This window comes from Rhinoraja longicauda, chromosome 6 (assembly GCF_053455715.1).
Source record: "Rhinoraja longicauda isolate Sanriku21f chromosome 6, sRhiLon1.1, whole genome shotgun sequence".
NCBI lineage: Eukaryota > Metazoa > Chordata > Chondrichthyes > Rajiformes > Arhynchobatidae > Rhinoraja > Rhinoraja longicauda.
The window spans coordinates 75,844,969-75,949,505 of NC_135958.1; the positions used below are offsets into that span (position 1 = coordinate 75,844,969).

A 104,537-nucleotide genomic window follows, 5' to 3' on the forward strand; every position below is an offset into this window, starting at 1 on the left:
ATGGGGGGTGTGGGGACGGGCCCAACGGGCCCGCTTTGAACGGGCACACTTGTTCTAGTCTATCTATCTATCTATATACTATTAAAACTCAGATCTTGAATATATATATATATATTCCACTGATGTCGGCTGAATACGGCAATTCCGGCAAAACGGTGAACCGTAGCGCCACGATTTTTGTACCGCCTTAATCAGCATGCGGTTCGCTGCTGGAAAATGATATTTTTATTTAATTCGGACGCATATTTTTTAAGTTACAGAGGTTTAAAAGTGCTGCCCCCCCTGATTTATCGAAGTTTTGACAGAAGGGGGGCGCTGCGCTGCGGATTTATTCTTCATTGTGATGTCACAATGCCCCTGTGAGATGAACTCGAGCTGACCCCCCTTCCCCCCCCAGCGGTATTCAGCGTGTGACGTCACAATGCCCCTGTGCTACATTGTTGCGAAGAGCTGTCAAGTCAAGTCCATTTTATTTGTATAGCACATTTAAAAACAACCCACGTTGACCAAAGTGCTGTACATCTGATTAGGTACTAAGGAAAAAAATGAAACATACAGTGGCACACAAACAGTTCACAGCGCCTCCTCAATGAGCCTCAAACGCTAGGGAGTAGAAATAGGTTTTGAGCCTGGACTTAAAGGAGTCGATGGAGGGGGCAGTTCTGATGGGGAGAGGGATGCTCTTTCCACCCTCCCCCTCTCTCCCTCCCCCCTTTCCCCCCTCCCCCCCTTTCCACCCTCCCCTTCCCCCCCTCCCTCCCCTCCTCCCTCCTCCCTCCCTCCCCCTTCCCTCCCTCCCCTCCTCCCGGTTACAATGGAATCCCTACGAGGACGGGCCCAACGGGGAAAGTGGGGTACTGGGAAAAGGGGAGACCCCCCTTCCCCCTCCCTTCCCCCTACCCCCCTCCCCTCTCCCCCTCCCTCCCTCCCCCCTACCCCCTCACTCCCCCCTTCCCCGGAGGGGAACTGGGAAAAGGGGAGAGCCCCCTCCCTCCCCCTACCCCCTCTCCCCCTCCCTCCCCCCTTCCCCCTCCCATCCCCCCTCCCTCCCCCCTCCCTCCCCCTACCCCCCTCCCCTCCCTCCCCCTCCCCCTACCCCCTCACTCCCCCCCTTCCCCCCTCCCCTTCCCCCTCCCCCCTCCCTCCCCTCCTCCCTCCACACCTCCCTCCTCCCTTCCTCCCCCTTCCCTCCCTCCCCTCCTCCCGGTTACAATGGAAACCCTACGAGGACGGGCCCAACGGGGAAAGAGGGGTACTGGGAAAAGGGGAGGTCCCCCTCCCTCCCCCTTCCCCCCTCCCCCTCCCCTACCTCCCTCCCCCTCCCCCCCTTCCCTTCTCCCTCCCCCCTTTCCCCCTCCCCCCTTTCCCCCCTCCCCCCCTTTCTGCCCTCCCCTTCCCCCCCTCCCTCCCCTCCTCCCTCCCTCCCCTTCCCTCCCTCCCCTCCTCCCGGTTACAATGGAATCCCTACGAGGACGGGCCCAACGGGGAAAGAGGGGTACTGGGAAAAGGGGAGAGCCCCCTCCCTCCCATCCCCCCTACCCCCCCTCCCCTCTCCCCCTCCCTCCCCCTCCCTCCCCCCTTCCCCCTCCCATCCCCCCTCCCTCCCCCTACCCCCCCTCCCCTCTCCCCCTCCCTCCCCCTCCCCCCTCACTCCCCCTTCCCCCCTCCCCTCCCTCCCGCCCCTCCCCCTCCCTCCCCCTCCCCTCCTCCCTCCCTCCCCCTTCCTTCCCTCCCTCCCCTCCTCCCGGTTACAATGGAAACCCTACGAGGACGGGCCCAACGGGGAAAGAGGGGTACTGGGAAAAGGGGAGGTCCCCCTTCCCCCTCCCTCCCACCCCCCTCCCCCCTCCCCTCTCCCTCCCCTTCCCCCCCACCTCTGCCCCCTTCCTCTGCCCCCTTCCTCTCCCCCCTCCTCTCCCCACCTCTCCTCTACCCCCTCTCCTCTCCCCCTCTCCTCTCCCCCCTCTCCTCTCCCCCCCTCTCCTCTCCCCCTTCCCTCCCCCCTCCCTCTCCCTTCCCCCCCTCCCTTCCCCCCTCCCTTACACCCTCCCTCCCCCTCTCCTCCCCCCTCCCTCCCTCCCCACTCTCCTCTCCTCCCTACCTCATCCCTCCCTCCCTCCCTTCCCCGCAGCGCTGACCACCGGGAAGTGTAGTCGCCGTCGCCTCTCCCGCTGCTGCTCTATAGATAAGTTTAATTTCTTTTTCAACAAAGAATGCTGTTTATTTTAAAGTAAAATAGACCCCTCTCCTCTCTCCCCCCTCTCCTCTCCTCTCTCCCCCCCCCTCTCCTTTCCTCTCTCCCCTCTCCTCTCCCCCTCTCCTCTCCCCCCTCTCCTCCCCCCCTCTCCTCTCCCCCCTCTCCTCTCCCCCTCTCCTCTCCCCCCTCTCCTCTCCCCCTCTCCTCTCCCCCTCTCCCCTCTCCTCTCCCCCCTCTCCACTCCCCCCTCTCCCCTCTCCTCTCCCCCTCCCCTCTCTCCTCTCCCCCTCTCCCCCTCCCCTCCCTCCCTCCTCCCCCCCTCCCCCCCTCCCTCCTCCCCCCTCCCTCCTCCCCCTCCCCCCTCCCCCTCCCCCCCTTCCCTCCCCCTCCTCTCCCCCCCCTCTCCCCTCTCCTCTCCCCCTCCCCTCTCTCCTCTCCCCTCTCCTCTCCCCCTCTCCCCTCCTCCCCCTCCCCTCCCTCCTCCCCCCCTCCCTCCTCTCCCCCCCTCCTCTCCCCCCCCTCCTCTCCCCCCCCTCCTCTCCCCCCCTCCTCTCCCCCCCTCCTCTCCCCGAAGCGGAAGTGTAGTCGCCATCGCCTCTCCCGCTGTTTGATTTAATTTATAACAAAGACATTTATTTAAAATGAGGAATGTGATTTTCATTAAGTTTGATTTGATTTATTTTAAAAAAGCTGCTGCTCTATAGATAAGTTTATTTCCTTTTCAACAAAGAACGCTGTTTATTTTAAAGTAAAAACGCGGTTTTTTTCATTGGGTTTCACCCTCCCTGTTAGCGCCTGATTGGTTGGGTCTTTACGTGGTACCTCCCCTCCTCCCTCCACACCTCCCTCCCTCCCCCTTCCCTCCCTCCCCTCCTCCCGGTTACAATGGAAACCCTACGAGGACGGGCCCAACGGGGAAAGAGGGGTACTGGGAAAAGGGGAGTTCCCCCATCCTCCCCCCTTCCCGAAAAGGGGAGGTCCTCCTCCCTCCCCCCCTTCCCTCTCCCCTTCCCCCCTCCCCCTTCCCCCCTCCCCTCCCTCCCTCCCCCCTCCCCTCCCTCCCTCCCCCCTCCCTCCCCCCTACCCCCTCCCTCCCCTCTCCCTCCCCCCTCCCCTCCCCCCTCCCATCCCACAACGGGTAAAGAGGGGTACTGGGAAAACAGGTGGTCCCCCTCCCTCCCTCCCCCCTACCCGCCTCCCTCCCCTCTCCCTCTCCCCCTTCCCTCCTCCCTTCCCCCCTCCCCTCCCCCTCCCATCCCCCCTCTCCCCCCTCCCTCCCCCTACCCCCCTCCCTCCCCCTCCCCCCCTCCCCTCCCCCCCTCCCTCCCCTCCTCCCTCCCCCTTCCCTCCCCCAACCCTCCCCCTTTCCTCCCCTCCCGGTTACAATGGAAACCCTACGAGGACGGGCCCAACGGGCCCACTTGGTCTAGTATACTACTAAAACTCAGATCTTGTGTTATATATATATATAACACTGATGTCGGCTGAATACGGCAATTCCGGCAAAACGGTGAACCGTAGCGCCACGATTTTTGTACCGCCTTAATCAGCATGCGGTTCGCTGCTGGAAAATGATATTTTTATTTAATTCGGACGCATATTTTTTAAGTTACAGAGGTTTAAAAGTGCTGCCCCCCCTGATTTATCAAAGTTTTGACAGAAGGGGGGCGCTGCGGTGCGGATTGTGATGTCACAATGCCCCTGTGAGATGGACTCGAGCTGACCCCCCTTCCCCCCCCCAGCGGTATTCAGCGTGTGACGTCACAATGCCCCTGTGCTACATTGTTGCGAAGAGCTGTCAAGTCAAGTCCATTTTATTTGTATAGCACATTTAAAAACAACCCACGTTGACCAAAGTGCTGTACATCTGATTAGGTACTAAGGAAAAAAATGAAACATACAGTGGCACGCAAACAGTTCACAGCGCCTCCTCAATGAGCCTCAAACGCTAGGGAGTAGAAATAGGTTTTGAGCCTAGACTTAAAGGAGTCGATGGAGGGGGCAGTTCTGATGGGGAGAGGGATGCTCTTTCCACCCTCCCCCTCTCTCCCTCCCCCCTCCCCCCTTTCCCCCCTCCCCCCCTTTCCGCCCTCCCCTTCCCCTCCTCCCTCCTCCCTCCCTCCCCCTTCCCTCCCTCCCCTCCTCCCGGTTACAATGGAATCCCTACGAGGACGGGCCCAACGGGGAAAGTGGGGTACTGGGAAAAGGGGAGAGCCCCCTCCCTCCCCCCTTCCCCCTCCCTCCCCCCTCCCTCCCCCTCCCCCCTACCCCCCCTCCCCTCTCCCCCACCCTCCCCACCCCCTCCCCCTACCCCCTCACTCCCCCCTTCCCCCTCCCCTCCCCCCCTCCCTCCCCCTCCCCACCTCCCTCCTCCCTCCCTCCCCCTTCCCTCCCTCCCCTCCTCCCGGTTACAATGGAAACCCTACGAGGACGGGCCCAATGGGGAAAGAGGGGTACTGGGTAAAGGGGAGGTCCCCCTCCTCCCCCCTTCCCCCCTCCCCTCCCCCTCCCTCCCCCTACCCCCCTCCCTCCCTCCCCTCTCCCTCCCCCTACCCCATCCCCTCCCCCCTCCTTCCCCATCTCCCTCCACACCTCCCTCCTCCCTCCACACCTCCCTCCTCCCTCCCTCCCCCTTCCCTCCCTCCCGTCCTCCCGGTTACAATGGAAACCCTACGAGGACAGGCCCAATGGGGAAAGAGGGGAACTGGGAAAAGGGGAGGTCCCCCTCCTTCCCCCCTTCCCCCCTCCCCTCCCCTCCCAAACAGTTCACAGTACCTCCTCAATTAGCCTCAAAAGCTAGGGAGTAGAAATAGGTTTTGAGCCTGGACTTAAAGGAGTCGATGGAGGAGGCAGTTCTGATGGGGAGAGGGATGCTCTTTCAAACCTTCCCCTCTCTCCCTCCCCCCTCCCCCCCCTCCCCCCTCCCCCTCCTCCCCCCTTTCCGCCCTCCCCTTCCCCCCCTCCCTCCCCTCCTCCCTCCCTCCCTCCCTCCCCTCCTCCCGGTTACAATGGAAACCCTACAAGGACGGGCACAACGGGGAAAGAGGGGTACTGGGAAAAGGGGAGGTCCTCCTCCCTCCCCCCCTTCCCTCTCCCCTTCCCCCCTCCCCCTTCCCCCTCCCCTCCCTCCCTCCCCCCTCCCTCCCCCCTACCCCCTCCCTCCCCTCTCCCTCCCCCTCCCCTCCCCCCTCCCATCCCACAACGGGTAAAGAGGGGTACTGGGAAAACAGGTGGTCCCCCTCCCCCTCCCTCCCCGCCTCCCGGTTACAATGGAAACCCTACGAGGACGGGCCCAACGGGCCCACTCGGTCTAGTATACTACTAAAACTCAGATCTTGTATATATATATTTTTTGGGTTTGACCTGAATTATTTGATATATTTATTTGTTCGTATCAGCGATTGCGGCAAAACGGTGAACAGTAGCGCGACGGTTTTCGCACCGACTTAATCGCCAACCTCCCAAACGACCGGCCGTGATATTTTCATTTGATTTAGTCGCATGTTTTTTAAGTTACAGAGGTTTTAAAGCGCTGCCCCCCCCCCCCCCCCTTTTCAGGGGGGCGCTGCGGTGCGGATTTAGTCTTCAGCTTGTGATGTCACAATGCCCCTGTGAGATGAGCTCGAGCTGCCCCCCCCCTCCCCCCCCCTTCAGCGTGTGATGTCACAATGGACAAGCAGCTGCTATTGGATGTCTACTCTTTACAAATTTACATCTTTTTATTTTTAACCTTTTTTTCCAAGGTCTTCAGCTTGTGACGTCACAATGCTTGTGTGAGATGGGTTCTACATTGTTGCGAAAAGCAGCTGATTGTTTTTTAAAGTTGTGTTTTTTATTGCAAGTCACTTAACATACACAGATCAGCATGGGGCCCCTATGCTCTGGGCCACCGGGGCAAGTGTTTTGAAAAAAGAAAGGGGAGGTCCCCCTTCCCCCCTCAACCCCTTCCTCCCCACTCCATCCCACCTCCATCCCCACTCCCTCCCCCCCTCCTCCCCAACTCCCTCCCCATCCCTCCCCACCTCCCTCACCCCTCGGGGACGGGCCCAACGGGGAAAGAGGGGTACTGGGAAAAGGGGAGGTCCCCCTCCCTCCTTCCCCCCTCCCTCCCTCCACCTCCCCCCCTTCCCCCTCCCCTCCCACCCCTTCCCCCTCCCCTCCCCCCTCCACCCCCCTCCCATCCTCCCTCCCTCCCCCCTCCACCCCCCTCCCATCCTCCCTCCCTCCCCCCTCCCTCTCCGCCTCCCGGTTACAATGGAAACCCTACGAGGACGGACCCAACGGGGAAGGAGGGGTACTGGGAAAACGGGTGGTCCCGTTTTATTTCTGACCTTTTTTAAAAAAGTCTTCAGGTTGTGACATCACAATGCTTGTGTGAGATGGGTGCTACATTGTTTCGAAAAGCAATAAAAAGATCGCCGTGAGAAGCACTTAGTCACCGGGAATGTTGCCAAAAAAGCACTAATTGTTTTAAAGTAGTGTTTTTTTGTTATTGCAAGTCACTTAACATACACAGATCAGCATGGGGCCCCTATGCTCGTGGGCCACGGGGCAAGTGTTTCGAAAAAAGCACAGTGTGTGTCTGGGGGAGAGAGAGAATGGGGGGGGTCTGAGAATGGGGACTGGGAGGGGGACAACAGGGGTCGTTGCGGAGGGGGCTTGGTGGTGGGGGAAAGAGGGGTACTGGGAAAAGGGGAGGTCCCCCTTCCCCCCTCTACCCCTTCCTCCCCCCTCCTTCCCACCTCCATCCCCACTCCCTCCCCCCCTCCTCCCCAACTCCCTCCCCCCTCCGTCCCCACCTCCCTCACCCCTCCCCCCTAACTCCCCTCCCCCCCTAACTCCCCACCCTCCCTCCTTCCCTCCATCCCTAGCCCCCTCCCTCCACCCTTCCATCCCTCTCCCCCTCCCCCCTCCTTCCACCCTCCCTCCCCCCCTTCCGGTTACAATGGAAACCCTACGGGGATGGGCCCAACGGAGAAAGAGGGGTACTGGGAAAAGGGGAGGTCCCCCTCCCCCCTCCCTCCCCCTCCCTCCACCTCCACCCCCTTCCCCCTCCCCCCTTCCCCCTCCCCTCCCCCCCTCCCCCCCTCCCTCCCCCTCCCCTCCTCCATCCACACCTCCCCCCTCCCTCCCCGCCTCCCGGTTACAATGGAAACCCTACGAGGACGGGCCCAAAGGGGAAAGAGGGGTACTGGGAAAAGGGGAGTTCCCTCTCCCTCCCCCTTCCCCCCTCCTTCCCCCTCCCTCCCCTTCCCCCCTCCCTCCCCCTCCCCCCCACCCCCCTCCCTACCCTCTCCCTCCCCTCCCTCCCTCCCCCTACCCTCTCCCTACCCTCACCCTCCCCCCTTCCCCTCACCCCTCCCTCCCCCTCCCCTCCTCCCTCCCTCCCCCTTCCCTACCCCCCACTCCCCTCCCGGTTACAATGGAAACCCTACGTGGACGGGCCCAACGGGCACACTTGTGCTAGTGAACTATACAAATGCAAATTTTACATTGCTGTCAGTAAAGCCATTTTTCAGGTTGCTAAGCACTGTACTAAGTAGGATGGCCTTATCAAACAATGACAAGTATATATCCCAATGCAGAACAGATTGAGGGAAAGACTGCATCAGGTTTGCTGGCTGAATGCATAAGAGGTCTTCATGTCCTGGAGTTTTGTTTAGAGGATTTCCAAAACGTTTTAGCAGAATTAAAGAAATAGTGATCACGATCAGAGAATCGTAAGCATGGATGAGTTGGGCCATAACTACTTCATGTTAGAGTTTAATAAATCAGTCTGAAGAAGGGTCTTGACCCGAAACGTCACCCATTCCTTCCCTCCTGAGATGCTGCCTGACCTGCTGAGTTACTCCAGCATTTTGTATTATACCTTCATGTTAGAGTATGTGTGATCTGGTTCAAATCTCCATTCACTGGAAAATAGACACAAAGTTCCCTCCCTACAATCAGTCTGAAGAAATGTCCCAACCCGAAACATCACCTATCCATATTTTCCTTAGGTGCTGCTTGACCTGCTGAATTACTCCAGCACTCTGTGTCTTTTAAATGCTGTTGCCCACCTCAAATAACTCTCTGACAATTCCATATACCCACCGCCCTCGGACTGAAAAAGTTGTCCCTCAGGTTCCAATTAAATCTCACCCCTCTTACCTTAAGCCTAGGTCCTCTGGTTCTGGATTCCCAGACTCTGGATGAAAAACTATTCTCCTCATGATTTTACGTACGCTCCTACACTCCCAAAGACATACATTTGTAGGATAATTGCCTTTGGTAAGAATTGTAAATTTTTCCTAGTGTGTAGGATGGTGTTAGTGTACAGGGATTACTGGTCGATGTGGATGGTAAGCCAATGGGCCTGTTTCCATGCTGTATCCCTAAACTAAATAGTGATGGACACAAAGTGCTGGAGTAACTTAGCAGGTCAGGTAGCATCTTCAGAGAACATGGATAGATGACGCTTCAAGTTGAGATGCTTCTTGTCTATTTGGGTCGAGCCCCTTCTTCAATCTGAAGAAAGGTCCCGATCCGAAAGGTCACCTATCCATTTTGTCCAGAGATGTAGCCTGATTTGCTGAGTTAATCCAACACTTTGTGTCCTTTTGTGTATTAACCAGCATCTGCAGTTCCTTGTTTCTAAACAATGATGGATTCACTTTTAATATAAAAATACAATATACAATACAATATCCTTTATTGTCATTGTACAAGTACCACGAGATTTTGATTGTCGCTTCCATATCGATACTATCAAATCAAATATTTAAATAAATCACAGCGAGCATGTAAACAACAAGCGGGGGGGGGGGAAGGAAAAAAGAAAAGGGGGAACAAGGTAAAGTGCAAAAAAAGGTTCATGCAGGTGGTCAGTTGTGCCAGATGACCCTGGGGGCAGAGACAGATCATGTGAGGCTCTCAGCAGGACCGATTCAGAGCAGCTATAGCTCTGGGGATGAAGCTGTTCCTTAGTCTGGAGGTGCGGGCATAGAAGGCCTTGTACCGTCTGCCAGATGGAAGTAGTTCAAACAAACGGTGGCATGGGTGTGTGGAGCCCTTGCAGATGCTGGTGGCTTTCCTGAGGCAGCGTGCGTTGTAGATGTCCTCCAGGGTTGGCAGCTGTGTCCCAATGATCCTCTGCGCTCTGCAGACGACCCGCTGAAGAGCTTTCCTGTCCGCTGCCGTGCAGCTGCGATACCACGCGTATGTCAGTATGCTCTCTGTGGTGCCGCGGTAGAAGGTCATCAGAAGCTGTTGTGGCAGACCGACCTTTTTTAGTGTTTTCAGGAAGAACAACCATTGCTGTGTCTTTTTGACAAGCGCAGCGGTGTTGGTGGACCATGTGAGGTCCTGTGAAATGTGAGGTCCTGTGAAGTAACTGCAATTCCAGGCTATTGCTATTACTCATTTAATAAAGACGTGCAGGTTTGTAGGTTATTTGGCTTCTATAAATTGTCCCTAGTGTGTAGGATAGAACTAGTGTATGGGTGATGTATAGGAAGGAACTGCAGATACTGGTTTACACAGAAAATTTACTCTTTCGACCCGAAACGCCATCCATTCCTTCTCTCCATAGATGCGGCCTGCCCTGCTGAGTTACTCCAGCCTTTTGTGTCTATCTTTAGTTAATGGGTGATGATTGGTTGGGGTGGACTGGGTGGGTCGAAGGCCATAAGTGATAGGAGCAGAATTAGGCCATTCGGCCCATCAAGTCTACCCCGCCATTCAATCATGGCTGATCTATCTCTCCCTCCTAACCCCATTCTCCTGTCTTCTCCCCATAACTCCTGACACCCGTACTAATCAAAGAATTTCCATGCTGTATCTCTAAAAAAATAAAATAATACCTCTTTTAATAATCTAACTATTTCTGGTCAGCTTACAGCAATGTGACGATGCAATCTTGTGTGGTTCGTTTCAAGGATAGCGTATGAGATGATTGGTTTACTTTCACCAGTAACGTGATTTTGGCGCAATTGCAAGTTTGAATGTCTCTCTGTCCCTGGTGTTGCAGTTTGAAGTATCATATCATCATATCATATATATACAGCCGGAAACAGGCCTTTTCGGCCCACCAAGTCCGTGCCGCCCAGCGATCCCCGTACATTAACACTATCCTACACCCACTAGGGACAATTTTTTTTTTTTTTTAATAACATTTTTACCCAGCCAATTAGCCTACATACCTGTACGTCTTTGGAGTGTGGGAGGAAACCGAAGACCTCGGAGAAAACCCACGCAGGTCACGGGGAGAACGTACAAACTCCTTACAGTGCAGCACCCGTAGTCAGGATCGAACCCGAGTCTCCGGCGCTGCATTCGCTGTAAAGCAGCAACTCTACCGCTGCGCTACCGTGCCAATCCACGATTCTAATCGGCAAAGTTAGAGGATTAGCTATCAGCTGAGGAAGGCAAATAAAGGATCTTCAATTCTTATTTTACAATTTACTTGCCAACATTTCGGGTTTTTTTTTTAATTTAAAAGGGAAGAAACCTACCTCCTCTCAGGAAACCTTCTCCTGTGATCTTTAATCAAGTGGGGTTAAATTATTTTGTGCTTTTAACGATTTTATTTTCGTTTTATATTTTTCTCTTGGAAAAAATGAACTCTGTCGTTCCCTCCAGACGGTCTGTTGTCGTCTCCCAACAAAGTAAAGGGACAAATACAGGTAGGCAAAAAACACCATCATCTCTGACTGCTTTTGAACAATTAAGTCGTAGTTTAACTTCTCGCCGGCGGTGTATCCATGGTCAATAGAGAGCAGATGTGAAATAAATTCTGACCCCTCTTATTTCCTGCTTAAATTCTGCTTTCTCTCAGTAAGCGCGCCAAATTTTGAGCAAGTTCAGCTGAAGTAATTTATTCCTGAAGAAAGGGGTCTACGACCCGAAATGTCGCCCATTCCTTCTCTCCAGAGTGGAGATGCTGCTGCTGCTGCTGCTGCTGCCTGTCCCACTGAGTTACTCCAGCATTTTTGTGTCCACCTTTGAAAATAATTTATTCTACAAAATGCTGGAGTAACTCAGCGGGTCGGGCAGCATCTCCAGGAGAGAAGGAATGGGTGAAGTTTAACCCTTCTTCAGACTATTATTTCAAATTATTTATTGTTTTCCTCCTTTTTTTTAATTTTATAATTTGCAGATCATCTTCGGGCCGATGTTCTCGGGGAAAAGGTAAAAAAAAAAAAGGATTGATTTTTTTTTTGTTGAAGCATGTTTTAAATATTTAAGTGCCTTGTGTGTTGTCCTGCAAGCCATGGCGTGTCTCATCCAACAACTGACTGACTGACTGGTCTCCCCGCCCTAACTGATCTTCCCGCCTTCCCCTCCAACCGCTCATATTTTCGCTCCCTTTTTGGTTTTGGCCCCCAAAAAACTATTTTAACATCGTGTTTCCAGCGTTCCACTTGTAACTCAGACAGTGACAAGCTGCAAGTTTTAATTCCCCCCCTTTTTTTAAACCTCATGTTCACTTTCAGCTCTGAAACCTGTTCTGTAGAAGCAGATTCCAGAGAGTCATACAAAGTGTTTTTTTTATTTGTCTGAAGAAGGGTCTCGACCCGAAATGTCACCTATTCCTTTCACAAGTTCACACGTTTTATATGAGTGATAATAATAATAATAATACATTACATTTGTATAGCGCTTTTCTGGACACTCAAAGACGCTTTACATGGTAAATAAAACATAAAAATAAATAAATAAACGAACAGAAAAGGAAGAATAAGGTGAAGCGACGGTCAGTGGTTGAAGGCAGTGTTGAACAGGTGAGACTTCAGTGATGTTTTGAATGTGGTGAGTGAGGAGGAGTCTCTGATGGTTTGAGGTAGTGAGTTCCATAGGGTGGGAGCAGCGATGGAGAAAGCCCTGTCCCCCCAGGATCTGAGTTTGGTCCGGATGGGGGGGGGACAGGAGGTTGGCAGCAGCAGAGCGGAGGGTGCGGGTGGGAGTGTGTCTGTGGAGGAGGTCAGTCAGGTAGGATGGGGCCAGGTTATGGAGGGCTTTGTAGGTCATAGGAGTAAAATCATAGGAGTAGAATTAGGCCGTTCGGCCCGTCTAGCCTGGTCTACCCGAACGGTGGCGCAGCGGTAGAGTTGCAGCGCCGGAGACCCGGGTTCGATCCCGACTACAGGCGCTGTCACTATAGGGAGTTTGTACGTTCTCCCCGTGACCCGTGTGGGTTTTCTCTGAGATCTTCGGTTTCCTCCCACACTCCAAAGACGTGCAGTAACTATGTAGGTTAATTGCCTCGGTAAATGTAAAAAATGTCCCTAGTGTGTGTATAGGATAGTGTTAATCCTATCGTATTAGTCCTATAGTATTAATCCTATAGTATTAATAGTGGAAATTTGTCCGTCTGGACAAATCTTTCTTTTGTTTGTTTGTTTTTATGTCTTGTTTGCTCTGTAAAGCGTCTTTGAGCACCCTGAAAAGCACTATATAAATTAAATGTATTATTATTATTCATGTGCGGGGATCGCTGGTCGGTGCGGACCCGGTGGGCCGAGAGGGCCTGTTTCCGCGCTTTTTTTCTCTGAACTAAAATATTCCGCCATTCAATCATGGCTCAGTCATGATCACATTGAATGGCGGTGCTGGCTCGAAGGGCCGAATGGCTTACTCCTGCACCTATTGTCTATTGGCTGATCTCTGCCACCGAATCCCATTTTCCTGCCTTCTCCCCGTAACCCTTGACACCCATTCTAATCAAGAATTGGTCTATCTCTGCCTTAAAAATAGCCACTGACTTGACTTCCACAGCCCTCCTGTGCTGTGGCAATGAGTTCCACAGATTAACTACCCTCTAAGACTGAGATGCTGCATGTCCCGCTGAGTTACCATTTTGTGTCTCCGATGTAAATGAGTATCTGCAGTTCATTCCTATAGTGTTTTATTGTCATATGTCCCAGACAGAACAATGAAATTCTTACTTGCAGGAAGCCGCTGTGCTGATCAAATTTGATCAGTATTGCGTAATTATTTGCCAAATAAATATCGACCAATTTTTCAAATCGAGTGCTCTTTTTAAATTGTTTTATTTTCAAAACTTTCCAGGACCCAGCCCTACTGAGCTGTCTGCTCCTTTAATTCAAATGTGTTGCTCATCTTCAAGTTTAATCTCACCACTAATCGTTGCAGAGTTCAGCTTTACATTGCCAAACTCTGGAGTTTCCACCTTAAATCGTTCTGCTTTAAGACACTTTAAAGTCTGCTTTGATAAAACTTTTGATCACATCTGTCCTCAAGGTTCCTTGTGTGGATTAGTGTTATTATTTTGGTAACTTCTCAGTGTGGCACGGCCATTTTTATGCTATGTGGTTGTAGATTTTAATTAAAAAATTGGATTGCACTTTGAACAGTGGCGAGGATATGCTTGGGCAAAGATTTGGCATGCACAAATGGTGATATTGGGAAATACAGCCAAAGGGGTTGGTTGAACAAAGTGTCTTAGAAGTGGGTGTAACATTTTGAGGTGTGTAATCCAGAGCTAGTTTTAGACTTTGGAGATACAGCGTTGTAAGCAGGCCCTTCGGCCTACCGAATCCACGCCGACGAGCAGTCCACTAATAAATCAGCACTAGCCTACACACTTGGGGCAATTTACAATTTTTCCCAAAGCCAAGTAACCTACAAACCTGTACATCTTGGAGGGTAGGAGGAAAACTGGAGGAAATAGAAAGAATATCCAAACTCCATACAGACAGCACCCATAGTCAGAATTGAACCCGGGTTTCTGCTGCTGTAAGGCAGCCACTCTACTGCTGTGCCACTGTACTTATTTATTACTTTATTTATAATTATTACTAGATGGGCCATTGGGTCCAAACCTCTCCAGCGGGCCCAGCAACCCCCGTTGTGTCCAAACTTCTCCTGCGGGCCCGGCAACCCTCCCCCCAACTGACGACCCGTTGCCGGTCGGGGAAAGGGGAGAGGGAGCCACGGAGTTGCTTCAACACTTTGTGTCTATCTTCATTAGAAAATAGGCATTGACACTGATAAGACACGTGAACTAAAATCAACTTGGTCTGTGATGCTTTGATTAAACTCCAGTTCTCTTCCCACCGCAGTTCAGAACTGATGCGCCGGGTAAGAAGGTTTCGGGTCGCTCAATACCAGTGTCTTTTGATAAAGTATGCAAAAGATACTCGATACGCCGATGATGACATGGTGACACATGACAGGCAAGTATTGACGGTTGACTTATAACCAAGAATTGAAGTGAATTGTGCCTCAACTCTCTTCCGCCTTTCCTCCTGTTCCTAATATCTTCCTATTTGGAATAGATAGGATAGACACACGGTCTCTTGTCCAGATGAGGGAAATCAAGGACCATAGGACATAGGTTTAAGGTGTGGGGGGGGGGGGGGGGGGGGGGGAGATTTAATAGGAACCTGAGGGGTAACTTTTTCACACCAAGGGCAGTGAATGTATGGAACAAGCTACCAGAGGAGGTAGTTGAAGCAGCTACATCATTAGGAAGGGTTTAGAGTGATATGGGCCAAATGTAGTGTAGATGGGATATGTTGGCTGGTGTGGGCAAGTTGGGCCAAAGGGCCTGTTTCCACACTCTAAGACTCATTGGCTCTATTAAGGAAATAGATTACAGTGAACTACAGCTTATTTTGTATAGACAGTTCAGGATATAAAAATGAAATCAAAGCAAGCTTCTCCAAACTTGGTAGTTCCTTGAGTGCAAAGATCATTCTTGATGTTTCTGCTGTCATATCGGATAGTCTACACTTCCCTTGATGGGGCAGCACAGTTGGGCATGGGTAGAGTTGCTGCCAAACAGCGCCGGAGACTCTGGTTAGATCCTGACCACTGGTGCTGTTTGTACGTTCTCCCTGTGACCACGTTGGTTTTCTCTGGGTGCTACGGTTTCCTCCCACACTCCAAAGACGTCCAGGTTTGTCAGTTAAGTGGCTTCTGTAAGTTGTAAATTATCCCTAGTGTGTGGAGGAAAGTGTCAGTGTATGGGGTGGCTGCTCGTCGGCACGGACTTAGTGGGCTGAAGGGATTGCTTCCGTGCTGTATCTCTAAAGATAAGGAACAAGTCCTTCAACCCACAATGATTGTGTTTAATCTCATCTGCCTGCACATGATCCATATCCCTCCATTCCCTGCATATCCATGTGCCTATTTAAAAGCCTCTTAAACGTCACTATTGTATCTGCCTCCACCAACATCTCAGGCAGCAGGTTCCAGGCACCCACCACCCTGTGTGTAGGTTTATTTTATTTTTTAAACGCACATTCTTTTTAAATGTTGCCCCTCTTGCCCTTAGATCTATGCCCTCTAGTCATTGACATCCGTCTGGTTCTAACTGTTTATCCTATCCATGCCTCTACGTCTATCAGGTCTCTCCTCAATCTCCCTTATTCCTGAAATACTTGTGCGAGTTGGAAGTTTTAAAGCTCACCTTAAAGTAACCGACTTGAAACTAAATGAACTGAGAATTGTCGAAAACAACATTTCCATGTAACATCCCCATGCCTTTTACAACCACATTTAGTCTATCAGTGGTATCCAGTCAATATTTTCACAATGTCTAATGGGAAGTATTGCAGTAAAATGTTCCATGTAAAATTGACATATTGACTTCAGAGCCAAAGAAGCACTCACTGTTTCAGGAGCAATTGCTCTTTAACGCTAGCCATAGAAAGACGTATTGATCAAAGTGAAAAGGCATAGTGACATCCCTTTGTGATTGAAGAACTTGATATGATTACAAGTTGGGGAGAATGGCACAGAAGTACAGTGTGCCAGAGATGCTGCCTGACCCGCTGAGTTACTCCACTAGTTTTGTGTCTATCTTGAATAAGTTCATTTGTTTGAGAAAAGGCCAACATAAATGCTTTTCTTTTATGGATTGCCTTTCCTGCATTGTGTGGTACAGGACAATTCATGACTTGACACAGTGTGCATTCAGTAGAAACTACAAAGGCCAGCAGGTTGGTGAGCAAATAACCTGGTGACGAGAGGACGAGTGCTGCTTGCTTTTAAAAAGGAAAATGCAGAGTCGTAAAAAGACATTAATTAACAGGGCAGCTCTGTGGTACAGCTGGTAGAGCTACTGCCTCTCAGCACCAGAGACCGACCGGGGCTTCGATCCTGACCCAGGGTGCTGTCTCTGGAGTTTGCACGTTCTCCCCGTGACTTTGTGGGTTTCCTCTGGGTGCTCCAGTTTCAGTCTGACCTTCAGCCTTCATAGCGAGAGGATTTTAGTATAGGAGCAAGGAGGTCCTACTACAGCTGTACAGAGTCCTGGTGAGACCACACCTGGAGTATTGGGTGCAGTTTTGGTCGTCTAATTAGAGGAAGGACATTATTGCCATTGAGGGAGTGCAGCATAGGTTCTCCAGTTTAATTCCCGGGATGGTGGGACTGACACATGATGAAAGAATGGATCGAATGGATTTATATTCACTGGAATTTGGAAGGAAGAGAGGGGATCTTATAGAAACATATAAAATTCTTAAGGGATTGGACAGGCCAGATGCAAGAAAAATGTTTCTGATGTTGGGGGAGTCCAGAACCAAGGTTCAGAACTTCAAATCAGCCTTATAAAGGAGGAAACTGGCTAGAACTCCAATGATGTAGGGGGTCAGAGCTAGAAGTAGCTGTTCTGCTGAAGCCATGTAAGTGGCTTAAGAATAACGGCTAGGCCATTTAGGACTGAGATGAGGAAAAACCGTTTCACCCAGAGAGTTGTGAATCTATGGAATTCTCTGCCACTGAAGGCAGTGGAAGCCAATTCACTGGATGTTTTCAAGAGAGAGTTAGATATAGCTCTTTGGGCTAATGGAATCAAGGGATGTGGGGAGAAAGCAGGAATGAGGTACTGATTTTGGATGATTAGCCATGATCTTATTGAATGGCGGTGCTGGCCCAAAGGGCCTAATGGCCTACTCCTGCACCCATTTCCTATGCTTAAAAGGTGAAAATTGTGAAACCAGTGGAAGGAATATAGGTGGCGATTGGGGGGAGAATATCAACAATATGGAGTCAGAGTTGTACATCATCGAAACGGATCCGTTGAATTTTTAATAATTTCATATACTTTGTCCAAGTTCTCAGAAGGTTCGACATGGTAATCTTGCACCTTTTTTGATTCACTCTTTTTAGTCATCATTCAGTTTGCCCACCTTCAGCCCTTGGTTGGGGCTGTTATTGCAATGCCTCAGTGGTTTGAAACTGCTTCTTCTACATCACATTTGATGACCTTTTGTTCTCTTTTCCTATATAGATTCGCAATGCATGCAGTTCCTGCGACAAAGCTGAGCGAAGTTTATCACGAAGCTTTGAAATCTGCCGTTATTGGAATTGATGAAGGGCAGTTTGTAAGTACAGTCGACGGTACTCATTTTACTCACAACCTAAAATGTGCAGTGTATTTAAAAAGCCCAGTTATTCAAAATCGTTCCACTGAATCTTAGATCAAAGTATTTTCATTCTATTAAGCTTGGATTGAAAAAAAACCTTTCTATATTGAGCACTTCAGAAGGATAATGTAACTTGCAAAGGCTGTTTCATACACTTTAATAGTTCAACTCTTCTGCTTTCTTCCCCCAAGTGTGTACCATGCTGGGTTGCAAATTTGTGGCATTAGCCTAGAATCTGATCCTAATAATATCAGTCTGAAGAAGGGTCTCGACCCGAAACGTCACCCATTCCTTCTCTCCTGAGATGCTGCCTGACCTGTTGAGTTACTCCAGCATTTGTAAGTCAATTGGTTTCAGTAAAGATTGTAAATTGTCCCTCGTGTAGGATAATGCTCGTGTACAGGGAACTTGGATGGCATGGACTTGGTGGGCCGAAGGGCCTGTTTCTGCGCTAAACTAAACATTCCTGTTCTTGTGCTGTACTGTGCTATGTGGCAATGTGCTTAAATAACTCCCCTTCTCAAGTTTCCAGATTGTGTTGAATTCTGTGAGGAAATGGCCAACAACGGGAAGACAGTGATTGTAGCAGCTCTGGATGGAACCTTCCAGCGGAAAGTAAGTGGAGAATGAGAGGGGAGGCAAGTGAACTTTGAGTTGGAGAGTCCACTGGGGGTCACCTTATGCAACCTCAGCTGCCCTTTCAGTGCAATAGCCCTGCCTTTAACACCAGCCATGCTCCACTTGATTTGATGTTGCCTTGGGCAGGGTATTGATAGTTTTCATGAATTATCCTCGAAGATAAGTAAGGGTTTCTAACGAATTCCTGGAGGCTCACGGGACAATGGAGCGAAATGGGGAAACTGTTGGAGGGACTTGGCAGGTCCGGCAGCATCTGTGGAGGGATATCAGCTTAGTTTATGATTGTCATATGTAACGAGGTACAGTGAAAACCGTTTGTTTGCATGCTATCCAGTCAAAGAAAAGACTAGACGTGAAGACAATCAAGCTGTCCACAGTGCACAGATAAAGGATAACGGTTACAACATTTAGTGCAAGATATAACATTGAAGTCCAATTAAAGATGGTTCAAAGGTCCGCAATGAGGTAGATGGGAGGCCAGGATCACACTCTAGATGATGAGGGGACTGGTGACTCTGGGAAGAAACTCCTTGAATCTGGAGGTGCGTGTTTTCACACTTCTGTACCTCTTGCCTAATGGGAGAGGGGAGAAGAGGGAGTGACCGGAGTGAGACTGGTCTTTGATTAGGGTAACATTTCTGGTCAAGTTCTTTCATCTGGGCTTATAGAAGGGAAGTAGCCAGTAGAAAGCCACGGCGGTGGCTAGCTAGTGAGAGGGGGAGGGGGGGGGGGGGGGGGGGGTTGGCAGATAGCAATCAGATGGAGGCTGGAAAAGTTTAGTTTAGAGATACAGCGCAGAAACAGGCCCTTCGGTCCACACCAACCAGTGGTCCCCATACACTAGCACTATCCTACATACCAGGAACAATTTACAGAATCTATAAACCGGCACGTCTTTGGGAAGTGGGAGGAAACTGGAGCACCTGGGTAAAACGTACAAACTCTGTGCAGACAGCACCGGATCGAACCTGGGTCTCTGACGCTGTAAGGCAGCAACTTCTACCGCTGCGCCACCGTGCTGTGAAAGGTGGAGATGGCAACAGAGGCTGGGAGGGGGTAAATGGAGAACAAAAGGCTGCAGATTCTGGAATCTGCGAAAGTGAAGTGAAACTGATTGAGGAGGGTAGGTGTGAGCAGTAGCCAAGGTTGGAGGAGGTGTGAGCTGACCCGCTGTGTCCCTCCAGCAGTGTCCCTTCATGTGGTGATTTCCTGATCTGTCCATGTTGAGTGGAGACCAAGTACTTTCCCACAGACCCTGAGAGAGGTGGGAAACTTGGTGCTCCTGGCAATAAAGCTGCAGCCCCACCCCTCAGGCCAAAGAGTGCTGGTGTGTTGTGGACAGACATCCTAATTAAACAATTGGGGCTGATAGTAATGAGATGAAAATCCTGAGGTAGACCTCAATGGGTTTTCATTCCTGGTTACATCTGCAGGGGAGGGGGTGGTGGTATTAGATGGTTCTTGTTGTGGCTCGGGCCCAGTGAATGTAGTACGTGAGGGTGCCAAGATCCAGACATTGTTTTCTGTATGTGGTGTGGTTTATTTTAGGCAATTCTGTATCTTTCTAGGCTTTTGGCAACATTTTGAACCTGGTTCCACTGGCGGAGAGCGTGGTGAAACTGACCGCTGTTTGCATGAATTGTTACCGAGAGGCTGCCTTTACCAAGAGGTTGGGAGTCGAAAAGAAGGTTTGTCACTCTTTCTGCTCTGTCCGAGTTCGTCGCTTTGAGTTCCTCCTCTGCGGAAATCTCGGCTGCTGAGATCCACCCACCTTTGTGTCAATGGACCACTTGTCATCCGTGAGCTGAGCAACGTGTTGTGAATCAGGGCGAGGGAGGGATCAATGCCGAGGGTTTGTGGATCCGATCGGCATCCACGTCTGTCGTGGTGAGGTGCAGGAGGTGCTGGTGGAGTTGCTGCTATTCCATAGAATCGCACAACACGAGCAGAAAGCCAATGCTGCCCCTTGCGTGGAGTTCACCCCCTGCTCCCTTGACCAAGAGGCAACTCGGCTGAGATCTCGGTTCAGTAACAAGTGAAACTTAATAACATTGAGAGCGGTTTTGGGCCCAATATGTGAGGAAGGATGTGCTGGCGTTGGAGAGGGTCCAGAGGTGGTTTACGAAAATGATCCCAGTAAGGGGTTGGGTTAATGTATCATTAGCGTTTGGTGCCTGTACTCGCTGGAGTTTAGCAGGATGAGGGGGGGACCCTCATTGAAGCTTTACTCTTTCATTCAATCATGGCTGATCTATCTTTCCCTCTCAACCCCATTCTCCTGGCTTCTCCACATAACCCTTGACAACTTGTACTAATCAAGAATCTGTCAATCTCCACCTTAAAAATACCAGGATAGATAGTCAAGCGAGTAGAAACAGAAAGCAAAAGAAATAAAGGATAGAGATGAAAAGTTAAAAGATTGAAAGAAAAGAAGACAGTAAAGAAAAGAAAGATTAGGGGAGATCTACCTATCTCGTATTTTTGCCCATCCGTCACCCGGTTCTAAACCGTTTAATTTCTACGGTTATGTTATGTTATGTTATGTCTTTACTGTCTTCTTTTCTTTCAATCTTTTAACTTTTCATCTCTATCCTTTATTTCTTTTGCTTTCTGTTTCTACTCGCTTGACTATCTATTCCGACACTCTTTATTTCTTATTTCTTTCTTCTCTCACTGTTCTTTTACTATTAAATCAAAAGTATGAAGTTGTACAAGAATGGAAATATGTATTTATGTATTAGGTACTCAAGTACCACACTATTGTACTTACTTCTAACAAAAATTAAAAAAAATAAAATAAAATAAAAAAATAAAAAAAATACCAGGATAAAGGTTACAACATTTAGTGCAAGATATAACATTGAAGTCCAATTAAAGATGGTTCATGGTTCAAATGAGGTAGATGGGAGGCCAGGATCACACTCTAGATGATGAGGGGACTGGTGACATCTGGGAAGAAACTCCTTGAATCTGGAGGTGCGTGTTTTCACACTTCTGTACCTCTTGCCTAATGGGAGAGGGGAGAAGAGGGAATGACCGGAGTGAGGCCAAAGACGTACAGGTATATGGGTTAATTGACTGGGTAAAATGTAAAAATTGTCCCTAGTGTGTGTAGGATAGTGTTAATGTGCGGGGATCGTTGGGCGGCGCGGACTCGGTGGGCCGAAGGGCCTGTTTCAGCGCTGTATCTCTAAATCTAAATAAATCAAATGACATTGCCTCCAAAGCCATCTGTGGCAATGAACTCCACAGATTCACCACCCTCTAACTAAACAAGTCCCTCCTCATCTCCTTTTGAAAGGTGCGTCCTTTTATTCTGAGACTGTGCCCTCTGGTCCCAGACTCTCCCACTAGTGGAAACATCCTCTTCGCATCCACTCTATCCATGCCTTTCACTATTCGGTAAGTTTCAGTGAGGTCCTCCTTCATCCTTCTAAACTCCCTACGATTACAGGCTCAGTACCGGCAAATGCTCATCACACGTCCATTATTGGTGATACCGTTGTTGGTACATGTGACAATTAAACACTCTCTTCATGTTAACTCCTCTCTCTGTTCCTCCAGGTTGAGGTGATTGGAGGCATGGACATGTATCGGGCCACTTGCAGGCTCTGCTATATTGCAGAAGGTAACTTGTCCGCCCAGCAGGATGACAAGGAAAATGAGGTCTCTACTCGGCCAGCGAAGAACAGACACCTCTTGCCTTCAGATTGTTCCGCCTCTGGGGACATGGGCAGATTGACAAGGAAACTCTTTGAAAACCTGCAGCCTTCCACCGCGGTGGCCGACCCCTGTTTCTATTGGAACCTAATCAAATGTACAGCACTTTGGTCAACGTGGGTTGTTTTTAAATGTGCTATACAAATAAAATTGACTTGACTTGACTTGACTTGTTCCTGAAGTCTGCCTTGAGTGCCGCTTTTGCTTGCCCTTTCACTAGCTGCTTTCATTTCTTGGTTCGTTAGTTGCTTCAGCATCTACGTACTGGCGACGGAGTGACTAGGTCCAAAGCTCTCCATTGCAGTGAGTAGAGTCTCTGAAAACGACCCTGTTCTCAAAGTAGGTATCACAGACTGAAGAAGGGTCTCGACCCGAAACGTCACCCATTCCCTCTCTCCTATATGCTGCCTGACCTGCTGAGTTACTCCGGCATTTTGTGATACCTTCGATTTGTTCCAGCATCTGCAGTTATTTTCCTACACTACTGTTCTCAAAGTAGTTCTGCAGAAAGAACTAATTGTCAGTTTTTAATGAGAAAAAAGAGGATTAAGAATTTCACATTAATTATTACGCAGACTTGTTTTTCAATGTGGTCACATGAGGGATTTGCACCATATTTCTGTGGCCATAAGTCAAGTTAAATCAAGTCAAGTCAAGCACATTTAAAAACAACCCACGTTGACCAAAATGCTGTACATCAGTTCAGGTACTAAGAACGAACATACAATGGCACACAAACATAACAGCACATACATAAACACTTCACAGCACCCCCTCAGAGGGCCTCAAACGCTAGGGAGTAGAAATAGGTTTTGAGCCTGGACTTAAAGGAGTTGATGGAGGGGGCAGTTCTGATGGGGAGAGGGATGCTGTTTCACAGTCTAGGAGCTGCAACCGCAAAAGTGCGGTCACCCCTGAGCTTAAGCCTAGACTGCGGGATAGTGATTAGCCCCAAGTCGGCTGACCTGAGGGACCTGGAGATAGAGTGATGGGTTAGAAGATTTTTGATATGGGGGGGGGGGGGGGGGGCAAGCCCATTTAGGGCTTTGTATGTGAATAGGAGGAGCTTGAAGTTACCGTTTTGATGGAGTCGGGGTGGCCGAATAGGATGACCTCAGACTTGCTCTCGTTTAGTTGAAGGAAGTTCTGTGCCATCCAACATTTTATGTCCTCAAGGCAGTGCATGAGGCTGATTAAATTTGACCGGTTGTTGGGTTTCAGGGGGAGATAAAGCTGTGTGTCATCCGCATAGCAGTGGAAAGAAATGCCGTGCCTTTGAATGATTTGGCCGAGGGGGAGCATGTACAGAGAGAAGAGAATGGGGCCTAGGATGGAGCCTTGTGGAACCCTGCAGGAGAGGCTAGCTGGGGAAGAGGAATAATTGCCTATGTTGATGGAGAAACTCCTATTTTTTGAGGTAGGAAACGAACCAGCAGTGCCATCAACGCCAACCCCGTACCGGAGACGGTTAATAAGGATGGTGTGGTCCACTGTATCGAACACTGCGCTGAGGTCGAGAAGGAGCAAGATTGTCATTAATAATTAAAAAGTCATTAATAATTACCGAGCCTGTAACGGTCCTAAATCTTCCAGTCAAAAATGCATTTGAGGTTCCATTGTTAGTGTGATTGCATTTATGTGTGGTCATTTTCAACTTTACAGCCAGCCAACACTCGAGACCATTAATGATTCTGCAGAATAGGGCTGAGAGGAGGAAGAAAACACAATTTTCTAACTGGAGACATGGCTGCTATGCACAGTTTAAGATTTTATATTAAAGCTGTAAATATTTAAAGCAATGACTTCAAAGGTCGTGAATATATAATCCTTATTTGGCATGAGTGTGACTTCGGAATCAACTGGATGTCAGTGGTGTTGGTAGGCAGGAACGTGAAAATTAATTCCCATTCCATTTTTAATTCTTCCTGGAGAATATGTTACATCTAACAAGATGTCTCATCGCCACCCCCTGCTAAATCCCTCATTTCCAGCATCTGAAGTGGCTTATAATTGATCAATATATCAGCCACATGGGTCCAGAGGCTAAATAGCCTGTTGACAAGTGATATTTTTCCCAATCCAATTAATGCTACCATGCTGTAATAGTGTATTCTGTAATGTTATTTTTCTTTGTACTTGTGCATTGGCTTCATCGTACTCCTGTACAGTAACTGACTAGATACGTGCATGCAAATAATCACTGTTAGAAAGTTATTTTTAGTTTAGTGATACCGCTTGGAAACGGGTCCTTCGGCCTACCGAGTCTGCAGCGATCGCCCTGTACACTAGCAGTATCCTACACACTAGGGACAATTTATAATTTTTATCAAATCCAAATTAACTTACCAAACCTGTACGTCTTTGGGGTGTGGGAGGAAACCGAAGCAACCGGGGGAAACCCACGCAGTCACGGGGAGAACGTACAAATTCCGTACAGACAGCACCTGTACTCAGGATCATACCCGGTCTCTGGCACTGAAAGGCAGCAACTCTACCGCTGCGCCACCGTGCTGCCCTAATATTATATTAGGCAATGCTATATATATATATATATATATATATATATCTATATAAGTCAATGATCATGCCCTCAATCTCATTCCACAGGATGAGGAGAAAAAGTGAAACTGAAATTGTAGACGTGTAGCTCAATGGTTGCCTGTAGTTTTGGGCGGCACGGTGGCGCAGCGGTAAAGCTGCTGCCTTACAGCGTCAAAGACCCGGGTTGGAGCCCGACTATGGATGCTTGTCTGTACAGAGTGCACATTCTCCCTGTGACCGCACGGGTTTGCACCAGGAGCTCCGGTTTCCTCCCGCACTCCAAAGACGTGCCGGTTTGTAGGTTAATTGACCTTGGTAAAATTGTCAATTGTTCCTAGTGTGTGTAGGGTAGTGTTGGTGTGTGGGGATCGCTGCTCGGCACAGACTCTGGACCGAAGGGCCTGTTTCCATGTTGCATCTGTAAACAAAACTAAAGGCTCTTGATTTGAAGGCAGTGCAATGCAAGTGAATGTGTTAAGGCAACTGCAGTTTAATACCTGCTCATTTGGAATGCTTGCTGGCTGATTATTCCTGGTCTGTCGATGCATCAGACTGGCAGAGCTGAATATTCTGTTTCCATGCTGTATGACTAGGACTAGAATGGGGAGTCCAGGAAGCACACTTGTTCAAACAGCTAAGCCTAATGGGTCTTCGCAGTAATAGGCAAGAGATTGAACCAAAGGTTTGCTACGATTTTGTAATTAAATTATTACACTCAGCTTCTAGAATATAAAGTCAGTAACACCTGCCACCACTTTCAAAAAATGTGTTTATTAGTGCAGCAGGTTTGACTCGTTGATCAGTGACCAATTGTTTTGTGTGCCTCTGATGAAACAAAATGATTAGAATAATATATATTGCCATGTGAACTCAAATACAACTTCACAATGAACAGGCATCGGGACACAATGCATGCAAAGGTGTTGTAAAAAGATCTATGCCAGTTTATCAAACATTTTCAGAATTTAAATCTTTGGTTCAAACATTAATGAGGAAGAAATGTTTAGTTTAAATACAGCCCATGTGATTTTGATATAGATTTAAAAAAAATTAAACTAACAACCACTGCCCTTTGTCCACATTAACTCAGCAACTAACCAAGGGCATTAGAATGCAATGCTCCATCATACAGTGAATTAAAAGTACCTGTATAATTTTTATCTTAAAGCACCAACCCTGCCCAGTGTCATTGTGCAGGGTTGAGTCTAACTGTAGCCATGCACTTGTACTTTTCTATCACAAGTTGACCTGAGTAGTTTAGAGATACAGCCCACTGAATCCATGCCAACCAGCGATCCTGTACACTAGCACTATCCTACACACACTGGGGACAACTTGCAATCTTTACCGAAGCCAATTAACTACAAACCTGTACGTCTTTGGAGTGTGGGAGGAAACCGGAACCATCGGGGGAAATGTGCAGACTTTGTACAGTCAAACCCCGTAATCAGGATCGAACCTGGGTCTCTACCGCTGTGCTGCCCAAGCCCACAGCAAGTGGGTTTCTGGAAAGGCTTCAGAGGTGAAAGCTTGGGTCTACAAAACGTGAAGAGAAACCAGCAGAGGCTTCAGACTGCAAACCTAAAGGAGAGAGGCACTCACAAAACCCAGAAGGAAGCAGTCTTTCACCACTTGTTTTTTTTGTTGTTTTTTTGCATTGCTCAATAACAAGTCGGATATATAAGGCACGTGCACCATAGTGGTGACCAGACTGATTGAAGTGCAAATATTCAGCATTAGCTCAAGTGACAGTAGTGGAGGTCAACTCTGGCCATGGCACCGTGGATCCTCTGCTACACACTAAGGAATCTCATATATGCAACTGGCGGAAGATCATAGATTTTAGTTTAGAAAGAACATTTGGCACCACAGGATAATGCCAATCCATCCCACCCTATCACACACCACCTCAGTTCCAGCCAGGGATTCGACACAGCCAACAATTCGGCTGGAGAGGCACAAAATGCTGGAGTAACAGCGGGTCAGGCAGTTTCCCCAGAGAACGTGGATAGGTGATGCTTCAGGTCGGGACCCTTCAGACCGATACCTCCAGCCTGGCAACACTCCAACTTGTACTTTGTGACGAATATCTAACTCGTTGAACAAGTCCCCCCGTGCAATATGGTACAGTTTAATTATTTTTATACATTCAATCAGCATACACCACAGTAAAGCAAAAGCTAAATAACATTAGCCCACAATTTAAAGCCCCATTTCAGTAGTTCACGCAGCACGAAGAATACAAAACCATCCTTTTACAAAAAAGTGTGCGACCTTGGTTACTAACGCAATTGCAAATATAAAGTTGTACCCAAAAAAAAATTCTAACAAATGAAATAAGTAATCACCGTCCCATGACGGTCACACTGTGCAGATGGACATTTTGATGCCTGGACTATGTTTGTCTTTGCCCCTCCTCCCCACGGATCCACCAAGTCCAGAATAATGTTTGGCCGAGATTACTTTTGCACAAAAAAACATCCAAGGCAGAGATGAGAAACATGCAAGTCAAAATAGGAGGTGCAGGAAAACAGTGGGCAGCCTCTCTTCAACCAGTAGTGGTGCTTGCACGAAAGGACACACAGTGTTGGAGTAGCTCAGCAGGTCAGGCCGCATCTTTGGAGGACAAGTGACGTTTCAAGACCCATCTCCAATCTGAACCAAGATCTCGACTTCAAAGCGTCATTTCAATCTGAAGAAGGGTCTTGACCTCAACGACACCTATCCCCGTTCTCCAGAGATGCTGCCTGACCCGCTGAGTTACTCCAGCACTTTGTGTATCAACCAACATCTGCAATTCCTCGTTTCTACATCATGATGCTGGCACTTCCTGCTTTTTATGCAGAACACTACGAGGAACTTCTATTCTGAGTCGAAAATTCCGATCTATTTGTTAATCCATACCAGCCAGTGGACAGAAGATAGTCCTTCAGCCAGCTGGTGGACAGAAGATAGTTGATATTATTCACACAACAAAATGGGTGCAGCTTTTGCCCAGAACTGGCGGCTGGGGTGGAGAGGGGAAGGTGGAAACAGATGGCTTCATTCATGTGAGCCAACCTGATCCCAACACAGACCCAGATGGGGGGGGGGGGGGGGGGGTCACGTTCATCAGCCGACAAGTTCCACCACCGGTACTTTAGTGACTAGAAGACGGGGGTGTAACTGCGACTTCCAGCTGCCCATCCAGCCTGGGGCAGCAGGTCAAACAAAACAAATATCCAGAAGATCAGAGAGACCATTTACACAACTCTCTCCCAGACCACAGCAGCATCTCTGAAGACGCCTTGCCGTCAATGAAGTGTGGTTTGAAATGTTCTCAGTGGTATAGCGAGGATACCATTTTGTGCACGCAAGTTTCCACTTCAACAGTGGAACTGTGGTCAGGCTCAGTGTGAAGGAAGGAAGGAACCGCAGATAGACACAAAATGCAGGAGTGACTCAGCTGGACAGGCAGCATCTTCAGACTTCCGAAGAAGGGTCTTGACCTGAAAAGTCACACATTCCTTCTCTCCGAGATGCTGCCTGTCCCACTGAGTTTCTCCAGCACTTTGTGTCTATCTGTGGTCGACTCAGTATGTGTTGTTGATTGAAGAGGGAAGATAGGGTTATCTTGATCAGCCAATATTGGCTACGGAAGGGGTGTGAGGAGGCAGATAGAACAGAGATGGCACAACTCCAACTCTCACCACCTCCATTACAAAGAGAACCTATGAACTCCTTAAAATCTCCAGGACTTTTGAATAAAACCCATAGCTCCTTCTACACCATGCAACTAAAAGTTCATCTCTAACTAGATTCTCCACTGTGCACAGCCTTCATGTTACTTCAGTAGTTCCTAACCTCACCATAACATGATTTAACCCATTTCCCCATGCCATTTAAAGTGGACATACATAGAGTGTGGCCAGTGCTAGCCCAAGTTGTGATCCATGCCACATACCTACAACCAAAGAGTGCCCATACTCCAGAACCAAACCTAATGCAGGTGCCCACAAGTGCTCCAACGCTCCTGAAAATCTACAAAGAATCTCACAAAGGTGCGGTAAATACACACTCCGTGTTCACGATCCCCATTGCCATGTTAAAAAAAGCAAAATAAGCGAGCATACTTTTTTTATCCAAGCAGATTAAAAAAGATAAATAAAATACCAGAGGTGAAAGATTTAACTCCCACCCCTATCAGTGATGCATTCCCTCTTATTAAGAACACAACTGGTTTAGGATACAACAAACTGAACCATGACCGGTGGAGGTTCGACTGCTCAAAGCTTCCAGCAAAATAAAAGTTAAGTTCCCAAGGAAAACACAGCACAAAAGTGACGCACTGATCATTTCCCAAGCAATGTGCAACACATGGGGATCCAGACCCGCCACCTGCTGTGTTTGCCTTTTGATTTTATCATACACGTTTGCAATATTTGGCCTTTCCACATTGCTGCTTCATTTGGGATTCTTTTTAATCGAACACACAATTCATAGGATTAGTTATAAACCATAACAAAATTTGAATGATGGATGCGCTCAATTTCCTCAGGATTTTTCCAAATCACTTTGTACAAATTTTCATGGGGCAGAGACTTTAAAATTCAACAGAAACCTCAACTTCCTCACCAGATTTATTTGGCCGAATATTTCTTCACTTTAGCTCGTGAACTGTAGGGGTGAATGGAATCTCGTTTACACAGGCTGAAAGTGTTTATAAAAGAGGCACACATGCCTGCAATCTGTTACGATTTCTCTCAAATATCTATGGGAACTCTGGCATTAGTATTTCGGGGGAAAACGGGAGAACTTTATGAAGGCTGTTTTATCTCATTTCAACTATCCCATCGAGCTACAATGGAACATAAGGAAACGTGACAATAACTCCCATCTTTCAAAGCCTCAGCTGGAGAACAGGTAAATGGTGACAATTCAGGGTTGGTGTCTGCTTGGGCAGTATAATGATAAGCATTAGCAGTGCCAGGAGTGGAAGTGGTGACAATATTCCTCTGGAAATTCCCACCATGAGAACACATTAGAGTCCAACAGAAGCCGAGGAGATGAATTTCAAAACTCCCGGCTTGGTACAGATCCACCATCGATTTTCCTGCAACTTGTGGTCCGGCACCTCCTTAAATCCGGTCAAAATTGCGAGCGCACACTTGAAATCTCCCCCGGAAATGTGGCGCCTGGGCCGAGTGAGGCAGCCGATCGGTGGGTCAAATTTGCCCCTTGCCGCCGGGGCTCAGGAACTCCTGCCTGGCAGATCCGTTCCCATTGCCGACTTCAGAGGCTGACTTTGCGGGTTGGTATCTCAGCCCCCCCGCGGCCAATTCCCATATCGCTGGACTCCTCTCGCTGGACGCCATGACCTATCCGACAAAATGGAATATCCAGGAAAGATCTGGAACCAAGGGTGCCGGAAAATCAGTGGTGGACCTGTATCTCATGGCATGGTACCTAGAGGAGTGGGCTTGCTACTGCTAATAACACTGGGGCTTGGCTTGTTTACCTGGACAGCTGTCACTGACAGTGGAGAAACAAGGAGCTGCAGATGCCAGTTCACAAAAAAAAAAAGATACAAAGTGCTGGAGTCACTCAGCAGGTCAGACAACATCTCTGGATAAGACTGAAGAAGGGTCCCGACCCAACACGTCGCCTGTTCCATGTTCTCCAGAGATGCTGCCTGACCCGCTGAGTTACTCCAGAACTTTGTTCCTTTTTTAATTTTGTTACTGACAATGGCCCTGCTAAGTTCGGAGTGACAGGGCTTCGAAGTGGTGCGGAAACAGGGAAGCTTCGCGGAGATATGTGTCAACTTTCCTGACGTTTGAAAATCAGGGACAAAGTGGGAGTTGGGAGTCATGGATAGATACAGGCACCGATCTTAAACTTGGTCAATCAAAGGCTAAGAAAAGAGTGGCCATGAGTTCAAACGGTTCATTTTAATCTCGCCTTTATCAGGCATCCCTAATGATTGATACTAGATCACATTAAAACCACCTTCCACCAACAACACCCAAATCATGATCCAACACCATTCTTTCCCGTCTTGAGTCGGATTTACTCATTGGGGAGCAATTAGATGATAAATCACTGCTTGGAAAAGGTTATGTATTTGGGTGAACAAGACCTTGTATTGAAAGACTAGCATTGGGAAAGAGGTGGGAAGGGGATTAGGGAAACTTCCTGCATTGGCTCCATCCCACCCTCTCGTCCATTTACCTGCTGTAGAGAGAGGCCAGGCACAGCCCTGTCTTTCCCTTTCACATGAGGAGCAGGAGTGTTTACACAGGGAACCCCTCGGTGACCAGTGGTGTCAGAGGAATCTGAGTGGGGAAGGGAGAAGGAGGAGGGGGGGAAGGGAGGCAGGGGCTGAAAGGCCAACAGAAAAAAAAAAAATCAGGAAGCAACGCAGGGTTCGAAACAAAACAAAGAAAAGAATCGAAGGCAGACACAGAATGCCGGAGTAACTCAGCGGGACAGGCAGCATCTCTGGAGAGAAGGAATGGCTGACGTTTCGGGTCGAGACCGTTCTTCAGACTCAAAACTTCTTGACCCGAAAAGTCGCCCATTCCTTCTCTCTCCAGAGATGCTGCCTGTCCCGCTGAGTTACCCCAGCATCTTGTGCCTACCTTCGATTTAAACCAGCATCTGCAGTTCCTTCCTACGAAGGAAAGCGCCCCATCCCCGTAATTGGAAGAAGGCTTGGATTGTGGCAAAAGTGTCATTCCCTGCTCCTCGGTTGGACTCTCGTTCCAGGCGCGGCACTGGGAGGGGCATCCAGTGGGTTTAGTACGCGGGCGGGCGGTACTCGCTGGTGTCCGGCTGCGCGGCGGCGGTACCGAACGGCGGCTGCTGGTAGTTCTCGGCAACGTTGGGGTAGGGCGGGTAGTCGCTGGACGGGTCGGTGTACTTCTCGGTGAAGTCGGACACGCCAACCTGATACCTCTTGTAGGCAAACGCCAGCAGCAAGCCCTGCAACGGAAGGCAAGGAGCAGGGGGTAAGGTTCAGAACTCACCATCTGGGAGCACCGTAGAAAACAGCCCCGTGGGCAAGAGATGGACCTCAGTCCCAGTCACACAGGAGATGCTCCGGGTCAGGACTCCCCCGCCTGTCTGCAGAAGGGTCCTGACCCGAAACACCATCCATCCATGTCCCTCCACAAACACCACCAGACATCGAAAGCAGAATTAGGCCATTCAGCCCATCAAGTCTGCTCCACCATTCAATCATGGATGATCTATCTTTTCCTCTCAATCCCATTCTCCTGCCTTCTCCCTGTAACCTTTAATGCCCTTACTAATCAACTAGGCTTTCCACCACTATATCCAATTAACTCTTTTGTACGTTCCCTCCTGCCTTCTCCCCACAACCCCTGACACCCATATTGATCAGAATCTCTTCTCAGTCTTAAAAACACCCTTTGACTTGGCCTCCACAGCTGTCTGTGGCAATGGATTTCTCAGATTCACCACCCTCTCGTTAAAGAACGGTGTAATGTTATCCATCTCTGGAGAACATGGATAGGTGATGAAGTCTGAAGAAGGGTCTCGACCCAAACCGTCACCCATTCCTTCTCTCCCGAGATGCTGCCTGACCCGCTGGGTCACTCCAGCATTTTGTGTCTATCATGACCAGTCTAACAAATTCCCCAGGTCTGCTCCCGATCCATGATCTCCAGAGATGCTGCCTGACTTGTTAATGACTTCTCCAGAGATTGTTCCCTCCATCCCAGAGGAGGTTCTGTTTAGACTGGCGTGGAAGCTAATCTTCCGTTGCCGTTCCCCGGGGAGTCTCTGCGCTGGCTGAGGGCAGAGTTATCATCAGCCTGGAACCAAACACACATCCTCTCACTGCACTGGCACTTCCAACGGAGCCGGTCGCTGCCGACGGCCATGGATCAAACAGCCACAGACAGCAATAACTAGTGGTGCATTACTGATGATCAAAGATGGCGGGGGGAGGGAGAAGGGACTTGCGCTGCCAAAAGATACTTGGCGGGGGGGCCGTGGAGAACGAAGGGACCCAGTGAGGGGCCGCCGAGAGCAAAGGGGGGACCCAGCGGGGGAAAGAAGGGGGAACCCGGTTAGGGGTTTTCTAACAGCCCAGGCCAAAAAATTAAAACGCGAGTTTTTAATGGAGGATAAAAGGCGGCACAGTATTACGGCGCGGTGGCGCAGCGGTAGAGTTGCTGCCTCACAGCGCCAGAGACCCGGGTTCCGCCCTGACCACGGTTGCTGTCCAAGGACAATTCACAATTTTTACCAAGGTCAATTAAGCTAGAAACCTGCACGAGGGTGGGAGGAAACCAAAGCACACAGACCCATGTAAAAACTCCATACAGGCGGCACCTGTAGTGAGGATCGAACCCGGGCCTCTGGCGCCGTGTGGTCACAACTCCACCGCTGCACCACCATGTGGCCATGATTGGCATCATGTTCAGCACAGGCATTGTGGCCGAAGGGCCTGCTCCTAAGCTGAACTTTACTATGTGTAGGAAGGAACTGCAGATACTGGTTTAAACTGAAGATAGACACAAAAAGCTGGAGCAACTCAGCGGGACAGGCAGCATCTCTGGAGAAAAGGAAATGGTGATGTTTCGGGTCCAGCACCGCCATTCATTGCGATCATGGCTGATCATCTACAATCAATAACCTGTGCCTGCCTTCTCCCCAATTCCTTTGATTCCACTCTAGAGCTCTATCTAACTCTCTTTTAAATTCATCCAGTTAATTGGCCTCCACTGCCTTCTGCGGCCTGGAATTCCACAAATTCACAACTCTCTGGGTGAAAAAGTTTCTTCTCATCTCAGTCTAAGAATAAAGGGGAGGCCATTTAAAACTGTGGCCCCTGGTTCTGGACTCCGCCAAAATGGGGAACATTTTCCCTGCATCGAGCTTGTCTATTCCTTTTATGATTTTCTACGTCTCTACAAGATCCCCTCTCGTCCTTTTAAACTCCAGTGGGTACAAGCCTAGTTACACAAGATCGACAAGAGGCAGCCAGGTTAGACACATTTCCACTTACCCAGCTAAAGATGGAGAAGAAGCAGAAGGCAATGGTGGCGCGGGCACCATCTACCCCGATGATCGGCATTGACGTTGTGTTCACCCACTGGTTGGTGAGGAAGCAAAAGCCAATAAACCACAGCAAGGTCCAGAGAGCTGGGAACAAAAGAGAGCGCGTTAGATCCCCTGGATAATCAGTGCTGTCACTATAGGCAAGAGTCAAGAGTGCTTTATTGCCGTAGGTCCCAGATAGAACAATGACATTCTTACTTGCAGCAGCACAAGAGAATATGCAGTATAATACAGTATAATAAACGAGAAAAAAAAACCCCCAGAGTGTGTGTACTTATGCAGTAGATATATATACAAGGTAGACACAAAATGCTGGAGTAACTCAGCGGGACCGGCAGCATCTCTGGTGAGAAGGAATGGGTGACGTTTCGGGTCGAGACTCTTCTTCGGCCAGTCTGAAGAAGGGTCCCGACCCGAATCGTCACCCATTCCTTCTCTCCAGAGATGCTGCTTGTCCCAGTGTGTTACTCCAGCATTTTGTGTCTATCTTCGGTTTAAACCAGCATCTGCAGTTCTTTCCTATACACAATAGACAATAGGCGCAGGAGTAGGCCATTCGGCCCCTCGAGCCAGCACCACCATTCAATGTGATCATGGCTGATCATACACACGTACATACATACATATACACATGAAATCTTCCCATGGCATCTCACAGAATGGCCGATGGATCTTAATTTGGTCTCTGATGGTCACATGCACTAATCATTTTATGTTCATAAGTTATATGAGCAGAATGAGGCCATTGGCCCACCGAGTCTACTCTGCCATTCAATGATCGCAGATCCATCTTTCTCTCTCAACCCCATTCTCCTGCCTTCTCCCTGAAACCTTTGATGCCCTTACTAGTCAACTAGGTTTTCCACCACTATATCCAATTAACTCTTTTGTACATTCTCTCCTACCTTCTCCCCATTACCCGTGACACCCGTACTAATCAAGAATCTCTCAATCTCCGTCTTTAAAAATACCCATTGACGGCCTCCACAGCCTTCAGTGGCAAAGAATTCCACAGATTCACCACCCTCTGACTAAAGAAACTTCTCCTCATCTCCTTCCTAAAAAAACGTCCTTTAATTCCGAGGCTGTGACCTCTAGTCCTAGACTCTCCCACTAGTGGAAACATCCTCTCCACATCCACTCTATCCAAGCCTTTCACTATTCTGTGTGTTTCAATGAGGTCCACCCTCATTCTTCTAAACTCCAGCGAGTGCAGGCCCAGTGCTGACAAACACTCATCATAGGTTAACGTACTCATTCCTGGGATCATTCTTGTGAACCTCCTCTGGACCCTCTCCAGAGCCAGCACATCCTTCCTCAAATATGGTGCCCAAAATTGCTCGCGATATTCCAAATGCGGCCTGACCAGCGCCTTATAGAGCCTCAGCATTACATCCCTGTTTTTGTATACAAGCCCTCTTGAAATAAATGCTAGCATAACGTTTGCTTTTTTTACTACAGGGAGAATGTGTAAACCCCACACACACACACACACCACCAGAGGTCAGAGTCTAGCCCAGTTGTTGTCGGCAGAGACTGCCAGCATGGAGACAGAGGTTGGTGCAAAATGCGGGCTGGCAGCACAGAGGCACAGCGGTAGAGTTGCTGCCTCGCAGCGCCAGAGACCCGGGTTCGATCCTCACTACTGATGCTGTCTGCATGGAGTTTTTACATTCTCCCCGTGACCTGCGTGGGTTTTCTCCAAGATCTTCGGTTTCCACCCACACTCCAAAGACGTACAGGTTTGTAGGTTAATTGGCTTGGTATAAATGTAAATTGTGCGTGTGGGATAATGTTAATGTGTGGGGATCGCTGATCGACGTGGACTCAGTGGACCGAATGGCCTGTTTCCGTGCTATATCTCGAAACTAAATACTTCAGCATTTGACGCAGATCAAACTATTGAATAAGATTCAAGTTAATAGTGAAGATAGATAGAAAACGCTGGAGTAACTCAGCGGGACAGGCAGCATCTCTGGAGAGAAGAAATGGGCGACGTTTCGGGTCGAGACTCTTCATCAGACTGAGAGTCAGGGAAGAGGGAGAGGTAGGGATATGGAAGGTAAGGTGTGAAAATGCAGATCAAAGGGGATGTTGATTAAGGAAAGTGGATCAGATTCACTGTTGAATGATTCATTGTTGATTGATTTCATTGTTGGTTGATTGATTGATTCTTCATTGCTGAAGAATGATTCATTGTTGGATGGTGAAGGTGACTGACTACGTGGCACACAATCGGTAAAGTTTAATCAGGAGGACAGTGAAATTAGTCGGAGAACTAGGATGGGGGAGGGACGGAGCAAGAGGGAAAGCAAAGGTTACTTGAAGTTAGAGAAATCATTATCCATACCGCTGGGGTGTAAGCTGCCCAAGCGAAATATGAGGCGCTGTTCCTCCAATTTGCGTTTGGCCTTACTCTGACAGTGGAGGAGGCCCAGGACAGAAAGGTCAGTGTGGGAATGGGAAGGTGAGTTAACGTGTTTGGCAACCGGGAGATCGCGTAGGCCTAGGCGGTAATAGTGATGGCTTTGGTGAACCACTGTTTGCTGTGGAAATTTAATTGCACAGTAATTTGATATACCTGTGGCCTGAATCAGTCATTCGTGCTTCAGAAAATGGCCGTCAACATCTGGCCATTCAATGACTCAGCTGTAAAATCAGCTGTCAGCTCCAACATCTGCACAAACTACCACGGGGTGAGAGGAAGTGGGCAACTGAATATCTAAGCTGGAGAGAGTGCAGGGAAAATTTACGAGGATGTTGCCAAGACTTAAAGGCCTGATCTACAGGGAGAGGTTGGGCAGGCTAGGACTTTACACCTTGGAGTGCAGGAGGCTGAGGAACTGCAGGTGCTGGTTTAAACCGAAGATAGACACAAAAAGCTGGAGTAACTCAGCAGGACAGGCAGCATCTCTGGAGAGAAGGAATGTATTGGATCATGAGGGGAATAGATAGGGTGAACGCACAGAGTCTTTTACCCAGAGTAGGGGAATCAAGAACCAGAGGGCATACCGGGAAAAATTTAATAGGAACTTGAGGAACAACTTTTTCCACACAGTGCGTGGTGGGTATTTGGAACAAGTGCCCGAGGAGGTCATCGAGGTGGGTCCCAGAACAGCATTTAAAAGACAAAAGGACATAAAGTGCTGGAGTGTCTCAGTGGGTGCTGTCTGTACGGAATTTGTACGTTCTCCCGTGACCCCGTGGGTTTTCCCCGGGTGCTCTGGTTTCCTCCCACACTCTAAAGAAATACAGGTTTGTAGGTTAATTGGCTTCAGTAAAAATTGTGAGTTGTCTCTAGAGTCGTGCGGCGGATGCTAGTGCAACAGGGATCGCTGGTCGGCACGGACCAAAGGGCCTGTTTCTGCGCTATATCTCTAAACTAAACTAATCCCAAAGACGTGAGGGTTTATAGGTTAATTGGCCGCTGTAAAAACTGCCCCTGGTGTGTAGAAAGTGGATGAGAAGGTGGGATGAACGTGGAGCTGGATAATGAACAGGTGATCAGCTCGGAGCGGGTGATCGATGGCTGGCATGGACTCGGTGGGCCGAACGGTCTGTTTCCATGTTGCCATGTCCCTAAAGTAAACCAAAGTAGACACCCGTTACGTTATCTACCTGAAACTCCCAGGTCGGCCAGAACGATGTGCTTGCGTTGGTTGACGTTGCTGATCTGAGGGAAATACACATCAAGAGCAAAGAAGACGATGCAGATGAGAAAGGCAAGCACCCCAATGCCCACACCGTAATGGCAGGCGTCCACGTTCTGGTGGAAGATGCACTGCAAGTCTCCTGACTGTGGTTTATTCATGTAACCCTCGCTGGTGATGCAGGCAAACACAATGATCGAGAAGATCTACAAGAAAACACAGAACAGAAATAGAAAGGTCATATGGTCAAAGGGAATCGGAGTAGAATTAGGCCATTCGGCCCATCAAGTCTATTCCACCATTCAATCGTGGCTGATATATCGTGTAGGAAGGAACTGCAGGTGCTGGTTTAAACCAAAGATAGACACAAAAAGCTGGAGTAACTCAGCAGGACAGGCAGCATCTCTGGAGAGAAGGAATGGGTGACGTTTCGGGTCGAGACCCTTCTTCAGACTGGTTAGGGATCTATCTCTCCCTCCTAACCCCATTCTCCTTCCATCTCCCCATAACCTATGACACTCGTACTAATCAAGAATCTGTAGTGGGTGCGGTCACCGCGGTAATCAGGCCAGATGCCAGGTGAGTAGTTAATAACTTTATTACCTGGTGCACCAAACACCGCACTCAAGAACTCGTGAGTCGACACACCCAAAACCTTTTATAGTCCCAGACCACCTGACCCAAGGGGACTGACCCAGGAAGTCACCTAATCCCTCCCGTCCACTGAGTGCCGAGTGGAATGACCAAGGGAGTGGCCTAGCCCCCGGGTGCCGCCACAGGACCCCCCCCCCCCCCCCCCAAGAACACAAAAGGCCACAGAGTGCTGGAGGAGCTCAGCGGGTCAGGCAGCATCTCTGGAGAACATGGCTAGGCGACGCTTCTTGTTGGGACTTCTTCAGACTGAAAAAAGGGGTCCCGACCAGAAATATCACTTATCCATGTCAGGCAGCATCTCTGGAGAACGTGGAGACAACTTTAGGGTTAGGACCCTTCTTCAGACTGAAGTAGAGATCCAACCTGAATCGTCACCTATGCATGTTCTCCAGAGATGCTGTCTGACCCGCTGAGTTACTCCAGCACTCAGTGTCTTTAAATGCAATTTGTACATTTCTTTCTCTACCTGGGACTGCTACTTTTCTACTGTAAACTTCCAAGTCATTATCTGCAGGCAGACTGAATGGAGTACCTTAACAAATAAATGTACAACACATTCTTATACCGTACGTAGTAAACTAGACTACAGCAGTGCAAGCCATGGTAGGAGGGCAAGACCAATTAGCTACTGCATCTCCCACAGTACAACCGCGACCACACTTCTAAAGTCACCGATTACCTGGAGATCACTTTCGAACATAATGAAAGGCACCATAAAAATGCAGGTCTTTCAAATCTGATAGTTTGAGGTTTATTGAATTTTTTACTAAGATTTAATTTGACAAAAATGTAATCTTTTACTAAGATGACAGGCGGCAAAGTGGCGCAGCGGTAGAGTTGCTGCCTTACAGCGCCGGAGACCCGGGTTCGATCCTGACTGCGGGTGCTTGTCTGTGCGGAGTTTGCACGTTCTCCCCGTGACCTGCTTGGGTTTTCTCTGAGATATTTAGTTTCCTTCCCACACTCCAAAGACGTACAGGTTTGTAGGTTAATTGGCTTGGTATAAATGTAAATTGTGCGTGTGGGATAGTGTTAATGTGCGGGGATCGCTGATCGACGTGGACTCAGTGGACCGAATGGCCTGTTTCCGTGCTATATCTCTAAACTAAATACTTCAGCGTTTGACGCAGTTCAAACTATTGAATAAGATTCAAGTTAATAGTGAAGATAGATAGAAAACGCTGGAGTAACTTGGTATAAATGTAAATTGTCCCCATAGGATATTGTTAATGTGCGGGGATCGCTGGTCGGCGTGGACTTGGTGGGCCGAATGGCCTGTTTCCGCATTGTATCTCTAAACTAAACTAAGAGGTTTATTTCCCACTGAGAAGTTACTCCTTTGAATGTGCACAGTACCATCCACAAAATATTGTTTCAAAAGCTGAAAAGTACAGGCCTCTGATTATTATTACAATCACATGAAATACTCAGGATAATTAGACATGTCAGAATGGTTTACAAGGACTTTAAAAGTGGGACCTCACTGAAAGAATTAAAATGTCCTAATTGCCAAGTTATGACCACGATGATTCATTACCACGATATGATTCTATTATAACCAATTACAATTCATGGGATGACATCAAAGCCTAAATGAAAGAACTGTTAGCACGCTTTAAAGTTGAGAAAATAACGTCCATAATAAAAACTTACTGTCCAAGAGACTGTTTTTTTAACCGATGGTCCAAATACCATTAAACTCGAGCTTTCATGATGGTCTATAAGGCTACTCAAAATCCTAAAATGATCGTTATTAAGTTTAGGTTTATTATTGTCACATGTACCGAGGTACAGTGAAAAGCTTTGTTTTGTATGCTATCCTCACAGATCAGACATATCAAAGCTAAATACAATCAATGCGTAGGAAGGGACTGCAGATGCTGGTTTAACCCGGAGATAGACACAAAAAGCTGGAGTAACTCAGCGGGTCAGGTAGCATCTCTGGAGAAAAGGAAAAGGTGATGTTTCGGGTCGAGACCCTTCATCAGATTACCTTCAGGTCCATATGGGCCTACGTGATCTCCCGGTTTCCAAGCACTTTAACTCCCCCTCCCATTCCCACATTCACCTTTCTGTCCTGGGCCTACTCCACTATCAGAGTGAGGCCCAAAGCAAACAGCACCACATATTTCGCTTGAGCAGCTTACAACCCAGCGGCGTAAATTTGATTTCTCTAACTTCAAGTAACCCTTGCATCCCCTCTCTCTCCGCCCCTCCCCTGCCCTGGTCGATGCTCTAGCTTCAAAGTGGTTTTGTTGTGTCTCATTGCCTGTCGCTGGAATTTAGAAGACTGAGGGGGGATCTTATTGAAACATATAAAATTCTTAAGGGGTTGGAGAGGCTAGATGCGGGAAGATTGTTCCCGATGTTGGGGAAGTCCAGAACCAGGGGTCACAGCTTAAGGATAAGGGGGAAGTCTTTTAGGACCGAGATAAGAAAACATTTCTTCACACAGAGAGTGGCGAGTCTGTGGAATTCTCTGCCACAGAAGGTAGTTGAGGCCAGTTCATTGGCTATATTTAAGAGGGAGTTAGATGTGGCCCTTGTGGCTAAAGGGATCAGGGGGTATGGAGAGAAGGCAGGTATGGGTTACTGAGCTGGATGATCAGCCATGATCATATTGAATGGCGGTGCAGGCTCGAAGGGCCGAATGGCCTACTCCTGCACCTATTTTCTATGTTTCTATGTAACATGTTTTAACCTCGCTGCGAGTGAACAATGACCTGTTTCCTTTATCATCGTTAAGTTAAAAAAAATAAAAATTAAAAAATTTTTTTTTTCTTTGGAACGTGGGTGGAAACTGGAGCACCCGGAGAAAACCCATGCGGTCACAGGGAGAACGTACAAACTCTGTACAGACAGCACCTGTGGTCAGGATCGAACCTGGTTCTCTGGCGCTGTGAGGCAGCAACTCCACCGCTGTGCCACCGTATCTCAGCATCAGTCCTAAAGGGCAAATCGCCTTGCCCTGAGCAGGGCGGGGCCTGGAGGCTGATGCTCTGGTGGGAAGCTGAGGGAATGAATCACTTTACTCCGCTCTCTGACACTTCATGACATTGGTTGTACTGCACGAAAAATGTCAATTAAAAGAGGAACAACTTTTTTTAAAAGGCAATTATCTCCAAGAAAGGAACTGAGTTATGGATTGATTAAAAATAAGTGCTCTGGTAGCAGAAAGCAATGGTGCTGCCACTACTTGTACTGACTCCCAGCAACACAATGTTCCCTCTCTTGCTTTGTCAGACTAGAGAGTTCAACCTGACCCGAGTCAGAAGCAAGAGCGATGTTGGGAGGGGAGCTAACGTTACAGCAGAGGCAATAAGCTGTTCCCACCGATGGGTGAATGCACTGACATATTCACCATTGGAACAGGACTGAGTGAATGCTCTCCCTTTGGAAAAAGATCTCACAAGGCCCGCACGGTAGCGCAGCGGTAGAGTTGCTGCTTTACAGCGAATGCAGCGCCGGAGACTCAGGTTCGATCCTGACTACGGGTGCTGCCTGTATGGAGTTTGTACACTCTCCCCGTGACCTGCGTGGGTTTTCTCCGAGATCTTCGGTTTCCTCCCACACTCCAAAGACGTACAGGTATGTAGGTTAATTGGCTGGGTAAATGTAAAAATTGTCCCTAGTGGGTGTAGGATAGTGTTAATGTACGGGGATCACTGGGCGGCACGGACTTGGAGGGCCGAAAAGGCCTGTTTCCGGCTGTATATATATGATATGATAGTTGCTGCCTTACAACGCTTGCAGCGCCGTAGACCCGGGTTCGATCCCGACTACGGGTGCTGCCTGTATGGAGTTTGTACGTTCTCCCCGTGACTGCGTGGATTTTCTCCGGTTTCCTCCCACACTCCAAAGATGTACAGGTCTGTAGATTAATTGGCTTGGCAAAATTGTACATTGTCCATCGGATGGTGTTAGCGTGCGGGGATCGCTGGTCGGCGTGGGCTCAGTGGGCCGAAGGGCCTGCTTCGGCACTGTTTCTCTAAACTAAACCAAAAAAAATAAAAGAACTTGAAGAATGAGGAGGGGTGAATGGGGAAACTCGGTCGTCCCACGTTCACGTGAACAAGGCCTCGGCTTCGCATCTCAAAGAAAAACTACTGTGCAGCGGTTCCTCAGAGAGAGACACAAAATGGTGGAGCAACTCCGCGGGTCAGGCAGCATCTCTGGAGAGAAGGAATATGTGATGTTTCGGGTCGAGACCCTTCTTCAGACTGAGAGTCAGGGGAGAGGGAAACGAGAGGTAGGGAAGGATACGGTGTGAAGAGAGATCTAAGGGGGAAAAAGGTCAAGGAAAATGGAGAATAGATCATTGTTAGCTGGGGGAAGGTGACAACGAGGCGTACAATGTAAAAGTTAATCGGGAGGACAGTCAGACAGGTCGGAGAACTCGAATGGGCGAGGGATGGAGAGAGAGAGAGAGAGAGAGAGAGAAAGCAAGGGTTACTTGAAGTTAGAGAAGTCAATATTCATGCCGCTGGGTTGTAAGCTGCCCAAGCGAACACAAAATGCTGGAGTAACTCAGCGGGATCAGGCAGCATCTCTGGAGAAAAGGAATAGATGACATTTTGGGTCGAGACCCTTCTTCGGACTGAGAGTCAGGGGAAATGGAAACGAGGGAAATAGATGGCAATATAGAGAGATATTGAACAAGATAATATCTTTCAATCATTTGTTTTCTATCCCTCTTTCTCACTGCCTGACCCGTTGAGTTACTCCAGTTTTTTGGGTCATTACTGGAATCAAACGCTGCTCCACGACCATACAGAAGCACTGATCCCATGAAGCCGAAGTGCTAAAAGACCCTTCAAAATGCGAGCAACGCAACAAAAAAACAGAACACTCCAGTTGTTTATCAAAGAGACAGAAGTTTCTTGCAGAGCTGTGTCGAAAGACATTGGACAGGAAACGCTCTCTTCCTGTTCTCATCACAATTTCACCATGACACATTTGGTCTCAAAAGGTCGTCGAGCGCCACTTGTTTTTAACAATTCTTCAAGACTGTTAAGGAACTGCTCTCAGTGACGTTCGGGTTATTTGCTTCAGCTCAGGCTAGTTGTTGTGTCATAGAGTCACAGATGCCCGTGGGGGAATGTTGCCGACTGGCCCGCTCCAGACTGCAGGGACGCACTGAAGCTTGGTGCAGCCAACGCCAAGGCTCTGTGGGGGAGGACCACAGTCTGGGGTCCGTCCCCTGCTGGACACTGTGGGGACAGGGTGTGGTGGAGACGCCCCTCAAACGAGGGAAGGGATATCATAAGGTCACAAGCGGTACAAGCAGAATTAGGCCATTCGGCCCATCAAGTCTACTCCGCCATTCAATCATGGCTGATCTATCACGCCCTCCCAATCCCATTCTCCTGTCTTGTCCCCAGAACCTCTGACACCTGTACTAATCAAAAATCTATCTATCTCTGCCTTAGAAATATCCACTGACTTGGCCTCTTCAGCCGTCTGTGGCAATGAATTCCACAGATTCACCACCCTCTGACTAAAGAAATTCCTCCTCATCTCCTTCCTAAAACAACACTAACGAATGTATGTGCAGATGCAGAGAATGTTGGAGCAATATTGCACAGTTCTTGTTTGGTACATATTTTTTATCCTAGTTAAATAAAGATGATTTTGATTTTTTTTTAAAATACAGCACAGGAACAGGCCCTTCAGCCCAACTTGCCCACACCAGCAAACATGTCCCAGCTACATTAGTCTCACCAGCCAGCATTTGGTCCATATCCCTCTAAACCTGTCCTGTCCATGTACTTGTCTAACAGCTTCTTAAATGTTGGGATAGTCCCTGCCTCAACTACCTCCTCTGGCATCTTGTTCCATACACCCACCACCCTTTGCATGGAAAAAGTTATCCCTCAGATTTCTATTAAATCTTTTCCCCTTCACCTTAAACCTGTGTCCTCTGGTCCTCGATTCACCTACTCTGGGAAAGAGACTCTGTGCGTCTACCCGATCTATTCCTCCCATGATTTTGTACACCTCTATAAGATCACCCTCTCATCCTGCCTCAGAAGGCAGTGGAGGCCAATTCTCTGAATGCATTCAAGAGAGAGCTAGATAGAGCTCTTAAGGATAGCGGAGTCAGGGGGTATGGGGAGAAGGCAGGGACGGGGTACTGATTGAGAATGATCAACCATGATCACATTGAATGGCGGTGCTGGCTCGAAGGGCCGAATGGCCTCCTCCTGCACCTATTGTCTATGTCCAAGGAATAGAGTCCCAGCCTACTCAACCTCTGCCTATAGATCAGACCCTCTAGTCCTGGCAACATCCTCGGAAATCCTCGAATATACGGGCGAGACTAAGCGCAGGCTTGGCGATCGTTTCGCTGAACACCTCGGCTCACTCCACCGAGGCGAGAGAGAGAAGGACCGGAAGTCGTAAAGTTGGAGGGAGCGACACATTCTGGTAGAGGTTAAACAAGATGCTGTGCATCCACTGCCGACTGCCACCAGCCACTCTTTTTCTCGTTCCAAATTTCCAATTGATGGGTTTCGTCTCTTATTTAACTATTAATCCATCTCACCCCACGATCTCCAGCCTCTCCAGGTGACGGAACAGAAGATTGGTGGAAATCTATGGCCTGAAGAAGGGCCTCGATCCCAAACGTCACCTATTCCATCTCTCCAGAGATGCTGCCTGACCCACGGAGTTACTCCAGCATTTTGTGACTGTCTTCAACTCCCCTTTATTTCTGCACACGCCAGGCAGGGTTTAATCTGACCGCCAATGGCAAATATTAATCGCTAAAGAGAAACTCAGAAAATAATAAACGGGAAACAACGGTATGAAAGGGTTAAACAATCACTGGGTTGCACTTACAGTAAGAAACTGTTCGTTGTTACTAGATATCATTCGGGAGTCTGGTGTCTTTCAGCGCAGACTCCTGATGATTACAGGCCATTCTTGAGCTGTACTTTAGTTTAAGATAGACACAAAATGCTGGGTAAATCAGCGGGACAGGGAGCACCTCTGGAGAGAAGGCAGACCATGGCAGGACCTTCACAGCGACTGGCAGGGCCCTGGGGAGCGTTGTGGAGCAGAGCGATCTCGCAGTGCAGGAACATAGTTCCCCAAAAGTGGCATCATAAGTAGATAGTCGGGTCATCAAGAAGGCTTTCAGTTTGTTGCCCTTCGTCAGTCAGGATATTGAGTATAGAAGCTGGGATGTAATGTTACACTTATACAAGACATTGGTGAGGCCACATTTGAAGCATTGTGTTCAGTTTTGGTCACCCTACAATCCCCGAAGGATGGTGTTAAGTTGGAAAGGGCGCCGAGAAGATTTATAAGGATGTAGCCAGGCCTTGAGGGCGTGTGCTGTAGTGTGAGGTTGGGCAGACTAGGACTTTATTCATTGGAACCTGAGGGATGATCTTATTCAGGTGTATAAGATCATGAGAGGAATGGAAATGGTGAGTGTACAGTGCCTTTTACCCAGAGTAGGGGAATCAAGAGCAGAGGACATCGGTTTAAGGTGAAAGGAGAAGATTTAATAGCAACCTGGGCTTTTTTTTTCGATGCAGAGGGTGGTGGGTGTACGGAACGAGCGGCCAGAAGAGGTAGTCGAGGCAGTTCATAGAATCATAGAGTGATACAGCGTGGAAACAGGCCCTTCGGCCCAACGCCCACACCAGCCAACATGTTCCAGCTACACTAGTCCCACTTGCCTGCATTTGGTCCATATCCCTCCAAACTTGTCCTATCCATGTACCTGTCTAACTGTTTCTTATACGTTGGGATAGTCCCGGCCTCAACTACCTCCTCTAGCAGCTTGTTCCATACACCAACTACCACCCTTGTGCGAAAAGGTTACCACTCAGGTTCCTATTAAATATTTGTTACCCTTCACCTTGAACCTATGAACTCTGGTCCACAGTTCCCCTACTCTGGGCAGGAGATTCTGTGCATCTACACGATCTATTCCTCTCTTGATTTTCTACACCTCTACAAGATCACCCCTCATCCTCCTGCACTCCGAGGAATAGAGTCCCAGCCTACTCAACCTCTCCCTGCAGCTCAGAACCTCTAGTCCTGGCAACATCCTCATAAATCTTCTCTGAACCCTTTCAAGCTTTCCAGAACCAGGGGCCACAGTCTTAGAATAAAAGGGAGGCCATTTTAAAACTGAGGTGAGAAAAAACTTTTTTACCCAGAGAGTTGTGAATTTGTGGAATTCTCTGCCACAGAAGGCAGTGGAAGCCAAATCACTGGATGGATTTAAGAGAGAGTTCGATAGAGCTCTAGGGGCTAGTGAAATCAAGGGATATGGGGAGAAGGCAGGTATGGGGTATTGATTGGGGACGATCAGCCATGATCACAATGAATGGTGGTGCTGGCTCAAAGGGCCGAATGGCCTCCTCCTGCACCTATTTTCTATGTTTCTAAGCTTGACAACATCTTTCCTGTAACATGGTGCCCAGAACTGAACATAATACTCCAAATGCGGTCTCACCAACATCTTATACAACTGCAGCATGACCTCCCAATTTTTATACTTAATACTCTGACTGATGAAGGTCAATGTGCCAAAAGCCTTTTTGACCAGCCTATCTACCTGCGACTCCACCTTCAAGGAAACATGCACCTACGCTCCTAGATGCCACTGCTCGACAACACTCTCCAGAAGCCTACCATTCACTGTGTAGGTCCTGCCCTTGTTAGACATCCCAAAATGCACCACCTCATTGGAACAACTAAAAAAATCATCTGGGCAGATACATGGGTAGGAATGGTTTACAGGGAAAGACAAAAAATGTTGGAGTAACTCAGCGGGACAGGCAGCATCTCTGGAGATAAGGAATGGGTGACGTTTCAGGTCAAGACCCTTCCTTGAATATAAAATTCTTAAGGGGTTGGAGAGGCTAGATGCGGGAAGATTGTTCCCGATGTTGGGGAAGTCCAGAACCAGGGGTCACAGCTTAAGGATAAGGGGGAAGTCTTATAGGACCGAGATGAGAAAACATTTCTTCACACACAGAGTGGTGAGTATGTGGAATTCTCTGCCACAGAAGGTAGTTGAGGCCAGTTCATTGGCTATATTAAGAAGGAGTTAGATGTGGCCCTTGTGGCTAAAGGGATCAGGGGGTATGGAGAGAAGGCAGGCGCAGGTTGCTGAGTTGGATGATCAGCCATGATCATATTGAATGGCGGTGCACCTATTTTCTATGTTTCCTCCGTGCTGATTAGAGGGATATGGGCCAAATGCGGGCATGTGGGACTAGTGTAGATGGGCATCTTGCTTGGCATGGACAGGTTTGGCTAAAGGGCCTGTTTCCATGCTGTATGAAACCGAACAAACAGCTTGCACCCCTCCACCCTGACTGACCAGCTTGCACCCTTGCACCTCTCTCTCTCTCTCTCTCTCTCTCTCTCTCTCTCTCTCTCTCTCTCTCTCTCTCTCTCTCTCTCTCTCTCTCTCTCTCTCTCTCTCTCTCTCTCTCTCTCTCTCTCTCTCTCTCTCTCTCTCTCTCTCTCTCTCTCTCTCTCTCTCTCTCTCTCTCTCTCTCTCTCTCTCTCTCTCTCTCTCTCTCTCTCTCTCTCTCTCTCTCTCTCTCTCCCTCCCTCTCCCTCTCCTCCTTTGCCCTCTCCATCCCCCCCTCTCTCCCCTTGCCCCTCTCTTGTCAACCTTCCTTCTCCCACCCTTGCCCTTGCCCTCTCCCTCTCCCTCCCCCTCCCCCTCTCTGCACCGCTCTGAGGCGTGGAGTTGACTCTGGGACATGTAGCAGGCGTGGTTGGGGCCAACGCGGAAGTAACTGGAGTAACGCGGATGTGGCCGGTGCCGGGCCTGGGTTAAAATGGGCCAAATAAACCAAAACTAGTTGACGCTGCGCGGAAACAAAAAACAAAAAAGAATGGGAAGTGCCCCTTAAACCAACGCTGCTCTGGGAAGTTTGACAAAGGGCCGCTCTCACTCCCTGCATTTTAAAACTGCCCGAAACTGACTCTGGACAACACTCTGGAGTGACCACATCTGTAAGCTCCAAGCCTGTACATTCCCTGAGACTGACCCTGTAGCCCGACCCTCTAACAGTGTGGTCACCAGTCATAGAAAACATAGAAAACTAGGTGCAGGAGTAGGCCATTCGGCCCTGCCAGCCAGCACTGCCTCTCAATATGATCATGGCTGATCATCTAAAGTCAATACCATATCCCTGGATTCCTTTAGCCCGAAGAGCTAAATCTAACTCTCTCACTCACCCAGCTCTTACACACAACTCACACACGCCCTGCTCACACACACTCAGCTCACACACGCCCTGCTCACACACACTCAGCTCACACACGCCCTGCTCACACACGCCCTGCTCACACACACACTCAGCTCACACACGCCCTGCTCACACACACACACACTCAGCTCACACACGCTCTGCTCACACACACACACACTCAGCTCACACACGCTCTGCTCACACACACCTGGCTCACACTCGCCCTACTCACACACACACTCAGCTAACACTCGCCCTGCTCACACTCAGCCCACACACGCCCTGCTCACACACACTCAGCTAACACTCGCCCTACTCACACACACTCAGCTCACACTCGCCCGACTCACACACACTCAGCTCACACTCGCCCGGCTCACACTCGCCCTACTCACACACACCCAGCTCACACTCGTTCTGCGCTCACACACACCCAGCTCACACTCACCCAGCTCACGATCCGAGCGATTACATGCGGCTGCTGGAGAAAGTTGCTCAGGTCAAACGAGCCGCCCGACATGGCCGCGCCGTACACGTTGCCTTCCATCGCCCTTCGCTGCAGCAGAGTGTTTCAAGCTGGAGTTTCACCTTGTTCCCCCCCCCTTGTTGTTCGGGGCTGGAGGGGGAAAGCAAAGGCAACGGGCCGAGACCAGGGGTTGTGGAGGCCAGTCCTTAAGTCCTGCTCAGCAGCGCCCGGGTCGCAGTGCAATGTGCCGCACGTCAGTGCACTGAGCGAGTTACACACTGGGAGTTAGAGGGCGAGAGAGAGTTAGAGAGAAGGGCTGAACCATCACATCACATCACATGACGGCACCTGAACTCCAGTAAACAGTCCCGCTCAGGTCCGGAGAAGGGTCTCGACCCATTCCTTCTCTCTAGAGATGCTGCCTGTCCCGCTGAGTCACTCCAACTTTTGTTTGTGTGTCTATCTGGAGAAAACAGGAGCTGGAGAAACGACATGATCCAAATACTGTCAGAAAATAACTGCAGACGCTGCTACAAATCGAAGGTATTTATTCACAAAATGCTGGAGTAACTCAGCAGGTCAGGCAGCATCTCAGGAGAGAAGGAATGGGCGACGTTTCGGGTCGAGACCCTTCTTCAGTCTGAAGTATTTGATCCAAATACTCCATTACAACTGAGGAACAGATTGGGTAGACGCACAGTCTCTTTGCCCAGAGTAGGGGAATCGAGAACCAGAGGACATAGGTTTAAGGTGAAAGGGAGGGGGGGGGGGGGGGGGGGGATTTTATAGGAATATGAGGGGTAACTTTTATTCACACAAAGGGTGGTGGGTGTATTGAACGAGCTGCCGGAGGAGGTAGTTGAGGCTGGGACTATCGCAACGTTTAAAAAACATTTGGACAGGGACATGGATAGGGCAGGTTTGGAGGGATATGGGCCAAACACGGGCAGGTGGGACTAGTGCAGCTGGGACATGTTGACCAGTGCGGGGAAGACGGGCCGAAGGGCCTGTTTCCACGCTGTGTCACTCTATGACCTGTCGTGCCTTCCCCTCTCCCATCTCTGCATTTCTGAGAGCAGAAATAGTTAACGTGGCCCCAGGAAATGCAGGAGGGAGGATAAACCCTGGGAGTTTTACACACCCTGGAGCAGTGAGAATAGGCTTGGAAATAGCACTAAGGTGGAGGGAGAAATAGGAGAATTAAGATGGAGACACACGAGGCTGCACATTGCTGGAATCCTGAGCGAAACTCAACGTGCTGGGGGAACTTAGCGGGTCGGGCAGCGTCTGTGGTGGGAAGGAACAGAGTCTGAAGAAGGGTCCCAACACGAAAAGTGGTCTGTCGATTCGCTCGACTGTTTACAGAAGTGTCCCGACCCGAAACGTCGCCGATTCATGTTCTCCACGGATGCTGCCTGATCCGCTGAGATCTTCCAGCACTTTGGGTCCTTCTTCGTAAACCAGCATCTGCAGTTCTTTGTTTCTAAAGCTTATGGTAAACGTGATTAACCCCCAGGGTCCATTTCTCTTTACATAAAAACATAGAAAATAGGTGCAGGAGTAGGCCATTCGGCCCTTCGAGCCTGCACCGCCATTCAATATGATCATGGCTGATCATCCAGCTCAGTAACCTGTACCTGCCTTCTCTCCATACCCCCTGATCCCTTTAGCCACAAGGGCCACATCTAACTCCCTCTTAAATATAGCCAATGAACTGGCCTCAACTACCTTCTGTGGCAGAGAATTCCACAGACTCACCACTCTCTGTGTGAAGAAATGTTTTCTCATCTTGGTCATAAAAGACTTCCCCCTTATCCTTAAGCTGTGACCCCTGGTTCTGGACTTCCCCAACATCGGGAACAATCTTCCCGCATCTAGCCTGTCCAATCCCTTAAGAATTTTATATGTTTCTATAAGATCCCCCCTCAGTCTTCTAAATTCCAGCGAGTATAAGCCTAGTCTATCCAGTCTTTCTTCATATGAAAGTTCTGCCATCCCAGGGATCAATCTTCTTTTACGTCTAAAAGAAGACGCATTACTGCAGAGTATAGAAATGACTGCATTTCACAAAACATTCTTGATATTCTGAAGGATCTTGACCCGAAACATCACCCATTCCTTCTACCCAGAGATGCTGCCTATCCAGTTAAGTTACTCCAGCATTTTGTGTCTATCTTCGGTTTAAACCAGCATCTGCAGTTCCTCCTACACATTCTTAAGTGCTTGTTGTATGTTTCCATTTTGAGTATTTGATATTGTAATCGATCACCATTAACTAACAGCTTTCAAATGTATTTGAAGTCAACAAAGAACCCAGTGTTGTAAATCAAAATGTCAACTGTTGGGCTTCTGACGTTAAGTTGAATAGTGGGGGTGCTTTAGTCCTGAAACAGAGAGCGTTGGTGAGCCGAAAACAGAGCACTTTGTGTTCGCATCGCTTTATAGGAGTCACGCTACAGTGAGAAGCAATTTGACCCATTTTGTGAATCAGCTTTAAGCCACGTTTGCCACCAATCTTCCAGTTAGGGCATTGAACGGTGCAGCACAGGAACAAGCCCTTCGGCCCACAATAATTTTCAAGATGTCTCTCTTGCCTGACCAGAGTATGTCCGACATATTCTCTGAAGATAGGCACAGAAAGCTGGAGTAACAAAGCCGGTCAGGCAGCATCTCTGGAGAAACTCGAAGACCAGAGGACACAGGTTTAAGGTGAAGGGGAAAAGATTTAATAGGAATCTGAGGAACAACTTTTTCCACACAAAGGGTGGTGGGTGTATGGAACAAGCTACCAGAGGAGGTAGTTGAGCCAACATTTAAGAAAGTTAGGCAAGAACATGGATAGGACAGGTTGGGAGGGAGAGAGACCAAACTGCGGGCAGGGGGGGACATGTTGACCAGTGTGGGCGAGTTGGGCTGAAGGGCCTGTTTCCACACTGTATCACTCTATGACTCTAAAAGGAATAGGTGACGTTTCAGGACAAAGACCTTTCTTCAGACTGAGAGTCAGGAGAAAGGGAAACAAGAGATATAGATGGTGAGAAAGAGAGATATAGAACAAACTAGACCAAGTGGACACATTGGGCCCAAACCTCTCCTGCATTGGTGCAGCACCCTTTCCTCCCCTCTCCATTCCCCTCAACCCCCTTTATCCTCCCTCTTCCCCCTCCTTCCCCAGGAGATAGATTTAAACTTTAAATGTGAATAACTTTTAAAATATAACACCAATTTCAATGAAACTTCTTCCATTAGTACTGAAGGGTTGATGGTGAGTAAGGTGGGCCTAAAATTGTCACGCTATGGCGTACCGTTTTGGCTGTAGTTCAGGAACAAACAAACAAACAAACAAATGAGAGTATTAGTATATAGATGAGAATGATGTGCAAAAAAGTGACGATGATAAAGGAAACAGTCCATTGTTACATTTTCTCTCTTCGCTTCAGATTCATAGCATTTGTTTTGTTCCAACATTAAACTGTAGAATACCATTTCCATTGAGTGTAAGAGTCAGGAAGTCATGATGCAACTTTATAGCTCTTTGGTGAAATAGCATTTAGAGTATTGTTTGCAGTTTGGGGGCAGCACAGTGGCGCAGTGGTTGAGTTGTTGCTTCACAGCGCCAGAGACCCAGGTCCGATCCTGACTATGGGTGCTGTCTGTATGGAGTTGGTACATTCTCCCCGTGACCATGTAGGTTTTCCCAGGGTGCTCCAGTTTCCTCCCACACCCCAAAGACGCACAGGTTTGTAGGTTAATTGGCTTCGGTAAAATTGTAAATTGTCCCTAGTGTGTAGGATCATGTGGTGTACAGGATGATCGCTGGTCGCTGCTGACTCGGTGGGTGGTGAGCCTGTTTCCGCGCTGCATCTCTAAAGTCTCTGTAGAGTTTACACGTTCTCCCTGTGACTGAATGGGTTTCCCTCCAAATATGTGCAGGTCTGCAGGTTAATTGGCTTCTGCAAATTGTTCCCAGAGCGTAGGGAGTGGATGAGAAAGTGGGACAACATGGAACTAATGTGAACGGGTGATCGATTGACACGGTGGGCCGAAGGGCCTGTTTATAAGCTGTGTCTTTCAATTCAATTTACTAGAGTCTGCTTTATCTGCCTCACCCACTACAATTCATTACTAAGAAATGAGTCCCGAGGCACAAGCTCTAAGTGCCTAATCTAGTCATGTTGCAGCACCAAATATCCAAGGCAGAGTATAACATTCATGAACTTCTTACAGGTGTACAGTAGAGAGCATATTGACTGGTTGCATCACGGCCTGGTTCGGCAACTTGAATGCCCGGGAGTGAAAAAGACTGCAAAAAGTTGTGAACACTGCCCAGTCCATCACCGGCTCTGACCTCCCCACCATCAAAGAGATTTATCGGAGTTGCTGCCTCAAAAAGGCAGCCAGCACCATCAGAGACCCACACCATCCTGGCCACACACCCATTTCACCCCTGCCGTCGGGAAGAAGGTACAGGAGCCTGAAAACTAACGTCCAGGTTCAGGAACAGCATCTTCCCAACAGCCATCAGGCTATTAAACACGACAACCTCAAATAAGCTCTGAACTACAATAGACTATTATTATTATTGCACTGTTTGTTTTTTGTGTGTATGTATGTGTGTATATGTATATATATGTAGAGACTTGTGAGTATGTGTATATATATACACATTGAACTTTTTTCCCTCTCATTTATTATATTGTTTGCAGTGTACTATGTTTACATATTCTGTTGTGCTGCAGGAAGTCAGAATTTCATTGTTCTATCTGGGACATATGACAATAAAACACTCTTGACTATTTATTAACCCACTGTTTTAAAAAAAATATTCTGCTCTTCCATGGATTTACGGTTCAAATAGTTTAAATTCTTCTCGTTTCTGGCCCTCTTGCCTGTGGAACCAGTTTCTCTCCATCTACTCGAACCAAGCGTGTGTGCTTTATCACCTCAATTAAATCCCCCTTAAAAAACTTCCCCTGCAGCTACTGTGGCAATGAACGGCAAATTGTTACATAAATATTTAAACTATAACTAATAGGTATATTTTCACTATTAATGAGTAAACTATTCCAACATGCTGCTGGCCAGCCAAGATCAAAATCTTCTATGGTCGAAAAGGATAGGTATTTCTAAAAAATGGATCCGGACTCTTCTTCAGATCGAGGTGACATTTTAGGTCAGGACCCTTTATAAAAAGAGATAGTGTGGAAATGCCCTTAGGCCCATCGAGTCCGCACCGACCGGTGATCCCTGCACGATCCTACACTAGAGACAATATTATCATTTATACCAAGCCAATTAACCTACAAACCTGTACGTTTTTGGAGTATTCTTCAGATCTGAAGGGTCCCGAGCCAAAACGTCACCTATCCATGTTCTCCAGAAATGCTGCCTGACCTGCTGAGTTCCTCCAGTACTTCGGTTTAAACCAGCATCTGCAGTTCCTTCAGTGGGACAGGCAGTATTTCTGGAGGGAAGGAATGGGTAATGTTTTGGGTCGAGACCCTTCTTCAGACTGACCCTTAAAAGTGCTATTGTATCAGACAGTAGATCCTCCTCTAGGACCAGCACACAAAGTGTTGCCACATCCGGAGCTATCTTGCCTTCTCCGAGATAAGACCAGCTCTATCAGGGACTGTGGAAAGTTAAGAACCAAACTTATGTACTTTGTTAAAATTCATCCCGATCTATTAATAGCAAAGAATAGTGAAAGGCTTGGATAGAGTGGATGTGGAGAGGATGTTTCCACTAGTGGGAGAGTCTAGGACTATAGGTCATAGCTTCAAAATGGAAGGACATTCTTTTAGGAAGGAAATGAGGAGAAATTTCTTTAGTAAGAGGGTGGTGAATCTGTGCCACAGAAGGCTGTGGCGGCCAAGTCAGTGGATATTTTTATGGCAGAGATAGATTCTTGATTAATACAGGTGTCAGAGGTTATGGGGAGAAGGCAGGAGAATGGGGTTAAGAGGGAGAGATAGATCAGCCATGATTGAAAGGTGGAATAGACTTGATGGGCCGAGTGGCCTAATTCTAGTCCTATTCCTTATGATCTTATGAATTAGAAGCATCAAAACAAAAACATCTTAAACCTTTATTCTGTCCTTTCGAATCCACCGAGCTCTTGGTATCTCAAATGCATGAATTGCTTCTGTGCACGGCACTCCTTATGCAGTTACATTTTTTGCCTTAAAGAATGCATTTATCAATTCCCTATTCTCTATTTCATGGATGTCCTCTTACACCCAGAGACAATGAAGATTTCTCATCGCTGGTTTAAAATGTGGCCCCCATTGTTTTGAAAGATGTTAGCTTAGCTTTCACTTTCACATGCTGATCACCATGCAATCTCATCAGTGTAATGGTACAGGACTTTATTTGTGACATGTACTGAGGTAGAGTGAAATTCAGTTTTGTATACCGTTCAGTACAAGTATGACTGTACAGAAGCACTTCCATACATCTTAGATAAGCATCTTTGATACAGTGCAAGAGTATAGCAGAGGTATGAGACCGTGTAGTCGCCAGTTTGGCGCCATTTACAAGTTCCAATTGTTGTAAGTGCAGGGTTCTGGACCTGACCATGAAGGCCCATTGCCCTGCCGGGTGTTGCAGGGTCGGCCTGGTCAAACGTAGTGTCCTCCGCCGCTGGAGGCCACATCTGGTCCACGTGCTTGGCTTCTTGGATCGGCACCCAGTCCAGCTGAGCCCCAAGCTGCTGCACGGGCCTCCAGCGGCCCACTCCCCGATGAGGCTGTGCACTCCCTCCCGCAGCCAGTCTGCTTCCACTCTGGGCGGGTGGGCGAGCAGGGGCTCCACGGCGTGGGTCCTTGATCCACAGCGGGTGATCCGGGCGAGGCCCCGGCCTCCAGAGGGCGAGCTGGGTCTTCCGTACGGGTACTCGGTCTTCTGGAATCCGAGCCGACCAGTGATCCCTGTACACTCACACTATCCTACACACTAGGGACAATTTACTATTTTCACCAAAGCCAATTAAAACCTGTATGTCTTTCGAAACCAGAGCTCCCGGAGAAAACCCACGCGGTCAGAAGGGAGAACATGCAAACTGCATGCAGACAGAACCCAGGATTGAACCCGGGGCTCTGGCGCTTAAAGCAGCCACTCTACTGTTGCGCCCATGCTGTAGATTAGATTAGACCTTAGATAAAAGGAAAAGATTCCTATAATCTCCCTTGTCTATACTTCTCAGTTTTATATAATTCAAATGTCCATTCTGCAACTTTTAATTAACTTTCATTCTTTCCCCGTTCAATGAAGGGGCTCACGTTGTCGACCTCCCCCCCAGCCCTGTCAACTGACCTCAGTCAGGCAAACGACAACAGACAGTAGAAGCAGAAGTTGCTTCATAACTTCCGCTGCCCCAAACGCAAGAAGAAGTTCAATGAAATGCTAACTCTTTCTCACTTTCCACATAGACTGCCTGACTTGTTGCATGTTTCCAGCATTTTGCTTTTAATTTCATGTTTCCAACGTGGGCAGTTCTTGATTTTCATTTTTATGCTTCCACCACCTACTTCACTCTACCCACACTGCAAATCATATAAAATATACGCTTAAAAATGCTCGGATACTTATAATTACATTTTCTGTCGGAATTTTATTTCCATTTTAATGAATGCCTTCAGATTTTCATCTTTAACGTGTTCATCAAGGGCCTTGTTGACTTTTAGTCCGGCATCCTGATAGTACTCGGACATTTCTTCTGCGTATGAAATCCATACACAGTTGTGGCACCCCCTCTCACAGCACCAGGTAGGGGGTATTGGCAGATGCTTGCATTTTACCACAAGTTGATCATTCCCTCCATTCTTTAGTTCTTTATGTTCAAGATGGCCCTGGGTGTTTTCTTTGTTTTCCGTGTAGTTCGGATTTGCGAAGTGATTAAAAAAACGTTTGCTCTTGGTGATAGTTCGGCAAGAGGATAGTACCTGCAAAGATCTGACAAGTCCAGATGTGCAAGATGAAAGAGGCAAGCTTGGCATCCACCTGAATCTACTGGAGAAAAGTGTCGAAAGTAGTCAAAGCACTGTCTGAGGAAGAAAGAAGGGAAGATTATTGCTCACAGCATTGGCTGTAATGTACAATGTTTGCTAGTGATCTTCACCTCTCTTGACTCCTTCAGTGTCTGCAAATTGTCTCCTGGTTTGTCCAACATATAGCAATGTTGAGAAGCATTTTCTTTTACCAACTAAATGTTAGGAAGACCCAAACCACCCTCTTTGGTCCCCACCTACTCCACTTCGCAACCATCATCTTCCAGCACCTCATATTTCGCTTGGACAGCTTACAACCCAACAGTGTGAATAATGATTTCTCTAACTTCCAGTAATCCTTTCTTTCCCTCTCTTTCTCCGATCCTCCCCCACGCTAGTTCTCCAAGTATTTTCACCATCCTCCTGATTAATTTTACTGATTATATGCCTCATAGTCACCTTCCCCTCTGCCAACAATGAACCGTTTTATAGTTCCTTGAGCATTGTCCTTTGATCTGTTGTTTTCACACCTTACCCTTCCATATCTCTGGTCTCCCTTCCCCTGACACTCAGTCTGAGAAAGGGTCTAGGCCTGACACGTCTCTCATTCCTTCTCTCCAGAGATGCTGCCTGTCCCGCTGAGTTACTCCAGCATTTTGTGTCTATCGTCATGTTCTTCCTTGCAACTGATAGAGGCTGATCAAGACTCTTTACATCACCAGAAATTCGCTATCTCTCTAATCTCACCTGACCATGATTTTATCTTCTGCTGAAGCATTCATTCGCGTCTCTGTTAACTCTTAACTATTCCAACGCACTTCTAGCCAGCCTTCTGTTTTCTACCCTCATTGGTATCAGTTATGGGTAGGAAGGAACAGCAAATGCTGGCTTAAACCGAAGATAGACACAAAAAGCTGGAGTAACTCAGCGGGACAGGCAACATAGCTGGAGAGAAGGAATAGGTCTCTTTTCCCATTCCCCTTAGTCTGAAGATGGGTCTCGACCCGAAATGTCACCCATTCCTCCTTTGCTGAGATGCTGCCTGTCCCGCTGAGTCACTCCAGCTTTTTGTGTCTATCTTCGATATCAGTTATGGCTTCAGTTTCAATATTAGTTTATTGTCACTTGTACCAAGGCACAGTGAAAAGCTTTTAAAAGGAAAAGGCTTAGCAGAAGAGTGTGGGTTCAAGACCCATCCTAGTGACTGAAAGTTTGGCTGACACACCAATGCAGCACCTATGAAATACGGCACCGTTGAATGTGGTGTTTTTTTGCATAAAGACTTATTTTATCCCTCAGATAGATGCAAAGGACATTTAAATACTTGTCTCTTGAAACTGAGACCATCAAACCAGCTATATAAATGCTGATCTATTTCTCCTTCGTCCTCCATATGAAAGTGTCGCAGGATGCTAGATCAGCAATAAATTACACAACCATTATACCTTATCCCAACTGCCACGTCCTCACTACCCGAAAAACACCCATATTTTGTTGCCACCCAGATTTAATTATTTCCCTTTTTCTCAGATCTGAAGGATTCTTCATCAGAAACGTTAATTATTTCTCTCTTCGCATGTGCGGCCTGATCTGCTTAGCTTTTCCAGCATTTTCCATTTTCATACCACTTTAGCTCAGTTTTTCTTACACTGCATGCACAAGTCTAGCCTGTCGATCAGATCCCACCACCTTACCATTAACAATTCATTACGTAGACTGAGAAGAGCCAGTGCTGATAACTGCTCCCATTAAGCCATTTGAGTCATCCTCTCACAAACACTCCCTTTGTTGTACACATCCTCTCCCACATTCCCGCCAAATAACTGCCAATTTACTGGCAACTCTCCCTTTCCGGGTTCTGATGATGAATTGTTGGCATTGACTCTTTCTCTTCCTAGATGCTGGCTGATCTGATGAGTTTTTCCAGCATTTTCCGTTTTTGTCTCAGATTTCCAAAAGCTGTGGTTTTTCAGGTTTTCATTTACGGGAGATTTTAATTTCATTATTTTTGTCAGTCATTCAATCAATGATCCAATACTCTTCCTCTGTCCCTTTTAATGTACCGGTAACTCTCAGACTGAGAGCCCTAAGAAGGATCTTGACCCGAAACGTCACCTATTCTTTTTCTCCAGGGATGCTGCCTGACCCACTGAGTTACGCCAGCATTTTGTGTCTATAAAGAAATAGATGCTTGTATCGTTCTGACTGATGATTAAGTGATATAGCACAGGCTAATAGATTTAACAGCTTTTGAAACCTAGAGGTTGGTTTACTGCTAAATTGTCTTAGCAGTTAACCAGATTCATTTGGCAATTCTAGTGCAATAAAATGTGACCAGACCAGCAGGATTCTACCAAACCACAATATTGCAGAAGTTGGGAAATACTTTGGGGCATCACACAGGAAATTCAGCCAACCTGATTTCCCAAACATTGTGGTCATCGGTCAAACAAACCTACCCCAAACCAGTCCCAACTTAGCTGTACACTAATATCCAGGAGAAGAGTGAATGACAGAATCAAATGCCATTGACTCAAACCGAGTAGGACGTTTGGGTTTGTGGCCTTATGGGAGAAGTGCTTCCCCTTTCGATTTAAACATTACATTCATTGCACTTTTCCTTATGTATGATTGTGTTTATAGAGTAATTGAGCATGGAAACAGACCCTCCAGCTCAACTTGCCTATGCCAACCAAGATGCCCATCTAAGTTCATAAGTCATTGGAGCATAATTAGGCCATTCGGCCCATTAAATCTACTCCACCATTCAATCATGGCTAATCTATCATTCCCTCTCATCCCCATTGTCCTGCCTTTTCCCCCATAACTCTTGACTAATCAAGAATCCCACCTGCCTGCATTTCACCTGTATCCCTCTAAAACTTCATTACCCATTGTCCAACGGTACTTATGCATAGTATACTTTACTGCATTTTACGCAAATGCATTTCAACGTATGCAACAAAGTAACCATTGAATTATTCCTCTGGTCTGTGTAGGAGGAAACTGCAGATGCTGGTTTACACAGAAGATAAGACACAAAATGCTGGAGTAACTGAGCAGGACAGGCAGCATATCTGGAAAGAAGGAATAGTGACGTTTCGGGTCGAGAAGATAGAGCTAGATAGAGCTCTTTAGGATAGCGGAGTCAGGGGGTATGGGGAGAAGGCAGGAACGGGGTACTGATTGAGAATGATCAGCCATGATCACATTGAATGGCGGTGCTGGCTCGAAGGGCCGAATGGCCTCCTCCTGCACCTATTGTCTATTGTGACTCTTCTTCAGACTGGGTCCCAGAAGAAGGGTCTGGACCCCAAACGTCACCCATTCCTTCTCTCCAGAGATGCTGCCTGTCCAGCTGAGCTACTCCAGCATTTTCTGTCTTATCTTCGGTATAATTCCTCTGAACTTCTCCTTGATGCAGACACTTCCTCATTTGCACTCGAGAAGGTTGGTGGTCGGATGACCTTGAATCTCTGGGTGACGTCCTGGTGAGGGGCTGCTGCTGGAGGGAGGGAGGAAGGGTAGATCGATGGCGAGTTTTTTTTCTCTCTCCTCCCCTCTCTCCCTCCCTCCCTTACCTCCCCCTTTCTTCCTCCCCTCTCCCTCCCTCCCTCCCTCTCTCTCTCTTTCACTCTCACCCCACAGTCGCGGCCCAGACGGCTCTGATCAAGTTCCCTCCTGGGATAAATAAAGTTCTATCGCATGGTATGATACGGTACGCGGTAACGGTAACCGGTGGTAACTCACCCCCACCAGGCAGCAGGCGAACAGCCGCCCCGCTGTCAGGCGCGGCGCAGGCCCAGGCCCAGGCGCTGCCTAGCAACGGATGTCATCTTTGTCCCGCTCCTCCGCATGACGGACAGCCGCCGCGACCAATGGGAATCGCAGGAAAGGCGGAAGTGTCCGCCATTGGCGGCGGCCAACGGGAACGCGCGAATTGTACACCCAATGGGGTCCGGCGAAGTCGTGTGCGTGCGCATACGTGCGCGCGCCCGTCCGTGTGCGCGTGTGGAGCGGCCCAGGGATGGGGCGATTCTCGGCCGCGAAGCCGGCAGCCCCGGCGCGCAGGAAGCCCCAGCAGCGGCGGGACAGGTCGGGGAGACTTTATTAAATGAGACCCTGTGTGGTTGTGTGAGGGAGGGAGGGGGGTCAGGGGGGGGGCAGGGGCAGTGGGGGGCAGGGGCAGTGGGGGGCAGGGGCAGGGGCAGGGGGGGCAGGGGCAGGGTCAGGGGGGGAGGGCAGGGTCAGGGGGGGAGGGCAGGGTCAGGGGGGGAGGGGGGGCAGGGGCAGGGGTGGGGCAGGGTCGGGGGGGGGGGGGCAGGGGCAGGTTGAGGTTGTTACTTCCTGAGATCCACAATCTCAGTTGGCTGAGCTGGCCATCTTCCACCTCGCTTCTTCTTCTCCTTCTGCCGTATGTCTTTTAGACCTGCAGCTCCGTTGAGGCGAGCCAGGCCAAAGTGTCATCGTCCAGGTCAATCAGACCTCGTTCACCGCCCCACTCGGTGGCCATTATTTGGGGCAACTGGTGACTATGTGCTCCACTGTCTGTGTTGGGTCCCCACACTCACAGGGGGCACTGTCCACGAGACACCACCACTTCATCACTACTCCACAGCGTCCGACGCCTGTCCTCAAGTGATTGAGGGTTATCCACTGCTTTCGGGGCAAGTCCTGGCCAGGGACGTCGCTGTTTGTTGTGGGATAGAACACGTTCATCAGTGACAGGAGCAGAATTAGGCCATTCGGCCCATCGCGCCTACTCCACCATTCAAACATAGTCACATAGACACACAGCAATAGGTGCAGGAGTAGGCCATTTGGCCCTTCAAGCCAGCACCGCCATTCAACGTGATCACGGCTGATCATCCATAATCAGTACCCCGTTCCTGCCTTCTCCCCTTGATTCCCCTAGCCCTAAGAGCTCTATCTAACTCTCTTTTGAATGTATCCAGTGAATTGGCCTCCACTGCCTTCTGAGGCAGAGAATTCCACAAATTCACAACACTCTGGGTGATCCACAATCTCAGTTGGATGAGCTATGCATCTTCCACCTCGCTGTTTGTGTGGGATAGAACACAGAACGGTACAGTGGGTAGGAAGGAACTGCAGATGGTGGTTTAAACCGAAGACAGACACAAAATGCTGGAGTAACTCAGCGGGACAGGTAGCGTCTCTGGAGAGAAGGAATGGGTGACGTTTCAGGTCGAGTCCCTTCTTCACAGGTTGGGCACAGGTTACTGATTGTGGATGTTCAGCCATGATCACAATGAATGGCGGTGCTGGCTCGAAGGGCCGAATGGCCTCCTCCTGCACCTATTTTCTATGTTCAGCGCTGTACAGGAGCAGGCCCTTTGGCCCACAACGCCCATGCCTGCCCCATCGGCCTACACATAATCCACATCACTCCATATTCAAACTTCAGAAAGTGCTGGAGTAACTCAGCCGGTCTGGAGAACTTGGATAGGTGATGTTTTGGGTCGAGATCTCCTCCTCCCTCCATATCCATGTGCCTATCTAAAAGTCTCATCTGCCCACTATGGTATCTGCCTCCACCACCACCCCTGGCAAAGCATTCCAGGCATTCACAGCTCTCTGCGCAAAAAACTGTAAAAAGGGTCGGCGCAGTGGGGCAGCTGGTAGAGCTACTGCCTCACAGCGCCAGTGACCCGGGTTCAATCCTGACCTTGGATGCTGTCTATGTGGAGTTTGTACGTTCTCCCTTCTAGATTTCCTCCGGGTGCTTCAGTATCCTCCCACATCTCAAATCCTAGTTTGTAGATTAATTGTCCCCTAATGTGTGAGGAGCAAATAAGTACAGTTTAGAGATACAGGCTGGAAACAGGCCATGAGGCCCACCGAGACCTCGCCAGCCAGCGATCACCCCATGTACTAACTTGCACACACTAGGGACCACTTTTACAACTTGACGAAGATGATGAACCTACTACTCCACGTGCAAGCAGAGAGGAGTAAGTAACCTGCATCATGTTCAGCACAGACATTATGGGCCATTGGGCCCGTTCCTGTGCTGTACTGTTCTATGTTCTGAAGTTAACAGTTGATGTAGTGTCTTTTGCTGATGTGTGTGAGAGTTTCAAGCTTCATGTTTTCATGTTTCTAACTTCACTGCTTGGTTATAGATTGTGGACAATATTCCCAAAATCTTCAACTTCCCAGCTGAGGGAAATTATTTCTTGTAGAAACAAGGAACTGCAGATGTTGGTTTTCAAAAACAAAAAGTAACTCACAAGGTCAGACAGCATCCCTGGAGAACATTGATAGTTGACGTTTCAGTTCTTCTTCAGACTTCAAATTATTTCTACCTCACTGTCGTTTCAGCTTCCCTTAATATCTCAGATTTCGACATTATCACTTACTGATCTTCAAGTTTGTTCCTTGCAGTTTGAATCAGGGAGTCCAGATCTCACTCTGTGAATTGTGTGGCAGAAGACTACACATCAAAGATTAACTGACTGTGCTGTTTTAACCCCAAGCAAACCCAAGAAGAGCAATATGAAGCCCCAAAATATTGATGAGCAGGAAATTCCGTACAAACTCCGTGAACTAATGAGAAGTAAAGAGAATATGAAGAAAAAGACCAAAAGAAAGAAGACAAATGAAGGTAAAGTCTGTTGGTGTTCCAGGTGACTCACATGTAATGGTCGTTCGTGTATTGGAAATTCGTTCATAAAGCATTCACAAATCACTATCCAGAAATTTGAGAGACAGAATAAAATTTGCTCTCATAAGAATTGTTTGGAAAAAAAGGTTAGAAATTCATTATTTTCACCTTGTGTTTCTTGAAGTGCAGATGATGCAATTCTGCCTTTTGGGAAAATCGGGAAATGGACCATTTTCTAAAATTAAAATGGTGTCATAGGTTAGTTAGTTTAGTTTTCGTTATTATTATCATGTGTGCTGAGGTACAGTGAAAAGCTTTTGTTTGTGTGCTATCTAGTTTAAAAAAAAAAGACTGTACATGATTACAATCAAGCCATCCGCAGTGCACAGATAAAGGAGATTGGAGTGAAAAATAGATAACCAATGATCGAATAGCCGAGCAGATTCGATCAGCCAGATGGACTCATTTTGTTCCTTTGTCTTATGATCTTAAAAGCAAGCTACCCATGCTTAGTGTGATGGTCGCCTGAATTCTGTTGGAAATTACAATCAATATTACCATTGTTAACTTTGGGGTGGCACAGCGGTAGAGTTGCTACCTTACAGTGCCAGAGACCCGGGTTCGATCCTGACTACAAGTGCTGTCTGTACGGAGTTTGTACGTTCTCCCCGTAACCGAGTGGGTTTTCTCCAAGAACTTCGGTTTCCTCCCACACTCCAAAAGACGTACAGGTTTGTAGGTTTAATTAGCTTGGTATAAATGTAAAAATTGTCCCTTGTGTGGATAATGTTAATGTGCAGGGATCGCTGGTCGGTGCGGACTCGATGGGCCGAAGGGCCGGTTTCCGCGCTGTATCTCTAAACTAAGTAAAAACTTAACTTGAGACTTAATCGTACGATTGGCTTGGGATTGGGATTTGTTTGCTCAGACTTGACATGCTGCATTTGACTTTTGATGGGTTTGATTTATCCAGGTAAATAAATCAAATCCTTTTGTGGGTGAGATTGCCTCTATATCCAGACTATGAGCAACTGAAACTGTTTTATTTTATTTCATTCAAGAAGCTGGGGACGAATGAGCTGGAGTAGCTTGCGGTTCAGGCAGTCTCTGGAGGATATGGACAGTTGACGTTTCGTGTCGGCAATCTTCTTCAGACCCAAAACATCACCTATCCCCGCCTTCCAGAGAATCTGCGTGAACGTCTGAATTACTCCAGCACTTTGTGTTCTACGCAAGATTCCAGTTCCTTGTGTCTAACTGGTGGACCAAAACAGGCAGTCAGTGATCATGAAATAATAATTTAAATCATAATTATATTTATGGGGTCACATAGTGGCTCAGTGGTTGGGTTGCTGCCTTACAGCGCTAGAGACATGGGTTCGATCCTGATGACGGGTGCTGTCTGTACGGAGTTTGTACGTTTTCCCTGTGGCCTCGTGGGTTTTCTCCGGGTGCTCCAGTTTCCTCCCACACTCCAAAGCTGAGCGGGTTTGTAGGTTGATTGGCTTCTGTAAATTGGGCCTAGTGTGTAGGATAGACTGGTGTACGGTGGGCCAAAGGGACCGTTTCCACGCTGTATCTCTAAACCAAAAGTCACTAATTCAATGAAGTTAGTATAGTTTTTGGTGCATGAAAAAAACAATAACTAATATAAATATCTAACTGTACATGCCTGAGGACAGCATTTCTGAGATTTCCTTTGCTGTTCAGCTGGTAGTTATTTTAATTGTAGCAGCCTGGCTATGGGTTTTCTTTGTTGCCTTTGGTACTTTGCCATTAGTAAGCATTTATTATTTTGCTGATCTTCTCCCTTCCCCGAAGGCATATTTATTTAATTGTTCCTTTATGGTTTATTGTTCCTTCAGCATCTCAGAGTACATAGAATTGTACAGCACAGTAACTGGCCTTTCGGCCCATCGTGCCCATGTTGAGCTTTCTGCCCATCTACACTAATCCAATTTGCCCACATTATGTTCATTTGCTTCCAGGCCTCACCAAGTTAGTGCCTGTCTAAATGTCTCTGAAACAGGGTGATTGGATCTGACTCCTCTGGCAGTGAGTTTTAGATATCAACCACTCTGTGTATTTTGGTTAGTTTCCCTCAAATCCTCACAAACGCCTCTCAACCAAGGACTGATGTATCCCTGGCCCCTATCCCAAACCCCTTGTAGGGTGGCCATTTGTAGTCTGGAAATGCATTCACTGAATCACTTTAGTTTAGTTTATTTCAGAGATACAGTACAGTGTTGAAACAGGCCCTTCAGCCCACTGAGTCCTCGCCAACCAACCAACGGTCACCCATCCACACAAGTTCTATGTTATCCCAGTTTCACATCACAACAAACAAAAGAACTCGCATCAACATAAAGAATCACACAGCACGGAAACAGGCCCCTCGGCCCAACTCACCCACGTTGACCAAGATGCCCCATCTAAGCTAGTCCCATTTACCCACATTCAGCACACATCCCTCCAAACCGTTCCTATCCACGTACCCACACAAATGTCTTTTGAGAAGTGTGGGAGAGAATCATTTATAGTTTAGTTTAGAGATACAGCGTGGCCCTTAGTCCCACTGAGTTCGTGCCGACCAGCAATCACCCCTGCACAGGTTTTATCCTACACACTGGGGACAATTTACAGAGGCCAATCAATCAACAATCCTGCATGTCTATGGGATGTGGGAGGAAGCCGGAGCGCCCGGAGAAAACCCATGCGGTCACAGGGAGAACGTACAACAGACAGCGCGTGTAGTCAAGATCGAACCGAGGTCTCTGGCGCTGAAAGGCAGCAACTCTACCTTCGATTTGTACCAACATCTGCAGTTATTTTCTTATACTAACTGTACCGCTGCACTACTGTGCCACTCCTGTGCCTGGGTAAAGGGAAACTATAATTTTGCTTTCTTTTCAACACCCAGCAAAACAGAACAGAACGCCTACTTCAGGAGACTCCGACTCCTTTGGGGATATACCAGTTCCGAAGTTTCAGAGGAAGAAAAGGGAATCGGTGAATCATTATATTCAGCGCATGGAGCAGGAGACGCAGCACGTAATGTTCATGAGCAACCAGCAGCTGCCACGCTTTCCTGAGATGGAGGACACGGAGAAGGAAGAGGAAGGACCAGTGAAAACAAAGTCCGAGAAAAAGAAGGAGTACGTTCCATTATCAATGCACAAACAATATTATATCGTAACAAAAAACACAACCATTAATATGATATAAAAAGACACAAAGCACTGGAGTTATTCAGCGGGTCAGGCAGCATCTCCGGAGAACTTGGATAGATGACGATTCGGGCCGGGACCATTCTCTAGTCTGATTGTGGTGGGGATTGGAAGATGGGGAGAAAGCTGGAAGAGAGCCTGGCAAGTGATAGGTGGACACAGGAGGAATGAGGTGGGGGGGGGGGGGGGTGTTGATTGGCAGATGGTTGGACAAAGAAAACTTCCTATTAAATCTTTCCCCATCACCTTTGTTTCTGTTCTCCGGCACTTGATTCTCCGAACCTGGGTAAAAGACTCTGCATTCACCCTGTCTATTCCCACCATGATTTTATACACTTCTACGAGATCACCCTCATCCTCTTGCACTCCAATGATTAACATTCTAACCTTCCTCAGTCTGAAGAAGGGTCTCGACCCGAAACGCCACCCATTCCTTCTCTCCCGAGATGCTGCCTGACCTGCTGAGTTACTCCAGCATTTTGTGAATAAATACCTTCGATTTGTACCAGCATCTGCAGTTATTTTCTTATTCTAACCTGCCCAATCTCTCCCTATAGCTCAGGCCTTTGAGTCCTGGTAACAACCTCTTAAATCTTCTCTGCATTCTTTCCAGCTTACAGTAGATTTTCTCAACTCTAAACAGGTCTGTGTAATATAATTGTCGAGCCAATGTCACCTTTTATTTTTATTACGACTGTTGACTGCTCTTTGAGATTATGCATAAGAATATTTCACCTAGAATTCTGTTGGTTTGCAGAAGTCTTGGTTGTGAAAGACACATCCATGGTGTCCCATTCCATATTATTAATGTTTTCAGTATTCATGGTTGCAAGCTCTAGAGAGAGTCTGATCTATTGTACCTGACGGTATAAGAAGGGCAACACACAACATGGATTTTCCTGTGTCAAATTCTATCAAAGAAAATTGCTGAGTGTGGTAAGAATTGATACCTCCGGGGATGAAACCAGTGTTGTGAAAGATCAACGGATAAAAGTGTCTTTGAAATGTTTTAACGGAAAGTTAGCATTTCTCCGTTAACTTTCTTTTGTGTTAAATAGATCCGATAAGAAAAGGTTGAAAAGGCTCATTGGTAAGAAAATGGAAAGAAAGGAGATGAAACTGGAGAAAGAAATGTTTACAGGTGAGTGTATGTAGCAAGTAGCCTGCTGCCTTCTTATTCATGCATTATTTGGTGGTATTAGAACAGTTGACGTTTTGGGGTTGGGGCCTTCCTTCAGACTGTAATGTGAAGGGGGTGGGGGGGAGCTGGAAGAGAGGAGAAGCAGGGCAAAGGCTGGTGAGTGATGGGTGGAAACCATGGGAGGGGGAGGTTGAACTTTATAAAATATTGGTTAGGCTTTGGAGTACCGTGAACAGTTCTGGTCACCACATTGTAGGAAGAACATGATTGCTTTGGAGAATTGAAACAGGAGATTCATCTGGATGTGTGGGAAGGAACTGCAAATGGTGGATTATACCAAAGACGCACAAAATGCTGGAGTAACTCAGCGGGTCAGGCAGCATCTCTGGAGAAAAGGAATAGGTGATGTTTCGGGTCGAATGTCTGAAGAAGGGTTTCGTCCTGAAACGTCACCCATTCCCTTTCTCCAGAGTTGCTGCCTCAGCTGCTAAGTTACTCTGGCATTTTGTGTCTATCTTCAGATTCATCGGGATGTTCTCTGGGATTGAGTGTTTTACTTAAAAGGAGCGCCTTGGTAGGCTGGGATTGTTTTTCTTGAAGTAAAGTAGATTGAAGGAGCTCCTGAATGAAGTGTGCAAAATTATGAAGGCCATAGATCGGCTTTTCCCCAGACCAAAGGTGTCTAAAACAGGACAGAGATGTAATATTGCCAACCTCTCTCTTTGGACCCATAAGATGCCTGATAGCAAGAGTGGTTCAGCTTTTTCAGTAAATGTGTAGCCCTGGAATTGTTTTCAATGAAGTCTAGGAGCAAAATTAGGCCATTCGGCCTATCAAGTCTATTCTGCCATTCAATCATGGCAGGTCTATCTTTCCGTCTCAACCCCATTCTCCTGCCTTCTCCCCATAACCCCTGACACCCATACCAATCAAGAATCTGTCAATCTCCACCTTAAAAATACCAATTGACGGCCACCACAGCCGTCTGTGGAGATGAATTCCACAGATTCACCACCCTCTGACTAAAGAAATTCCTTCTTATCTCTTTTCTAAAGGTACGTCCTTTTATTCTGAGATTGTGTACTCTGGTCCTAAACTCCCCCACTAGTGCAAACATCCTCTCCACATTCTCTATCCAGTCACTAGATGGGGCACTTCATCCACTCGCACTGCACAGCACCTGTGAATCCCGAAACGCCACAGAGCAGTCGATGTATCGGAAGGTTCAGAGGACTTTCTTTCATTTTCCCTTCTCCTTAGAGAGACGCTTGCTGGATATTTGCACAGACATTTTGCATTAATATACCATGTCACTTTGTGGTTCCCTGGCAAATAGCAGAAATTCAGTGCAAAAAAAAAAGCGTGGTTAGATTTGTGGGTCAAACTTGAATATATAATTGTACGGCTAGATTTTGGAAAGCCGTCGTATTAATGTTTAAAAACATAGAAAAGAGATGGGGATAGGCCTCAAGTCAGGCACCATCTGTCGAGAGAGAAATGATGAATAACTTTAGGGTGAAAGGGGAAAGTTTAAAGGAGATGTGTGGGGCAAGTTTCTTTCAGATTGGTGGGCGCCTAGAACGTGCTGCTGGGGGTGGTGGTGGAGGCAGATACCATAGTGGCATTTAATATAAATCAAACACCAGAGAGCATAGCTTTAAGGTGTGAGGGACAATGATTAATGGAGACGTGCTGGGCAGTTTTTATTATTACTACTTATTACACAGAGTGTGGAATGCCTGGAGCCAATGACCCAGGGTGGTGTTTGCGACAGATATGAGAGTGGCGTTTACGAGACTTTTGGATAGGCACATGGATATGTGGGGAATGGAGGGATATGGGTTATGTGAAGGCAGATAAGAGTTGGTCTTGGCATCATGTTCACCGCAGGCATTGCGGGCCGAAGGGCCTGTTCTTGTGCTGTACTGTTTTATGTTCAACTTGAAAGCACACGTTCAAGAGAAGTGAAAACATATCAAAGACTCTGTTGTGGAAAGTAATATTATTAGAATGGATACGACGGGGGCAAGCAGCTGTGAGAGTGAAATGTTGTGTACGTATGGAGCTTGTACCTTCTCCCTGTGACCGTGTAGGTTTTCTCCGGCTGCTACAGTTTCCTCTCACACTGCAAAGATATGTGGCTTTGTTGGTTAATCGGCTTTGGTAAAAATTGTAAAGTGTCCTGAGGGTGTAGGATAGTGCTAGTGTACGGAGTGATCGGCGTGGACCCGATTGGCCGAAGGGTCTGTTTCCACGCTGTATCTCCAAGGGTCTAAAGTAAAGTATGTTTGTGCTGTAAGATTCCATTGTTGGATTAAAACTCGTTTCACAAAATGGACCTGATCTTGTTTGCAGACGTTGTACCATTTGGAGAAGTGGCCATGCAACCACCCACCCTCACCGCTCAACCCAGGAAGAGCCAGGCTACCAATCAGGTAAAAGTTTCTCTTCTTGCAGGTTTTTAATGATGCCGAAACAATGCAAAAAGAATCGAGAGTACTTTTTTTAGTTTTAGAGATACAAAGCGGAAACAGGCCCTTCGACCCACTGAGTCCGTGCTAACCAGGGGAGGCATGGTGGCGCAGCGGTAGAGTTGCTGCCTTACAGCGAATGCAGCGCTGGAGACCTGGGTTCGATCCCCACTACGGGTGCTGTCTGTACGGAGTCTGTACGTTTTCTCCGTGACCTGCATGGGTTTTCTTTGAGATCTTCGGTTTCCTCCCACAATCCAAAGATGTACAGGTTTGTAGGTTAAATGGCTAGGTAAATGTAAAAATTGTCCCTAGTGGGTGTAGGATAGCGTTAATGTGCGGGGATCGCTGACCGGCGCGGACTCGGTGGGCCGAAAGGGCCTGTTTCCGCGCTGTATCTCTAAACTAAAAACTAAACTAGCAATCCCCATGCACTAGCACAAACCTACACACTCTGGGGACAGTTTACAATTTTCGCTGAAGCCAATTAATCAACAAACCTGTACGTCTTTGGAGTGTGGGAGGAAACCGGAGCAACGGGGAGAACGTACAAACTCCGTACAGACAGCACCAGTAGCCAGGGTCGAACTTAGGCCTCTGCGCTGTAAGGCAGCAACCCTACCACTGCGCCACCGTGCCACAAATTGTCAGTTTAATTGTCATATGTATTTACAGCAAAACAGTGAAATATTTACTTGCAGCACATAACGGGCCTGTCAATGCCATACATGCAGATAATAGACAATAGGTGCAGGAGTAGGCCATTCGGTCCTTCGAGCCAGCACCACCATTCAATGTGATCATGGCTGATCATTCTCAATCAGTACCCTGTTCCTGCCTTCTCCCCATACCCCCTGACTCCGCTATCCTTAAGAGCTCTATCTAGCTCTCTCTTGAATGCATTCAGAGAATATACAATGAACAAAAAATCCAATAATAACCATAATACCCGTAATACTTGTGCAACAAAAAACTCATTAGTGCAACCAAAGACAGTCCCTAGAAGTTCATATTTGAGGTTCGTGTTGTGTAGTGTTAAAGAGCCTGATGATTGTTGGAAAGAAGCTATTCGTGAACCACGGTTTTCAGGCTTCTATACCTTCTTTTGATGTTAGGAGTAAAATGAGAGCGTGGCCAGACTGGTGTGGGTCTTTGATGATATTGCCTGCCTTTTTGAGGCTGCGTCTCCCGCAGACCCCTTCAGCGGAGGGGAGATCAGTGCCGGTGATGGACGAGGCAGTGTCTACCACTCTCTGTAATCTCCTTTGTTCCTGGGTGCTCGAGTTGCAGAGCCAGGCCATGAACCAGTCAGGAGATATTCAATATGGTATTTGTCGACATTTGTCGACTTTCCAGAGTGTTTAATTGTCATGTGTACTGACAATCGAACAATAATATTCTTACATACAGCAGCATAACAGTCAATGGATATTTTTAAGGTAGAGATAGATAGATTCTTGATTAGCACGGATGTCAGGGGTGATGGGGAGAAGGTAGGAGAATGGGGTTAGGAGGGAGAGATAGATCAGCCATGATCAAATGGCAGAATATACTTGATGGGCTGAATGGCCTAATGCTCCTATTACTTATGAACTTAGGATAGACAGAAAAAGCTGGAGTAACTCAGCAGGACAGGCAGTATCTCTGCAAAGAAGGAATGGGTGACGTTTCGGGTCGAGACACTTCTTTAATCTGAAGAAGCGTTTCGACCCGAAACATCACCCATTCCTTCTTTCCAGAGATGCTGCCTGTCCCGCCCGCTAAGTTACTGCAGCTTTTTCTGTCTATCTTTGGTTTAAACCAGCATCTGCAGTTCCTTCCTACACACTTATGAACAGGTTTGTAAACACAATACACATACAGATAACATGAAAACAAAAGTCAAAGGATTAATAGACCGATAAATGAATAATTCAATGTGTGCTGGTTCCTGTGAGAAGTTCTGTTTTAATTCCTGCTCTCTTTGTTCCTTTGTTCCTTTTTATATAAACCATTTACTGCAGTCTTGTCTTTTGGTTTCAGCACGTATGCTATTTTGACTTTTAAAAATTGCCCATGAATCAGGTTCCTTTGTGACGACTTTCAACCTGTAACTTGACTCCCCTCTTGGATAAATCCTTGCTTTTAATGAACAAAGTGAAGTTTTGAGAAACCTGTTATGGAAAATATGTGGAGGTTCAATGGATTATAATGAGTAAACCAGCTGATGCATATCTGCGTGTTATGAGACTGCTATCATTCAGTCCTAATAAATGAAATGTTGTCATCATGGATCTATTGAACCGGAAATTATCCGGCTTATCCCTAAATCTGTCAAATCTGAAGAAAGGTCTCGACCCAAAACGTCACCAATCCATGTTCTCCAACTATGCTGCTTGACCTGCTGAGCTACTCCAGCACTTTGTGTCCTCTCCTGTTCCCATCTCTTTCAGTTAAATAATCGTCAATCAGTTCCTCAGCGCTGCTTACCTCCCGAAAGCTGACTCGGATAAACTTGCCTAATTATTGTCAGTCGTGGCGTGGCAATTATGAACTCATCCAGTCTCCATTAAATGTTAGTGATACTGATCAAGATTTCTGCTACCCCTGTTACAAAGTGCTTCATTCCTTAAGTGACCCAGCTCCAAGTTTATCATTCTGATTATAATGTTCTGGATTTCCACCTGAAGATGAAATCAAAGTGGACTGTCATTTTTAGCCACTTCAGTTGGATTAGCGTCATGGTGTCACACAGTCATACAGCACAGAAACAGGCCCTTCGGCCTAACTTGTCCACTCCAACCAAAATACCCCATCTACGCTAGTCCCACCTATCCGCGATTGGCCCTCTAAATCTTTCCGATCGATGCACCTTCAGTCTTCTAAACACGATGGAATACGAGTCAAATTTGTGTAATTTGTTCTTTCAATCGAAACCTCTGTTTTGTGCTGTGCCACTCCCAGTACAAGGCAAGATATCTTCTGTAAGGTGTGGCCCTGAAAACTGAACACAACCCTGAGGACAGTGTGGCATCATGTCTTAATTTCAGCTTCACTGGGATAATGTCCAACATTCCAGTCGTCTCCAGCTTGTCTTACACTTTGTGCCCTGACATTCAGCTTTCATTTAATTTAATCCCCACATGTCTCTTTTTAACTTTTTTTAATGCAATTACTGTGTGTCTTAATTTTGTCATCTGCGTGATTGATCAAAACAGCTCAACCACTTTCAGTTGAGCTGCCTACGCAGACTCCTTCACATCAGGTGGCAGGACAAAATTCCCGACACAGAGGTCTTAGAACGGGCCGGAATCCCCAGCGTCCACACCCTCCTACGGAAAGCCCAAGCCAGATGGGCAGGCCATGTCGTCAGAATGCCCGAGAGTCGACTGCCAAAACAGCTTCTGTATGGAGAACTGTGTCAGGGCAAGCGCTCAGTAGGAGGACAGAAGAAACGGTTTAAGGACTGTCTCAAAGTGTCCCTCAAAGACTTGGACATCAACCTCAGCACTTGGGAGTCTCTTGCTCTGGACCGTCCAACCTGGTGTAGCAAGCTCACCACAGGAGCCCGTGCAGCAGAGAACAGACGCACTGCAGAGGCCCAGAGGAAACGCACCGCGCGCAAGGCCCGGGCTACCTCCACTTCCACTGCAGCACCCATCCACTTGTGTCCTACGTGTGGGCGTGCCTTCCGGGCCCGGATTGGCCTCACCAGTCACTTCCGGACCCACAGTCACCAATCCTCCAACTGAAAGTGAGGTCATGGTCATCTTCGAACCCGAAGGACGAACAACAACACTATTTAGTCATCTCCCTTATTGATTAAAGCTTCTCTTCAGATACTTGAGGAACACCATTTGTCACATCCTTCTTAAATATGTTTCCTTTATCCCTGTACTCCATTTCCTACCTCCAAACTAATCACTAACCCATGTCACCCCTACATGAATGCTGATGTATGCCACCAATTTCTACTCACTAGTTCCACTAGTTTAGTTTAGAGATACAGCGCAGAAACAGGCCCTTCAGCCCACCGAGCTCACAACGATCAGCGATCACTGCACATTAACAATAACCTACACACACTAGGGACATTTTATATTTTATACCAAGCCAATTAACTTACAAACCCGTACATCTTTAGAGTGTGGGAGGAAACCTAAGATCTCGTAAAAAACCCAGGTCACGGGGAGAACGTACAACCTCCGTGCAGACAGCACCCGTAGTCAAGATTGAACCCGAGTCTCTGGCGCTATAAGGCAGTAGCACTACAACTGCGCCACCGTGTCACCCTTAGTGCTTATGAAACTCAGGAGGGGGAGAATCTGTAGGGGGAGAATTTTTTTTTTAAATTAGAAAAATGCCTGAAATACTCAGCAGGTCAGTCCACAGTATTTGGCTGAACATCCATCATCTGTAAGGTGACACAGTTGCAAGAGTCGCTGCCTCCCAGTGCCAGAGATCCGGGTTCGATTTCGATCTCCATCACTGTCTGTGTGGAGTTTACACATTCTCCTGGTGACTACGTGGGTTTGCGGATGACACAAAGCTGGGTGGCAGGGTGAGCTGCGAGGAGGATGCTGTGAGGCTGCAGGGTGTAAATAAGTTGTATAAATAAGTTAGGTGAGTGGGCAAAAACGTGGCAGATGCTGTATAATGTGGATAAATGTGAGGTTATCCACTTTGGTGGCAAGAACAGGAAGGCAGATTATTATCTGAATGGTATAAGAAAATAACTGCAGATGCTGGTGCAAATCGAAGGTATTTATTCACAAAATGCTGGAGTAACTCAGCAGGTCAGGCAGCATCTCAGGAGAGAAGGAATGGGCGACGTTTCGGGTCGAGACCCTTCTTCAGAATGATGTCAGGGGGGCTGGACAAAGGAAGGCTATAGTTGGAGACAGGAAGATAGAGGGAGATAGAGAGATTATCAAAATGGTGTCAGATTAGGAGAAGGGAAGGTGCAACGAGACCTGAGTGTGCTTGTACATCAGTCACTGAAAGTAAGCATACAGGTACAGCAGGCAGTGAAGAAAGCCAATGGCATGTTGGCCTTCATTGCGAGAGGATTTGAGTTTAGGAGCAAGGACTACTGCAGTTGTACAGGACCTTGGTGAGACCGCACCTGGAGGATTGTGTGCAATTTTGGTCTCCTAATTTGAGGAAGGACATTATTGCTATTGAGGGAGTGCAGCGTAGGTCACCAGGTTAATTCCCGGGAAGGCGGGACTGACGTATGATGAAAGAATGGGTCGACTGGGCTTGTATTCGCTGGAATTTTGAAGGATGAGAGGGGATCTTATAGAAACATATATAATTCTTAGAGGGTTGGACAGGGTAGAAGCAGGAAAAATGTTCCCGATGTTGGGGGAGTCCAGAGCCAGGGGTCACAGTCTAAGAATAAGGGGTAGGCCATTTTGGACTGAGATGAGGAAAAATGTTTTTACCCAGAGAGTTGTGAATCTGTGGAATTCTCTGCCACAGAAGGCAGTGGAGGCCAATTCACTGGATGGTTTCAAGAGAGAGTTAGATTTAGTTCTTAGGGCTGAGGGAATCAAGGGATATGGGGAAAAAGCCAGAATGGGGTACTGATTTTGGATGATCAGCCATGATCACATTGAATGGCGGTGCTGGCTCGAAGGGCCGAATGGCCTCCTCCTGCACCTATTGTCCATTGAATAGCGGTGCTGTCACGAAGGGCCGAATGGCCTACTCCTGCACCTATTTTCTATGTTTCTCCGGGTTCTCCGGTTTCCCCTCATATTCCAAAGATCTGCGGGGTTGCAGGTTAATGGGCCTCTGTAAATTGCTCCTCAGTGTGTAGGGAGTGAATGTGGAAATGGGATAACGTAGAACTAGTGTGAACAATTGATCGATGGTCGGCGTGGACCCAGTGGGCCTGTTAAACTAAACTACTTATCAATCCAGTCAGATCAGGCATTTTGTTTCATTGCTTTAGGTTTCTACCATTGGAATGACCATTATTATGCAGTTACCTTTTATAAATGTTGTTCTGAGTGGAATTGATGGCCATTGGATTTTAACGTGTACTTGTTCATGATGGTGAAACATGATTACAATATTTGTGCATTTAACATTACTCTTTTTCATGAATAAGAGAATGTTTGTTTAACCTCACCTGCTTCACCTCATTATAGCTTTTAGAATATTAAGACTGTGTGTAATGGTGCAGGGACTATTCATTACAGCAGATAGAAAGATTTAAATGGAAATGTTCTGAGCAGATTAATTTTTGATTGTGCTTAAATAACCTGGGATCAGTTGCTGTCTTGGGCAAACACTACAAACTGCCAGAAAGTGAGAAGAAAATTAAAGATAGCTTTTTGTTGAAATTGTTTTAAAGGAGTAGGATTATAATTGTAGGACATTTTAATTATCTTAACATACACTGCGTTTGAAAAAAATGTCTGCTTTTGTAATTGTTTTCTGGGACATTTAATCTTCACCAAGGAAGAAAGCATTTCTTGAATTGAGGTTAGTATTGAACATCATCAGGATCTAATGGTTCATATCCAGGGATCCTACAGAATAGCTGCAGCACAGGAGTTGGCTGTTCGGCCCATCCTGTCCACACTAGCTCTCTACCAGAGCAACTTGCTCTCTCGTCCTTCTCTGTAATCTTGCTAAAAAAATTCCTTGCCAATCGAGCCATCCATAGTACATGATAAAGAAAATAGCGTGAATAACGTTTGGTGCAAGGTAAAGTCCGATCAAAGATAGTCCGAGGGTCACCCATGAGGTGGATAGTAGCTTAAGACGGCTCTCTAGTTGTTGGTAGGATGGTTCAAGGTAGTGCAAGAGTCTCCAATGAGGTAGAGAGGTAGCTGAGGACTAGTTGTTGGTAAGATGGTATACCTGGTTGAAGATGCAATAAAACCTGTCCTATGAACATCTGCTGACAGTTCATTCAAGATTTAAATCATGTCCAAAGTAAGCCAAAGTGCTTTTTCTTGTGTCACTCCTACTTCTTTTCCTCGTTGTTTTATAACTGGGACTCTCCACAGTGGGAACAGCCTTCCAATATCTACAGTGTTCAAGACCTCACATCCCCAATGTAAAAATTCCATCTTTCTCCACAGAAAACAGTGCCAATCTTTCTAGTCCATCCATGTAACTGTATCCCCTCGTCCCAGGGACCATTCTCATAAATCTTCTCTGGACTGCTAGGATGTCTTTACGTACTTCCCATAATACGCTAATTTAAATCTGGACTGCTGCTATTTAAAAACATTCAGCCTGGCTTCCCTGAAGTACGATACTAAAGAATAACTGGAGGTTCCAGCCGTAGTTTTTCCATAATTCCTATGCAAGTCAATTGCAAAAGGCATCAATATAGGAAAAATTAAAGTTTAGGGAAAATAATGCACAGTTTATAGTTGAAGCTGGGAGTTTCTTATATTATTTAGTGTAGAGACACAGAGCGGAAACAGGCCCTTCGGCCCACCAATTTCCGTGCTGCCCAGCAATCACCCAATATGCTAGCACTATCCTACACACTAGGGACAATTTACAATTTTTATCAAAGCCAATTAACCTGCAAACCTGTACGTCTTTGGAATGTGGGAGGAAACCGGAGCACCCGGAGAAAACCCACGCATTCACGGGGAGAGCGTACAAACTCCGTACAGACAGCACCCTTCGTCAGGATCTCTGGCGCTGTTTGACAGCATTGTTTCAAGTAATTGGACAGCTGCTTTTAAAGTACATTGAAGGGTTGCTTGATGAAGAAAGATATTGACACGCACCAAAAAACCTTTTCACTGTACCTCGGCACACATGACAATAAACTAAAAAGCGAAATATTGAGCAGCAGGAGACATTCATAAAAATAAAACGTACAGCACAGATGGCTAGCATTTTTATCACTTGATGTTCGTAAAGAGCTCTGAAAAATATGCATAATAATGCTTCCATATGTTAGAGCTTTTTGATTTAAGATTTTAATCCACTCTTGGCGATGAAAGTAAACCTATTGTAGGTTTTACATATCAACTTTTTTTGGAAAGAATTTGAAATATTTAAGTGCATGCCATTAGCCTTGGGGCTGTGAAGTCTAATCTTTTATCAGCAGGAAAGGATTCTGTGATCTCCATTCTTTTGTGGTTAAACTCACTTTGATTTTTTTTTTCTAGCCTGGTTGCCGACAGTTGCTTCTGAAATCTCTGATTGGAGGGGACAAGGGCAGTTCAGAACGGACAAAGGAGACCTCCCGAAATGTTAAATTGCCCATTCGGTCCATGGCTCACCAGAGGATCATGTTGGAGGAGCGGGAGAGGGTCATTAAGGCCTATCGAGCTCTGAAGAAACAGAAGCTGCAAGCTCTGACGCGGAGTTAGAACAACGTGGACAATCCGAAGATGGCAACACGGTGGCGCAGCGGTAGACTTGCTGCCTTAGTGTTTTCAGCGCCAGAGACCCGGGTTCCATCCCGACTTCGGGTGCTGCCTTTACGAAGTTTGTACGTTCTCCCCCGCAGTGACTGAGATCTTCGGTTTTCTCCCACACTCCAAAGACGTACAGGTTTGCAGGTTGATTGGCTTTGTATAGACCTAAATTGTCCCTAGTATGTGGAGGATAGTGTTAATATGCAGGGATCACTATTCGGTGCGGACTCGGTGGGTCGAAGGGCCTGTTTCCGCAGTGTATCTCTGAACGAAACTAAATTAAAAAGATGTGTACGAAGGAAGTGCAGATGCTGGTTCAAACCCTAGGCAGCATCTCTTGAGAGAAGGAATGGGTGACGTTTCGGGTCGAGACCCTTTTTTCAGACAAACAGACAAAAGATGCTGAATCAACAGGTTTCAGTAAAACAATCTTCTCAGCTAATGATTCTCAAAATGGTGGCAGCGGGGAAGGAAGCCATTTTATGAGAACATTCCTGCGAATTCCACTCCCGAATGGCTGCTGATCTTTAATGAGTGGCAGCATCTTGAAATATTAAAGAATTATTTGTCATTTGGTAGGAGCACATACCTTTCCAGTTATAAGGTAGTCAAGAGAGTTCTATTGTCATACGTCCCGAATAATGAAATTCTTACTTGCAATAGCAGCACAACAGATTTGTAAACATGATACCCAATAGATAGTATAATAAACAAACCAAAAAAATGGTCAATAAATTTAAAAAATCTAATATAACGCAAAAACAAAGCCCAAAGTCACTAGTGCAACCCAGACAGTCTGTGGTTCAGAGTTTAGTTGGTGTTTGTTGTGCTCAATAGCCTGATGGTTGTTGGAAAGAAGCTGTTCCTGAACCTGGATGTTACAGTTTTCAGATTCCTTTACTTTCTTCCCGAAGGCAGGAGTGAAAAACCTTCTTCCCGATGGCAGGAATGAAAAAGGATGGTAGTTCATTCAACTTGTGGCGCCATGGATTTACACTTGTGATTCTCTATGTCTGGCTGTTGGAGAAAAAAAAGCCTCTTCATTTGGAAATCACAATCGACCTTGGTTATAAGGAATCCAAGATGCCTTCATGATGATTGTTTACTTTTTAGTTTAGTTTAGAAATACAGCACGGAAACAGGCCATTTGGCCCACAAAGTTCGCGCCGACCAGCGATCCCCGCACACTTACACTTATCCTACACACACTAGGGACAATTTACTATTATACTAAGTCAATTAACCAACAAACCTGTACGTCTTTGAAGTATGGGAGGAAACCAGAGACCCCGGAGAAAACCCACACAGGTCACGGGGAGAACGTGCAAATTCCGTACAGACAGCACCCGTTGTCAGGATCGAACCCGGGTCTCTAACGCTGTAAATCAGCAACTCTACCACTCCGCCAGCAACTCTACCGCTACCATGCCACCTGTTTTAAATTGGTTGCTATTCTCTACTCTGAATTTTTGTTCAATCTTATATTTGGCTTATTATTTAAAACCTGTAGCGTTTAAAAATGTTTCACTCATTTAAAGATATCAAGTCTGCCTGTGGACCACTAGAGAGGAGAAAAGTGTTGAGAAATGCCAACGACCATTGTGAATCAATGAGGTATAGTTAGGAGTAATGAAATCCAATGTAAAATCCAAGATGTGATCCAACCTACTTATTAGCAAAAGAGACAAGCTGCTGGAGTATCGAGTTAGATATAGCTCTTAGGGCTAACGGAATCAAGGGATATGGGGACAAAGCAGGAAGGAGGTACTGATTTTGGATGATCAGCCATGATCATATTGAATGGCAGTGCTGGCTCGAAGGGCCGAATGGCCTACTCCTAATTTCTATATTTCTACCTGAGCATGTCAGTCAGCATCCATTTATTCACAAAATGCTGGAGTAACTCAGCAGATCAGGCAGCATCAGGGGAGAGAAGGAATGGGTGACGTTTCGAGTCGAGACCCTTCTTCAGACTGAAGAAGGGTCTCGACCCGAAACGTCACCCATTCCTTCTCTCCCGAGATGCTGCCTGATCTGCTGAGTTACTCCAGCATTTTGTGAATAAATCGATTTGTACCAGCATCTGCAGTTATTTTCTTATACTATCAGTCAGCATCCAGCAGCGGATAGGTGGCATTTTGGGTTGCCACTCTTTTTTGGTCTGAAGTAGGGTCCCGACCCGAAATGTCTCCTATTCATATCCTCCAGAGATGCTGCCCGGCCCGATGAATTACTCCAGCACTTTGTGGGGTTTTTTTGCTCAGGATTCCAGCATTTGCAGTTCCTCGTGTCCAGATATTTGCAAACCTACTTTGTCTAACCCTGAGCTGTTTACTGCCCTGATTTGCCTAGCGCAGTTATCGTCTGAGTTCTGACTATTATGCAGCTTTCTGAAAGAGTTTTGTTGATCATTCATGTTTTAAGAAGGTTTTGTCTGTTATTTGCTTGGCTTGGGATTTTTTAATGAGGTAGCAGCTATTTGTAATAGCTTCCAGTGAAAGCATGTGAACGGGGATACAAATTTATCTCGTAAAGTATGTTGGTGCCTGGCTAATAACTCTGAAGTAAATGATTTATGTTTTGATAACCAGCAGCCATCTATAAATCTAGTTTTACATCATGTGCTGCAGCATGATTTACATTGCAAACTCTTTAACACCAGACTTCCAATGTAGAATAACTTAAATTATGAACCACCCTGACCATAAATATTGAAAGAGTTTGCTAGAAGAGTTTGCTGCAGATTTCTGTAGAAATGACATTTTGAGGACAGAAACTTTCAGAATATTTCAAACCAAAAGACATTAATTTTGAAGATAGTCACAAAGTGCTGGACGAACTCAGCGGGTCAGGCAGCACCATCCCTTTTCTCCAGAGATGCTGCCTGACCTGCCGAGTTATTCCAGCAGTTTGTGTCCATCTTCGGTTTCAACCAGCATTTAGATTTAGAGATACAGCGCGGAAACAGGCCCTTCGGCCCACTGAGTCCGCGCTGCCCAGCGATCCCCGCACATTAACACTATCCTACACTTACAGGATAACATTTACCCAGTCAATTAACCTCTACATACCTGTACGTCTTTGGAGTGTGGGAGGAAACTGAAGATCTCGGAGAAAACCCACGCAGGTCACGGGGAGAACGTACAAACTCCGTACAGACGGCGCCCGTAGTCAGGATCGAACCTGAGTCTCCGGCGCTGCATTCGCTGTAAGGCAGCAACTCTACCGCTGCGCCACCGTGCCGCCCAGCATCTGCAGTTTCCTTCCAGATCTTAATTTTGAGTTGGATTTAAACATGCTACCTTCTATCAAGAAGGAGGATATTTAATAACTTTTGTATATCATGTATATTTTCTAGGTATATTACAAGAAACAGTACAGGAACAGGCCTTTCAGCCCACCACGTCTGGGCTGAACACCAGGCCAGTCTTATTCATCCCATCTCCCTGCATGTGATCTGTATCCCTCTGTTCTCTTCCTGATCATGTGTCTATCTAAATGCCATATTGGACCAATATCTCAAGTTGGTTTGTACAACAACTACAAACAATGGAGCAGAGTGAGTTAAGGGGAGATTTGACAGAAATTAGTTAAAAAAATTATGAGTTTGGAAAGGATGGCTAAAGAGAAATAATTTGTGATGATTAAATGCTTGATTTAGTTTGGAGATACAGCGTGGAAACAAGGCCTTTGGCCCACTGCGTCGACCAGTGATCACCCACACACTCGGATCCTACACACGGACAATTTGCAACCTTTACCAAAGCCAATTAACCTTGCCAAAAAAACCTATGCAGGTCACAGGGAGAATGTACAAACTGCATACAGACAGCACCCAAGGTCAGGATTGAACCCGGGTTTCTGGTGTTGTAAGGCAGCAACTGTGCTGCCCACGGGAGGATAACAGAGCAGTGCTTGCTGTTTTTTTCCTCTCCAAGCTCATGGATACTTAACTGAAATGTAGTACTTCAACATTTTCTTAAGCAAGATCAGACGTGGATTCGAACCTGACTACGGGTGCCGTCTGTACGGAGTTTGTACGTTCTCCCTGTGACCTGCGTGGGTTTACCCAGGGATCTCTGGTTTCCACCCACACTCCAAAGACGTGCAGGTTTGTAGGTTAATTGGCTTGGTAAAATTGTAAGTTCTCCCTGGTGTGTGTACGGATAGTGTTAATATGCGGGGATCGCTAGTCGGTGGGCCGAAGGGCCTATTTTTACGCTTTATCTCTAAACTAAAACAAAGCTAAGTAAGCATCGCTGAAAAAGTTTGTTTGAAAATTGGAGATGCCATCACTACATTCATGGTTGAATAGCCATCCGTGGGTAACACCAGGATTATGTTGTCCTGCAGAGTAACAGACCACTGGTTTATGCTCAAAATACCCTGCAGGCCATGTTTTTACATGAAGTCACACTGGTCCACCAACTGCCGACAGTTCTGGTGCCCAGCAGGCGAGAGTGTGGCCTTTGCTTCTCCACAACATGGGTTGGCCGGTATCAAAGTAGCATTGGCGGAGGGTTGTCAGCTGACATCTTATCTACTCTCTCTCACTGCTGAAGAAAAGCACATTGCCTGTGGCGATGTAAACTGTTGGGTGTTGGAGCAACATTACGAATGACATTACGAGCAACATTGGAGCAGCATGACGAATGAGTTGGAGATATTCCAGCCAATTGGAATATTGTCTCCAAATACCCCTTCTGCCATAATACAGTGTACTGAAGCACGTAGCGTGAGATCCTCACCAGTCAGTGCATGGAGATAGATGCACCATAAATACTGACATTTTTTGTTCAGTTTAGAGATACAGTGTGGAAACAGACCCTTCGGCCCACTGAGTCAGTGCCGACCAACGATCCCCGTACACTAACTAACACTATCGAAGGTATTTATTCACAAAATGCTGGAGTAACTCAGCAGGTTAGGCAGCATCTCAGGAGAGGAGGAATGGGTGACGTTTTGTGTCGAGACCCTTCTTCAGACTGAAACGTCGCCCATTCCTTCTCTCCTGAGATGCTGCCTGACCTGCTGAGTTACTCCAGCATTTTTGAATAAATACCTTCGATTTGTAGCAGCATCTGAAGTTATTTTCTCACACTAACTAACACTATCCTACACAGGGACAATTTGCCGTGTTACCAAGCCAATTAACCTACAAACCTGCACGTCTTTGGAGTGTGGGAAGAAACAGGAGATCCCGAAGAAAACCCACGCAGGTCACGGGGAGAACGTACAAACTCCATACAGACAAGTACTTGTAGTCAGGATCGAACCCGGGTCTCTGGCGCTGTCATGCAGTAACTCTTCCGCTGCGCCACCGTGCCACCCTATGTTGACACCTTACTTCGTCGGGAAATAATTTATTATTTCCCTGTTATTTAGTATGTTATGTATTAATAATATGTTTTTTTGGGAACAGCATCTCGTATTTCGCTTGGGCAGCTTAAAGCCCAGCGGTATGACTATTGATTTCTCGAATTTCAAGTCACCCTTGCATTCCCTCTCTCTCTGTCCCTTCCCCCACCCTAGCCGTTTCACAGCTGTCCTGCTAGTTTCACTGTTCGTACCCCTTCATTATCACCTCTTCCACAGCCAACAATGGGCCATTGTGGGCTCCACCTTTCCTTGGGTCACCGGTTCTGATTTGTTCTGTACCTATTTGTACCTCTAGTTTCTCCTCTCTATATCTATATCTCTCTACATCACCCACTATATCTGTCGTTCCCCTTTCCCCTATCTGAAGTAGGGCTTTGACCCGAAACGTCACCTGTTCCTTCTCTCTGAGATGCTGCCTGACCCCGCTGAGTTACTCCAGCATTTTGTGTCTACAATGCACAATAACACCAATTTTTTTTTAAAATCCACATAAATGCACAGAATCTCTTGCCCAGAGTGGGGGAATCGAGGACCAGAGGACATAGGTTTAAGGTGAAGGGGAACCAATTTAATAGGAATCTGAGGGCTTTTTCACACAGGGGTGGTGGGCGTATGGAACGAGCTGCCAGAGGAGGGAGTTGAGGCAGGTACCATTGCAACTGTTAAGAAACATTTGGACAGGTACATGGATAGAACAAGTTTGGAGGGATATGGACCAAAGGCAGGCAGGTGGGACTAGTGTAGCTGGGACATGTTGGCCGGTATGGGCAAGTTGGGCCAAAGGGCCTGTTTCCACACTGTATCACTTTATGACTCTAATTGATAAAGATCCAGGATTCTGTTATCTTGGAAACAGTTTTGTTTGTTTTTCCTTAAGCGTTACCATAGAACAGCCCCCTGAAAATGGAAACCAAGTTTTCTACTTCAATTGCAAATCCTTCTGATGTTCGAGGGAGTGCCATCTGTTTGAACTGTGAAATAATGCAGGCTTTGGTTAATGTTTAAAGAGAGATTGTGGCCTCTTATTTATCACACATATGTACACACTCATAACAAGAAACGACCGAATCTAACTTGATAGACTTGTTTTTTAAAAAAAAGTACTTGGATTTAACATTGCTCTTTTAAAAATTTCTCCGTATAAAGTTTTTACATCATCGTCTGCAGTTCATTTATCGTTTTGGAAAAACATGCTTAAAATATCCAGTAATTACAGATTTGAAAATTGTGTAGGATGGAATTTATATTTACAGAAGCCAATCAACTTACAAACCTGTGATGTATATGTAATATAAATGCCAGTGCCCCCTTGAGGCCAAGAGCAGAAGCTGGCCAATGGGCTTGTGCCTTGTGACTGAGGTCTGGTGACCTTCTAGAAGTTTCCTGGTGAAGGATCAGTAATAAAATCTTCTTACAAGATGTCAGGCGTATATTCATCGCGCTAGCCACAACAGCAGAGGACATTACATGGTGTCAGAAGAAAAAAGCAACTGAAGAACAGAATGTCTGGACTCGAGCCACCGGGATCACTCTCCATGTAAGGGAACTTGGCCAAGAATTATAAGGACTGGATAAGGGCGACATTACAAAACCTGCACGTCTTAAGTGTGGGAGGAAACCAGAGCACCCGGAGAAAACTCACGCAGTCACAGGGAGAAAGTGCAAACTCTGTATAGACAGCACCCGTAGTCAAGATCGAATCTGGGTGTCACTTGTCCAGGCGTTTAGCTTTCTTGCTCAACCAAGGGCAGAAGGTGTGGGAAAGATGTGCTCCTGAGTCTGGCTGAACACAGGGTTAAGATTAATCTCAAAGCAACGATGTTTGTAGTGTTCACGCAAACAATGTTCTCTGAATTTGATAGGTAAATTGTCATTTAAAATAAACATTTAGGCCAACCATTGCAACTGCGAAAAAGACATGTAAATCTAAGTGTCATGTTGTCTTAGTACAGTGCGATTCCACTCCACGTCGGAGATCCCCTACACAGAAGATAGACCAGCCATGATTGTATAGCGGAGCAGACTTGATGGGCCGAATGGCCTAATTCTGCTCCTATCATTGATGAGCAACCCATTTGAGGGAAAGTCAATTTGGCAAGGAAAGCAGCAAGTCAAAGGCCGCCTGAAAACATGGTTGCCAAGAGTTTGTGTAGGAATGAACTGCAGATGCTGGTTTAAACCAGAGATAGACACAAAAATGTTGGAGTAACTCAGCGGGACAGGGCAGCATCACTGGAGAGAAGGAATGGGTGACGTTTCAGGTCACGACCGAATCTGAAAAAGGGTCTCGACACGAAACGTCACCCATTCCTTCGCTCCAGAGACGCTGCGTGTCCTGCTGAGTTACTCCAGCATTTTCGTTGTCAAGAGATTTGTGGCAGTGCATCAAGCCATTTGTCAATTAAATCACTGCACTAATAGTAAGGCTTTATTAAGAGAGCAAAGAGACTCGTCAGCTGATTGGAAATATCACAAAAGTTGTTTTTCTCAGTACCTCGTGACAATAAACTAAACTCTTGCTGTCTCTTACCCCACCCCTCCTCACCGCTCCCAACCAGCTATCTCTCCTCGACTTCATCTGTCTGAAGAAGGGTTGCTAATCCCAAAATAGTCTGTCCTTTTCCCGCCACGGATGCTGCCTGACTCACTGAGTTCCTCCAGCATCACTGTCTCTATCTCTCGTTTTCCTTTCCCCTGACTAGCCTGACGAAGGGTCTGGACCTGAAACGTCACCCATACCTTCTATCAAGAGATGCTGCCTGTCCCGCTGAGTTACTCCAGCATTTTGTGTCTATCTTCGGTTTAAACCAGCAACTGCAGTTTCTATCTACACACTTTGTTTCTGACTGCTGATAGTTTGTTTTAAACTGAATGTGGAATTAGAAATTAAATCATATGCACTTTGTTGAAAGTTTTAATTGATGAGACTGACAACTGCCTTTGAAAGTAGTTAAATTGACGTTAAAAATTGCAATCAAATTTAAGAGCATTTGAATTGTGATGTGCAAGTAGATTGAGAGATTAATATCCCTGGGAAACTTAAAGCAGTTGAAACAACACAACAAACAAAAGAGCTCACATCAACATAGAGTCACACAGCCTGAAGACAGGCCCTCCGGCCCAACTCACCCATGCTGACCAAGATGCCCCATGTAAGCTAGTCCCATTTACCCACGTTTAGCCCATATCCTTCCAAACCGTTCCTGTCCATGTACCGATACAAATGTCCCTTGAGAAGTGTGGGAGAGAATCATTTATAGTTTAGTTTTGAGATACAGCGTAGAAACAGAACCTTCGGCCCACTGAGCCCGTAGTGGCCAGCAATCACCCCTGCACGGGTTTTATCCGACACATTAGGGACAATTTACAGAGGCCAATCGATCAACAATCCTGCATGTCTATGGGATGTGGGAGGAAACCGGAGCACCCGGAGAAACCCCGCGCAGTCACAGGGAGAATGTACAAATTCTGTACAGACAGCACCCGTAGTCAGGATCGAACCCGGGTCTCTGGCGCTGTGAGGCAGCAACTCAACCGCTGCGCCACCGTGGCGGAGTGGGGGGAGGTAGCTAATTTAATTCACTAAACCACTCAGCAAGGTAAATTAATGAAATTCCAGCAACTCTGTTCAAACATGTTTGGCTTGGATCAAACACATTGACAACAGGCAGTTCAAGGGCATACCTGTTGCATGAGATAATTCTCCCATCCATCCATCACCCAAACAGAATTTCTTCAGAAAAAGAGCTCCTATCACATGTACTCCTCCTGGGGCAAGTAATTTAAGCCAAAGTCTAATTTAAGTAAAGTCAAGATTTCAACCATTTGAGCCTTTATTGCTAAATTTTCTCTTCTCTAGTGTCAATCAAGCAATGCAAGATTGCAGAGCATTTCCCAGTAGCCTTTAGGTTATATATCTGAAGAAGGGTGTCGACCCGAGACGTCACCAATTCCTTTTCTCCAGGGATGCTGCCTGACCCGTTGAGTTACTCCATCTTTTTGCTTCTGTCTTCGATTGAAACCGGCATCAGCAGTTTCTCCCAACACAGGTCATATGTTATATTCTAAAGTGCTTATTATGATAGTACTCCCAATTATACGTACAGGGAACAATGGGGCGACATCATGGTGTAGCGTTAGAGCTGCTGCCTCACGGACCCAGAGACCCAGGTTCTTGAAACATCCTCTCCACATTCACTCTATCCAGGCCTTTCAATGCAGGGGAACCACCGTGAGGAGGGTGGGGGAAGGAGGGGGAAGAACAATGGAGGACCCAACGTGGGGGGACTGTTGTGAGTGAGGGAGACGAACAATGAACAATGGAGGATCCGGTGTGGGGGGGACTGCAGGGAGGGCAGGGGGGAGGGAGAACAAATGAGGAGCCGGCACGGGATGCTTTCTAACTTTGTCAGCGCCCTCTACATGGCGACTATTTGCACACCTTGGGTGTGCAAGCAAAGAATTCCACTGTGCCTTGTCACCTGTGACAATAAGGTATTCCATCCCATTCCATTCCACCTCCCTCATCCTTCTAAACTCCAGTGAGCTCAGGCCCAGAGCCATCAAACGCTCCTCATACGTTAACCCAATCATCGCCAGGATATCGTGATGTCAATGTAGGGATACGAAGAGTATAAGACACAAAATGCTGGAGTAACTCAGTGGGACAGGCAGCATCCCTGGGGAGAAGGAATGGGTGACATTTTGGGTCGAGACCCTTCTTCAGACTGATGACGTCTCCATCACAGGAGACAGACCATCAACTGACATCTATTATAAAGTCACTGCACTCCTTCCAACCCTGCTTCCTGTAAAGACTCTATCCCCTACTCCCAATTCCTCCGTCTACACCGCATCTGCGCCCAAGATGAGGTGTTCCTTTCCTCATTCTTTAAGTAACAGGGTTCCCCACTTCCATTATAGATGAAGCCCTCACTAGGGTCTCCTCGATATCCCGCAGCTCCGCTCTAGATACTCCTCCCCCCTTTTTTCAACTCCATGTCCTACGAAGAGTGTGATACAACCTCGAACAGTTGCCAGGGATAGAAATGGAATCAGTGGCTGATGGGCAAGAGTTCAAAGGTTACAACGGTACGTTATTTGTCACATGTACCGAGGTACAGTGAAATTCATTTTTGTGCACAGTCCAGTACAAGTATAACTATACATAAGCTCGTAGAGACATCTTGGATAAGCATCTCAGACACAGTATAAGTGTTTAGTAGAAGTAGACAGACAGTGTACAGAGTTGCCAGATTTGGGTGCTTTTTCCAAGTTACAGTTGCATTAGGTGTAGGGTTCTAAAAGAGTTCTAATTAGAGTTAGATTCTAAACGCTAATAGACGAGAGTCTAATGACCGCCGGAGACCTGGGTTCGATCCTGACTCTGGGTGCTGTCTCCATGGAGTTTGTGCGTTCTCCCGTGACCGCGTGGGTTTTCACCGGGTGCTCCAGTTTCCTCCCACACTCCAAAGACGTACGGGTTTGTAGGCTGATTGGCTTCGGTAAAGATTATAAATTGTCCCGAGAGTGTAGGAGAGTGCTAGTGTACGGGGTGATCGCCGGTCGGCGCCGACTCGGAGAGACGCTGGAATTTAGAAGATTGAGGGGGGATCTTATAGAAACGTACAAAATTCTTAAGGGGTTGGACAGGCTAGATGCAGGAAGATTGTTCCCGATGTTGGGGTTGTCCAGAACAAGGGGTCACAGTTTAAGGATAAGGGGGAAGTCTTTTAGGACCGAGATGAGAACGTTTTTTTTCACACAGAGTGGTGAATCTGTGGAATTCTCTGCCACAGAAGGTAGTTGAGGCCAGTTCATTGGCCATATTTAAGAGGGAGTTAGATGTGGCCCTTGTGGCTAAAGGGATCAGGGGGTATGGAGAGAAGGCAGGTACAGGATACTGAGTTGGATGATCAGCCATGATCATATTGAATGGCGATGCGACTTCAAAGCTTAGAGCTCCAAGAAAAGGGCGCTTGTGTGTCTGCACTGCACAGATAAGAGTGGACGTGCTCAGTGCAAGAGAGATAGCGAGGCTTGGAAACATCGGAATGCAGCACATGAAGGCTACAGTAGACCATTGTAGGCAGGTCGACCCTGAGCAGGGACGATGGAGCTGAACACTTTATCATCCACACCGATCAATCACTTCAGTCACACAGCATCTCTTATCTCTCCTTCACCACCAGATAGCCCGAGATTGAGTTAAGGAGAAGCTGACAAGTGGTGAGGCTAATTAGATCTGAGTTACATCCAGCTACAAGGCAGGAACATCGATGGCGCTGAGAAACAAAGGACTCATTCAACGTGATGTGTGTAATGGAAGTGTTTATCAGAGGGAGACTGGATGTACGGTGGAGTGGATGTGAGCAAGCTGTTTATCAAAGGTGAGGCATTTGTGCAGTATTGACAATCTGTTGGCTTTGGGCGGTAAATATGTTGAAGGGCAGTGAATGGCTTCCGACGCCTGTTTTTATTCAAAATTCTCCTTTGAAGATTCTTTGGAAGCTCTGATGTGGGTATGTGGTGTTGTACAAACGTAACCTAAGCTACAGTTGGATATGAAAAGATAGAATCATAAAAACATAGAAAAGAGTTGCAGGAATAGGCCATTCGGCCCTTCGGGCTAGCACCGCCATTCAGTATGATCATGGCTGATCATCCAACATCAGTTACCCGTTCCTGTTTTCTCCCCATATCCCTTGATTCCGTTAGTCCCTGAGAGATAAATCTAACTCTCTCTTGAAAACATCCAGTGAATTGAATGTGAAAAGATAGACACAAAGTGTTGGAGTAACTCAACGGGTCTGGCAGCATCTCTGGAGAAAAAGGATGGGTGACGTTTTGGGTCGGGACCTTTCTTCACAGAAGAAGCTTCTTCGCAGCTCGTTCCATACACCCAGTAGTCAAAACTACTGTTTGTGCAGTTTGCGAACATCGACCATCGAATGACTGCATTGCCAACCGGATCCACGGCACACTTGAGCCCCTGCGGTGACCAGCATTCACGAGAGACTTCCAAAGTCCCCGTGGATACCGCGTGCTCCCTCATTAGGGACACACTGGCACAGACATACACCCGGAAGAAGGGCAGGCAATCAACAAGGGTAAGAAGGGTTTCGACCCGAAACATCACTCTCATTCCTTCTCACCAGAGATGCTGCCTGTCCCACTGAGTTACTCCAGCTTTTTTGTGTCTAACTAGGGTAGAACCCTTGACTGCCCACTCACTGCCGGGACACGTGAATGGCCATCTTGGCCAGGCCCAGGAGCAAACAGCCAAGGAGATGTACTACCAAAGGCAAAGTCCAATGTTCGCAAGTCAGAGGATCAGAAGCAGGCCATTCGGCCCATTGAGTCTATTCCGCAATGCAATAGTGGCTGATCAATGTCCACAACTCTCCCACTAATGGAAACATCCTCTCCACATCCACTCTATCCAAGCCTTTCACTATTCTGCATGTTTCAATGAGGTCCCTCCCCCATTCCTCTAAACTCCAGCGAGTGCAGGCCCAGTGCCCTCAAAACCGGGTCTCTGGCCCTGTCAGGCAGCAACTCTACCACCGTGCCGCCTTTGTTAATAATCGTTCCGTTGCACTGAATAAGGTGACTTACAATCAAAATGGTCTCTCTACGCCACGAGAGATTTGAGGGAAACTGAAGACAAATTAGCCCTCTCCTCTGGGGCACGTCAAGGGAAGATGGAATACTGACAAAGCAGGAAAGAGTTTCCTGGGGGTTGAGGAGACAATCTTGCAGCTGAATGATGTTGGCCTTTGAAGTTTCATCAAGTGGATTCATTTTCCTGCAGCCTCTGCCTTTAACTCGGGAGTAGGAGCAGAGATCCATTGCTTGGCATGCACTGCATACCGTTCACACGATAAGAACATTCTTTTCTGAATACCTCAGTCAGATTAAAGGAAACTTGAATTGTCGATGACAAGTGGGTATATATTCTGGCAAAACATATTTTCTTTTGACAACACTTAACCCCCATCTCACTCTGGTACTTCACAGCCACTTGGCAATGCTAATATATAATGTTAACATTTGTCAGCCTTGCAGCGTAGATACACTTTATGCGTGACTGGCGTTTTCATTATGGACTGGTTCATCTTGGGCAGTGGCGCAGCGGTAGAGTTGCTGCCTCACAGCGCTTGGAGTGCCAGAGACCCGGGTTCGATCCCGACTACAGGTGCTGTGTGTACGTTCTCCCCTTGACCGCATGGGTTTTCTCTGAGATCTTCGGTTTCCTCCCACTCTCCAAGTACGTACACTATACATGTCAATGGTGTCAATAGAAAAAAAAAGTAATTCCCTCTTGAGCTGGAGCAAACCAGAAGAAGTGGGGGCAAAGCTTCTAATTTCTCCTGCTCTGATATTTTTCCTTGTTTACAAAACCTGCAGGTGAATATTGTTCTACTGGAGATGGCCCTTGAGACAATACAGTGCAAATTATGCCCGATGGATTAATCAACTATACACAGCATTGTCCACAACTTCCTATAGGTAGAAACAAAACGCTGAATAAACTCAGCGGGATAGGCAACATCTCTGGAGAGAAGGAATGGGTGACGTTTCATAAGGTCATAAGTGATATGAGTAGAATTAGGCCATTCGGCCCATCGTCTACTCCACCATTCAATCATGGCTGATCTATCTCTCCCTCCTAACCCCATTCTCCTGCCTTCTCCCCATCACCTCTGACACCCATACTAATCAACAATCTCTATCTCTGCCTTAAAAATATCCACTGACTTGGCCTCCACAGCCTTCTGTGTGAAGGAATCCCACAGATTCACCACCTTCTGACTAAAGAAATTTCTCCTTCCTAAAAGAACGTCCTTTAATTTTGAGGGTATAAACTCTAGTCCTAGACTCTCCCACTAGTGGAAACATCCTCTCCACATCCACTCTATCCGCCTTTCACTATTCTGATTGTTTCAATGAGGTCCCCCCTCATTCTTCTAAACTCCAGCGAGTGCAGGCCCAGTGCCGACAAAAGCTCATCATAGGTTAACCTACTCATTCCTGAGATCATTCTTGTAAATCTCCTCTGGACCCTCTCCAGAGCCAGCACATCCATCCTCAGATATGGTGCCCAAAATGGCTCACAATATTCCAAATGCTGCCTGACCAGCGCCTTATTGAGCCTCAGCATTACATCGAGACCCTTCCTCAGACTGAGCATCATGGGAGAGGGAGTTACAGAGATAAGGAAGTGGAAGAGATCAAAAGAGATGCCGGTCAAGGAAAATGTAGAATAGACCATTGTTAATTAGGAGAAGGTGACACCAAAGCAAACAAAGGCACGGTGGCGCAGCGGTAGAGTTGCTGCCTCACAGCGCCGGAGACCCTGGTTCCATCCTGACTACGGGTGCTGTCCGCACGGAGTTTGTACGTTCTTCCCGTGGTTTTCTCCGGATGATACGGTTTGTTCCTACGCTCCAAAGGTATGCAGTAGGTATGAGGGAATAGGCTAATTGGCTTCTGTAAATTGACCCTAGTGTGTAGGGTAGAACTAGTGTGCCGGGGTCGCTGGTTGGTGCGGACTCAGTGGGCCAAAGGGCCTGATTCCTCGCTGTGCCTCTAACCTAAGCTAAACTATACATCCCATTAGACATACTCAGTGGCTGTGGTACAGCAAGAGTCAAAAGTGTCAGGAGTCTAGTCGAGAGTATTTCATTGTCAGATGTGCCAAAAACAGAACAATGAAAATACTATTTGCAGCAGCATAACACGTCTGTAAACACAAAACTTATAGATAACATATTAAACAGAAATAAAGTTCAATAGATTAACAAAGAAACAATTTTAGCGCAAGAAAGCCCACAGTCCCAAGTGCAACCAAGGCAGCTCGCAGTTCATAGTTTAGTTGGTGTTTGTAGTGTTCACATGTACAAATACCTGAGTAGAACTGTAACTGGTAACGGCACACTGATTGCCATCCTGTTGAGTCACTGAGTTTGGAGCATGTTGCCAACATTCATCGAGTTTCCTTTTTTCAAAGGGTTTGTGGTTTCAACTATCCAGCTTTGCTGTTTACAATCCTACCACCTTTATACAAATAGCTTGTACCCGTTATATCATCGGCGTGAGCTCTTGCATTTCAAGCTGGGTGAATTAAACGCGAGAAATTGCCAGAGAGTTGTGGACGGGGTCCCGACTATCACCCAAGCCGACCTCCCTTCCATCTACACTTCACGCTGCCTCGGCAAGGCCACCAGCATAATCAAGGACCAGGCTCACCCCGGTCACTCCCTCTTCTCCCCTCTCCCATCAGGCAAGAGATACAGAAGTGTGAAAACGTATACTTCCAGATTCAGATACAGTTTCTTCCCGGCTGTCATCAGGCAACTGAACCAACTAGGGAGCGGCCCTGAGCTACCATCTACCTCATTAGAGACCCTCGGACAATCTTTAATTGGACTTTACTGCATTTTATCTTGCACTAAACGTTATTCCCTTTATCCTGTATCTGTACACTGTGGACGGCTTGATTGTAACAGTTTATAGTCTTTTTGCTAACTGGACTTTTCGCTGTGCCTCAGTACAGCGTGGGTGTAAGGGGTGATGGAGAGAAGGCAGGAGAATCGGGTTAGGAGGGAGAGATAGATCAGTCATGATTGAATGGCGGAGTAGACTTGATGGTCGGAATGGCCTAATTCTGCTCCTATCACTTATGACCTTATAACCTTATGGTGAAAATAAATAAACTGAACTAAACGAAACTAAACTAAATGGGGAACAGATCTCTTGAAACTCTCCCTTCCTTCGAGAGGGTTGGGATAGGATGAAAGGAATTGGAAATATACAACGCAATTAATCATTACATTGTACACAATAATTCCAAATACCTTTGTGCACAGTCAATTAACCTCCTCTGAGTTCTTCCAGCATTTTGGTTTTTGGTTAACTGACCTCAAATCTCTCAGCTAATTTGATTCTTGCTGACTGTTAAGTTCATAAGTAATCAAGGATTGCAGATGCTGAAATCAGCAGAAAAACAGACAGGTCTGAAGAAGGGTCTCGACCCGAAACGTCAGCCATTCCTTCTATCCAGAGATGCTACCTGTTCTGCTGTTTTGTGTCCATCTTAAGTCATCTAATTGCTTGTTTAAGTTCTTTCCTGCTTCCTTTACATTGCTCAATGATCCTGCCTGATTTCATCTTTCTATAACTTACACATGCTTCCTCTTTCTATTTGACTAAACTTCCAATATATCTTATCCAAGGCTCCCACACCATGCCATCCCTATCTTTCCTCTTCACTGGAATATGCTGGTCCTGAACACTATTCGAAGGGCCGAATGGCCTATTCCTGCACCTATTGTCTATTATCTACTCAACTTGAGGGAATCGAGGCAAAGTGCAGAATACAGTTCTCAGTATTCTCATGTATTCAAGAGAGAGTTAGATTTAAGATTTCAAGATTTCAAGATCAATTTATTGTCACATGTACCAATGAAATTTGAGTCACCATTCAGCCATACTAAGTAAAAAGCAACACGACACACATAAAATAAAATAAAATTTAACATAAACATCCACCGCAGCGGATTCCACATTCCTCACTGTGATGGAAGGTAATAAAGTTCAATCATCTTCCTCTTTGTTCACCCGCAGTCGGGGCTGTTGAACCGTCCACAGTCGCCGCTGCCGACTGTCCGAGGCCCTCGTGCGGGGCGATCGAAACTCCCCGCGTCGGGAAGGGTTGAAAAACTCTACAAGGCATGGAGCTCCTGAGTCGGCCTCTTCTTACCAGAGACCGCAGGCTTCACGGTGTCAAAGTCCACAGGAGCTCTCCACAGTCGATCCTCGGCAAAGGATCGCAAGCTCCACGATGTTAAAGTCCGTGCCGCGCCCGTGGCATGAAGCGCCGGGCCGGTCTCCAGGAAAGGCCACCAACTCCTCGATGTTAGGCCGCAGTGGGGACGGAGATACGACACGGAGAAAAATCGCATTTCCGTCGAGGTAAGAGATTGAAAAAAAGTTTGCCCCAATTCCCCCCCCCCCCCCCCCACCCACATAAAACAAACCAAGAAACACTAGAACATTCTTTTAACACGAACTTAGCAAAATAAAAACAGTAGAAAGGACAGACAGACTATTGGCGAGGCAGTCAGTGCTGGTAGCGCCACCTGGTGTTAGCTCTCAGAGATTTAGCTCTTAGGGCTAATGGGATATGGGGAGAAAGCAGGAATGGGGTACTGATTTTAGATGATCAGCCATGATCATATTGAATGGCGGTGCTGGCTCAAGAGCCAAACGGCCAACTCATGCACCTGCTTTCTATGTTTCTATGTATTGGGGGCACAGCGGTAGAGCTGCTGCCTAACAGCGCCAGAGACCCGGGTTCGATCCCGACTACAGGTGCTGTCGGTTCAGAGTTTGTGCGTTCACCTCGTGACCACGTGGGTTTCCGTGCTGTACCTCTTAAGTCTAAAAGTAAAGTAAAAGTAACAGTTCCCGAGACAAAGTCCAATGTCCGCAAAATATGAAAGGTGAATTGGACAGTGCCCTAGCATGTGGAAGTGGCCGTTCAGAAGTCTGATAACAGAGGCGAAGAAGCCTTTAATGAGTCTGGAGGTGTGTGCTTTCAAGCTTCTGTATCCTCTGCCTAACGGGAGCAGGGGTGAGGAGAAGTGACTGAGGTGGGAAAGGTCTTTGATTATGTTGGCTTGCTTTCCAGAGGCAGTGTAAAGTGTAGATGGAGTCTATGGTGGGGTGTCTGGTCTGTGCGATGGTCTGGACTGCATCACCAACTCTCCGCAGTGTCTGGCCGTCTTGGGCACAGCTGGTCGCAAACCAAGCTGCAATGTTCATATTCAACCTTCGTGTTGGTGACCCCTGGTCTGGAGACTGGTTGTGCGAGGAGAATGAGTCGGAGGTTGGCACAAGATGTCCTGTTTCCTGCAATCACTCTCAATGCCATTGATTTTGAAACAAAAACCCCCCCAAAGCTTTTCATCTGCTGATGCAGATTCTGTGCCAGCAATGCCAGTGCAGTCCTGACATCAACAAGTGGTCTTGCCCTGTGAACAACAGGAATCTACCATCAAACCCAATGAAATGGCCGCTCTAATCAGTTTAGTTTAGTTTGGATTAGTTTAGTTTAGTTTAGTTTAGATTAAATTAGTTTAGTTTAGTTTAGTTTAGTTTAGTTTAATTTAGTTTAGATTAGATTGGATTAGTTTAGTTTAGTTTAGATTTAGTGGGCAGCACAGTGGCACAGCGGTAGAGTTGCTGCCTCACAGCGAATGCAGTGCCGGAGACCCGGGTTCGATCTCGACTACGGGCGCTGTGTGTATGGAGTTTGTACGTTCTCCCCGTGACCGCACGTGTTTCCTCCGAGATCTTCAGTTTTTCCTCCCACACTCCAAAGATGTACAGGTTAATTGGCTCGGTAAATGTAAAAAGTGTCCCTAGTGGGTGTAGTGTAGTGTTAGTGTGTGGGGATCGCTGGTTGGTGAGGACTCGGTGGGCCGAAGGGCGGTGTTTCTCTAAACTAAACTAAACTACCAGTGGATTGGAAAGGCAGTTGACAAGATGTCTAAAAATACCCAGGGACACTTTGCACATTTGGCGAGTTCATTTTCAAGGCGGTACACAGAGAAGGCAGAAACAGAAAGAAAGTACAAGCTAAGAGGGGAACAGATGGCCCATGGTGCAAGGCGTGGGGTCACAGAACCATAGCAACAATTATATTTAATTGAAAAGCAGCTCCTGAGTAAAGGCAACTGTTTGTGAGTGCTCGGATCAGCATACGTATCCATGACAAAGGTCAGTCCAAGGAGTGACATCCCGCTGGGTAAACAAGGCCTCGCGATTCTTACGCCGATCAGCTTCAGGGAGAATGTTTGGCTCTCATCCAGTCACCAAGTCACTGAGAGAGTCACCTACAATGGCTTTGTTAGACATACTTTAGACTTTAGTGATACAGCCTGGCAACAGGCCCTTCGGCCCACCGAGTCCGCGCTGACCAGCGATCACCCTGAACACACTAGCACCATCCCACACGCACTAGGGACAATCTACAATTTTTACTGGAGCCCAATTAACCTGCAAACCTGCACGTCTTTGGAGCGCGGGAGGAAACCGGAGCACCCGGAGAAAACCCACGCAGGTCACACGGGGAGCAGGTAATGGCTCCACAGAGAGACACTGGTGACTGGCTCAAACAATCGATACCAGCTCCCCTTTCAAGCTACGCAGCCAGCAAAGGAATAAATCACAGGAAAGAAATATAAATTGAACAACAATCGACATTTATATGGAGCCTATCATTTCCACCCATTTCCAGGCACTTCATAGAAGCATCTAGTTTAGTTTAGAGGTACAGTGCAGAAACAGGCACTTCGACCCACCGGGTCCGCACCGACCAGCGATCCCCGCACACTGACATTATCCTACATACCAGGGACAAGTTACAATTTTACCATGCTAATTAGCCTGTACGTCTTTGGAGTCTTCTATGCCACGTATTCTGTTGTCTGCAAACCCTTACACATCCTCTCCCAATGGGCCGAATGGGCAAATCATTGAATATGGCTTGATGGGCCGAATGGCCAAATCATTGAATAGGGCGGCACGGTGGCGCAGCGGTAGAGTTGCTGCCTTACAGCGCTTGCAGCGCCGGAGACCACTGTTCGATTCCGACTGCGGGTGCTGCCTGTACGTTCTCCCCGTGTCTGTGTAGGTTTTCACAGAGATCTTCGGTTTTCTCCCACACTCCAAAGACGTGCAGGTTTGCAGGTTCATTGGCTTGGTGTATGTGTAAATCGCCTCTCGTGTGTGCAGGATGGTGCTAATGTGTGGGGATCGCTGGTCGGTGCGGGCTCGACGGGCCGAAGGGCCTGATTCCGCGCTGTATCTCCAAACTAAACAAAGAAATTCTTGAAGGTGCAGGATTTTGAAGCAAAAAAAAGACTAAACTGAACTATTATGTCTAAATACTTTACCGTAAGCTACGTACAAATGCACAATTTAAATCAACTCTAGAGAACCCAAGTGCAAACAATGTTAAATCAATTGTAAAATATCATTATAAGTTATAAAATATGTTATTTTGCTTGCAAGGGGTTAACTTTGTGATGTTGTTCTATTTGTGACTTTTTTTCTATCTGATGGTCCTTCGGGGTTAAAGTTCTTTGGCAAATGGTTTAACTAGTAATCAGTAGGTTTTACTTAATTCCAGTCCGAGCTGTTGATTGTAGCTCAATGGTGCAATAAAGCTCCCATCTCTGGTGCTGCAGACCAAGACCAAAGAGGACTATTGGGAAATAATGAAACCTGGGCCACTGGGTCCATCCTTATCTGGGTTTAAGAGACTGAGTTAAAATGATTTCTGGCCAGCGTCAGACTGCGCGCAGAGCCCGAGCATCAATCTGTCACACGCTGTTTACTCTGTGTCAGGACTGAGAATAGAAACGGCATCAGCAAATCTCTCCTCTTTTAGCAGGGCAGTTCAGGTCTCTTGTTTGTTTTCCTGTGATTGCTGCCTTCATGCAAACACTGATGGATGGCAAGGGTCATGGGGTTGAATTGTGATCGAGCCCTTTCATGGGCCTGGTGTAAAAGGCAGTCACAACAGCTTGGACAGAACCGGTCCTCTCTGTATCCAACCCTAACGTGGACATCTGCTTCCATCCGAGGAGGTATTGTATGAGCAGAAGTGTTGTCTTTTCGAAGAGGCCCCATCTGTTTAGTTTAGTTTAGTTTTGATCAGACTTTGCTGGATTCATCTTTGCACTAAACGTTATTCCCTTACCTTGTATCAAACGGCTTGATTGTAATCATGTGTTGTCTTTCTGCTGACTGGTTAGTGCGCAACAAAAGCTTTTCACTGTACCTCGGTACACGCGACAATAAACTAAACTATAAACTGTGGATACAGTGTGGAAATAGGCCCTTCGGCCCACCGAGACTGCACCGACCAGCAATCCCCGCACATTAGATTAGAGATACAGCGCGGGAACAGGCCCTTCGGCCCACCGAGTCCGCACTGACCAGCGATCCCCGCACACGAACACTATCCTACACACACTAGGGACAATTTACATTTACGCCAAGCCAGTGAACCTACAAAGCTGCATGTCTTTGGAGTGTGGGAGGAAACCGAAGATCTCGGAGTAAATCCACGCAGGACGCAAAGAGAACGTACAAACTCCGTACTGACAACACCCGTAGTCGGGCCGAACCCGGGTCTCTGGCGCTGTGAGGCAACGACTCTACCTCAATGCCACCGTGCTGCTTGCACCATGCTGAGTTGAGGCGATGCTCGGTGGAGTTATTGGCCGCAGCGTGCGGGCGGCCGGAGTGCGGGTAAGGGTTGGCGGTGGTGTTGGTAACCCAGGTGGCGGTTTGGGCCGGGATGGCACCGGCAGCCCAGTCTAACGGTGAAGGTCGGGATGTCTGTCCGCTCTAACCCAAAACCCATTGTAAAGAGCTACGAGGGTTTACAGTATGGAATAGATCGCAGTAGGAATTTACGCGGAAAACAATTCAGAATAGTCAGAGGGTGGTGAATGTGTGGAATTCTTTGCCACAGAATTCTTTGCCTCACCCCATTCCCAGAAGGAGCCAGCGCTGCCGTCGCAGCTGCGGCTTGCCTGCAGTCCGTCTGTCTTTTGTGTTTTTTGTTGTTTTTGTATGAATTGTAGTTTTAATATGGTGTAGTGTTTGTATGTTATGTGGGGGGGAGGGGGTGGGAGGGAACGGGAACTGTAAAATTCTCTCTCCCGAACGGAGACGCGACCTTTGTTTCTGTGTCGTGTCTCCGTTCCCGTTGCGGCCTACCACCGGCCATGCACCTGGGACCACCTGGGGCTCTGGTTCGCAGAGCCCACGGCCCGGACTCACCACCTGCGGCGCTGGCTGCCTGCGGATGCTGCGGGAGCGGCTGCGACTCGTCTCCGGAGGCTCTGGCGCGGGCCGCGTGGACGTCGGAAGCCCGCAGGCCCCTGGGTGGGGGCCGACATTGGGAGCTCCGGCAGAGGCAGCGTGTTCGCCCGCCCTGAATTGCGGGGCTTGGGTCGGCCCGCCGCGGACCTTTCACCGTCCGGTGCGGCCTGAAATAGGCCGTGGACCTTTCACCGTCCAGCGGGGGCTTCAATGTCGGGAGCCCCGACCGCCCCGACGTGGCAACTCCAACAGCCTGACCGCGGGACAAGACAGCAGGGAAGAGAAAATACATTGTGGCCTTCTGTCACAGTGAGGAGGGACTGGAGGAGACTCACTGTGATGGATGTTTCTTTTTGTTTGGTGTTAGTTTGTGATTGTGTGTGTTATTGCATTTTTATTGATTATTCTTATTGGTCTTATTGTTCAACTGCGGGTAATGTTTAATTTCACTACACATTTATGTGTATGTGACAAATAAACGACTATTGACTATTGACTATTGAGATGGCTCTGGCGGGCAAGTTAAGGCAGAGACAGATAGATTCTTGATTAGTACGGGTGTCAGGGGTTACGGGGAGAAGGCAGGAGAATGGGGTTAGGAGGGACAGATAGATCAGCCATGATTGAATGGCGGAGTAGGCTTGATGGGCCGAATGGCCTAATTTTGCTCCTATTCTTTTGGCCTTATGATATTAAAGCAAGTAGCTTTTAACCTATTGTTAACCAGTCTAACTGGCTGTGCTACATCCATCCTTCCATCTAAGATATTACTAATGCTGAGAATAATCATTTTTACCGATCAGCATTAGGAAATTTTCATTCATGGAATAGGTCGTGTTTGTAAATAATCCCAGGGTAATGTTTAGGGCGAGTGTGTGAGGTTTTGAAGCTTACATCCCTCAGTGTAAACTGAGCCACTGTCTGGTTTTAACCTCGCGAAATGTTTCAATGATGATGGCTTTTTTTTCATCAGTTACTACCCCACCATTTCTTAGAATCCAGAAACAATGAACTGCAGATGCCAGTTTACACAAAAGGACACAGAGTGCTGGAGTAACTCAGCGGGTCAGGCAGCATCTCTGGAGAACATGGATAGGTGACGTTTCACAGAGTGCTGGAGTAACTCAGCGGGTCAGGCAGCATCTCTGGAGAACATGGATAGGTAACGTTTTGACCGGGTTCCCTTCTTCAGCAAGCTTGGCTTAATCAGTCATCATGTTTGGCACAATTTGCGGAGGCTAACTAACTTACAGAGCTGGCGAGGACGTTTCCACTAGAGGGAGAGTCTAGAACCAGAGGGCATAGCCTCAGAATAAAAGGACGTACCTTTAGAAAGGAGATGAGGAGGAATTTCTTCAGCCAGAGGGTGATGAATCTGTAGAATTTGTTGCCACAGGTGGCCATGGAGTCCAATGAACGCCGGACAAGAGAGGTTTTGTACAATCGTCTCTCCTCAGCTGACAAGTAAATATGAGGAGCACGTCAATTCTTTAGTCAGAGGGTGGTGAATCTTTGGAATTCTTTGTCACAGAAGGCTGTGGAGGCCAAGTCAGTGGATATATTTAAGGCAGAGATAGATAGATTCTTGATTAGTACGGGTGTCAGAGGTTATTGGGAGAAGGCAGGAGAATGGGGTTAGGAGGGAGAGATAGATTGGCCATGATCGAATGGCGGAGTAGACTTGATGGGGTTGGACAGGCTAGATGCAGGAAGATTGTTCCCAATGTTGGGGATGTCCAGAACAAGGGGTCACAGTTTAAGGATAAGGGGGAAGTCTTTTAGGACCGAGATGAGAAGGGTTTTTTTCACACAGAGAGTGGTGAATCTGTGGAATTCTCTGCCACAGAAGGTAGTTGAGGCCAGTTCATTGGTTATATTTAAGAGGGAGTTAGATGTGGCCCTTGTGGCTAAAGGGATCAGGGGGTATGGAGAGAAGGCAGGTACGGGATACTGAGTTGGATGATCAGCCATGATCATATTGAATGGCGGTGCAGGCTCGAAGGGCCGAATGGCCTACTCCTGCACCTATTTTCTATGTTTCTATGTTTCTATGAATAGCCTAACTCTGCTCCTATTCCTTACGATCTTGTGACCCTGATTGATATTCTGAGCTGTTCATTTTCGCAGTGTCAGAGTTGTGCAAGCTGTTACTGTCTGTGAGGAGAGACTGGAATCTCGGGGGAATCTCTTGACAGTGGAACTATTGTGGTGAGGAAAGTGTAGCCGGAGGGCACGGTGTAAGCAGACACCTTTAGCCTGCCTCTGCGTCACTGCACGCATCTCGTGTCACTGACAGCTCGCGGGTGGCAGTCTGAGGGAGAGAGTTCACCAGGTCACAAGTGATAGGAGCAGATTCAGGCCATTCGGCCCGTCAAGTCGACTCCACCTCATTCAATCGTGGCTGATCTATCTCTCCCTCCTGCACCCTTTTCTCTCAAAGATAGACACAAAGTGCCGGAGTAACTCAGCGGGTCAGGCAGCACCTCTGGAGAAAAAAAGACGTGTGGCGTTTCGGGTCGGGACCCTTACTCAGACTGTAAGTGTAGGGGAGGCAACTGGAGGTAAGAAAAAGGCCAGAACAAAGCACAGCTGGCAACAGATGGCCAAGGAAGGGTGGAGCCCACAATGGCCCATTGTCAGCAAGACAGAGGAGATAGTTAAAGAACATAGAAACATAGAAAAATAGGTGCAGGGGTAGGCCATTCGGCCCTTCGAGCCAGCACCGCCATTCAATATGATCATGGCTGATCATCCAAAATCAGTCTCCCGTTCCTGCTTTTTCCCCACATCCTCTTGATTCCTTTAGCCCCAAGAGCCAAATCTAACTCTCTCTTGAAACCATCCAGCGAATTGGTCTCCACTGCCTTCTGTGGCAGAGAATTCCACAAATTCACAACTCTCTGGGTGAAAAGGTTTTTCCTCATCTCAGTCCTAAATGGCCTACCCCTTATTCTTAAACTGTGACCCCTGGTTCTGGGCTCCCCCAACATCTGGAACATTTTTCCTGCATCTATCCTGTCCAATCCTCTAAGAATTGTATATGTTTCTATAAGATCCCCCCCTCATCCGTCTAAATTCCAGCGAATACAAGCCCAGTTGACTCATTCTTTCATCGTACGTCAGTCCCACCATCCCGGGAATTAATTAACCTGGTGAACCTATGCTGCACTCCCTCAATAGCAATAAGGTCTTCCTCAAATTAGGAGACCAAAATTGCACACAATACTCCAGGTGCGGTCTCACCAGGGCCCTGTACAACTGCAGTAGGACCTCCTTGCTCCTAAACTCAAATCCTCTCGCAATTAAGGCCAATGTTAGCAATGTTAGCTTTCTTCACTGCCTGCTGTACCCGCATGCTTACTTTCAGTGACTGACGTACAAACACACCCCGGTCTCGTTGCACCTCCCCTTCTCCTAATCTGACACCATTCAGATAATAATCTGCCTTCCTGTTCTTGCCACAAAAGTGGATAACCTCATCCATTCCTTCTCTCCAGAGATGCCCCAGGACCCTCTGAGTTACTCCAGAATTTTGTGCCTATCTGCGGTGTAAACCAGCACCTGCAGGTCACTGGTGGTTTGGATGGAATCGCCAATGTGATTTATGCGCTCTGTGCTGTCGTTCTGCTGATTGCAGTCGTATAAAGCGCACTGACTCGCAAAGGCAATGAGCATCAGCATTACTCCGTTGCAAACGCATCCACCTGACCAGATGGCGGAGTTAGACCATTGCCTTTGACCGTTAGTCAAACCCCTCGGCTTCACTGGAAGACCACATTCCCCTCAGTCAAACTCAGCACAGACAGGTGAGAGAGAGGGTCCCCAGGCTCCAGAGCTGAATCCATTTGTTTGTTGGCTCATCAGCTGCTAAT

At 47.3% G+C, this 104,537-nt stretch overlaps 3 protein-coding genes across 3 annotated transcripts; 2 read left to right on the top strand and 1 right to left on the bottom strand.

The window, feature by feature from the left end:
• Nucleotides 1–10,797: 10,797 nt before the first annotated feature.
• tk1 (thymidine kinase 1, soluble) lies at nucleotides 10,798–22,212 on the top strand (the record flags this gene model as incomplete). Its single annotated transcript, XM_078401594.1, has 8 exons — nucleotides 10,798–10,860; nucleotides 11,334–11,365; nucleotides 14,260–14,373; nucleotides 17,439–17,532; nucleotides 18,100–18,189; nucleotides 19,782–19,901; nucleotides 21,778–22,030; nucleotides 22,154–22,212. Coding segments are annotated over 8 exons (825 nt in total), but the record flags the coding sequence as incomplete, so codon positions are not given.
• Nucleotides 22,213–25,232: 3,020 nt separating this feature from the next.
• Nucleotides 25,233–60,326, bottom strand: LOC144594608 (synaptogyrin-2-like). The gene is made up of 5 exons (XM_078401365.1): nucleotides 60,284–60,326; nucleotides 48,528–48,823; nucleotides 37,162–37,399; nucleotides 33,491–33,627; nucleotides 25,233–31,437 (listed from the first exon to the last, which is right to left on the bottom strand). Exons 2-5 carry the CDS (start codon nucleotides 48,624–48,626, stop codon nucleotides 31,252–31,254), a joined length of 660 nt encoding a protein of 219 aa, XP_078257491.1. The 5' UTR covers nucleotides 48,627–48,823; nucleotides 60,284–60,326; the 3' UTR covers nucleotides 25,233–31,251.
• A 174-nt stretch (nucleotides 60,327–60,500) lies between these two features.
• On the top strand, nucleotides 60,501–80,337 carry ccdc137 (coiled-coil domain containing 137). The gene is made up of 6 exons (XM_078401366.1): nucleotides 60,501–60,628; nucleotides 63,031–63,158; nucleotides 66,079–66,313; nucleotides 67,444–67,526; nucleotides 69,882–69,961; nucleotides 78,130–80,337. Exons 1-6 carry the CDS (start codon nucleotides 60,561–60,563, stop codon nucleotides 78,331–78,333), a joined length of 798 nt encoding a protein of 265 aa, XP_078257492.1. The 5' UTR covers nucleotides 60,501–60,560; the 3' UTR covers nucleotides 78,334–80,337.
• The last annotated feature ends 24,200 nt before the right edge of the window (nucleotides 80,338–104,537 follow it).

Excerpts from the sequence above, each read along its gene's own strand:
- LOC144594608 (XM_078401365.1), bottom strand. The coding sequence starts at position 48,626 with ATGGAAGGCAACGTGTACGGCGCGGCCATGTCGGGCGGCTCGTTTGAC. Across the intron at positions 33,628-37,161 it reads GGCCGACCTGGGAGTTTCAG|CTCTCTGGACCTTGCTGTGG; the intron begins GTAGATAACGTA and ends TTTTGTTCCCAG. Across the intron at positions 31,438-33,490 it reads TCTTCTCCATCTTTAGCTGG|GGCTTGCTGCTGGCGTTTGC; the intron begins GTAAGTGGAAAT and ends CTTCCGTTGCAG.
- ccdc137 (XM_078401366.1), top strand. The coding sequence starts at position 60,561 with ATGGGGCGATTCTCGGCCGCGAAGCCGGCAGCCCCGGCGCGCAGGAAG. Across the intron at positions 60,629-63,030 it reads CCCCAGCAGCGGCGGGACAG|CAAACCCAAGAAGAGCAATA; the intron begins GTCGGGGAGACT and ends TTTAACCCCAAG. Across the intron at positions 63,159-66,078 it reads AAGAAAGAAGACAAATGAAG|CAAAACAGAACAGAACGCCT; the intron begins GTAAAGTCTGTT and ends TTCAACACCCAG.